This window comes from Scyliorhinus canicula, chromosome 18 (assembly GCF_902713615.1).
Source record: "Scyliorhinus canicula chromosome 18, sScyCan1.1, whole genome shotgun sequence".
NCBI lineage: Eukaryota > Metazoa > Chordata > Chondrichthyes > Carcharhiniformes > Scyliorhinidae > Scyliorhinus > Scyliorhinus canicula.
Genome location: NC_052163.1, coordinates 67498549 through 67621282, shown reverse-complemented (window position 1 = coordinate 67621282; position 122734 = coordinate 67498549). Strand labels below are relative to the sequence as shown.

General features: G+C 49.9%; 2 protein-coding genes and 1 non-coding gene across 3 annotated transcripts; 2 read left to right on the top strand and 1 right to left on the bottom strand.

Moving 5' to 3' along the window:
* Positions 1-9841: 9841 nt before the first annotated feature.
* On the bottom strand, positions 9842-29672 carry atp5pd (ATP synthase peripheral stalk subunit d). Its single transcript, XM_038776361.1, has 6 exons — positions 29536-29672; positions 29168-29323; positions 20679-20775; positions 16930-17001; positions 16750-16812; positions 9842-10050 (listed from the first exon to the last, which is right to left on the bottom strand). The coding sequence occupies exons 2-6, from the start codon at positions 29287-29289 to the stop codon at positions 9919-9921; spliced, it is 486 nt and encodes a 161-aa protein (XP_038632289.1). The 5' UTR covers positions 29290-29323; positions 29536-29672; the 3' UTR covers positions 9842-9918.
* On the top strand, positions 29630-82592 carry LOC119952837 (BTB/POZ domain-containing protein KCTD2-like). The gene is made up of 6 exons (XM_038776360.1): positions 29630-29868; positions 30674-30782; positions 66946-67037; positions 68150-68245; positions 81533-81658; positions 81968-82592. Exons 1-6 carry the CDS (start codon positions 29668-29670, stop codon positions 81995-81997), a joined length of 654 nt encoding a protein of 217 aa, XP_038632288.1. The 5' UTR covers positions 29630-29667; the 3' UTR covers positions 81998-82592.
* Positions 82593-118732: 36140 nt separating this feature from the next.
* On the top strand, positions 118733-118805 carry trnar-ucg. Its single transcript has one exon. It is a non-coding gene; the product is annotated as a tRNA-Arg (tRNA).
* The last annotated feature ends 3929 nt before the right edge of the window (positions 118806-122734 follow it).

The following is a 122734-nucleotide window of genomic DNA, read 5'->3' as shown; positions in this document are numbered from 1 at the left end:
GTCGGGTTTTCCTTGCCTCGTTGAAGGTCCTAACCAACAGGGGCCCCAACAAGTCTGCATACATCTTATAGAATTCGACCGGGAACCCATCCGGTCCCGGCACCTTCCCCGACTGCATGCTCCCTGTCCCTTTGACCAGCTCCTCCAGCTCAACCAGTCCCTCCAACTGTCTCTCCTCCACCCTCGGGAAACTCAGCCGGTCCAACAAGCGCCCCAACCCCCCCTCCGCTGGGGGTTCGGACCGATACAGTTCCTCATAGAAGTCCCTGAAGACCCTATTAATGTCTACCCCCCTTCACACCACATTCCCTCCCCTATCCTTAACTCCACCAATCTCCCTGGCCGCATCCCGCTTACGGAGCTGGTGCGCCAGCATCCTGCTCGCCTTCTCCCCATATTCATACACCGCTCCCTGTGCCTTCTTCCACTGAGCTTCCGCCTTTCTGGTGGTCAACTAGTCGAACTCAACCTGGAGACTACGCCGCTCCCTCAGCAATCCCTCCTCCGGAGCCTCCGCGTATCTCCTGTCCACCCTCACCATCTTCCCCACCAGTCTCTCCCGCTCTCTCTGCTCTCTCCTCTCCCTGTGGGCTCGAATGGAGATCAACTCCCCCCTGACCACCGCCTTCAGCGCCTCCCAGACCGTCCCCACTCGGACCTCCCCATTGTCATTGGCCTCCAGGTACCTCTCGATACAACCTCGAACCCGCCCGCCCACCTCCTCGTCCGCCAGCATCCCCCCCTCCAAGCGACAAAGCGGGCGCTGGTCTCTCTCCTCCCCCAGCTCGAGGTCCACCCAGTGTGGGGCATGGTCAGAAATGGCTATCGCCGAATACTCAGCATCCTCCACCCTCGCAATCAGTGCCCTACTCATAACGAAAAAAATCAATCCGGGAATAGGCCTTATGCACATGGGAGAAGTATGAAAATTCCCTGGCCCTCGGCCTCGCAAACCTCCATGGATCCACCCCTCCCATCTGGTCCATAAACCCCCTCAACACCTTAGCCGCCGCGGGCCTCCTACCCGTCCTGTATCTGGATCGATCCAGTGGCGGATCCAGCACCGCCCCCCCCCCCCCCCCCTCCCCATTATCAGGCCCCCCGCCTCCAAATCTGGAATCCGGCCCAACATGCGCCGCATGAAACCCACATCGTCCCAATTTGGGGCGTATACATTGACCAGCACCACCTGCTCCCCCTGCAGCTTGCCGCTTACCATCACATACCTCCTGCCGCTGTCTGCCACAACATTCAACGCCTCAAATGACACCCTCTTCCCCACCAGGATCGCCACCCCCCGACTTTTTGCATCCAGCCCCGAATGAAACACCTGGCCCACCCATCCCTTCCTCAATCTAACCTGATCCGCCACCTTCAGGTGCGTCTCCTGGAGCATGGCCACATCCGCCTTCATCCCTTCAGGTGCGCAAACACCCGGGCCCGTTTGACCGGCCCATTCAGTCCCCTCACATTCCAGGTCATCAGCCGGTTCAGGGGGCTACCTACCCCCCTCCCCCGCCGACTAGCCATTACCCTTCCTCAGCCCGCCACGTACCCGCGCCCCCCGCTCGGCCCGTTCCCCACGGCGGAAAACCCCCATCCCGACCCCCTCTACATACTCCAGCTCCTTCTTGGCCATTCCAGCGGCAACAGGAACTTCACTCCCTTCCTGTGCAGCACCGCCTTCGTCCGATTGTACCCGGCCCTCTTCTTTGCCACCTCCGCACCCCAGTCCTGGTAGATCCGTACCACCACGTTCTCCCACCTGCTGCTCCGCTCCTTCTTGGCCCACCTGAGCACACACTCCCGGTCAGCAAACCGGTGGAACCTCACCAATACCGCCCGTGGCAGCTCATTTGGCTTGGGTCTTCTTGCCAATATTCTGTGGGCCCCCTCCAGCTCCAGGGGCCCCTGAAAGGACCCAGCTCCCATCAGCGAATTTGGCATCATGACCACGTAGGCCCCCACATCTGACCCCTCCAGCCCTTCCGGAAGGCCCAGGATCCGCAGATTTTTCCGCCTCGACCGGTTCTCCATCTCCTCGAACCTCTCCTGCCATTTTTTATGGAGCGAGGCGCATCTGCACCTTCACCGCGAGGTCTAAGGTCTCGTCCTCTCTTTCGGAGGCCTTTTGTCGGATCTCTCGAATCGCCACCCCCTGGACCGTCTGGGTCTCCAGCAGCTTGTTAATTGAAGCCTTCAACGGCTCCAGCAGCTGGGAATGGCACTATTTGGCGCCACCCTTTTGGCGCCGACCTTTCGGCGCCGACCTTTCGGCACTCACCTGTTTTGGCGTTGGCCTTTTTTGGCGCTGGCCTTTTTGACGCCACCAACATTTCCGACCTACTTCATTATCTGTTTAAAGGGCTTTAAGTTGCCCCCGAGGCCCTGAAAGGCTACATAAATGCATATCTACCTTCCTGCTTTTTTCATCTTTTGAAACGTGAGCTAAAAGGTTGCCCCGCAATCCAAGTGTGGGCGTGGAGGTGAATGTGTGTCTATTTACTGACTCTCGCCATCGGCAGGAGGTTAGAAAGTCAATCGGCTTCCAGGAGCAGAGTTAAACATTGCATCGCACAGTGAAGAAATGATTTGCAGCAGCGCTATTATTTTTTTAAAGAAAGTTTTAATTAATGGAGGAATGGAGGATCCCCTTTGGGGTCAGAGTTGCGAACGTTTAATGCGAAGGTAGCTCATGAAACTTTCAAAATGGAAAGCGGAACCGTTTAACCCTTCAGGGGTCACCGTGCCCCGTGTAAAATCCCAGATGTCTCTGCAGATCTATTCCTGCTCTCTTCAGCATCCCGATATAAATTGATTCACCATCGCCCCCCCCCCCCCCCTCCGCCCCTGAATATAGACTATTCAGGCTTCTAAGGACTACGGAGGAGCCTGTGCGAGAGAGGGGGGGGGGCTGCCTCTTGTGGGACACATACATGGGCTTTCCGAGGTTACTAACGGAGGTTTATTACATGCTTTAATTTTGATTTTGGCGCCAAACCGTGGTGGGCCAAGAAAATGAGCGCCATAACTGGCACCAAAAAAACGGCGCCAAAAGGTCGGGGCCAAAAAGGCGGCGTCAAAAAGCACCCGACTCCCAGCAGCTCCGCTTTAAGCTCTCTGAAGCAGCGCTGGAGAGTCTCCTGCTGCTCCTGCGCCCACTGCCTCCTGGTCTCCGCCCGCCGCCATCTTGTGCTTCTTCCCTCGCTTCTGCTTTGGCGCTGCAACCACTTTCTTACTCGCCCCACTCCTGGTCCAGGCCATATACTGCTGGGGAAATGTTGCTGACTCCTTCCCAAGTCGGGAAACGTCGAAAAAGTACCGCTGGGGGCTCTAAAAAGAGCCCAAAAGTCCATTCCTCGCAGGAGCTGCCGAACGTGCAGCTTAGCTCCGCATAGCCGCACAACAGGACATTTGTGAGCAGACAAAGCAACAGCAAGGCTGCTCAACCAATTTGACTGAACAATCCTCACCGAGCCACGCAGTCTAAATGAGGAAGTATAAAGTGAGAATATAAATGTGATTTACATCATGTACAAGCAGCGGAATAAAGATCAGGATAGACAGATGTGAGACAAATTGAGAGATAGAAAAGATAAAAATAATTCAAAATCTTTTTAAAAATTCTTTAATACTTACCTGCTGAGGAAATGAAACGCCACACTAATAAAATTACATTTTGCAGAATAGAGTTATTTGATTCATCATTAAAAATTCACTCATTTTTACAAGCAAGTACCACAAGACCTTTACAAGCACCTGAGAGCAGATTTGGTTTAATATCTCACCCAAGAGACAGCACCTCCAACAGTGTAGCACTGGTGTGTTAGCCATGATTTTTGTGCTGAGGTCTCTCGAGTGGGACTAGAACACACTACATGCTAACTCAGAGGTGAAGGATTCGGGATCTAGGTTTTCTCCATTTTGGACTGGTCAGAACAGACTCCATTTTGGACACCACATCAAGACCAGACACAGCTGAGAGAGCTTTGCTGCTTATCTGCCCTGCACCTTCTGACATAGCTCAGAGCCATTTGACAATGCTTCTTCCTTTGTGAAAATGGTCCCATTTGCCTTCAGGACAGGTGCACCAGGTGTTTGGGGAGTCCAGTTCATTGAGGATGGGCGAATGTTTATGACTGTTATTGTTATTGTTGGTATTTTATTGCGGTTCGTTGTTATATAAATACAAAATTTTTCAATAAAAATTATTTTTAAAAAAAGAAATAACCCATAAATAATAGACTGCAATAGCAGGAGTCACTGTGCCTGAATGTGCCAGGGGAGTGGACCGAATCACAAATGCTCATTGTATGCTCGCCTGTCTTATAAGTGATACAAAGAAGCAATTACTTTAACCTTGTATTATCATAGACTTTGTAACAGTATGAGTAGATTGAAGTGGTACAATTATTTATGTTATTATCCAACACTATTTATTAACTAAAAGAATAAGGAGACTGGTGTAGAATGTCACATTATAAACTGTGACTATTGCCATACACTTATATTGTGTATTCACTGCATGACCTTTATAAAATGTGATTATGACTACACACTTATATTGAGAACTCACATTGTATAAACATAGAACATTACAGCGCAGTACAGGCCCTTCGGCCCACGATGTTGCGCTGCCGTGTGAAACCCCTCTAAAGTCCCTCTACATTATTCCCTTATCATCCATATGTCTATCCAATGACCATTTGAATGCCCTTAGTGTTGGCGAGTCCACTACTGTTGCAGGCAGGGCATTCCACGCCCTTACTACTCTCTGAGTAAAGAACCTACCTCTGACATCTGTCCTGTATCTATCTCCCCTCAATTTAAAGCTATGTTCCCTCGTGCTAGATGTTGCAGCTTTACAGAGCCTTAGTTGGGCCACACTTGAAATGTGTTCAATTCTGGTTGCCACACTACCAGGAGGATGTGGAAGTGTTTTACACAAAGGATGGTGGGAGCTTGGAGTTCGCTGCTGGGGGAGGTAGTGGATGCGATAGTGATATTTAAGGGGCATCTTGACAAATACATGAATAGGATGGTAATAGAGGGATATAGCCTCGGTAGGGTTGGGGATTTTAGTTCAAACAGGCAGCATGGTCGGTGCAGGCTTGGAGGGCCGAAGGGCTTGGTCCTGTGCTGAATTTTGCATTGTTCTACGCTTGTATCTTGTCTATTTTTTCAAATCTAACAGGAGGTTGTCACAATATACACACACAAGTATATGATGGTGCATAGACACACACTGACTGACACACTGAAAGACCAATCAACACACAGAACACAGCAGCCAATCACCAGACAGGGCACAGTCACGATAAAGCCAGAGGGCACTAGTTTTCCCGCTCATTCGGGATGCAGCCTCTGAGACAGACAGAGCCCACAGTCAGTAGCACAAACATCCACTATATGCTGCAGTATAGGCTGGTCAGGTTAGCCATTGGTCTTCAGTCAACCTAACATAGTGTCGACCCACAGTGCAAGTATGTTTAACAGCTCATAGTTAAATAAAATAGAGTTGTACTTCTACAAGTGTTGGTAACCTGTCTCTTCTACTGCTCTGGTAAACGCAGTCATCACAGACCCAGCATACCCAACAGATCAGAGGTGACAGTGATATAAACTGAGCCAAAGCTGACAGTCAGTAATTACAGGTTTTGATAAAGTAAAGCCACCATACTGCCAGATGACCATAAGCTTGTGGTGATTTAACCTGAGGATCACCACACCTCAGGTGAGGGGCAAGGTTGAGAGCGCGGATGCCTTCATGAATAACCTCAAAAGATATAGGAATTGTAACCTCACTGTTAGCCTCGTTTTTCATCACAAACCAGCTGTCGAGCTGACTTTGCATATCTTGATAGTGTAAGTGTAAGGAGAAACTGTTGCCATTGGCAGGCAGGTCAGTAAGCAGAGGACACAGATTTAAGATACAAAAAAAGTGTCACAGTTGATATGTGATGGAATATTTTATCATTTTTTTTCATGTGCTGTTAAAAATTGCAAATTGCTGAGCTAACGAATAGTTCAGCCAGTCATCTGATGCCTTGCAGCAGTTTCAAGGTAATAATGGCCACAGGGATGAGGAACCTGGTCCAGTTAACGCTGCACAAAGGAAAAACCTTTGCATGTCATAATCTCCCAGAACGGTGCGAATGCAAAGGTGTGTTCAAACTTGGCACCATAGGTTCAAGAAAGGGAGCAGCAGTCAGCTAACCTGACACCAGTGACTCCAAGAGCAAAAGGATTCCCGTCTCCAAATAACATTCAAAATCCAGCCGTGGGATCACAACCCTTGGTTTAGGTACTTGCAACTGTACAAAGAGGAGCCATATTAAAACACACATTGTACAACCACACCCACATGTTCTGGGCCGGCCCCATACTAGTCGGGTTCTGGACCTTTTGAGGCAATGTCCAAGGTTGTGAGGGTGGAGCCATGTCCAAAAGTGGTGGTCTTCGGGGTTTCATTTTAGCCAGAACTCTTTATGGGGAGGGGGCCAATAGCCTTTGCCTCCCTAATTGCCCACCGAAGAATCCTGCTCAGCTTGTGATCAGCAGCACCACCCAAAGCTGCAGACTGGCTGTCCGACCTGTCAGAATTCCTCCAATTGGAGAAGATAAAATTCGCCATCTGTGGGTTGGAAGAGGGCTTCCACATCATTCACCAACTTGTTCCAAGACCTGTTCATAGCCAGCAACCAGCAGAGCGGAGAGGGTGGGGTGCACAGACGAGTCACAAATCATAAAGGGGGGAAAAGCTTATACAAAAGACCACAGGGGCATAGCCGGAGGGGACAGGCCCAAGGACAAGTGGAAAGTCAGAGGGAGCAGCAACGCGCTGGGTAATGCACACTTGGGCCATCACTGAGCAATGCAATGGAGGAGATCAGCCAAATGGGGCTCGCAGCCACAGAGTGGGGAGAAAACATGTCGATGTAAATATTTATAATGATCCTCATTTGTTTTTCTTGTTCTTTGGTCTATCGCTCTTTTGTCACTTTAACTTCTCCTTGGTTGCTTTTGTTTGATATTGATATTATGCACGGTTATGACACTTGTAATTTAACATACAAACTGAAAAGTGTAACATAAAAATGTGAAAATCAACAAAAAAATTTGGAAAAAAAAAGAAAATGTAGCAGTCCCTGCTGGGGTGCACACTTACAATTCACAGCCACATTAACATTGGTGTTATTGCGATCTCAGACCAAACCTCAACAGTGGCAAGGATACAGGACAGAAATCCCAATTTTATATTTTAATTTTGTAAGACCAAGGAAAGAATACCTCACTTCAGGGGTGAATTCACTCAAAATAAGGCTATGGTACATTAAAACAAACTTTATTACTAACAATATTAAAATATATTCAGCATCACACAAGAAAATAGCTATTACCCCTTAAACAATGCAAATCAATAATGGCACAATAACCCTTAACTTCTATCTTTATTCCCACTCAAACAACAAAACCATCTCAGCTCTCAATCCACTTCAAATACAATTAGCAGACCCAGGCCTTCTTGATTTCAGACCCAGGCATACTTGATTTAGAGATAGTCTTTGAGGCTGCTTTAAAGAAAATACCTCAATCCTGTCAAAACCATGCAGAGTTTGGCTGTATTTTTTCAGAAGCTGCTTTGCAGCTTGTTTCAGCTCACCTTCCAGCCACACAGTTAATCTGTCTGCAGACATATACTTTAACTGAACTGCAGTAAGAACAGATGCTCGTCTTCTGCTCACGCCTTAATCTAAAACTGAACTAACTGCTTTTCTGCAACTTCCTGATACTTTAGCTCCTCTCACTAATACATCATCTTATCAAGCTGAAACACAATGTATTCAATTAACACCACAGGGAACCCCCTTAAAACAAAACTCCCATTAGCCAAGTTTTTTATGATGCCTTGTGCACCCCTGGCTCCCCAAACCTTTCAAACCAGGATTCTTTCAAACCAGCAGTCGTACTGCATCAAATACATATAGAATATATCCAAAATTCTCAAGGTGGTTCATAGGGTTCATATGACCATGGCCAGGAAAGCCTGGCAAATCATGTACATATGTTCTGGGCGTGTCCAAAGTGGAGGGGATTCTGGCAGGGATTTGCAGACGTCATGCCAGAGGTCCTGAAGGGTGGGTCACTCTTACTCCGGAAACATTTGGGGTATCAGAATATGTGGGGGCCCAGGAGGCCTATGTCCTGGCCTTCTCCTCCCTGGTGGCCCGGAGACGGATTTGGCTGGGATGTTGGGACTCAGAGCCTCCAAAGTCAGGCATATGGGTTAGGGACATGGCAGGGTTTCTCAGTCTGGAAACAATTAAGTTCACCTTGAGAGGTTCAACCCAGGAGTTCACCCGGTGGTGGCAGCCGTTCATCGACTTCTTTAAGTCAGCAGTAAAGGGGGGCGGGGGGGGGGGGGGCGAGGAAAATGGGAGACATGGTGGTGTAAGACAAGGACAGGAAACTTAATATATGGATAATCAGGAGATAGGGTGGGGGAGTAGTAGGATATGTTATTTTGATGTTGTTGCGTGTGTCGGCCCGCTCGGTTGTTAAGAAATGTTAAGTTGTTAAAACTGTGAAAATTACAAATGCTTCAATGAAATATTTTCTAAAATCCAAAATTCCTACATTCATCACAGTATGTAGTCACGAGTAATACGCTGCCTTTATCCCTTTCCAGTAATTGAGCTTTTTAGCCAAAGCAGAGGTGAAAAATTCTATTTATATAATGCCTTTCACAACTCTAGGATGTCTGTCATGTGAGAGTACCATTAAGAAATTGGTGTTTAAGAAATGTACCTTTAAGAAATGGGTGTTTATCAGTGATGTCAGAGAGTGGGTGGAGCTGGGCTGTCTGTCAGCTTTTTACTTTTGTTTTAGGCTGTTTGCTGCAGGGTGTGTTTTAGTTTTGTTATCAGTGTTGGAGCTGAAGCCAGACCAAGCAGGTGTACTGCTGTTCTCTCTGCCATCAAAAGACTACCTCTTGATCATTTGGTGAATTCAGAATTATAAATATTTTCAGTAGTGACTTTAACCTGACGTGCTTCTGTTAAAGGTTTTGTTTTTAAGTTGTATGGATGTTAAAAGGAAAGCTTAAGGATTACTTAGTGTTGTATTCTTTGGGGGTTGTATTTGAATTAATGGTTGCTAAGATGTTCACTGTATGTTTTAAAACGGTTAACTTGAGTTCATAGAAAAACATTGTTTTGCTTTAAAAAATACTTTTCCATATCTGCTGTACCACACCTGTAGAGTGGGCCGTGTGCTCCCCATACCACAATCTATTAAAAGTTGTGGGTCAGGTGAACTCCATGATACACTTTGGGGTTCTTTAAACCCTGGCCCATAACATGTCCGAAAGCAGTTTAGTCAATTTTTGAAATGTCAACACTGCTGCAATGTCAAAAATGCGGCTGTCAATTTGCACATGGCCTGGGAATCTCATTCTGTAGAATAAAATGCCAGAACATTGTTTTAATTGAAATTGGATGAGGAAACAAAGGTCAATTGGTAACAGGCAGAAGGGGAGTAAGACAAACAGGAATTCCTGCTTTTATTGAGAGCTCAAGAGTATCAGGTAATCAAAATCACCAAATAGCTTGCTAGCACCCTCAAGACTCACATAGAATAACCACCTGGATGAGATACTGGGGAATATACCACCTCATGGATCTGTACTCTAGCGTGGATCAATACCATCAAGAGAGGATGAGAAGATAACGGTGAAGGGGAGACGCACCTTCCCAGTATAGAATATTTTGCTTCATTTGGGTTGAGTGAAGTTGTTGGTTGCACAGCTCCTGGTAACACACCATGAGAGGGAGATCACAGACTCATTCAACACTGATCTTAGTTTTATTTTACAAGAGAGTTACATTTGTAGAGGGCACAGGTTGGAGCGGGAGACAGTTACAGCTCACTGATGGGCTTGTGCGGCCAGAAGGGATATTTCTCCTTGTCCAGTTTGGTTTCAGGGAAAACATCGTTCAGGTCCTCAATGGTCATCTGGTCAAATGGAACCATGCTTTTGAATTTGGCCAGCTGGAAAACAGTAATTGAACAGAATAAATGAGTATGTACATTTACAGCACACTGATAACCAGGTGAAATAGATCTGCCCTCCAGAAATTCACACCCATTATCCCCACTCATCTCTTATAAAACCTCCTTATGAACCCCATGAAATACATAGCCTCCTCCTTAGTACTGGGCTCTGAGCAGTTTATACATGCTACTCTTATACATTGGGTGGGGAATGGACTGATTGGAGGCATTGGGCTTCGTTGGGATGGTTGCACACAAGTCCAATCAAATTTAGCTAAGCTCTCAGGGGACAGAGCCAATATTTACTGATTCAGACCAGAAGGGACCACGTTTTTTTTATTTTGTACTGCAGGCAGTGCTGAGTTTGGCAGGTAGAAATTGGTTTTCACTTTTTAAAATTATACTTTTATTGACATTTGTATTTAAAAACATCTTCGCGGACAAAGAACAAGAGAAGAACGGTAATAGAAGTTAACACAATAAAACCGACAAAACATGATACCCACATTGTCATCACTGAGGTCCCAGTACTATTTTACATTATTCGTTTATACAGTATTTTGAAGGATTCTTCCTGGGTTTCCTACCACTTAGCGGTATGAGTTGCACCCAGCTTTGCCCAGTTACAAATGTTGCTGGGACCCTTCCCCTTGCTTGCCGATTGTTGTTTCGCTGGTGGGTGTGGGGCTGTCCCGTTCCCTCCCAAATGTTTTCGAGGGAGTGTTGCTTGGTCCATTTTCCTGGTTTAGCCCGTATGGGAGGGGTTTATGTTCCCTCCCAGGCATGGTCCTTCTCCCCGTTCCTTCTTCACTATCTGCGAGTTGCCTTCCATTCCCACGTCTTTACCTGCCCTCCCCCTTTCTACCCACCCATCCCACTCTTTTCCCGAACTGTTTCCCCTTTCTCTCCCCCCCTCCCATTAGTTGCTGGTTGTAAACAGATCTGTGAAGAGGATTGTGAACTTTTTCTACGTTTCATGGAATCTCTCCGGATCCTCATTGTAAATTTTTTTTTCTAGCCTCAGGAACTCGGCCAGATCAGAGAGCCATTCTGAAGCACCGGGTGGCGCTGCCGACTTCCAACCTAGCAGAAGTCTCTGCCTGGCGATCGTTGTGGCGAAGGCCAGGGTTTTCACCCCCTTCCAGAGCTCAGACATCCCAAAGACCACCACAGATGGGCACGGCTCCATCTCGACCCCCACCACCCTGGACATAGCCTCGAAGTCCGCCCAGAACTGAGTCCGCGGCAGGACCAGAACATGTGGGCGTGATTGGCCGGGCCCCCCAACACTGCTCACACTTACCCTCCGTCTCCGGGAAGAACCGTTCGCGTGTCTTTGTGAGATGCACTCCGTGCACCACCTTGAGCTGCACCAGGCTTAGCCCGGAACAGGAAGTTGATCCTGTGCAGCGCCTCAATCCAGAGTCCTCCCCCATTTCAGTCTGGTCTCATCCGGTGCGGACCTCACCTTTTCTATGAATTGCCTGTAGATGTCGCCACACTTGTCGTCTCCTAACCAGTCCAACCCTACCATTGTGTCCATAAACGTGTCTCCCTACGGAAAAAGTCGGGCAGCTTCAGGTACCTAAGCCTTTCCCTAACCCCTTTCAGGAGTTGGAGCCTCTCGGAATTCCTCCAGGATCGCCAGTCTGTCGTCCACGCACGTCCTCTACTGTTCGTGTCCTTCTGTCCTGTCTCCACTTCCCAAATCCTCGTCGGTATGAACCTGTGGTTGTTGCAGATGGGGGCCTCTGTTGACATCTCGCCAAATTCAAAGTGGCACCTGAACTGGTTCCATGGCCTTGGGGCAGGGTTTTTCAAATTCAAGAGGTCACGTGCCTCACGGTAGCATGGTGGTTAGCATCAATGCTTCACAGCTCCAGGGTCCCAGGTTCGATTCCCGGCTGGGTCACTGTCTGTGTGGAGTCTGCACGTCCTCCCCGTGTGTGCGTGGGTTTCCTCCGGGTGCTCCGGTTTCCTCCCACAGTCCAAAGATGTGCGGGTTAGGTGGATTGGCCATGCTAAATTGCCCGTAGTGTAAGGTTAATAGGGGGGTTGTTGGGTTACGGGTATACGGGTTACGTGGGTTTAAGTAGGGTGATCATTGCTCGGCACAACATCGAGGGCCGAAGGGCCTGTTCTGTGCTGTACTGTTCTATGTTCTATGTTCTATGTGCCCGGCACGTACGCTGACTTGTATGTTTGTGTTTTGGGCGGGAAATCATGAAGGAGACTAGAACAGTTGACAAGGAGAAGCAGAAAGTCTCCTCCGTTCGGAACCATTCCGCCTCCAGTTCTATTGGCCACCCCCTCACCGTCGCGAGATTTGCCGTCCGGTGGTAGAACAGGAGGTTCGGTAGGGCTAGGCCTCCCATGTGCTCTTCCCAACCAGACGAAGGCCATGATTAACTTGTCGACCCTGGCAAAGAAGGAATTGAGGATGAAGATTAGGAGTGATCTGAATATGAAGAGGAACCTCTTCAAGGGCAGCACAGTAGCATTGTGGTAGCATAATTGCTTCACAGTTCCAGGGTCCCAGGTTCGATTCCAGCTTGGGTCACTGTCTGTGTGGAGTCTGCACATCCTCCCCGTGTGTGCGTGGGTTTCCTCCGGGTGCTCCGGTTTCCTCCCACAGTCCAAAGATGTGCAGGTTGGGTGGATTGGCCATGAAAAATTTCCCTTAGTGTCCAAAATTGCCCTTAGTGTTAGGTGGGGTTACTGGGTTATGGGGATAGGGTGTTGACCTTGGGTAGGGTGCTCTTTCCAAGAGCCAGTGCAGACTCGATGGGCCGAATAGCCTCCTTCTGCACTGTAAATTCTATCTATGTAACCTCGGCAGCAGGTTCATTTTGACCGTCTGCACCCTTCCAGCCAGTAAAACAGTGAGCCAGACCCATCTTTGCAGGTTCCTCGTCACCTTCTCCACCAGACTGGAAAGGTTCCATTTGTGGAGCCTATTCCAGGTATGGGCCACTTGGAATCCCCGGGAACCTGAACTTGGTTTGGGTTACTTTAAAAGGCGGGGTTTACCGGAAAGACTTTGCTCTTTCCCACGCTGTGTGTACAAAGAACAAGAACAAAGAAAATTACAGCACAGGAACAGGCCCTTCGGCCCTCCCAGCCTGCACCGATCCAGATCCTTTATCTAAACCTGTTGTCTATTTTCCAAGGATATACTTCCCTCTGTTCCCCGCCCGTTCATATATTTCTAACCTGAGGAGCCGAACTCCCCAAGGAGACCGGTTATCTTTCCCATGCTGGCTGAGGGGTTTGACACATTGAGGGGCAGGTCACCCACATAGAGCGAAACTCTGTGCTCCCTGCCTTATCCGAATGCCCGTCCACCCATCCGCCAATCTAAGAGCAATAGCCAGCGGTTCGATTGCCAGTGCGAACAGGAGAGGGGATAGAGGACACCTCTGCCTTGCTGCCCTGTGCAGCTGGAAGTATTTGGAACTGATGACGTTCGTCCGTACGCTCGCCGGAGGAGAGCTGAACGCAAGCTTCACCCTGCTCTGAACCCAAATTCTGCTGTCCTCTCCCCAGATGGGGTCATTATTACATTCAGCAGGTGCCTGATGTTTGCTGTTAATTGTCTGCCCTTAAAACCTATTTGATCTTCCGCAATCACTTCTGGCAAACTCTCCAGGTGAGGCAGCACGGTGGCACAGTGGGTTAGCCCTGCTGCCTCACGGCGCCGAGATCCCAGGTTCGATCCCGGCTCTGGGTCACTGTCCGTGTGGAGTTTGCACATTCTCCCTGTGTTTGCGTGGGTTTCGCCCCCACAACCCAAAGATTTGCAGGATAGGTGAATTGGCCATGCTAAATTGCCCCTTAATTGGAAAAAATGAATTGGGCGCTCTAAATGTATTTTTAGGGGCAGCACGGTGGCCTAGTGGTTAGCACAACCACCTCACGGCGCTGAGGTCCCAGGTTCGATCCCGGCTCTGGGTCACTGTCCGTGTGGAGTTTGCACATTCTCCCCGTGTCTGCGTGGGTTTCGCCCCCACAACCCAAAAATGTGCAGAGTAGGTGGATTGGCCACGCTAAATTGCCCCTTAATTGGAAAAAATAATTGGGTAATCTAAATTTATTTAAAAAAAACTCTCCATCGGCTCCCAGAGCTTTCCCTGACTGTGTGGAATTGATACATCTACAATTTCTCCCAGCTCCAACAAGTGCTTCCAACCCTAGTTTCCTGCCCTCACCATTATATCCAGTCTGTTGCGGGACTGTGCCACCCCCGAGTCCCCCGGCTTGGAAGTGTATAGCCCTCGTAAGAAGTTTGTACAGGCCTCATTGACCTTGTTTGATTCCACGACCATCTTACCGTTTCCTTCTCTAACTTAAGTGCTCTTTTGTGGCTGCCAGCTTTCTCAACTGGTGTGGCAGCATGTGGCTGGCCTTGTCTCCATGTTCTTACAAGCACCCCCCCCCCCCCCCCCCCCCCACCGGACAGGTACAAACTGCCTTCTGTGTGGAGAGCAGGTCAAATTCTATCTGCAGCTTTTTCCTTTCCAGCAGCAGCTCCATGGTTGGGGCTGTGGAGTACCGCTGATCCACCTCCAGTATGGAATTGATCTGGCTGCTCTCTCTTTCCTGTCCCCAAGAGCCCTATTGGCTATGACTTTACCCTTGATCAACCGCTTTCAATGCCCGAGTCCACAAATGATGAGCCATGATCTCATTGAGTGGCGGACCAGGCTCGAAGGGCCAGATGGCCTACTCCTGCTCCTTATGTTCTTCCAAAACATAGAGGGTGAGACCTCCTGTTCTGGTTGCAGGATACATAATCGTCAATGGCTTGGGATATTTTAGTACAGAATTCCTTATCAGTGAGGAGCGCTGTAACCAGCCTCCATGGCGGGCATCGGACCCGCCCTTTCTCTAACCACACGTCCACTGCATGCGGTCGGAGATTACAATCTCAATCTCAGATTACAAACAAATAGGTTTTAAGGGCAGACAATTAACAGCAAACATCAGGCACCTGCTGAATGTAATAAAGGTATTCCACCTTTATTGCCCATGGAAGCACCCCTTTCCCTACAACAAAAAAAACCTATGCTGGAGTAGGCTGTACGCATGTGGGAGAAGGAGAATTCTTTTTCACTTGGGTGGTGAAACGTCCTGGGGTTGGGTCTGTCCAATGTCGGGATTTGTACAAAGTTAAAGCACCTCCCCTACGGTAAGTCGGCAGGTATGCAGGTCCGGGATTTCAGCCATTGATTTTTTGACGAATTCTGTGGTGTCCCAGTTTAGGGCGTATATATTTACCAAGACTACTGGGGCCCCTTCCAGGGTCCCACTGACCATCATGTATTAACCCCCACCCCATGTCAGTCACTGTGCTCGTGGCCGTGAATGAAACTGTCCTGTTGATTAGTACGGCCACCCCCTCACCCTGGTGTCGAAACACGAATGGAACGCTTGTCCCACCCTGCCCTTCCTTACCCCTGTCGGTCCCTCTCTCTTTGGTGTGTTTCCTGTAGAGAGGCCACGTCCACCCTCAGACTCCTTCTCAGCACCTTTGCCTGTGTTGGCCTCTGCCCCTAGTCTTTTTGCAATCCATGTTCTAGCCATTGCGCTCTGTAGCTATTTTCCCAGTCCATTCTTCTGGACAAACATGTTGGCTTCCTCTGGAGCATCAAAATAATGGTCCTTCCTACCCACAGATCGGCAGGGTAGAGCATGTCAAACCACACCCACTTTTGTACAGGGCGGATTTGGCACTGTTGAATTCAGCCCGGCGCTTGGGCAGGTCTGCACCAATCTCTTGGTATAAGTGGATGGAAAGTCCTTCCCACTTGCACCCTCTCGCACCTTTCACCGCTTTTTGTGCTGGTATTTGTGGAGCCTCACAATAATGGCCCATGGTGGCTCACTGCTTTGGGCCGCAGGGAGACACCACAAGGACTTGGTGAAGCTCGACTCGCCGACCAGCTTCCCAAGCATCGCCGCTACATACTCTGTTGGGTTCCTCCCCTCCGTTCCTTCCAGCAGCCCCACGATTCTCAAGTTCTGTTCTCCTGGTCGTCGACTTTTTCTTTTAGCTTCTTCTGGGCTCTGATCAGGTTCGCCTCCTATATCTCGAGCACCGTGATCCAGACCCCTTGGTCCGTGGCGGCCTTCTCGAGGTCTCTTGCCATTGGTTCCTGGACCTCTAGCCTCAGCTCCACCTTGGCAATTGCTACCCTCATGGCAGCCGTTGCAATTTCCACTGCTGTTTTGACGGCTGCCAGGAGGTCTCTTCTCAACTCCTCCTTGTGTCTCTGGAACTTGGAGGTGATGAAGCCCGTAAGCTTGTCCATCAGCGCATGGGTCAGCGCTGGGAGATCTGTGGGGTCGACCCCCCCTGGTTCCGTGCCAACAGCTGAGGATTCCCTCCCCTAGTCTTTGCTGGCTTTTCGGCTGGGTAGCTGACTTTTTCCCCATTCTTCTTGTCAGTGCAAATAAAAGCAGCCAGGGGTTCATGTCATTCAGAGACCCCTGCTGGGAAAAAATCATGTCTAACTGTCAAGTGAGGACATGGCTAAATGCTGCAGCTTCCCTTCCCCACACCTCAGTACAGACCAGCACTTACTCAACCATGGTCACACCAATAATGTAACAGAGAACAATATATGCCCGAGGGACCCACACCCTAACTAGGTTTAGCATCCATGGGACCTGCAGGTACATATGCAGTTGCATTACCTCCTTCTCATATTTGGAAATCCTTTCCTTAGAAGCCAGGATGTAGGATTGAGCACTCTTGTCCTGTTGAATAAGAAGGAACCATTAATTGAACGTAGATCCTTTGTATTACAATAATTGATTTGACTGTACAATATCATCATCCCGTGTAAAATACAAGAAAAAGGACTTGCTACTCACAGTTTCTTGTTCCTGGGCATTGATCTTCTCCTTCTGTGTGTCAACAGGTTCTGGAATCTTCAAAGCTTCATACTATATGTGTTAGGGAAAGAGAAGGATGCAAGAGAGAGAAATTATAAAATTAAAATATTAGTCACAACTCCTCCTGCAAACCACTCACAACCCTATTAGAGATTACAACTACTCCTTGCTGCACCTAAAATCTGATACTGGTCTATGTTTACTGACTTAGTCATCCAGAAGTGTTGGGGGGTGGGATTTGCCTTGTGCCACCTCCGAACTGCACTGAAATTCACAATCCAGTGAAAGTCAGAGGACATGTATTTAAACCACACAAGTAGGAATAAACACTCAGACCACTTAATCCAACGGGTCCACATTGGCTGTTTATATCCATCTAAACCTATCAATATGGCCCTCTTTTATTTTCTCCCTCATGTTTATTTAGCCCTTCTCCATAAATCCTTCTGGATAGAGCAGTGGAACATTGACTGCATTGCTGGATGCTATAGTGGTTACTGATACTCTCCAAGCCTTCAAGGAGGATCTGAGTGAGCTCCTGACTGGGCAGAGATCTGAACATGGAGGATGTGAGTGGATTAACATATGCAGTCAGTCTGATCTGTTTGGGTTTGAAAGCCTGAGGAATTTAGGGAGAAAATGTCAGTTTTTCTTCACCATTTTTGGGGCCTTGGTTTTTCTTTTGTCTCTTCCAGATTCTACGATTGCTGGGACAGGAGGGTAGGGGTGCAGCAAAACTATTTTAGATACTAGTGAGGGGTAATCTTGATGGACCTTGATGGTCTTTATCTACATTTTGTGGGATGTTTGAACATAGAATATACAAAGAACAAAGAAAATTACAGCACAGGAACAGGCCCTTCGGCCCTCCCAGCCTGCGCCGATCCAGATCCTTTATCTAAACCTGTCTCCTATTTTCCAAGGTCTACTTCCCTCTGTTCCCGCCCATTCATATACCTGTCTAGATGCCTCTTAAATGATGCTATCGTGCCCGCCTCTACCACCTCCGCTGGTAAAGCATTCCAGGCACCCACCACCCTCTGCGTAAAAAACTTTCCACACACATCTCCCTTAAACATTCCCCCTCACCTTGAAATCGTGACCCCTTGTAACTGACACCCCGACTCTTGGGAAAAGCTTGTTGCTATCCACCCTGTCCATACCTCTCAATTTTGGAGACCTCAATCAGGTCCCCCCTCAACCTCCGTCTTTCCAACGAAAACAATCCTAATCTACTCAACCTTTCTTCATAGCTAGCACCCTCCATACCAGGCAACATCCTGGTGAACCTCCTCTGCACCCTCTCCAAAGCATCCACATCCTTCTGGTAATGTGGTGACCAGAACTGCACGCAGTATTCCAAATGTGGCCGAACCAAAGTCCTATACAACTGTAACATGACCTGCCAACTCTTGCACTCAATACCCCGTCCGATGAAGGCAAGCATGCTGTATGCCTTCTTGACCACTCTATCAACCTGCGTTGCCACCTTCAGGGTACAATTGACCTGAACTCCCAGATTTCTCCGTACATCAATTTTCCCCAAGACCCTTCCATTGACCATATAGTCCGCTCTTGAATTTGATCTTCCAAAATGCATCACCTCACATTTGCCTGGATTGAACTCCATCTGCCATTTCTCTGCCCAACTCTCTAATCTATCATTATTTTGTTGTATTCTCTGACAGTCCTCCTCACTATCTGCAACTCCACCAATCTTAGAATCATCTGCAAACTTGCTAATCAGACCACCTATACCTTCCTCCAGGTCATTTATGTAGATCACAAACAGCAGTGGTCCGAGCACGGATCCCTGTTGAACACCACTAGTCACCCTTCTCTATTTTGAGACACTCCCTTCCACCACTACTCTCTGTCTCCTGTTGCCCAGCCAGTTCTTTATCCATCTAGCTCGTACACCCTGAACCCCATACAACTTCACTTTTTCCATCAACCTGCCATGGCAAACCTTATCAAATGCCTTACTAAAGTCCATGTATATGACATCTACAGCCCTTCCCTCATCAATTAACTTTGTCACTTCCTCAAAGAATTCTATTAGGTTTGTAAGACATGACCTTCCCTGCACAAAACCATGCTGCCTATCACTGATAAGTCTATTTTCTTCCAGATGTGAATAGATCCTATCCCTCAGTATCTTCTCCAACAGTTTTCCTACCACTGACGTCAAGCTCACAGGTCTATAAGTGCAGAAGGAAGCCATTTGGCCCATCGAGTCTGCACCGACCCACTTAAGCCCTTACTTCCATCTTGTCCCCGTAGCCCAATAACCCCTTCTAAGCTTTTTGGACACTAAGGGCAATTTAGCATGGCCAATCCACCTAACCTGCACGTCTTTGGACTGTGGGAGGAAAGCGGAGCACCCGGAGGAAACATACGCAGACACAGGGAGAACATACAGACTCCGCACAGACAGCGACCCAGCGGGGAATCAAACCTGGTACCCTGGCGCAGTGAAGCCACAGTGCTATCCACTTGTGCTACCGTGCTGCCCTTAAATGTTTGCAACATCCTGGTCTTGTCAAGACCCCATTGAATCAAAACTGTGTAAACAACAGTTTCAATTCCCACCGGTGTCGAATTATCTGGACCCATCAGTGATGGACTGCCTCAGCTCCCCAGGCAAGGCAAGAAAAAATCCTGCTGGGGCTCTCATTCCTGCTCACCATCCAGTAATTCTGGCTGGTCTGCAAGGTTTTTGGGGACATCAGCAAAACCTAGCCTGTGATATTCAGCATGGTTACCTGAACCTGCCCAAATATACTCCTCCAGTAAAGGCAATTTGCAGATTGATCATCACACATAACTGACCATTCAGTTACTGATTCGTTCTTTTACCTTTCCACAGATGGAGGTACAAAATTTAACCAGAGCCTACCACATTCCAGTACAGAATCAGGCTTTTGGACTCATGTTTTCTCCACATGATCTACCCAGTCTGGTCCCAATCTCTTTTCTTCAACTCCCATAATATCACATCCAGTTGAATTGCAGTCTCCTTATAGCATTCCATTCTCTTTTATATCTCAGGCTAATGCGACTTGCTCTCCATACCATGTCACTTTTAAGCAACTAATTCCCTTTCAAAAGAATTTGAGTTGTTAAGTAAGAGGGCACACAGGAACCATTCTGTGGCTTTCCCTTGACTGTTTGGAGCCCGCCCCCATCCACTGAGAATGTGTCTCTAATTCACTTGTCTCTCAGTCCGGAAGAAAGTCTCGAACACGTTCGTACTTTAGAATATTCTTTATTACGATCGGGGCAGCCCTCTAGGTATTCCAAAGAAACACCTCTGAGTGTGCCAAAGTTTTGCTGAAAACATCCTGTCTTTATATGTTTTCTTAAGGGGCTGTCCCTCACATTCACTTGAGCTTGCCCCCATTACAAAGCATAGCTTGTTTTTGCCATAGTTTCGATACATGATTTTACAGACTTTGAGGTTATCTATTGGCACATGAGTATATAGCAGTTTTAGCAAAAACAGGTGTTTAGCCACAGTATCAATGGCTCCCACATTTCATATTCCGTCATCCAGCCATCTTCCTTGTTTCTCAAGGCTATTCGGCTTACAGTCATGAGTCGGCTCACAAATTCAATAACAACTCCCTTATTTGTATTTTTCCACTAATGTGTCCCATTAATTCTGGATTGTTCTAGCTATTAACCCTTGCTTCACATTCTCACCACCCATGCAATTGTTCTGTCACCTTCTTTTCAAACTCGTCCACCATACCAGCTTTCATAACCACTTTCCGGTAATAGCTCCAGTCAATGGCCGGAGATTTCTCAGGAAGCGACGTCAACCTGTGGGGAAACAGGAACAGTCAGCAGACTGCAATCACTGACCAGTCTCCCCACACAAATACCTCTTATCCCACCTTTAAAGAGGCATGTGCAGGTGGAGAAAATTAATCGCTTTTTTTTTTTAAAGAGCGATAACGGGTAGCTGGGAGAGCAGGGTGGCAAGAAGGTGGTGAAGATTATGGAGAAGTGGGAGGGGGAACTTGGAGGGGAGATAAACTGGGGAGTATGGAGTGTGACGCTACGAAGGGTAAATGCGACTTCCTTGTGTGCAAGGATGAGCCTGATACAGTTCAAGGTGGTACACAAGACTCACGCAAGAATGAGTGGGTTCTTCCAGGGGGTGGCAGACGAGGCTGAGAAGTGTGGGCATGGACCAGCGAATCATGCACATATATTCTGGGGCTGCGAAAAAGTGGAGAGATTCTGGGCGGGAGTGTTCACGGCACTAACAAGGATACTGGGAGAGAAGGTGGAGCCAGACCCTTTGGTGGCAATATTTGGGATATCGGAGAAGCCAGGAGTGATGGAGGGGAGGAAGTTGTGGCCTTCGGGAAAGATGGGGATGGCGGGATATGGTCCAAATGCGGGCAATTAGGACAAGCTTAGTGGTAAAAACTGGGCGGCATGGACAAGTTGGGTTGAAGGGCCTATTTCCATGCTGTAAACCTCTATGTCTCTGTGACTAAGAGTGGGCCAATTTGGAGACATAAAAGAGGATTGAGACATGGAGGCAGAGTATAGCTGAAGTATATGAATATTTTGCTTCGCAGTTTACAAGGAAGTTCCTGCCGCCCACGCCATGGTGAAAAAGGAGGCAATTCAGACACCAGAGGGTTTAAAATTGATACAGTAGTGGTATTGGATAGGCCGCCTGTACTTAAAAGTAGCTAAGGCACCAGGACCAGATGAGATGCATCGAAGAATACTGAAAGAGTGGATATTGCAGAGGCACTGGCCATAACTTTTCAGTCTTCCATAGACTTGTGGGTAGTGCTAAAGGACTGGAGAATTACAAACGATACACACTTGTTCAAAAATGGTGTAAAGACAAGCTCAGCAACTACAGGCCAGTCAGTTTAACTTCAACGGTGGGGAAACATCTCAAAACAATAATTTAGAACAAAATGAACAGTCACATGGACAAATAAGAATTAATTAAGGAAAGCCAGTGTGGCACCAGTTACTGTACTGCGTCCAGTTCTGGGTGCTGTACTTTAGGATGGAGGGCATTGGACAGAGTGCAGAAAGGATTCACAAAAATGGTTCCAGGGATGAGGAACTTCTATTATGAAGATAGGTTAATGAAGTCAGCACTGTTTTGCTTGAGAGAAAAGGATGAGGAGAGATTTGGTAGAGGTATTCAAAATGATGAGGGATTGGAGAGAGAAGATAGGGAGAAATTGTTCTGGCTCGTAAAAGGGATCGAGAACAAGTGGACACAGATTGGCAAACAAAGCAAAAGCGAGTGGAGAAAAAAAATGTTCAAGCAGCAAGTGGCTATACAGTGAGTGAGACTCTAGTGTTGATATAAGTGTGGGAGGTTTAATGAAGTGGGGGAGGGAGGTATTGGTGTGTCTTATTTCCCCTACTACCTCCGCAGGTCAGTGGGGGCAGGAGCAGACCACGGCCGGGAAATAAATTGCAGTAGTCCCACAACATTAAGTGAACACACCCATGTAATATCACAGGTAAAGGTTTGGTCAGCGAGTATTTCTCTCTTCTACCTTTTCGGATTTGCTTTGAAATTGAAGGCCAAATAGAAAAAGCTAGTGGGGGTTGCTACCTGGATGCTGCGTTTCAGGACAGTCCCCTTAGATTAACTACCTTGAATTTGGTCAGTGGTCAGGGACAGTAGGGTGTGACTACAATGAGCCAGGAAGAGGCATCCATGAGGTAGAACTGCAGGAGCCTTCTCCCATGCCCATGTCCAACAAGTTTGAGATTCTTGCTCCCTGTGCAGACAAGAGCGGGTATTGTTCGGACAATGTGGAAACTGACCACAGCACTGTTGTACAGGAAGTCATTCAAATGGGGGAAAAAAGAGAAATGTAGTTGGGGAGAGGTTGGAGGGGGGGGGGGTATCCTGTTGTTATGGTCTGTGTAGGTACCAACAACACAGGTAGAACAAGGAAAGGGTTTGAGGAACTAGGCGCTAAATTAAACAACAGAGAATCCATGGCTATAATCTCTGGATTACCTGAGCCGCGTACAAATTGGAATAGGGTCTATAAAATTAGAGATGAATACCTGGCTGACTGGTGTGGGAGAAATGGGTTTTGGTTCATGGGGCACTGGCATCAGTACTGGGAAGAGTGGAGTCTGTACCGTTAAGACAGCCTAATTCTGAACTGTGCTGGGACCAATGTTCTTGCAAACCAATAACTTGGGAAGTATAGAGGGCTTTAAACTAAATAGAGAGGGGCTGGTTCTGTAGAGGGGATATGTAGACTTACAAAGTAAAAGGATTTGATAGCATTACAAGGCAGCTGTTTAGATAATACCCAGAAGTGACATGAAGGGACAGAGTGTACAAACAATAAAAAAAGCAACAAATAGGGTCAAAAAGGGGGGAAATGGCGAGGCAAAAAGTAACAGCTATTCACTTAACGTACGTAGCATTTGCACAAAATAAATCAATTAACGGCACAAATTGCAGTTAATGGGTATGATCTTATAGCCATTACAGAGACATGGTTACAAGGAGATCAAAACTGAGAACTAAATATTCAGGGGTATGTGACTTTTCATAAGGACAGACAGGAAGGAAAGGGCGATGGGGCAGCTTTGTTAGTATGGGATGGACTGTTATTGTTAGTACAATAGCAAGCAATGATCTTGGATCAGAAGGTGTAGAGTTCATAAGGATAGAGGTAAGAAATATCAATGGGAAGGAGACACTGGTGGGAGTAGTCTATAGCCCCGCCCCAAACAGTACCTATACTGTAGGACGGAGAATAAATCAGGATAATAAGTGTAAAAAACACAGTATTTTAGACTTGAGTGACTTTCATCTTCATGTAGATTGGGAAAATCAAATTGATAGAAGTAGCCATGAGGAAGAATTGGCGGAGTGTATTCAGAAGTTTCCTCAAACAATATGCTGTTCATCCAACCAGGGATCAGGTTATTTTGGATTTGGTCACGTGTAATGAGGCAGGTTTAATAAACAATCTCAGAGTAAAAAGATCCCTGAGGAAGCAGTGACCATGATAGAATTTAGCATTCAATTTGGAGGTGAGAAACTTGGGTCAGAAATAAATGTGCTACACTTAAATAAGGGTAATCATAAAGGAATGAGCACAGTAAGAAGTCTTACAACACCAGGTTAAAGTCCAACAGGTTTGTTTCAAACACTAGCTTTCGGAGCACTGCTGCTTCCTCAGGTGAATGAAGAGGTAGGTTCCAGGAACATATATATAGACAAAGTCAAAGATGCCAGATATGTTTCTGGAACATTATCTCACTTATCCAAAAAGCATGTTAACTTTTGATTAGACACTTTGCAGCCTTCTGGAATCAAGTAAGAAGTCTTATAACACCAGGTTAAAGTCCAACATGTTTGTTTCGAATCACTAGCTTTCGGAGCGCGGCTCCTTCCTCAGGTGAATGAGCTTCACCTGAGGAAGGAGCTGTGCTCCGAAAGCTAGTGATTCGAAACAAACCTGTTGGACTTTAACCTGGTTTAGAAGACTTCTTACTGCGCTCACCCCAGTCCAACGGCAGCATCTCCACATAAAGGAATGAGGGCAGAGTGGCTGGGGTGGATTGGGAAAGGGGTTTTGCAGGAAAATTTATCTGGAAAGACAAGATGATCAGCAATGGCAGGCAGATGTTTTTGAAAATTGTTCCGGACTCACAACAAAGATATAGCCCAGTGAAGAAGAAAGATTTTAGGAAGAATAAATCAAAATGCAATGTGGAAAAAGAACATGTAAAGATTAGCGGTAAACCAGAGGATTGGGAAAGTTTTTAAAACCAACAAAGGATGACCAAAAAATAATGAGAAGATAAACATGAGAGCAAACTGACAAGCAATATAAAAACGGACAGCAAAAGCTTATCCAAAAATATAACAAGAGGTGCCAAAGCGAACATTAGAGAATGCGACTAAGGAAATAGGGAGCCGGGAAATGGCAGGGGAGTTAAACAAATACTTTGCATCAGTCTTCATGGTGACACTAATAACATTCCAAAAATATTAAATACTCAAGGGGTGGGGAATAAGTACAACAACAACCACTAAGTAAAAAGTACTTGGGAAACTAATGGGGCTAAAGGCAGATAAGTCCCCCAGATCTGATGGGACGCATCCCAGGATGTTAAAGGAAGTAACTACAGAGATAGTGGATGCAATGGTAGTAACTTTCCAAGAATTCTTAAAATCTGGAAAAGTCCCAGAGAATTGGAAAACTGCCAATGTTACACCTTTATTCAAAACAAAAGGAGACAAAAAAACAAGTAACTATAGGTCAGTTAGCTTAACTTCTTGAAGGGGAGATCATGCCTGATAAATTTATAAGAATTATTTGAGGCGGTAATGAGCAGGATAGCTAAAAGGAACCAGTAAATGGATTTCCAAAAAGCGCTCGATAAAGGCTACTTAATAAGATAAAACGCCCGTGGTGCTAGATATAGTATATTAGCATGGATAGACAATTGACTAACAGATAGAAGACAGAGTTGGGATAGGAGGGCATTTTCTGGATGGTAACCACTAAGGGATCAGTGCTGGGGCCACAATTATTTTCAATATATATTAATGACTTGGCTGAGGGAAGTGAATGTACTATTGTCAAGTTTACAGATGACACAAAAAATAGGTGGGAAGGCAAGTGATGAGAGAGAATGACACAAATAATCTTAGTGGAATACAGGCAGGTTACGTGACTGGCCAAAAACTTGGCAGATGGAATACAATGTAGAAAAATGTGAAGTTGTGCACTTTGGTGAGAAGAATAAAGGAGCTGAATATTATTTAAATGGAGCAAGGCTGCAGCACACAGGGATTTAGGTGGTTCTCGTGCAAGTCCAGCAGGTATTAGCGAAACCAAATAGAATGTTGGCCTTTCTTTTGAAGGAATGGAGTATAGAAATAAGTACGTCCTGCTAAAACTATACAAGGCACTAGTTCGACTACACCTGGAATACTGTGAACAGTTTTGGCCTCCTTATTTAAGGAAAGATATATTGGCATTGGAGGCAGTCCAGAGAGGGTTCACTCGGTTGATATCGGGTATGGAGGGATTTTCCTTTGAGGAGAGTTAAATATGTTGGGCCTGTACTCGGAGCTTGGAAGAATGAGAGGAGCCCTCATTGAGAAGTATAGGATTCTCGAGAGCTTGAGCGTAGATGCTGAGAGGCTGTGAGAGAGGGGAGAGGTTAGGACCAGAGGACATTAACTCAAGAGTAAGGGTCGCCCATTTTGGACAGATATGAGGAAGAATTTTGCCTTCCAGAGGGTAGTGAATCTTGGATTTCTTTATATTAATATTTATTGTCACAAGTAGGTGTATTTTTTTTTCTTTTCTTTTAAATTTACTGTACCCAATTCATTTTTCCAATTAAGGGGCAATTAAGTGTGGCCAATCCACCTAGCCTGCACATCTTTGGGTCGTGGGGGCGAAACCCACGCAAAAGCGGGGAGAATGTGCAAAAAGTAGGCTTACTTTAACACTGCAATGAAATCGCTGTGAAAAGTCCGGCACTAGTTCGACTACACAGAGGGAGAATTCAGAATGTCCAAATTACCTAACAGCACATCTTTCGGGACTTGTGAGAGGAAACCAGAGCAGACACAGGGAGAACGTGCAAACACCACAGATAGTGACCCAAGCCGGAGGGACCCTGTGAAGCAGCTGTGCTACTGTGCTGCCCTACCACAGAGAGCTGTAGAGGCTGGGTCAGTCAGCATGTTCAAGGCTGAGATAGTCAGGATTTTAATCAACAAGGGAATCAATGGTAACGTAGATAAGACGGGAAAGTGGTGTTGAGGATTATGGGTGCCAGTGGTTAGCACAGCTACCTCAAAGCGCCTGGGACCGGGGTTCGATTCCAGCCTTGAGTGACTATGGAGTTTGCACATTCTACCCGTGACTGTGTGTTTCCTCTGGGTGCTGAGATTTCCTCCCACAGTACAATGCAGGTTAGGTGGGGTTGTGGAAATAGGGCGGGGCTGAGTTAGGGTGCTCTATCAGAGGGTTGGTGCACTCGATGGGCCAAATGGCCTCCTTCTGTGCTGTAGAGATTCTGTGAATTATAGAAGATCAACCATGATCTCATTGAGTGGCGGAGCAGACTCGTTGGGCCGAGTGTCCGACTTCTGATCCAATGTCATATGGAGGCATATTCAATCGAAGCATTCAAAATGGAATTTTGACCGTTATCCAAAAGGAAGCACAAGGAGGATTACGGGAAGAAGACACTAAGTGAGATGTTTATTCGGGGAGAGAGTGCAAACACAATGGGCTGAATGGCCTCCTTCTGCGTTGTAATGGTTCACTGACCAATATATTCAAGTAGACAATTCAGAAAAAAACACAATGAGTAGTGCGAATGAGGAATCCTCTATCAGGTTGAGCCAAATATTATAATTACATTTAAGGGGAAGCTAGTTAAGCAAGAGAGAAGGGAAGAGAGCTGTGCTGATAGAGCTAGAGGAGGAAGGATGGGAAGAAACCTTGGTGGAACATTATCTCCAGTATGGACTGGCTTGCCCAATGTTCTGTATGTTGGAAAGTCTATATATATATTTTTTTATAAATTTAGAGTACCCAATTCTTTTTTACCAAATAAGTGACAGTTTAGCGTCGCCAATCCACCTAAGCTGCACATCTTTGGGTTGCGGGGGTGAAACCCACACAGACATGGGGAGAATGTGCAAACTCCACATGGACAGTGACCCAGGGGCGGGATTCGAACCCGGGTCCTCAGCGCCGTAGTCCCAGTGCTGACCACTGCACTACATGCCGCCCATAAAGTCTATTTATCTAACCTGTATTAAATTTGCCCTGAGAGTGTTCAATGCCTATGTTGAGTGCCTGAAATGGAAAATGTTCCATCCTCAACACTGATATTATTCTCTGATAAGCACAAACAATGTTTGAGGAAAATCTAAAAGTATGTTTGTTGGCAAAAATGTAGATTTGCCTACCATGGATTTGCATCAGACTACATTCCTGTACTGAAAGTGCTCAGTAACTGAGTTTTGGGGGGGGGGGGGGGGGGAGAGTCAGATGCCAGACAATGCTTGGAATGCGAGCATTTGCGGGTAATCAAATCATTACAGATCCAGAGATAGGGTGTGATCCCAGGTTAAAGAGTTGTGAATTGTCTCAAGCCAGGACAGCTGGTAGGATTTTGCAAGTCCAGGCCAGATGGTGGGGGATGAATGCAATGCGACATGAATCCAAGATCCCGGTTGAGGCCACTCACGTGTGCGGAACTTAGCTACAAGTTTTTGCTCAGCAATTCTGCGTTGTCGCATGTCCTGAAGACCGCATAGGAGAACTCTCACCTGGAGATCAGAGGCTGAATGCCCTTGACTGAAGTGTTCCCTGACTGGAAGGGAATATTCCTGCCTGGTGATTGTTGCACGATGCCAGTTCATTTGTTGTCGCAGTGTCTGCATGGTCTCGCCAATGTACCACGCTTCGGGACATCCTTTCCTGCAGCGTGTGAGGTAGACTACATTGGTCGAGTCGCACGAGTATGTGCCACGTACCTGGTGGGTGGCGTTTCCACGTGTAATGATGGTATCCATGTCGATGATCTGGCATATCTTGCAGAGATTGCCCTGGCAGGTTGTGTGGTGTCGTGGTCGCTGTTCTGAAAGCTGAGTAATTTGCTGCAAACAATGTTTGAGGTTGCGCGGTTGTTTGAAGGCGAGTAGTGGGATGACCTTGGCAAGATGTTCATCTTCATTGATGGTGTAGAAGGCTGCGAAGATGTTGTAGTTTCTCCGCCCCAGGACACACAACGCAGAATTCCGAGCAAAAACTTATAGCTAAGTTCCGCACGCATGAGTGCGGCCTCAACTGGAATCTTGGATTCATGTTGCATTACATTCACCCCCCACCATCTGGCCTGGGCTTACAAAATCCTACCAACTGTCCTGGCTTGAGACAATTCATACGTCTTTAACCTGGGATCACCCCCTATCTCAGGATCTGTAACGATTTGATTACCCGCAAATGCTCGCATTCCAAGCATTGTCTGGCATCTCTGACTGTCTACATAAATGTTTCTGGACCATACCTCTCCATTCACCTGAGGAAGGAGCAGTGCTCCGAAAGCTCGTGTTTGAAACTAACCTGTTGGACTTTAACCTGGTATTGTCAGACTTCTTACTGTGAAAAGCCCCTTTTCATGTTGTGGTTGCTGTGGGAACACTGACCTGCTAGAAAGAGCATCGCTGCGGGTTTTCAGTGCATTGAACATAGCTTTTTGGTTCGGTGGGACCCGCTCGCCAAACGCCAACCAGTCAACAGCCTTCATGGCCACCCGTCGTCCTGCCATCTCAGCAGGTCGGAAAAACACGATATCGGACAGACTAGGAAAAGGAAAATCAGATCAACAGGTCAGTGTCGAAGGATTCCCCCAAATTGCACAAATGCGGCTGTGCTCGCATTTCCTCAGAATTTGAATCCCCAAACCCCCATTCCTAACCACCTCCCTTGGTCTCGTCCACCTCCTCTGCCGACCTTTCTCCCCATCCCAGTTTAATTCCTCCCTCCATTTCCCCTTCCTCATTAATCCGCTCACCTATCCCCTCCCGCGACTTCTGAATCCACCAAGGGCGGCAAGATGGCGACGCGGAAACGGAAACGCGTCACGTTAACCCCGGGAGCAAAGCGGAAGTGCGAGTTGACCGGTATTTCCGGAAATGGCGGTCTGATGGCGGAGCTGCAAAATCCGGGGCCTCCGGGCGGTAATGGTGCCAGCGCTCCCGGCTCCGGTGACAAAGCCGCTCACAAATGGGTTCGGCTGAACGTGGGCGGGACGTATTTTGTCAGCACGAAGCAAACCTTGTGCCGGGACCCGAAATCCTTCCTGTGTCGGCTGTGTCAGGAGGACCCCGACCTGGACTCAGATAAGGTAATGGCGGCCACCCCGTCTCCATGGTGACCGGTCATCCCTCCGCTGGGAAGCTCGGTCTGAACCGGTGTCCGTCCGGATGGGAGCCGCCCGTGTACTGCCAGTGGATCCAGGGCCTACTCTCAGCCATCCATGGCTTTGGCTGCGGTCGGGATACAAGCCGTTCCCATCCCTCCGGCAGCACCCTCCATCACTCAGTCATGTCCCGAATCTGGTCATCTTTTTAAAATTTAGAGTACTCAATTCATTTTTTCCAATCAAGGGACAATTTAGCATGTCCAATCCACCTACCCTGCACATCTTTGGGTTGTGGGGGCAAAACCCACGCAAACATGGGGAGAATGTGCAAACTCCACACAGACAGTGACCCAGAGCCGGGATCGAACCTGGGACCTCGGCGCTGTGAGGCCACAATGCTAACCCACTGCGCCACCGTGCTGCCCTGAACTCTGGTCATCTTGCCAGCCACAACGCACTCCCTCAGCCACCTGAGCCCATGTTTAGGGGGAGAGGCAGGCGGCAGGATTTCTCAGCTGCCACTCCTGATGGGAGGGAGCTCTGGCTAGATATGACCACGTTCCAGATGCTCATCAGTTTCTGGTAAGAGCCGGACAACCCTCTTGTGAGGAGGCACCCACTGCACCCCCCATTCCCTCGGTTTGCAAACTAGATCTGTATGTCATTGAAGCTGTGTGGCTGGTAGAAGAAATACATAACCAATGCTCACACAAGTCTACACTACACCAAAGCTCCCTTCATATTGTAGTTTATTCTTTATTTTGTTTTCTGTCCTTTTTTTTTACAGGATGAAACTGGTGCCTATCTTATAGACAGAGACCCGAGTTACTTTGGCCCGATCCTTAACTACCTGCGGCATGGCAAACTGATCATTAACAAGGACTTGGCAGAGGAGGGTGAGAGCTGAAAACCTGCTGAAACATAACCCACCACACTGTCAGGGACTTGCATTGAAATATTGTCACACGGGTTGACTGGGTATGGGCAAGAAAAATATTCAAGACATTCATCTATGTCCCAAGAATAGACTTCATTCATTAAAAACTGGAAAATTACATTCCACAACAGTTCAAACTGGACATATATATACATTCTGTAACAAAGGTACCACTGGTGGGTCTTACATAGTTTTTGTGGGGGAAACGTGTCTTGTTTCCACACATATACATATGACATTAAATAGTAATAAGTGGGCTTCCATCATTTTGCTGTTCTTCTTCTTTCTCTTCCTTCTTCCTCCGGTATTGACAATCCTGGCTTCGACCTCTGTCTCGTCCTTTGAAACCTTTGGGATCAAGCACAGTATCTGTCAATACACAGTTTAAGACCTTTACTTGTTAGTGCATCTGTCTTTCAAAACCCAATTGACCCTTTAAAATGACTGGCTAAGTCACACCCTGTGACTCCCCTCATTTTTTTTTCAAAAAGCGAATTTAAAGACCAGCATACACCTAACAATCCTTCCTTCTGCGAGCCGTCTCGCAGGCTTTGCTGATTTACCATCCGAATGTTCCCGGATGTAAATAGCATGTGGGATGGCGGCCGAAGGGCTACCTAACGTAAAATGAAAACAAACTTGGAAACAAACATCCGAATGAGTTGCGTATGGGCCGCTACGGGTACGAGTTGGATGGGATCCCCGGGTAGGGCGTGCTGTGCCATACCCGAGCTTGGCTGACCAAGGGTTGGTTCTCAGACAGGGCGGGTCCTCAGTGCCGTTTGTCCACTGCCTGAGTAACCTGGAAAGAAACGGGTACGAATGTGTTGACCATGACTTGCAGCCTCTATTTCGCCGAATAGAGGGGCACCTAAAAAACCAAGGGAGCCAAGATGCTCCAACTGAGGACATCACTGAAGTTCTCAGAGATATCTGCAGATAAACTATTTGGCGTGTGGCCTTACAACTTTGGAAAAGATCTCCAATCAAACCGAAGTTCTCAAAGGTATCTGCGGACAAACTAACGGGTATGTGAGGTGGTCACAATCTTTTCAGCTGAAAAGAAGATGTCCATCCTCCAGCTGAAACATTTACATTCCTGAAAACAAACAAACATAAAACGAAGACAAACATACGTGCAGGTTCCATCAGAAAGGACATCGTTTCCCTCAAACGATTCCTATCTTACATCATCTGGACACCTCACTTTGATTCTGCCTCTGTGAACAGGGTCACAAAGGGGTTGCCGTGTCGGGAGTCAGACACCGTGTCGTCCTGCTCTCCCGGATCCCACACCCTTGTGTGGATCAGGCATGCTATTTTGGAGTTGTGCGACCGGGGGTCACTCTCGTCATTGCGGACAAGTCTGTAGGAATTGTCCCTGTGCCATTGGGTAGCGTCGAGTGTGTTGTCGGGGTAGTCGGGGTCGGGTGGTGGTTCGGGGTTTTTGAGGTAAGTGACTTCCATGGGGTCACTGGAGTCGGGGTCGTAGTTGGTGCAGTGTGGGCTGTATGGCTGTGTGGTGTCGCTGTCTTCAGAGTCAGTGTCAGTCCTGCTGTCTCTGCTGTGGCAGCTTGTGGGCGTGTCGGGGCGTGGTCTGTAGTGGTCTGTGGGCGGAGTCGTGGGCGAGTCCGTGGATGAACTGGTCTGTGAGGGGGATGGTGGAAAAGTGTCTCTGGTGGGCGGGGTGAAGTGTTCTGCTGCATCCAGCAGGACATGGTGAGCATGGTTGGCCTGTGTTCCATAAGCCTTTAACTGGTTTATATGGAACCACGCGGTCTTCCCATTAGGATATTTGATCCTGTAAACGGAGGGGCTAATTTTGTCCGAAATTGAGTAGGGACCGGAATATTTTGGAGCCAAAAAACTGCTGGGGTTATAAACAGATAACATTACCTGTTGCCCAACCTGGAATTCTGTGGTGTGTACGGTCTTATTGAAACAGGCAGTCCGTTGCTGTCGGCGTTTCCCTAGCTGGACTGCGGCTGCGAGCTGTGCAGACCTCACAGTCTCAACTAGATCTTTAACTGCCTTTTCATGTGTGAGGGCCGTCACTTCGGGGCTTGTCATGTCCAGTCCTAAAAGGAATTCTGTACCTTTCATAGGGCGTCCGGTCATGAGTGTGTGTGGTGTGTATCCTGTCGATGTGGAGACAGTGTTCCTTATGAACATAAGTGCAAATGGGAGCACTGAATCCCATGTGGAATTGTTCTCTTGAACCATTTTCCTAAGGGTAGTTTTTAGGGTCCGATTCATGCGCTCCACAATCCCGCTGGACTGTGGATGATACGCAATGTGGAAGTTCTGTTTGATTCCGAATATTGTCAGGACGTTCCTCATGACCCGTCCTGTAAAGTGAGATCCCTGGTCCGAATCGATACTTCGGGGTAAACCCCATCTCGTGAAGATGTGGTGGGTCAGGATCTTTGCAGCTGTCTTAGCTGTGTTTGTTCGTGAGGGAAATGCCTCTACCCACTTGGTAAAGGTATCTATCACCACCAGAACGTATTTATAGCCATTCCGACAAGGGGGCAATGGACCTATAAAGTCGATCTGGAGGTTTGTCCAAGGGCCGTTAACTGGGCGAGTATGCCGAAGTTGTGCCTTCTTAGAATACCTCTCCGGGTTATTCTGAGCACAAATCAGGCAATTCTCTATGTAGTGCGTTACATCATTCCTGAGATTAGGCCACCAACAGAGTTGCCTGAGGTGCCTCGTTGTTGCATCAATTCCCTGATGCCCGTGTCCGTCATGGAACAAGGCAATCATCTGATTCCTGTCCTGCTGTGGGACCACATAAAGTTGGTCCTTAATGATCACACCCTCATGTGTGGTCAGTGCGTGTTTAAAGTGCTCGTAAGCAGGCACAAAGTTTCCCTTGAAAACCTCCCTGAGGTCTCCGTCCTGTTTTTGTGCTGCCACGAGATCTTTAATATCAGTCTGTGAGACTTGGACTGCGCTCACAGGGGCGCTAGCTGGTGCGCTAGCTGGGGGGGTCCATAAGTGTCCTCTCCTGGAACCTGCCTTAGCCAACGCGTCGGCTTTTACATTCCCAGGGGGTGATGACCTATGGTGGCTTCGAACTTTTATTATGCCGAAGGTCCTGTCCTTCGCTTTCTCTAGGATATGCTGGAGTAAGGGGGCTGATGGAAGGGGTTTTCCGTCTGCGGAGACAAAACCTCGTGTCCTCCACAGGGGCAGAAAATCTGTTAGGCTATTGCAGACATATAAGCTGTCTGAATATATGTCTGCTGGGCTGGGGAAAGAATCGGGGTGGTCCACTATGTACGCTATGGCTGCTAGCTCTGCTGCCTGCGCGCCTAAGTGACCTGGTAACTTAAGAGCTATCTCTTCGAGAGCGCGCCCCTGCGCGTCCTCTACATAGATGCCGCATCCTGTGATACGCTCACCATTTAAAACTGTGGAGGAACCGTCTACATAAATCCTCAAGGGTCCACACGTGTCTGTGGGCTGGGGGCTTTGTTTCGGGTTCCCTATCTTCCTGGGGGGTGTTTGTGCTAAAAAGGGTCCTGTGTTATGCAGGGGAGCTACAATTTCACAGTCATGGGGCTGTCCGGGGTATTGGAGGTTGTCTGCTAAGTATGTGTGGGTGCGTGTCCGTTTCACTGTAATGTCCCGTCCTTGTAAAAGTAGGGTCCACCTAGCTGCCCTAATCTGGCTAACTGAACCGTCCTTCAGTCGACCGTCTAGTAGTAGCTGTGTGGGTGTGTGTTCGGTTAGAATGGTGATGGGGTTTAGTCCGGTGATGTATGAGAAATACTGTACTGCCCAGAAGACAGCAAGGAGGTGCCTCTCACAGGCTGAAAATCCTTGTTCTACCGGGTCTAACAGTCGGGAGGCATAAGCCACTGGTCTTAGCTGCTCGTGCCGTTCCTGAAGCAACACGGCCGAGAGGGTCAGATCGGTGCTCGCTACCTCTATTGCGTACGGTGAAAGTTGGTCGGGGACTAGCAGCGCGGGTGCTGCACTAAGGGCTCGTTTCAACTCTTCCACAGCGCCTGTATGCTGCGGAAGCCATTCCCAGGGGGCTCCTTTCTTAAGGAGGTCTGAAAGTGGGGCGGCTTTTGTCGCGAATCCGTCGATGTGGTTCCGACAATAGCCAACCAGTCCTAAAAACGACCGGAGGGCTGAAACATTCTGGGGAAGGGGCAATTTGACGATCGAATCAATTCTTTTGAATTCGATCTCGCGTTTGCCGTGCGTGATGACTGATCCCAAATACATCACTTTACTTTCCAATATTTGGGCCTTTTTCGGGTTAACTTTACAGCCAATTTCAGTTAAGAGTTCCAGGAGTTCGGCCAGAAGCGAAATGTGCTCTGCCTTTGTGTCTGTCTGCAGTAGTAGGTCGTCTACATACTGTACCAGACATTCGGGTCGGGAAAATTTTTCTAATCCACTTGCCAGCTGTCGGTGGAAAATGGAGGGTGAATTGTGGAATCCTTGTGGGAGGCATGTCCACGTGTACTGCTGAGTCTTAAAAGTGAATGCGAATTTGTATTGGCACGCTTTTGCCAATGGTATTGACCAGAATCCATTACTGATGTCCAATACCGTGAAGTACTTGGCGTTGAGACCCTGCTTGAGCATGGTCTCGGGACTAGTAGCTACCGTTGGGGCTACTGCGGGGGTTACTTTGTTGAGTTCCCGATAATCGATGGTCAGACGCCATGATCCATCGGGCTTCCTCACTGGCCAAATAGGGGCATTGTTGGTGGAGGCTACCGTTCTCAGTACACCTTGGTCCAACAAGCTGCCTATAACCTTTTCTATTTCCACCTCTGCCTCGAGGGGAAATCTATACTGCTTTTGCGGTCGGGGGTCCTGTCCGGTAACATGAACTTGTCCAGTCATTCTGCCACAGTCATGACGGTGACTTGCAAATGCTGTCCTGTGTTTGTTTAGTAGGGCCTTAATTTGTCGGTCGGTGTGGAGTGTAGTCAGGTCGAATGAGTACTCTCCCACTGCGCTAATCCGATTAGCGTAGTCTCCTACTGTGAGGGTGGCTGGGGCTCTGTCTGATCTCGCCATTCGCCAGACACACTGGTTCACTGGGTCGAACGACAAGCTATGAGCGTTCATAAAATCTATCCCCAGGATGTGTTCTGCTGTCCGGGGAAGATTTACTAAAACTACGGGGTGCCTTGTGCTAATGTTCCCTAGCTGGATCGCTACGGGTGCTGTGATATGTCCCTGCTGCGAGTGTCCGGTGAACCCGCTAAGTGTGATGGTGGAGGTGGTCGGCCACGTGTCTGCGTGTGCCGTGGTTGTGGAGTTAATGGTGGTGCGGGATCCTCCTGTGTCCCACAGTAACTCTATGGGCTTCCCTTTGACTTTTGCCGTGACTACGGGCCTCCCTGATGAGTCCCATAGTGTGTCACAGACCCAAGTGGGGGAGCCCGAACACCGTCAGTTCGTCTCGTCCACATTGGTGGGTCCTGACTGTACTGCTACATTGTGGATGGGTTTTGCTTTGTTGCGGTTCAGAGTGCCTGTCTGCTGGCCTCTCTGAGATCGCTGGGGTGCTTGGCATTCTTTTGCCCAATGCCCTAACTGTCCACAGTTATAGCATTCCTGTCCTTTCTGTTGAGGGCTGCTCTTGCCTTCATTTACCCATGCGGGCTTCTGGTGCTCTCTGACTGCTTGGATATCTGCAGCAGCCTGAGCCTCTTCTGGGGATCTAACCTTTCCTTTTGCCTGAAGCGATTGCTCCCAAGCGCGGGACAATCTTTTCAGGACCCATTTTTCGTTATGGGCCTCTTCTGAGGGGTCGTAATTATTGCAAGCGCTCTGTCCTGCTTCTGTTGCGTGTGAGATAATTGTGCGCGTCCACTTAACCATGTTTTCGCGGGTTAAATGCGCTCTATCTAGCTGTCCGAAAACTGCGCTGAAATGAATCCACAGCCTTCCTGCGAATGCTGTGGGGTGTTCGGATCTCTTCTGCCTGCACTTATTCAATCCTTCTACGGGGTCACCTCTATTGTACCCGATGGCATCTAAAATGGCAGTGTGCATCTCCTCTAGGCTGCCTCCTGCCACGTTCTGTGGGTCGGGGAGGGCTGCCACTACACTCTGGTCTAAGCTCAGCACGGTGAGCTTAACCTGCTCTCTCTCATCCAGGCCGTACATGGTAGCCTGCTGCTTTACTTTAGCGAAAAACTGGTGGGGGTCTGCGGTGGGGAGGAACTGAGTGATCTTTTCACAAGCGTCCCTTAGCTGGGTTACTGTTAAAGGGGTGGTGTAAGTTATGTCTGGGGCGCCTTCTGATTCGGCTTTCCTCTGTGTGGTTACGGGATTCATGGGTGCGGTTATGGTCTGAGCTGTGGGGGGTTGGGGTGCCTGTCGTTTCTGCTGAGCTGCGGGCGCACATGTTCCCTGAACATAACGCTGCGCTGTCTCGCTTAATTCCTGCCAATCTGGGGCATTTTCCCCATCTAACTGTGCTCCAAAGGTGCTTTGGAAGCCATTCTGCACCGAAAGCAGAGATTGCAGTTCCGCAATCTGTTTCCTGCATTTCGCGTGGTCAACTGTGCTTTGTCTTTGTTCGGTCGTTGCAGCATGGAGTGCTCTCAAAGCTGCTTTGAGATCGGAACATTGCCTCTGCAATGCCTCCACCTGCTTCTCCGATTCCTGTCTTATCAGAACGGCACGTTGCACGTCCTGATAGGCTTTCTCATACTGGGTCTGGGAACTGTTCAGATGAGCTAGACAAGACTGGTGAGCCCTCTTGGCATCATCCACCTCTCTACCCTTCTCTGCCAACTTCCCTTTAAGATCCAGGTTTTCTTTCTCGATGTCCCTGACATCGACCTTACTCATTCGGTTCCTTTCCTCTAAATCTGCCCGGAGCGTCCTGATGACCTCCTCTGCGCCTCGCAACTGTGCCAAGCAGGACACAATCGCCATCGGCTTGCGTGCTTTACCTAAACTCTTTTTGTGTATTTGAGAGAGGTTCTCCCACCAAGTATGACCTATACTTCCGGGACCTGTCTCCTCATTTGCACAAAACTCTTTCCAAAGGGGCCATCCCTTTCCTTGTAAATATTTGCGGAGTTCCAGCTCCCACGTGGGACACTGGCCTACTCTGCTACTGCTGCTGGTCGCTGCGACCACAAACCTTTCTGGGTCCATCAGACGTTCCATTGCCTGCATGGCCATTTCCTCTGACTCTCTTTTTATAATTTGGAACAGGGGGTTGCTGGGGTGGTGTTTCGTAAAAAGGGTACGGCTTACGCTATTTTCCGATCACAAAACTACCGAAAGTTTGTCGCAACAAAAAGCTTTCAGTTTTACCTTACAGCCCTGTTAGTACGCATGCACTAAAACACACTTCCGAATTACGCTTATTATTTTGAACACCTTGAATACTTGTGATCTCTTTCTTTCTCTGCAATTTGGAGTTCTAATTCAAATTTCAGGGTCCTGGACACTGTGGTGTTTCCACTTACAACAGGGTCCCGGCGGAGTCGCCACTAAATGTTGCACGTTTTACTATGGGCGTAAAACGCGTTTATTGGAGTGTATTAACACGCCTCCGAGTTCAACGTGTGCTTAACACTGCTAGGCTCTGTTCTATGTAATTATTTAGCTCTGGAGTCGCCAGTTGCCGTATAGGCAACGTCACAAGTATTCCAAGGTCAAATTCAAAGTAATAAAGACGATACACCGATTAGTCAAGTTCAAACGATCAATATTTATTATACAGTTAATAATAAATACTCATGCACACACTAAGAGACTAAGCTACAACTAAACATAAGCAAACAGAATACTTATCTAACAGGAACAGGCAAGGTCAGAGAACGAGGCCTTCGTCCTGGTTTTGTCTGCAGCCTTCAGCAAGCGTTCTGGCACTTGGGAGTCTAGCGGGCTTGGATCGCGTAGCGAGCGTTGAACTTACGGTTTCGGCGGCTGGTGCTCAACGGCTGGAGTCAGGATACCAGGTGTCAGTCGGGGCCGGAGCACGGGTTTAACAGACCGGACAACACGAGGTCCCTATCTTTTATAGGGGTTCCGTTGTCCTTCCCTCTTCTCGGGCGGGCTCTACCTATTGGATCAATTTCTTATCGATACTGGATTAATTCCCCAATGCGAGGGGGTCTCCGTGATGGAGGGGGCGTTTCTTATGTCCTTTTGTTTGGAGGTTTCTGGTGCCTCGATGTCTGGGTCTTGATTGGAATGTGTCCATTCAGAACCAAATGTATCTATTGTGTGGGTGTTCAAGTCTGATGGCCTCATTAGCATGCAAAGCGTTTTGCCATTTGCACCTAGCTAAGGTCTTTTCACCTGAGCCCAAACTGGTTCCTGCTGCTGCAGAATGCAAACTGCTCTTTGCAGACTGCTGTTCTGGCTGAACTGTCTGTTTCTCAGCAGCCTTCCATTTTAGTTTGGCTCAGTGTCCATTTTGCGTGGCCAGCATGGCTACACCAGTCCCTCGGTATCCAATGGCAGGTGGCCCTAAGACAGTGACATTTCCTCATTAACCCTTTGCAATGGCAGCCCCAAGGTTTTCTATGGTTCTGTAATGAATCCCTGAGCACATGGTCCTGCATTTTGCAATGTGCTAATCTGCAACATTTGTGTTGTGCATAAACCTTTATGATAGACGATCAAAAGATTTCGGACAGACCAAAGATAGTCTTTCAATAAGTTAATGGTCTTGTGGAAGCAGTTGATGTTTATGCTGGTGTGCCTCCCTAGAAACTGCCTACAGAGTTGCTCAGGATAAACCTAAAAGAAACATACTGCATCTCTTTCTAGACCTTTGCAATGGAACATCCCAGGAAGAAGTGGGTGATGGTCCCTTCCCTACTGCTGCTGCCTCACGAGTCTCCCTCGCGAGACTCTGGGTGTGCAGGGAGGATCTGACTGGGGTGGTGCCTTTCTTGCCACCAACCCAACTATATTTTGGTGCTTGTTTGAAAGTTCTGACGTTGAGGCTTTCTGCCAAATGACTTTCGCAGTCTGTTTGGAGAAACATCTGATATGATCAACCACCTCCTTTTCATACAAGGCCTTGAGAGAATTATGTATGGACCATTGTCTGACAGAGGTCAAAGGTACTTTTCTGCATAAACATCTGCACGAGGGATGTTTTCTAACATCTAACACCTTTCTAACACCAAAAACTGACAGAAGCTCAGCGATAGTGATATTCAGTGTTTGTGTATCACGGATGTGCACATAGCTTGGTGCACCTGCACAACGATGGCTATCGGGATCAGGGCTACATTGGGTACTTTCGTTCTGCACTTGTCTAGAGATTTGCATCTTGTGTCCCTGTAGATATGGTCCATTATTGATCTCCAGGTGAAGGGGAAGATGACTTGGGTCATGGCAATGACAAAGGAGTGGGGTATGGGCCGGATCTGCACCACCTAGCGAAAAACCGCCGACCAAAAATACAGAACACTCAGAAGTAACAAATGGAGCCAGAGGTTATGGTCCGAAATTGTTTAGCTCTGTGTTGATTCCAGAATGTGGAGATGCCGCCGTTGGACTGGGGTGAGCGCAGTAAGAAGTCTTACAACACCAGGTTAAAGTCCAACAGGTTTGTTTTGAATCACTAGCTTTTGGAGAACAGCTGTGCTCCGAAAGCTAGTGGTTCAAAACAAACCTGTTGTACTTTAACCTGGTGTTGTAAGACTTCTTACTTGATTCCAGAAGGCTGCAAAGTGTCTAATAAAAAGTCAACATGCTTTTTGGATAAGAGAATCAACCTAAAATAATAACTTGTTTTTCTCTCTCAAGTTGAGTGCACTCAACACCGAGAGCGCCCCTCACCTTAGTGTTTCCAACACCGAGAGCGCCCCTCACCATCGAGTGTTTCCAACACCGAGAGCGCCCCTCACCGTCTAGTGTTTCCAACACCGAGAGCGCCCCTCACCGTCTAGTGTTTCCAACACCGAGAGCGCCCCTCACCGTCTAGTGTTTCCAACACCGAGAGCGCCCCTCACCTTAGTGTTTCCAACACCGAGAGCGCCCCTCACCGTCTAGTGTTTACAATACCGAGAGCGCCCCTCACCGTCTAGTGTTTCCAACACCGAGAGCGCCCCTCACCGTCTAGTGTTTCCAACACCGAGAGCGCCCCTCACCGTCTAGTGTTTCCAACACCGAGAGCGCCCCTCACCGTCTAGTGTTTCCAACACCGAGAGCGCCCCTCACCGTCTAGTGTTTCCAACACCGAGAGCGCCCCTAACCGTCTAGTGTTTACAACACCGAGAGCACCCCTCACCGTCTAGTGTTTCCAACACCGAGAGCGCCCCTCACCGTCTAGTGTTTACAATACCGAGAGCGCCCCTCACCGTCTAGTGTACCCAACTCCGAGAGCGCCCCTCACCGTCTAGTGTTTCCAACACCGAGAGCGCCCCTCACCGTCTAGTGTTTACAATACCGAGAGCGCCCCTCACCGTCTAGTGTTTCCAACACCGAGAGCGCCCCTCACCGTCTAGTGTTTCCAACACCGAGAGCGCCCCTCACCATCGAGTGTTTCCAACACCGAGAGCGCCCCTCACCATCGAGTGTTTCCAACACCGAGAGCGCCCCTCACCTTAGTGTTTCCAACACCGAGAGCGCCCCTCACCTTAGTGTTTCCAACACCGAGAGCTCCCCTCACCATCGAGTGTTTCCAACACCGAGAGCGCCCCTCACCGTCTAGTGTTTCCAACACCGAGAGCGCCCCTCACCGTCTAGTGTTTCCAACACCGAGAACGCCCCTCACCGTCTAGTGTTTACAATACCGAGAGCGCCCCTCGCCGTCTAGTGTTTCCAACACCGAGAGCGCCCCTCACCGTCTAGTGTTTACAATACCGAGAGCGCCCCTCACCGTCTAGTGTTTCCAACACCGAGAGCGCCCCTCACCGTCTAGTGTACCCAACACCGAGAGCGCCCCTCACCATCGAGTGTTTCCAACACCGAGAGCGCCCCTCACCATCTAGTGTTTCCAACACCGAGAGCGCCCCTCACCGTCTAGTGTTTCCAACACCGAGAGCGCCCCTCACCGTCTAGTGTTTCCAACACCGAGAGCGCCCCTCACCGTCTAGTGTTTCCAACACCGAGAGCGCCCCTCATCGTCTAGTGTTTCCAACACCGAGAGCGCCCCTCACCTTAGTGTTTCCAACACCGAGAGCGCCCCTCACCGTCTAGTGTTTACAATACCGAGAGCGCCCCTCACCGTCTAGTGTTTCCAACACCGAGAGCGCCCCTCACCGTCTAGTGTTTCCAACACCGAGAGTGCCCCTCACCGTCTAGTGTTTCCAACACCGAGAGCGCCCCTCACCGTCTAGTGTTTCCAACACCGAGAGCGCCCCTCACCGTCTAGTGTTTCCAACACCGAGAGCGCCCCTCACCGTCTAGTGTTTCCAACACCGAGAGCGCCCCTCACCTTAGTGTTTCCAACACCGAGAGCACCCCTCCCCGTCTAGTGTTTACAATACCGAGAGCGCCCCTCACCGTCTAGTGTTTCCAACACCGAGAGCGCCCCTCACCGTCTAGTGTTTCCAACACCGAGAGCGCCCCTCACCGTCTAGTGTTTCCAACACCGAGAGCACCCCTCACCGTCTAGTGTTTCCAACACCGAGAGCGCCCCTCACCGTCTAGTGTTTCCAACACCGAGAGCGCCCCTCACCGTCTAGTGTTTCCAACACCGAGAGCGCCCCTCACCGTCTAGTGTTTCCAACACCGAGAGCACTCTTTGCTTAGTGTTTCCATCACACACACGAGCTGAATTAGGCCATTCAGCCCATCTAGCCTGCTCTGCTATTCAATCATTTCTTTTTAGAAATATAGAGTACCCAATAATAATGCCCTTCGCGGCGCATCTGACGCAGAGAGCGCCCCTCACCTTCTACCCAGACTCATACCTGAACAGTGAGGATTCCACATTCCGAATTTTTGTTTTAACCATGGTTGCATACTACATTTTCGGAGCATCCCCAGCCACTCTCAAGTACCTTGAGGGAGTTGGACCTGATGGTGAAGGGCATTGATCCATTTCCCAAAGAGCATGACATTGTCCTTGCATAATTCACTTTGGTTCCTGAGGCCTTTCCCAACTGGTGTACATGCTTATCAGCTGACAGTGGACCTCAGCAAAAGCTGATCACATAGTTAATGCCACCACTGCCTGAGATTGTCATCTGCTTTAAGTCTGCATCCTTCCTGATGGACTCAGCAAAAAGTTTAATGCAGCACACTGATAGAACATAGAACAGTACAGCACAGAACAGGCCCTTCGGCCCTCAATGTTGTGCCGAGCCATGATCACCCTACTCAAACTCACGTATCCACCCTATACCCGTAACCCAACAACCCCCCTTAACCTTACTTTTATTAGGACACTAGGGGCAATTTAGCATGGCCAATCCACCTGACCCGCACATCTTTGGACTGTGGGAGGAAACCAGAGCACCTGGAGGAAACCCACGCAGACAGGGGGAGGACGTGCAGACTCCACACGGACAGTGACCCAGCCGGGAATCGAACCTGGGACCCTGGAGCTGTGAAGCATTTATGCTAACCACCATGCTACCCTGCTGCCCCAAGACATAGGGGCAATGATAAGACAGGCAATAGAGGACAGCCTTGCCTGCATCAGATTTGATTGGTATTATTTCCAATTCCTACCCGCTGATGTGCTGACAGACTGTGGGCTTGCTCCTCAAGGTGACAGTAACTACAGTTTTACAATTGCAGGCCTAGCCAGGCTCAGGTTTGGAGCTCACACTAATACTTAGTGACTAAAAAGATTATTTTTCATAACATCTTTGTAACCTAAGGACATTCCAAGGTACTTTAATGTAGGGAAATGCATCAGCTAGTTTTTGCCCAATGAGCTTCCCCAATGGATAATCATTCTTTTATTGATTGTTGGTTATGGAATAAGATTAGTCAGGACTCGATCTTTTACATCCACCTGATAGGGTAGATGGAGCCTTGATTTAACATCCAAAACACAGCACTTCAGATGGTGCAGCACACCTTCAGTACTATGCTGGAGTGTCCGCATGGAGTATGGCCTCAAGTCTCCAGAGTGGCGCTTGAACCCAGGATTTTCCAAAGGACGGGAAAGAGTGTTAGCCACAGCTAATGTAGGAGGTTGGTTTGCAGGATGGTGGTGCACGGGTCGGCATCCTATGAACAGCAAATGGCCTGTAAATCTGGCATGGCAGGAGGGAGGAATGTTGGACATTGTTATTCAATGTTGTAGGAAATGGCAGAAGTTAGCATGGGGCTGCCATACTGAACAAAATTGGTTGGTTCACTAGGCCACTAGCTGCTTCTGATCAAGTGACACTGACAATGGATGTTCGAAATGAAAAGTGCTGCATCACCCAGCGCTAACAACCACATGTTGATAAACACACAATATTTAGCACGGTGAGCAGTGAGTCAATTGTGAGGTTCGATTGATGAGCCTAGGCCTTCAGGTGACTGGATTGAAACATGCTTGTCCATTGATCCATGATTTGGTTTGTTGATGAGGTCAAGACTTGATTGCACAAGTTAACAGGACATTCGGGAGGGGGAGCAGCCAGCTGTCATGGTACATCTCGGCACCAACAATATAGGTAAAATAACGTGATGAGGTCCTACAAACTGAATTTAAGGAGTTGGGAGTTAAACTAAAAAGTAGGACCTCAAAGGTAGTAATTTCAGGATTGCTACCAGTGCCTCGTGTTAGCCAGAGTAGTAATGTCAGGACAGATAAGATGAATATGTGGCTTGAGAGATGGTGCAAGAGGGAGAGATTCAAATTCTTGGGACATTGGAACCGATTCTGGGGAGGTGGCATCAGTACAAACCTGACGGTCTGCACCTGGGCAGGACGGGAATGAAGTGAGGGATCACTTTGGGATCAGTGACCGTAATTCCATTATTTTAAAGATATCTATGGAGAATGATAGGTCTGGTGCCAAAGTTAAAATTCTAAATTGGGGCATGGCCAATTTTGATGGTATTAGACAGGAACTTTTAAAAGTTGATTGGGGCAGTCTGTTGGAAGGCAATGGGACAGCTGGTAAGTGGGAGGCTTTCAAAAGTGTGTTTACCAGGATTCAGAATAAGCACATTCATTTTAGAGTGCAGGGCAAGGCTGGTAGAAGTAGAGAACCCTGGATGACTCAGGATATTGAGGCCCTGGTCAAAAATAAAAAAGAGGCATATGACATGCATAGGCAGCTGGGATCAAGTGGATCCCTTGAAGAGTATCGAGGTTGTCTGAGTAAAGTTGATAGAAATCTGGAGGGCAAAAAGGGGACATGAGATTGCTTTGGCAGATAAGGCAAAGGAAACTCCTAAGTGCTTCTACAAATACATAAAAGTGCAAAAGAGTAATGAAGGAAACAATAGGATCGACATGGTCATCTGTGTGCGAATCCACAAGAGATGAGTGAGGACCTAAATTAATATTTCTCATTGGTATTTACTGTTGAGAAAGGCATGGATATTAGGGAACTTGGAGAAATAAATAGTGATATCTTGAGATGTGTGTATATTCCAGAGAAGGAGGTGCTGGAAGGCTTAAAGTGCATCAAGACAGATAAATCCCAGGACCTGATGAAATGTATCCCAGGGCATTCTGGGAGACTGGGGAGTAAATTGCGTGTCCTCTGACAGAGATATTTGAATTGTTGATAGCCACCGGTGAGGTGCCTGAAGATTGGAGGGTAGCAAATGTTGAGCCTTTGTTTAAGAAGGACTGCAGGGAACAGCTTGGCAACTACAGACTGGTGAGCCGAACGTCTGTGGTGGGAAAGGTATAAGAAGGTGTTCTGGGAGACTAGATCTACAGGCATTTAGAGAGGCAAGGACTGATTCGGGACCGTCAGCTTGGCTTTTTGAGTGGAAAACCCCCATGCCTCATGAATTTGATTTCAGTTTTTGAAGGGGTAACCAAGAAGATGGATGAGGCCAGTGCAGTCGGCGTTGTCTACGTGGGCATTAGCAAGGCTTTTGACAAGGTACCACATGGTAGGTTGTTACATAAGGTTACATGAGGTAGCCGATTGGATACAAAATTGGCTTGGCGACAGAATACAAAAGGGTGGTTGTAGAGGGTTGTTTTGCAAACTGGAGGCCTGTGACCTGTGGTGTGCTCAGGGATCAGTGCTGGGTCCACTGTTATTTGTAATTTATAAAAATGATTTAGATGAGAATTTAGAAGGCATGGTTAATAAGTTTGCAGATGACACAAAGATTGATGGCATAGTGGACAGTGAAGAAGGTTTCTAGGATTGCAATTGATCTTGATCAATTGGGCCAGTGGGCCGATGAATGGCAGATGGAGTTTAATTTAGATAAGTGTGAGGTGGTGCATTTTGGTAGATCGAATCGGAGCAGGACCTACTGAGTTAATGGTAGGGTATGAGAGAGAATTATAGCACAAAGAGATCTAGGAGTACAAGTTCATAGCTCCTTGAAAGTGGGAGTCAAATGTAGACCGGGTGGTGAAAAGGCATTCGGCATGCTTGATTTCATTGGTCAGAACATTGAATACAGGAGTTGGACCATCTTGCTAAAGTTATACAAGACATTAGTACGGCCACACTTGGAATACTGTATACAGTTCTGGTCACCCTATTATAGAAAGGATATTATTAAACTAGAAAGAGTGCAGAAAAGATTTACTAGGATGCTACCGGCACTTGATGGTTTGAGTTATAAGGAGAGGCTGAATAGGCTGAGACGTTTTTCCCTGGAGCATAGGAAGCTTAAAGGTGATCTAATAGAGGTCTATAAAATAATGAATGGCATAGATAAGGTAGATAGTCAACATCTTTTCCCAAAGGTAAGGGAGTCTAAAACTAGGCATTGGTTTAAAATGAGAGGGGAGAGATACAAAAGGGTCCAGAGGGGTAATTTTTTCATGCAGAGGATGGAGAGTGTCTGGAACGAGCTGCCAGAGGCAGTAGTAGAGGCAGATATAGTTTTGTCTTTTAAAAATCATTTAGATAGTTTTTTTTTAAAAATAATTTTTATTGGAATTTTCACAAAATATCAAATATCAAAAACAGAAAATATCAACAAGAAAACAGTATTAACAACAAAAGCAAAACCCTAAACCAACACCCCCCCCCCCCCCCCCCCCAGTTCAGTACAGAACAGTACAGCACAGAACAATCCACCCTAAACCCGTAACCCAACAACCCCCCTTAACCTTACTTTTTAGGACACTACGGGCAATTTAGCATGGCCAATCCACCTAACCCGCACATCTTTGGACTGTGGGAGGAAACCGGAGCACCCGGAGGAAACCCACGCACACACGGGAGGACGTGCAGACTCCGCACAGACAGTGACCCAGCCGGGAACCGAACCTGGGACCCTGGAGCTGTGAAGCATTTATGCTAACCACCATGCTACCGTGCTGTCCTATTAGGGACGCAAAGGCCAGAACACCGGCCTCTTTCGCCTCCTGCACTCCCGGCTTCACTGCTACCTAAATATCGCAAGCCCCCAGCCTGGCTCGACCCTGGATCCTACCACCCTCGACACCATGTTTGCTACCCCCTTCCAAAATACCCCCAGCGCTGGGCATGCCCAGAACATATGGGCATGGTTCGCTGGGCTCCCCGAGCACCTAGCACACCTGTCTTCGCCCCCGAAGAACCTGCTCATCCTCGTCCCGGTCATGTGAGCCCTCTGCAGCACCTTGAACTGTAGGAGGCTAAGCCTTGCAGAAGAATGAAATGAAGAGGAGGAATTCACCATTTCCAGGGCATCCGCCCACGTTCCCTCCTCAATCTCCTCACCCAGCTCCTCTTCCCATTTACCCTTCAGCTCCTCCACCGAGGCCTCATCTACCTCCTGCATTACGTGGTACACGTCCAAAATCCTCCCCCCTCCAACCCACACCCCCGAAAGCACCCTGTCCCGTACCCCACGTGGAGGCAACAGAGGGAACCCTTCCACTTGCCGCCTGGCAAACGCCCTCACCTGCATGTACCTAAACATGTTCCCCGGGGGGAGCCCAAACTTCCCCTCTAACTCACCCAGGCTTGCAAACCTCCCATCTACAAACAGGTCCCTCGCATTTAGATAGTTAAATGGGAAAGATGGGATGTGGGCCAAATGTAGGCAATTGGGGTTAGGTTAGTGGTAAAAATTGGGCAGCACGGACAACCTGTTTTCATGCTGTAAACTTCTACGACTCAATAACTGGGCAGCACAGTAGCATAGTGGTTAGCACTGTGGCTTCACAGCACCAGGGTCTCGGGTCCGATTCCCCGCTGGGTCACTGTCTGTGCGGAGTCTGCACGTTTTCCCCGTGTCTGCGTGGGTTTCCTCCCACAGTCCAACGACGTGCAGGTTAGGTGGATCGACCTTGCTAAATTGCCGTCAGTGTCCATTAAGGTCAGGAGGGGTTATTAGCTTAGGGGGATAGGGTGGAAGTGAGGGTTTAAGTGGGTCGGTGCTGACTCGATGGGCCGAATGGCCTCCTTCTGCACTCTATGTTCTAATAACAGAAAAAGCATTCACCCTCGAAATGTCATTCTAAATGCCATGGCCAGCTGTGACCGAGTTCAGCTAAATTTATAACCCACTATGTGCCCAAGTTGAAGAAACATGTAGAAAACCTCTATCCCAACACATCAGTTGCTTATAACCAAGGTAAATGATCGATTTGGGGAATCATTAGTCCCCATTGAAAGCAGTTTTTTTTTGTGTGGGGCTTGATTTGGGTTTCTGAATGCCTGATGCCATTGGGGATAACCATACTTTGTTTCAGCTGCTGCAGAGGATGATCTGAAATGACTTCCGGTGGTGGCCATGGTGTGAGTGGTCGCACATTTGGCAGCTCCCGCTTGTGGTAGTGTTCTTGGGCCTTTTCCCCGATTAATGGATGGGTGTTTTGACCGAAAAGGGTGCAGGAGTGGTGGAGGAAGAGGTATATTCCACTGGTGGACCATAAGTGGTTTTAGGTGAAAGGAGTTGTCGGAGCAAGAAACTTTTCCTGTGACACGGAAAGATGGAGGACACAGGGGTCGGCCCTACCATCTCAAAGGTCTGTGGAGCAGCAGAGAAAGGAGTGTCTAGCGGACCTGGCGAAGATGGTGGACCCGCTTAAGGCGTGGATTGACCGTGTGGAGCTGAGGCTGGAGACTCAAAGCCATGCGATCCAGAAGATGGAGGAGATGGTGACGGCTGAAATGAAGGTGTTGAGAGATACCCAGAGGCGGCTTCAGGAAAAGGTCTTGAGAATCGCTCCCGGAGGCAGAATCTGAGGATTGTGGGGTTGCCAGAGGTCATTGAGGGAGTGGACGCTGGCTCTTGTGTAGCCAAAATGCTGGAGAAGTTGCTGGGGAAGGGGTGCTTTTAACGGCCCCTGGAGGTGGATCGGGCGCATAGGGCACTGATGAGGAAGTCGCAGGGTAACGAGCCGCCGAGGGTGATGGTGGAACTGAGGCTGGTGTGGTTGCACTGGTTCCTAGATAAAGAATGGATCTTGAAGTGGGCCAGGCAGATGAGGCGATGTAGCTGGCAGGGCAACGAGCTTCGGTGTACAGGACCAGGGTGCGGAGCTGGCTAAGGGGGGAGCGGGCTTTAATCGAGTGAAGGCTGCCCTCTTCAAGAAGGGGGGGTGAAGTTTGGGATGCTGTACCCGGCCCATCTCTGGGTGACCTACAATGGTCAGGAATGTTATTTTGGACACCGGAGGAAGTGATGGAGTTTGAGAGGCGGAGGAGGTGTTTGCGGAGGTTGGTTCTCCCTGTCCTCCTTACCAGGGAGGGCGGAGGGGGGGTAGATTTGGGGGGGAACCTTCGTTGGGATGTTTGAACTCTACTGTTTGGAGGGGAAGGTCATGTTGGGTGAGTGCATTGGGTTATGTTTTTTCTCTTTGTTTGTTGATATTGCTGTTTGCATAAAGATACTGGGGGGGGGGGGGGGGGGAGGTGAATCAATGAGGGGTAGGATGTTAGGCACAAAGGGCCTAGCCAGGCTAGCTGGGTGGGCTAGTTCACAGAAGCGCAGTGGGAGGTGAGCGGGTGGTTAGTGTGTTGATGGGGGTCAGGATTGTTGCTTTGTGGGAGGGGGGAGGACAGTTGGCGGGAAGGAGTTTTGAATTCAGGTATGTGGGGGTTGATGATGGTGGACATCCGAGTGCGGACCTGGTAGGTAGTGGGACATGGGCCTGAGGCTCTCTTCCCACTCCCCGACCGGGCTGATACCTGGAATGGAAGAGGGTTGAATGGGCCGGTCAAGTGGTCTGCGTGTTCGGGCATTTGAGGAGCTTAAATGAATGATGTGGCATTCTTGCAGCAAGCGCAGGGATCAGACAAAGCTAAGGAAAGGGTGGATAGGTCAAGTCTTTCATTCAGGATTAGATTTGAAGATGAGGGGGTGGCTGGTCTTGATAAATAAGCGGGTGGTGTTTGAGGTGGGGAATATAGTAGCAGACTCTGGTGGAGGTTTGTTATGGTGAGTGGGAAATTGGAGGGGATACAGGTGATGTATACGCCCCAAAAGGGGACGATGTGGAGTTTGAGGCAGGTGCAGGGGAAGATCCGATACCTGGACTCGCACCGGGGGGGGGGATTTTAACACGTTCATTGAACCAAAATTGGATCGGTCGAGTCCGAGGTAGGGAAGGCTTTGGCGAGGCAGTTGAAAGGGGTTAATGGAGCTGATGGGAGGAGTGGACCCGTGGAGAGTTAGCAGGCCGAGGGCGAAGGAATTAAAATTTTTCTTGCACGTACGTAGGGTGTACTCACGGATCGACTATTTTGTGATGGATAGGACGTTGTTGGCGGGGATGGTCGGTGCGGAGCACTTGGCGATTGTGGTTTCTGACCATGCGCCACATTGGGTGGACCTGCAGGTAGATTAGGGGCAGCACGGTAGCAGAAGTGGACAGCACTGTGGCTTCACAGCGCCAGGGTCCCAGGTTCGATTCCCCACTGGGTCACTGTCTCTGTGGAGTCTGCACGTTCTCCCCGTGTCTCTGCATGGGTTTCCTCCGGGCGCTCTGGTTTCCTCCCACAGTCCATATGCGTGCAGGTTAGGTGGATTGGCCACGATAAATTAGTGATCAAAAAGGTTCGGACGGGTTATTGGGTTACCGGGATAGGGTGGAAGTGAGGGCTTAAGCGGGTTGGTGCAGACTCGATGGGCCGAATGGCCTCCTGCACTATGTTCTAAATGGGGGGGTGTTCAGCGCCCGCAGTGGACGTAGATGTGAGACTATTTTTTTTTTTAATAAACAATTTTATTGAGGTAGTTTTTGGCTTTATAAATAGTTACAGACATCATCAGAAAGGAAGCAAAAAAGGCAAAAATGTGCAAACATCCACGTACTTTCAATACTTCCATCGTACCGTATTGCACAAGCCCGCTCCCCTCCCACCCGTACTACCCGCCATATTTTCCCTCCTACTCTACTCTACCCCCCCACCCCCCTGCTGACGCTCACTCTCCCGCAAAGAAGTCAATAAATGGTTGCCACCTTCGGGTGAACCCCTGCACAGATCCCCTCAAGGCGAACTTAATTTTTTCCATCCCCAGGAAACTTGACATGTCCGCAAGCCACCACTCAGTCTTCGGGGGCTTTGAGTCCCTCCACGCCAATAATATTCGTCGCCGGGCTATCAGGGAAGCAAAGGCCAGCACATCGGCCGCTTTCTCCCCCTGGACGCCCGGGTCTTCCGAACCCCAAAAATTGCCACCCCTGGACTCATCACCACCCTTGTTTTTAGCACCTGGGACATGACCCCCGCAAATCCCTCCCAGTACCCCCTCAGCTCAGGGCATGCCCAAAACATGTGCACATGGTTCGCTGGTCCTCCCGCGCACCTAGCGCATTTGTCCTCTATCCCGAAAAATTTGCTCATCCGAGCCACCGTCATATGGGCCCGGTGAACGACCTTAAATTGGATCAGCCCGAGCCTAGCACATGTCGCGGTCGAGTTTACCCTACTCAGGGCCTCTGCCCACAGCCCATTCTCCATTTCCCCGCCTAGCTCCTCCTCCCATTTAAGTTTCAGTTCCTCTGTCTGGGACCCTTCCTCCCTCATGAGCACCTTATAAATACCCGAGACTCTACCCTCCCCTTCGTCCCTCCCAGAGACTATTCTGTCTAGGATCCCCATTGGCGGGAGGCGCGGGAAAGATGGGACCTGTCTACAAACAAAGTCCCGCAACTGTAGGTATCTAAAATCATTTCCCCTTACCAACCCAAATTTCTCCTCCAAGCTCCTCAAACTCGCGAAGCTCCCTTCCAGGAACATATCACCCACCCTTCCCGCCCCTGCTCGCCGCCATACTCGGAACCCCCCATCCATACTGCCGGGGGCAAACCGATGGTTGTCGCAGATTGGCGCCCAGACAGACGCCCCCAACTCCCCCACATGCCTCCTCCACTGGCCCCATATCCGCAGGGTCGTCACCACTACCGGGCTGGTGGTGTACTTGGCCGGCGGCAGCGGTAGAGGAGCCGTGACCAGGGCTTCCAAACTGGAGCCCCTGCACGAAGCCGCCTCCACCCGCTCCCAAATAGACCCCGTACCCACCATCCACTTCCTTATCATAGCGATGTTGGCCGCCCAGTAATAATTGACCAGACTCGGCAACGCCAGCCCCCCCTCGCTGCGGTTCCTCTCCAACATCGCCTTCTTCACCCGCGGAGACTTTCCCGCCCAGACAAAGCTCATGATCAGCCCGTTAACTCTTTTGAAGAAGGACTGTGGGATAAAGATCGGGAGGCACTGAAAATAAACAAAATCGAGGGAGGATTGTCATCTTACAGTCTGCACCCTCCCTGCCAGCGACAGCGGGAGTGCATCCCATCTCCGAAACTCTCCCTTCATTTGCTCCACCACCCTGGCCAAATTTAACTTATGCAGCCTGCCCCAGTCTCGTGCCACCTGGATTCCCAAATACCGGAAATTTTCCTCAACTAACCTAAACGGTAGCCCTCTCAATCTGTTCTCCTGGCCCCTTGCCTGTACCACAAACATTTCACTCTTGACCGTATTTAATTTGTATCCTGAGAACTGGCCGAACTCCCTCAGCATTCCCAGTATAGTTCCCATCCCGGCCACTGGGTCCGACACGTACAGGAGCAGGTCGTCTGCATAAAGAGAAACCCTGTGTTCAACCCCGCCCCTCACCATCCCCTTCCAACCCTCTGCGGCTCTCAGCGCAATCGCCAGCGGCTCTATGGCCAGCGCAAACAGCAGCGGGGAGAGCGGGCAGCCCTGCCTGGTCCCTCGGTACAACCTAAAGTACTCCGACACTTCTCTGTTGGTCCTGACGCTGGCCCTCGGGGCCTGATATAATAATTTGATCCAATCCACCAATCCCTCCCCGAACCCAAACCGTCCGAGCACCTCCCATAGATATTCCCACTCCACCCGGTCAAAGGCCTTCTCGGCGTCCATAGCCACCACTACCTCCACCTCTCTACCCGCCGGGGGCATCATTATCACATTGAGCAATCTCCTCAGATTGGCCGCCAGCTGCCTACCTTTCACGAACCCCGTTTGATCCTCCCCAATCACCTCCGGTACACAGTCCTCCATTCTACCCGCCAGTACCTTTGCCAGGAGCTTGGCATCTACATTAATCAGGGAGATTGGCCTGTAGGACCCGCACACCTCCGGGTCTTTACCCCGCTTTAATATCAGAGATATGGTGGCTTGTGACATCGTCGGCGGCAGGTTCCCTCTGTCCCTTGCCTTATTGAAAACCCTCGCCAAGACCGGGCCCACCAGCTCCGAGAACTTTCTATAAAACTCTACTGGGTATCCATCCGGCCCCGGGGACTTCCCCGACTGCATGGCCTTTAGGCCCCCCAATACCTCCTCTACTCTAATCGGGGCCCCCAGCTCTTCCACTCGCCCCCCCCCAACTGTTGGGAATGTTAACCCATCCAGAAACCTTTTCATCCCCTCCGGTTCTTCTGGCGGCTCCGAAGTATACAGCTTACGATAGAAGTCCCGGAATACCCTATTCAATTCTGCCGGATCCTCCACTTTGTGCCCCCCCTCGTCCCTCACTCTACCTATTTCCCTGGCCGCCTCCCTCCTCCTAAGTTGCTGCGCTAACAGTCTGCTAGCCTTTTCCCCATACTCGTACACCACTCCCCTCGCCTTCCTAAGCTATTCCACGGCCCTGCTCGTGGATAGTGCCCCCAGTTCCGCCTGTAGCCTCTGCCTCTCCCTGAGTAAAACCTCCCCCGGGGACTCCGCGTGCTCTTCATCTATCCGGCCCATTTCCCTGACCAATCTATCCATCTCTGCCCAGTCTGCCTTGGCTCTATGGGCCCCAATTGAAATCAGCTCCCCCCGCACTACTGCCTTTAGCGCCTCCCAAACGATCGCCGCTGAGACCTCCCCAGTGTCATTCACCTGCAGGTAATTTTTTATACATTTCCGAAGCCTCTTGCAGATCCCCTCCTCCGACAGCAGTCCCACATCTAGCCTCCATTGCGGGCGTTGATAACTCGCTCCCCCGAACTGCAGGTCCACCCAATGCAGGGCATGGTCTGAAATGGTAATTGCTGAGTATTCCGTGTTCTTTACCTCCCCCCTACAGTCCCTGCTTAGCACAAAGAAATCTATCCTGGAATATACTTTGTGGACGTGCGAGTAAAACGAGTAGCCCCTTCCTGTTGGCTGTCCCTCTCTCCAGGGGTCCACTGCCCCCATTTGCTCCATAAACCCTTTCAGCTCCCTTGCCATTGCTGAGAGTCTACCCGTTCTGGGACACGACCGATCCAAAGTCGGGTCAAGGACCATGTTAAAGTCCCCTCCCATTATTAGCCTGCGAGAATCCAAGTCCGGGATCTTCCCCAGCACTCTTTTAATGAAGTCCACGTCATCCCAGTTCGGGGCATATATATTCACCAGCACCACTCTTCTCCCCTCCAGCCTGCCCCGTACCATCAGGTATCTGCCCCCCCTGTCTGCGGATATGCCCTCTGCCTCAAATTGCACGCGCTTGTTGATCATGATTGCCACCCCTCTGGACTTCGAGTCCAAGTCCGAGTGGAAGACCTGGCTAATCCAGCCCTTCCTTAGCCTGGTCTGGTCTGACACTTTCAGATGTGTCTCCTGCAACATAATTACGTCCGCCCTCAGGGCCCGCAAGTGCGCGAACACCCTCTTAACCGGCCCATTCAGTCCCTTGACGTTCCAGGTGATCAGCCTGGTCGGGGGGCACATCCCACCCCCCCCACCCCGCCGGTCAGCCATAGCCTTTCTCGGGCCAGCCCCTGACCCGTGCGTCGCGCCCTTCCTGGCCCGCCCTATAGCTGCCTCCACCCTCGACCTCCTTTCCAGTGCCTATTTCAAGTCCCTCTCCCGTCAGCAGAACAACCCCCCCCCTCCCCTAACCCCATCCCCCGATACCCCCACCCCTGCCATCTACTGGCTGTAACTGCCCCCCCCCATCTGACTTCCTTGACTAGCCAATCTGCTAGCCCGGTGACTCAACACTCCGGCGCCTTCCTGTCCCATTCCCCTTGTTTCCCCGCCCTCCTCCCCACCCACTGGGGCAAGCCGGCTCCAGTGTCTTCCGCGAGCTGCACAAAAAGCCCAAACAGAAAAAAAAAGGGAAAAAAACATAGAAAAAAGAGAAAAAGCACATAAATGTCCATGAACAAAGGAAAGAGTCTCAAATGTTCCGCTTGGCCCCATTGGCCCAGCAAACCGTTGAGCAGCAGTCCAGGCACATTCGGCGTTCCTCCCCACAGAAATCCTCGGGCCCTAACTCGCGTCCTTGGGGCCTCCTTTCGGGACCAGCCCCAGGTCCCTCACAAAATCCATCGCTTCTTCGGGCTCGGAAAAGTAGTGGTGTTGACCCTGGTGCGTGACCCATAGCCGAGCTGGGAACAGCAGACCAAACTTCACGTGCTTCTTGAACAGCACCTCCTTGACATTCTTAAAGGCTGCTCGCCGCCGAGCCACCTCCTGGCTTAGGTCCTGATAGATGCGGAGAACACTGTTATTCCACGTGCTGCTCCTGGCGCTCTTTGCCCACTGTAGCACCCGCTCCTTGTCCACGAACCTGTGGAACCTAATCACCATCGGGCGGGGGGGTCCGCCCAGCCGCCCCTGCCTCGCCTGCACCCTGTGTGCCCCCTCCAGCTCCAGCGGTCGCGGAAAGGCTTCGGCCCCCATCAGCTGCTTCAGCAGGTCTGCTACAAACGCTGCAGCATCAGCTCCCTCCGCCCCCTCCGGGAGGCCGACCATCCTCAGATTGTTCCTGCGGACTCTATTCTCCAGCTCCTCCACTCTGTCCAGCAGTCTTCTCTGCCGCTCTTTCAGGCCGTCCACTTCTAGCGCTGCAACCGTTTGCGCATCCGCCTGCTCCTCCACCGCCTCTCCCAGCTCCTTAACTTTAACATCCTGGGCGTCCAGCCTCTGGTTCAGCTGATCCACCGCTTTCTGGATTGGGTCCAAGCTGTCCCGCTTCAGCGCTTCAAAACTGGACTTCATTACCTGGAGCATGTTATCCAGCGCCAGCTGGATTGCTGAGTCCGGGTTCCGTGTGTCCACCATCTTAGGTCCCAGGTAATTTTCTTCCGGTCCTTGTCTCTGTCCCTTTTTCTCCTTCTCCTTCTGCTTTCTGGAATCCCGCTGTTCCATGTGCCGCAGCCCGCTCCTCAGCGCCTCCGCTGCCGCTTTCCTTCGCCCAGCTCCTTCAATTTTACCTCCTGGGCATCTGAAGTGGGTCCAAGCTGTCCCTCCTCAGCAACTCCAAACTTTTTCTTTTTCCCTTTGTCCTGGAGGAAGGAAGGTCCGTGGGTCCGCCATCTTACCCTGCAGGTCAGCTTCCTCCTTCTCTCTCTCTCTCCTTCTTCCTCACCTGCTGGCCTCCCACACTTACATCATCTGCAGCCCGCTCTCCTCCTCTATTCTGCCTTTCTGCCGCCTCCGTGGTCCCGCTATCGCGGGGAAACAGCTGTTCCAGCCGGCCGGAGTGAGAGCCCACCGAATGTGCGGCTCACCCGGACATCGCCGCCACCGGAAGTCGTAGATGTGAGACTATTAACGGATGAGGAGGTTTGTGAGTGGGTGAGAGCTGCTATTCAGGGATATTTGGAGTTGAATGATGCGCTGTGAGAGGCGTTGAAGGCACTGGTGTGGGGGAATTTAGATCAATACAGGCGCAGAGGGACAAGACGGAGCGGGCGGAGATGGTGAGGTTAGTGGATGAGATCATGCAGGTCGATAGGTATTAGCAGGCCCAGGAGGCAGGGTTGTTGAGGGAGTGGCAGAAATTCCAGGTGGAGTTTGGAATGATGTCTACAGGTAAGATGGTAGGGCAGTTAAGGACTAGGGGGCAGTCAATGAATGTGGGGAAAAGGCGAGTAGGATGTTGACACAGCAATTGAGGATGCAGGATGCGGCGAGGGAGATCAGAAATGTGAAGGACAGGAGGGGGAACACGGTCTCGGATCCAGTTGGGTTGAATGGAGTGTTTGAGGACTGTTCTGAGAGGCTATATGATTCAGAACCCCCGGGTGGAGGGAATGGAGCATTTCTTGGATGGGTTGGAGTTCCCTAAGGTGGAGGAGGACCTGGTGGAGAGACTGGGGAGCCCCCATTGAGCTGGTGGAGGTGTAGGAAGGCATGGGGGCAATGCAGGCAGGGAAGGTCCTGGGCCCAGATGGGTTCCCGGTGGATCTTTATAAGAAGTTTTCAGGAGACCCTGTTGGTAACAGGTGTGCTCCTTCCTACTTTATCGCAGGTCTCAGTCTCCTTAATTTTAAGAGGGATAAGGACCCGAAGCAGTGTGGGTCTTACCGGCCAATTTCATTGCTAAATGTGGACGCTAAGTTGCTGGCCAAGATCCTGGCCTCACGGATTGAGGACTGTGTGCTGGGTGCGGTAGGGGAGGATCAGACGGAGTTTGTGATGGGGAGGCATCTGTAGACGTCTGCATCTGCATCATGGGCAGCTCGGTAGCATGGTGGTTAGCATAAATGCTTCACAGCTCCAGGGTCCCAGGTTCGATTCCCGGCTGGGTCACTGTCTGTGCGGAGTCTGCACGTCCTCCCCGTGTGTGCGTGGGTTTCCTCCGGGTGCTCCGGTTTCATCCCACAGTCCAAAGATGTGCGGGTTAGGTGGATTGGCCATGCTAAATTGCCCGTAGTGTCCTAAAAAGTAAAGTTAAGGGGGGGGGGGGTTGTTGGGTTACGGGTATAGGGTGGATACGTGGGTTTGAGTAGGGTGATCATGGCTCGGCACAACATCGAGGGCCGAAGGGCCTGTTCTGTGCTGTACTGTTCTATGTTCTAGACTAATATTCGGTGTTTGTTAAACGTTATAATGATTCCCCCCCGAGGGATCGTTATAATGATGGCCCCGGAGGGATGAAGAGTGGAATTGGTGGTCACATTGGATGCAGAGAAGGCCTTTGACCGGGTGGAGTGGGATTATTTGTGGGAGGTATTGGAACGGTTTGGGTTTGGGCAAGGGTTTGTAGACTGGGACCGGCTGCTATATCGGGCACCGACAGAGTGTGCGGACGAACCGGGTGAACTCTAAAGTATTTCAGATTGCGTTGTGGGATGAGGCAACATTGCTCTTTGGCGATAGAGCTATTGTCAATGATGCTCAGAGCGTCCAAGGGATTGGCAGGGGATAGTGCAGCGGGGGGGGGGGGATTCGAATGGGGCATAGGATCTCGCTGTATGCAGACGATCTGTTGCTCCATATATCAAACAAGTTGGAAGTTATTGGGAGTATTGGAGGAATTTGGCCGATTGTCGGGATACAAATTGAATATGGAGAAGAGTGAGGTTTTCCCGAATCATGCGAGGGGCAGGAGAAGAGGTTGGGGAAGTTGCCATTTAGAGTAGTTGGGGGCGAGCTTTAGGTATTTGGGCATTCGGGTGCGTGGGGTGGCTTCCACCCCACACGCTGAATCTGGTTTGGTTGGTGGAGCAAATGAAAATGAATTTTATAATGTGCTCCCGCTGACGGGACGGGTGCAATCGGTGAAGATAGCGGTTCTCCTGAGGTTCTTATGTGTTCCAGAATCTCCCGATCTTTATCCCACAGGCTTTTTTTAGGAGGATTAATGCACAGATATCAGGGTTTGTTTGGACGGGGGGCGGGAGGGGGTAAAGCCCTGCGGATTAAGAGGGTGCTGCTGGAGCGGGGTCCAGTGGGGGGATGCAGTTAGGCTCTTCCAAACTTGATGAATTATTTTTGGACGACGAATATAGCTACGGTCAGGAAATGGTTAGTCGGCGAGGGGTCGGTCTGGGAACGGATAGACAGCCTCTTGTAAAGACTCTGGTTTATGGGCACTGGTGACGGCGCCTCTGCCGTTTCCACCGGCCAGATATCGCACAAACCCGGTAGTGGCCCTGAGGGTGTGGGGACAGTATCGACAGCACCTGAGGCTGGAAGGGGCCTCGCTGGATCTGCAGTTTGTCCCGAGGGGGGCTCGATGGGGTTTTCATGGGTGGCGATGGGCAGGGATTGAGCGGTTTGGGTATCTATTGGGGCGGTTTCTTGAGCTTGGAGGAGCTAGTGGAGGAATTTGAGCTGCCCAGCGGGAATGGGTTTCCGGCATTTGGAGGTGAGGGATTTTGTTAGGAAGCGGGTGCCGGCCTTTCCCCACCTGCCGCCCTGGGGTTGCAGGACGAAGTGGTGTCAAAAGCAGGGGTAGATGAGGGCAGAGTGTCTGGAATCTATAAAGAGTTAATGGATTAGGAAAGTGCCCCAATTGGTGTGGTGAAGCAAAAGTGGGAGGAAGAGTTAGGGAAGGAGGTGGAGGCTGGGTTGTGGGAGAGTGGCTTTGAGGAGAGTGAACGCATCCTATGTGTGTGCTAGGCTTAGCCTTATTCAGTTCAAAGTGGTGCACAGGGCACATATGACTGTGGCCAGGATGAACAGGTTTTTTGAAGGGGTGGAGAATATGTGTGGGCGGTTTGCGGGTGGGCATGTTCGAAGCTTGGGGAATTCTGTGGGAGTTCGCCGATGTTATGGTCCTGAGTCCAGAAGTGGCGATCTTTGGAGTGTCAGAAGACCGAGGTGTCCAGGGGGCGAGAGGCCTTGGCCTTTGTCTCCCTGGAAGCCCGGTGATGGATCTTATTAGAATGGCAGAACTCGGGACCGCCGAAACCGGGGGGGTTTGGGTGAGTGACCTAGCAGAGTCCCTCAAGCTGGAGAAATTAAAGTTCGCTTTTAAAGGGTCTGTAGAGGGGTTTGTCCGGAGGTGGCAGCTGTTCATCGACTTCTTCGAAAACAGATATGATGTCAGCGGCGGGGGGAGGGGGTTTAAAAAAGGTCTTTGGGGAGCGGGACGGTGGGGTGTTAGATATTTATTTGTTTTGAGTATTTGCATTCCTGTTTGCTTGCTTTTTTATGATGATGTATGATGTATGTTTGATGGGGCCTCACGGTAGCATGGTGGTTAGCATCAATGCTTCACAGCTCCAGGGTCCCAGGTTCGATTCCCGGCTGGGTCACTGTCTGTGTGGAGTCTGCACGTCCTCCCCGTGTGTGCGTGGGTTTCCTCCGGGTGCTCCGGTTTCCTCCCACAGTCCAAAGATGTGCGGGTTAGGTGGATTGGCCATGCTAAATTGCCCGTAGTGTAAGGTTAATGGGGGGATTGTTGGGTTACGGGTATACGGGTTACGTGGGTTTAAGTAGGGTGATCATTGCTCGGCACAACATCGAGGGCCGAAGGGCCTGTTCTGTGCTGTACTGTTCTATGTTCTATGTATGTGCCTCAAGAAAATAGTTTTTTAAAAAGAGGATGATCTGAAACAGTTGATTGATTGATATTTCTTGCTGATGTGGCAAGACATGTACCGAAGTACAATGAAAAGTACACAGTACGTACATAGTAGACAAAAGAATGATCAACAAGAGTACATTGACAAATAGTACATCAACAAATAGTGATTGGTTACAGCGCGGAACAAGGGCAAAGCAAGCAATATATGAACAAGAGCAGCATAGGGCGTAGTGAATAGTGTTCTTGCAGGGAACTGATCAGTCCGAGGAAGAATTGTTGAGTCTCGTAACTGTGCGGAAGAAGCTGTTCCTATGTTTGGATGTGCGGGTCTTCAGACTTCTGTATCTTCTGCCTGATGGAAGGGTCTGGAAGAAGGCAAAGCCTGGGTGGGAGGGGTCTCTGTCAATGCTGTCTGCCTTTCTGAGGCAGCGGGAGATGTATACAGAATCAATGGGAGGATGGCAAGCATGTGTGATGCGTTGGGCTGAGTTCACCACACTCTGCAGTTTCTTGCGATCTTGGGCCGAGTAGTTGCCGTACCAAGCTGTGATGCAGCTGGCTAGGATGCTCTCTATAGCACATCTGTAGAAGTGTGAGAGTTGATGCAGAGATGCTGAATTTATTTAGCTTCCGTAGGAAGTAGAGACGTTGTTGGACTTTTTTTTGCAACGTGCGTGGACCAGGAAAGACTATTGGCGATGGTGAACCCCGGGAACTTAAAGCTATCGACCATGGGCAGCACGGTAGCATTGTGGGTAGCATAAATGCTTCACAGCTCCAGGGTCCCAGGTTCGATTCCCGGCTAGGTCACTGTCTGTGCGGAGTCTGCACGTCCTCCCCGTGTCTGCGTGGGTTTCCTCCGGGTGCCCCGGTTTCCTCCCACAGTCCAAAGATGTGCGGGTTAGGTGGATTGGCCATGCTAAATTGCCCGTAGTGTCCTAAAAAGTAAGGTATGGGGGGGGGGGGTTGTTGGGTTACGGGTATAGGGTGGATACGTGGGTTTGAGTAGGGTGATCATTGCTCGGCACAACATCAAGGGCCAAAGGGCCTGTTCTGTGCTGTACTGTTCTATGTTCTATGTCCACTTCGGAGCCATTGATGTAGACGGGGGGGGGGGGGGGGGGGGGGTCGAGCTACATTTCCCGAAGTCTGTGATCAGTTCCTTGGTTGTTCCAACATTTAGAGAGGCTGTTTTCAGTACACCATGCAACCAAATGAACTATCTCCCTTCTGTAGTCTGATTCGTCGATGTTTGAGTTAAAATGACATTTGCATTATTGCTACAGCAACCTGAAGTAAACATGGGGCTGGATTTTCTTCTGGGTGTGGAAGCGTGTTATGGTCTGAATTACCAGATTTTGATAAAAATTTTTGGAGAAAATCTATTTTCCTTTTAAGTTCCCAATCCAACATCATTTTCCTTTGGCCTTTTAGCATGCCAGGAGTGCCTAGTGTGCAAAATGTCCTCCAACCTCCACTGAGGTCAGGTTCCCTTTTTTAAAGGGGCCGATGGTGCGGAGTTTTGGAAGCCCATTTAAAATATGCCAGGTTTGAGAGCTTGTGAAGAAAATAAAAAGCCTGTTGAGTCAGGAACATTCAGGAAGGTATGTGTAAAATGTTTACACACCTTCATATACCTTTAGGTGCTGTACTTTAATGTTGACGTATTTTTAATGCAGTGATTCATCGGGATCTGTCCAACAAAGGTAAGGTGATCCTTACATTGATCGGCATTGTGTAATTGTTCAGATGCATAACAGTACATTTTGCAAAGGAGAAAGTGCCATAATGTGTAAAACATGTCCTCTGCTTTCATGTTTTTGTGTGCATTCTTCACCTCTGTTAATTGACTGACGTTGTTTAGAAATGGAAATGACTTCTGTCATTTCAACACCATAATTCCAGCCAAGCTCATATCAAAGCTCCAAAACCTAGGACTTGGCTCTCCACTCTGCAACTGGATCCTTGATTTTCTGACCAACAGACCACAATCAGTAAGAATGAACACCAACACCTCCTCCACAATAGTCCTCAATACCGGTGCCCCGCAAGGCTGCGTACTTAGCCCCCTACTCTACTCCCTGTACACACACAACTGCGTGGCAAAATTTGGTTCCAACACCATCTACAAGTTTACTGATGATACGACCATAGTGGGCCGGATCTCGAATAACGACGAGTCAGAATACAGGAGGGAGATAGAGAACTTAGTGGAGTGGTGTAACGACAACAATCTTTCCATCAAAGCCAGCAAAACTAAAGAGCTGGTCATCGATTTCAGGAAGCAAAGTACTGTACACACCCCTGTCAGCATCAACGGGGCCGAAGTGGAGATGGTTAGCAGTTGCAAATTTCTAGGGGTGCACATCACCAAAAATCTGTCCTGGTCCACTCACGACGACGCTATCACCAAAAAAGCACTTCCTCAGGAAACTAAGGAAATTTGGCATGTCCACATTAACCCTTACCAACTTTTACAGATGCACTATAGAAAGTATCCTATCGGGCTGCATCACAGCCTGGTATGGCAACTGCTCGGCCCAGGACCGCAAGGAACTTCAGAGAGTCATGAATACCGCCCAGTCCATCACACAAACCTGCCTCCCATCCATTGATTCCATCTACACCTCCCGCTGCTGGGGGAAAGCGGGCGGCATAATCAAGGATCCCTCCCACCCGGCTTACTCACTTTTCCAACTACTTCCATCGGGCAGGAGATACAGAAGTCTGAGAACACGCACGAACAGACTCAAAAACAGCTTCTTCCCCACTGTCACAAGACTCCTAAACGACCCTCTTATTGACTGACCTCATTGACACTACACCCTGTATGCTTCATCCGATGCCAATGCTTATGTAGTTACATTGTATATCTTGTGTTGCCCTATTATGTATTTTCTTGAATTTTGTTTAATTCCCTTTTCTTCCATGTACTGAATGATCTGTTGAGCTGCTTGCAGAAAAATACTTTTCACTGTACCTCGGTACATGTGACAATAAACAAATCCGATCCAATCCAGTCATTGGAGCTGGAAGCTTTTGTTATGACACCTGTTTTATTATGAAGGCTTGGCTTTGTTTTAAAAACTTTAGCTCAGCAGTTGGTCTCATTGATCATGACTAAACTTTTGTGAACCTATAATAAGATTGTCTTTATGGTTTCTTGCGTGTTTACAAACCTAATCGACTCTGAAACATAGAAAGATAGAAAAAATAGGAGCAGGAGACGGCCATTTGGCCCTTCAAGCCCACTGCGCCATTCATTATGGTCATGGCTGATCATCCAACGCAATAGCCTAATCCCACTTTCCCCCATATTCCCCATATCCTTTGATCCCCTTTACCCCAAGTACTATATCTAACTGCTTCTTGAAACCATACAATGTTTTGGACTCAACTACTTTCTGAGGTAATGAATTCCACAAGCTCACCACTCTGGGTGAAGAAATTTCTCCCCATCTCTGTCCTAAATGGTCTACCCCGTATCCTCAGACTGTGACCCCAGGTTCTGGACACACCCACCATCGGGAACATCCTTCCTGCATCAACCCTGTCCAATCCTGTTAGAATTTTATAGGTTTCTATGAGATCCCTCTTCATTTTTCTGAACTCCAACTAATCCAATCCTACCCGATTCAATCTCTCCTCGTAAGTCAGCCATCCCAGGAATCAGTCTGGTAAACCTTTGCTACACTCCCTCTATAGCTAGAGCATCCTTCCTCAGATAAAGAGACCAAAACTGCCTCACCAAGCTCCTGTATAATTGCAGTAAGACATATCTGCTCCTGTACTCTCATCCTCTCGCTATGAAGGCGAGCATACCATTTGCCTTCTTTACTGCCTGCTGCACCGCATGCTTACCTTCAATGACTGGTGCACAAGGACATCCAGTTCTCGTTGCACGTCCCCCCTCCTAATTTATGGCCATTCAGATAGTAGTCTTGCTTAACTACCAAAGTGGATAACATCGCATTTATCCAAATTATACTGTATCTGCCATTAATTTGCCCACTCACTCAACTTGTCCATATCACACTGAAGGATTTCTACATCTTCCTCACAGCTCACCCTCCCACCCAACTTTGTGTCATCTGCAAATTTGGAGATATGACATTTTGTTCTCGTCTAAATCATCAATATATATATTGTGAATAGCTGGGGTCCTAGCACCGATCCCTACAGTACCCTAGTAGTCACTGTCTGACAACCAGTTTTCTATCCATCTCAATACACTACCCCTAATCCATGCATTTTAATTTTACACGCTATCTTTGATGCGGAACTTTGTCAGAAACCTTCTGAAAGTCCAAATGCACCACACCCACTGGTTCCCATTCATCAATTCAACTAGTTACACACTCCAAGAATTCCGTAGATTTGTCAAGCATGATTTCCCCTTCATAAATCCATGCTGACTCTGTCCAATCCTGCCACTGTTTTCAAAGAGCTCTGCTATAAAATCTTTGATAATGGATTCTAGAATTTTCCCCACTACTGCCGTCAGGTTCATTGGTCAATAATTCCCTGCTTTCTCTCTACCTCCCTTTTTGATTAGTACCCTCCAATTTGCAGGAACTGTTCCGCAGTCTGTAGAATCCTGGAAGATGATCAACATTGCATCCACTTTTTCTAGAGCCTCCTGGAATGTAGATTAAACGATTACAACTTTTACCTTTGGGATTTTTGGTCCAGTGTCATTGATAGTGAGTTTGAATTAATAGCTTTCTTCAGTTGTTAGATATTTGATAATTTTCCAATAATTTTAAAATAATTTCCATTTCTATTGCATGGTTCCTGAGAACTGTACATGTTGTACATGGGGCAAGTGACTATGGCGAATACATTGCCGCCATAGAGATGGCATGGGGAAATACTTATTTTTAAATAAATTTAGAGTACCCAATTAATTTTCCAATTAAGGGGCAATTTAGCGTGGCCAATCCACCTAGCCTGCACATCTTTGGGTTGTGGGGGCAAAACCCACCCAAACACGGGGAGAATATGCAAACTGCACATGGACATTGACCCAGTGCCGGGATCAAACCTGGGACCTCGGTGCCGTGAGGCAGCAGGGCTAACCCACTTCGCCACCGTGCTGCCCTTGCATGGGGAACTATGAGGTGACATGGGGCATCAGAAGTGGCGTGGGGATGTAGAGGTTGCTTTGGGGAATGAGAGGTGAGAATACGAGAGGTGGCATCAGGAAATGTGGGATGGCATGGAGGTCGAGGGGTAAACTTTAAACAATGTTGGGAGCTCGGCTGCTATGTTGAAAAACCTGGGTGGACTGTCTAGTTGGTCTGCCTCCACACCTATACTCCTCATGCACTTAATTATTACAGCTTGCAAAATGCTGTACAAACCCGCGCCTGTGTGAAAATCCCTCTCAAAGTCACACGTGGGTTGGTTGAGTAATTTGCAAGGTGCAAGAGTGAGCAGGTCAGACTTTCCTGAGCCTGAATGAAAATTTGGCCTGTGAAACTTGCCAAATACATGAGTTAGAGAGCTGTGTCACTGAGTGAGAAAGCTGGTCAGTTATCCTGCTGATAAGACAAAGAAAGTTGCACTTTGAGCATACTAAACTGATTCCTTTCACACACATACATTTGTTAAACTTTTTTTCCATCCCCTTTAAAACTGAACCTCGCCCAGCAGTGAATTTGAAGTATAGAATTCACACAGTGCAGAAAAGGGCATTTGGCCCATTGAGTCTGCATTGACCCTCCGAAAGGGCACTCAGACCCTCCGAAAGGGCTCTACTGCCTGATCCCCGTAACCCCACCTACCTTGCATACCTTTGGACACTATGTGGAAATTTAGCGTGTCCAATTCACCTAACCTGCACATTTTTGGACTGTGGGAGGAAACCGGAACACCCAGAGGAAATCCACGCAGGCACGGGAGAATATGCAAACTCCACACGAACAGTCACCCAAGGTTGGAATTGAACCTGGGTCCCTGCCACTGTGAGGCAGCAGTTCTAAATTGGTCCACCTCTGACTGGTTGGTGAGAGTGTTCTACTTTAGGCTTGAGCTTCTATTAGGTTAGGTTAGATTAGGTTAGGATAAATGGTCGGCACAGTATTGTGGCCGAAGGGCCTGTACTGTTCTATGTTCCCAATGTTACAGCGCTGGAAACCATCACAGACACTGGGCCCTGGATTTGGAGTGAAGTTGAATGTTTTGCCCTGCATGGTGTTGGGTGTTGAATATTTTTGGACATTGGACATCTCTGCACTGTGTGCACCGTGGTAGAATAGAGCTTGGGGAAACCGTTTTTGGTAGAATTTTATGCTTGAGGCATTGTTTGAACTAATGCCAAGTGGCCACTGATCTTGTGAACCTATTGCTGGTGAAGTCGGGCCCTGGTTGGCTGCTTTCTAATATCTGTTTTATATTTCCAGGAGTGCTGGAAGAGGCGGAGTTTTATAACATTGCATTACTTGTTCGGTTGGTCAAAGAACGGATTAGGGATCTGGAGAATAGGACCTCGCAGGTGAGAGCTCCTGTCTATTTTGACCGTTTGGTCATTTATTTCATCAGGAACCAGGTACCGATAGCTGAAGTTTCTGACAACTCTTTGCAAACCAGTCTGTGTTTACACCATACAAAGGCAGAGTGCAAACATGGGTGTCACTTCAGTGTGTGGCGCACACTAATGAATCCAGAACAGTAGAGTCTGGTTTAGAATAGAGATTCTGAAAAAAATGAATCGACTTTTAGAAATTGGCAGTGTCCTTGTAAATTCACAAAATGTACAGTCAGCTTATTATGTAATCTTTTGGGGTATGTTTGGAATGCACCAATAAAAACTCAACCTCCCCAATGCATATCCTTGACCAGATACGCTAAAGGCCAAAAGGTGGGAATGCCATTTATCCTTCTAACAATAGACCACAGCAAAACATCAACTTGCAATCAGAAAGGCAGAGTTGGTTGGTTGGAGTTGAAAGATTTCCAACGTTTTCAGACCCGAAAATAGCATTGTCTAAACATGGACACAGATACATTCAGCAACTAAGGTGAGAGTGACTTGCCTTGACATTAAGGCAGCATGTGACCCAAGTATGGCATCAAGGCGCCCTGGTAAAACTGAGCACAGTGGGATATGAGGCAAAACTCATCACTGACTCGAGTCATGCCAAGGACAAAGGAAGACGGTTTTTGGAGGCCAATCATCTCAGCTCTAGGCCATCACTGTAGGATTTCCTGTAGTCTGCAAATTGACTTCAGCTGCTTTATCGTTACCTTCCCTACATAAATTCAGATGGCGATGTTTGCTAATGATTGTTTGGTGTTCAGTTTCAATCACAATTCTTCAGATAATTAAGCAGATCTTGCCTACATGCAGCAAAAGCTGGGTGGCATTCAGGCTTGGTGTAATTAATAGCAGCAACAATTTGTATTCTTACAGTACCTTTAATGTAGTAAAACGTCCCAAGGTACTTCACCAACTGTCATCAGTAAAAATTTGACACTGAGCGGATGACCAAAAAAAGCATTGACTAAAGGAGGAAAGAGGTGGCGGTTTAATTGTCTCTGACCGCTTTATGCATTAATGAGAATTACTGTGCTGGTATATTTAACCGTGTAATGTCCACTTGACAGGGTCCAGTTAAACACGTTTACCGTGTCCTGCAATGTCAGGAGGAGGAGCTAACCCAGATGGTTTCTACCATGTCGGATGGTTGGAAATTTGAGCAGGTACCACCCTAATTATCAGTCATTGTTAACTAAGGATCTACAATATTGACCGGGTCGTTCGTTGAAACTATCAGCAGATTATGCAGCCACAGTTACAAGGGTACGTTGAAGGTAACTGAACTAATACTGGGAATTGGAATTGCAGCCAATATTTACACTGAGCGGGGCTGTTTGTGAGGTGCCAGAATTGTGAGGCCGAGTACAGAATGGGTTTGTTTGAACCACCAGGGAGGACTGCTTCTGTGACCCCTACACCCCTGTAATATGCACGTTGGGAATTTTTTTTTGCCCCTCAACATCCCCATATTGTGTTGGTTGGGAGTTGCCCATGTCACTCTGCAGTTCCCTATAACCAGTGTTCATTTAATCTTTGAATAATATTCTGCGCTCAGTTTATTGTTGTGTGGAAAGGAGGATTATATTGGGATGCAGCTCTGCAATGTGACAGCACATACAGGTCTGTTTATAAGAAATTCCTTCTGGCTATTTTAATAAAAGGATCTGTTTGTTATAGAGGGTGCTACATGCGTTTGAACAGCAGATTTGAATACACATGCCCACCCACGCATAACATCTACAGGGTAATCACGCTGTGAGATATATTTTTCTTTTTTTTTATAAATTTAGAATACCCAATTCTTCTTTTCCCCAATTAAGGGGCAATTTAGCATGGCCAGTTCACCTCCCCTGCACATCTTTGGGTTGTGGGGGTGAGACCCACAGAAACTGAGTGCGCGCGAATTGCACACAGACAGTGACCCGGGGCCAGGATCGAACCTGGGTCATCAGCGCTGAGGCAGCAGTGCTAAGCACTGCACAGCCATGCCACACCGTGTGATATTAGCGAGTGAATGGATTAGTTGCTGGCATGCTAATATAAAGCATGATTTCACCAGTATATTCCTGTGTTGTACAGGCCCCATCGTGTATGGATGAGATCATTTACAGACAGAGTGCTGCTGAATGGGTGGCTTTGTGGTGCACACCAGCTGTTAAGGAACTGCCAGTAGAATAAAGGTTTCATGCACTGGAACCATGACTATTTTTATGTGGAGTTTTGAAATGCTTTCTTTAGAATCTGTGGAAGAGTTCCAATGGTCACCGTGAGCAGGGAAACTAAACACGTTTCTAGCTTCCTTACAATAACCAGAAGATTATTTTCCCATTGTGTAAAAGGTCCCATATGGGAGACCGATAAAGAAGGCAAGTGTGCATGGGATACAGGGTAACGGGATGGATTTAAAATTGGCTTAGCTGTAGGAGACAAGAGGGTGATGACAGATGTCTGCTGTAGAGACTGGGTGCAAGTGTCCAGTGGCAAACCACAAGGATCTGTGCTGGATCCCCTATTGTTTATCGTTTATATAAATGCATTAGATCTCTATGTGGGCGGTAAGATCAGTAAGTTTATGGATGACACAAAGGTTGGCGGGGTGGTTAACAGTGAGATTGAGTGTCATGGGTTACAGGAATATATAGACGCGACGGTCAAATGGGCAGAAAAGTGGCTGATGGAATTTAACGCTGAAAAGTGGGAGGAGTAATGTGACAAGGAAGTATTCAAGGCAGCACGGTATCATAGTGGTTAGCACAGTTGCTTCACAGTTCCAGGGTCCCAGGTTCGATTCCGGCTTGGGTCACTCTGTGCGGAGTCTGCACGTTCTCCCCGTGTGTGCGTGGGTTTCCTCCGGGTACTCCAGTTTCCTCCCACAGTCCAAAGATGTGCAGGTTAGGTGGATTGGCCATGCTAAATTGCCCTTTGTGTCCAAAATTGCCCTTAGTGTTGGGTGGGGGGTTACTGGGTTATGGGGATAGGGTGGAGGTGTGGACTTGGGTAGGGTGCTCTTTCAAAAAGCCGGTGCAGACTCGATGGGCCGAATAGCCTCCTTCTGCACTGTAAATTCTATGAAATCTATGAAATTTGCCTTTATCAATCAAGGCATCGATTAGAAAAGATCATGTGGGAATTGTACAGAACTTTGGTGAGGTCACAGCTGGAGTACTCTGTGCAGTTTTGGTCGCCACATTATAGGAAGGATGTGATTGCACTGGAGGGGGTCAGGTGATTCACCAGGATGTTGCCTGGTAGCTTTGACAAAGGGTCATCTGGACTCAACGTTAGCTCTTTTCTCTCCCTACAGATGCTGCCAGACCTGCTGAGATTTTCCAGCATTTTTTCTCTGGTTTCAGTTTCCAGCATCCACAGTAATTTGCTTTTATCCTTTTATTTTTGCCTGGGATGGAACATTTGAGTTATGAAGAGAGATTGGATAGGCTTCGGTTGTTTTCGCTGGAAGAGGGAAGACTATGGAGTGGCCTGATCGAGGTGAACAAAATTATGGGGGCTTGGACAGGGCAGATAGGGAGCAGCTGTTCCCCTGTATTGAAGGAACGAGGGGGCACAAGTGAGGAGCAGGAGGTTTAGGGGGGATTTGAGAAAAAACTATTTTCTAAATGTTTCATTGAGTTATTTATGGTTTTATAACAATAACAGAAGAAACAGTGCACATACAAATATAAACATAGTGCGAAAGCCGTCTTTCTCCCTCGCAGGTCCCACGTTTTCTAAGCCCCCACTCTACACTAAACTAAACCCCCCCCCCCCCCCCCCCACATATCTGCTGACGGTTAATTTTCCCTAAAGAAGCCGACGAACGGTTGCCATCACCGGAGGAACCCGAACATTGACCTTCTCGGGGCGAACTTGGTTTTCTCCAGACAAGAAGCTAGCCATGTCAGTGAGCCAGGTCTCTGACTTCGGGAGCTCTGAGTCCTTCCAAACTAATAATATCCGTCTCTAGGCTATCAGAGAGGCAATGGCCAGAACGTCTGCCTCTTTCTCCTCCTGGAATCCCAGATCTTCCAACACTCCGAAAATCGCCACCTCTGGACTTGGCCCCACCCTTGTTTTCAACACCTTGGGACATGACATCCGCAAACCCCTGCCAGAATCCCCTAAGCTTCGGGCAAGCCCTGAACATATGAACATGGTTCGCTGAGGCAGCACGGTGGCACAGGGTAGGTGGATTGGCCACGCTACATTGCCCCTTAATTGGAAAAAATGAATTTAAGTTTTTAAAAAAACATGATTCGCTGGTCCTCCCGCACCTGTGCACCTGTTTTCTACCCCAAAGAACCTGCTCATCAGGGCCACTGTCATGTGAGCCCGGTGAATGACCTTAAATTGTATCAGGCTGAGCCTACACATGTTGTGGACGCGTTGACTCTACTCAACGCATCCGCCCAGAGATCATCCTCTATCTCTCCTCCTAACTCCTCTTCCCATTTATGTTTCAGCTCCTCGGTCTGCGTTTCCTCTGACCCCATGAGTTCCTTATAAATATCCGAAACCCTCCCTTCTCCCACCCACACTCTGGAAACTACCCTGTCCTTTATCCCCCTTGGTGGTAGTAGCAGGAAGGTTGAGACCTGCCTGTGTAGGAAGTCCCGCGCCTGCAGGTACCTAAACTCATTCCCTCCTGTCAGTTCAAATTTCTCCTCCAGCTCCCTCAGGCTGGGAAAACTCCCCTCTATAAACAGATCTCCCATCCTCTTGATCCCTTCTCTCTGTGATCTCCGGAACCCTCCATCTAGCCTCCCCAAGGCAAACCAGTGATTATTGCAAATTGGAGACCAGACCGATGCTCCCTCTGCTCCCACATGTCTTAGAACATAGAACATTACAGTGTAGTACGGGCCCTTCGGCCCTCAATGTTGCGCCAACCTGTGAAACCATCTGAAGCCTATCTGACCTACACTATTCCATTTTCATCCATATGTCTATCCAGTGACCACTTAAATGCCCTTACAGTTGGCGAGTCTACTACTGTTGCAGGCAGGGCGTTCCACAACCCTACTACTCTCTGAGTAAAGAAACTGCCTCTGACATCTGTCCTATATCTACCACCCCTCAATTTAAAGCAATGTTCCCTCGTGTTGGTCATCACCATCCGAGGAAAGAGACTCTCACTGTCCACCCTATCTAACCCTCTGACTATCTTATATGTCTCTATTAAGTCACCTCTCCGCCTTCTCCTCTCTAACGAAAACAACCTCAAGTCCCTGAGCCTTTCCTCGTAAGACCTTCCCTCCATACCAGGCAACATCCTAGTAAATCTCCTCTGAACCCTTTCCAAAGCTTCCACATCCTTCCTATAATGTGGTGACCAGAACTGCACGCAGTACTCCAGGAGCGGCCGCACCAGAGTTATGTACAGCTGCAGCATGACCTTGTGGCTCCGAAACTCAATCCCCCTACTGATAAAGGCCAGCACACCATATGCCTTCTTAACAGCGCTATTAACCTGGGTGGCAACTTTCAGGGATTTATGTACCTGGATGCCGAGATCTCTCTGTTCATCTACACTACCAAGAATCTTGCCATTAGCCCAGTACTCTGCATTCCGTTACTCCTTCCAAAGTGAACCACCTCACACTTTTCCGCATTAAACTCCATCTGCCACCTCTCAGCCCAGCTCTGCAGCTTATCTATGTCCCTCTGTATCCTACAACATCCTTCAGCACTATCCACAACTCCACCGACCTTCGTGTCATCTGCAAATTTACTAACCCATCCTTCTACACCCTCTTCCAGGTCATTTATAAAAATGACAAACAGCAGTGGCCCCAAAACAGATCCTTGCGGTACACCACTAGTAACTGAACTCCAGGATGAACATTTTCCATCAACCACCACCCTCTGTCTTCTTTCAGCTAGCCAATTACTGATCCAAACCGCTAAATCACCTTCAATCCCATACTTCCTTATTTTCTGCAATAGCCTACCGTGTGGAACCTTATCAAACGCCTTACTGAAATCCATATACACCACATCAACCGCTTTACCCTCATCCACCTGTTTGGTCACCTTTTCAAAAAACTCAATAAGGTTTGTGAGGCATGACCTACCCTTCACAAAACCGTGTTGACTATTGCTAATCAACTTGTTCTTTTCAAGATGTTTATAAACCCTATCTCTTATAACCTTTTCCAACATTTTACCCACAACCGAAGTAAGGTTCACAGGTCTATAATTACCAGGGTTGTCTCTACTCCCCTTCTTGAACAAGGGGACAACATTTGCTATCCTCCAGTCTTCCGGCACTATTCCTGTCGACAAAGACGACATAAAGATTAAGGACAAAGACTCTGCAATCTCCTCCCTGGCTTCCCAGAGAATCCTAGGATAAATCCCATCTGGCCCAGGGGACTTATCTATTTTGACATTTTCCAAAATTGCTAACACCTCCTCCTTGTGAACCTCAATTCCATCTAGCCTGGTCGACTGAACCCGAGTATTCTCCTCGACAACATTGTCTTTCTCCAGTGTAAACACTGATGAAAAATATCCATTTAACGCTTCCCCTATCTCCCCTGATTCCACACACAATTTTCCACTACTATCCTTGATTGGCCCTAATCTTACTCTAGTCATTCTTTTGTTCCTGATATACCTATAGAAAGCCTTAACGTTTTCCTTGATCCTATCCGCCAACGACTTTTTGTGTCCTCTCCTCGCTCTTCTTAACTCTCCCTTTAGGTCCTTCCTGGCTAACTTGTAACTCTCAAGTGCCCTAACTGAGCCTTCATGTCTCATCCTAACATAAGCCTTCTTCTTCCTCTTGACAAGTGCTTCAACTTCCTTAGTAAACCACGGTTCCCTTGCTCGACAACTTCCTCCCTGCCTGACAGGTACATACTTATCAAGGACACGCAGTAGCTGTTCCTTGAAAAAGCTCCACATTTCAATTGTACCCATCCCCTGCAGGTTCTTTCCCCATCCTATACATCCTAAATCTTGCCGAATAGCATCATAATTGCCTTTCCCCCAGCTATAATTCTTGCCTTGCGGTATATACCTATCCCTGCCCATTGCTAAAGTAAACATAACCGAATTGTGATCACTATCACCAAAGTTCTCACCTACATCTAAATCTAACACCTGGCCGGGTTCATTACCCAGTACCAAATCCAATGTGGCCTCGCCCCTTGTTGGCCTGTCTACATACTGTGTCAGAAAACCCTCCTGCACACACTGCACAAAAAATGACCCATCTATAGTACTCGAACTATAGTATTTCCAGTCAATATTTGGAAAGTTAAAGTCCCCCATAACAACTACCCTGTTACTCTCGCTCCTGTCGAGAATCATCTTTGCAATCCTTTCCTCTACATCTTTGGAACTATTCGGAGGTGTATAGACAACTCCCAACAGGGTGACCTCTCCTCTCCTGTTCCTAACCTCGACCCATACTTCCTCAGTAGACGAGTCCTCAAACATCCTTTCTACCGCCGTAATACTTTCCTTGATTAACAATGCCACACACCCCCCCCCCCCCCCCCCCCCCCCCTCTTTTACCATCTTCTCTGTTCTTACAGAAACATCTAAATCCTGGAACCTGCAACAACCATTCCTGTCCCTGCTCTACCCATGTCTCCAAAATCGCCACAACATCGAGATCCCAGGTACCAACCCATGATGCAAGCTCACCCACTTTATTCCGGATGCTCCTGGCGTTGAAGTAGACACACTTCAAACCAGCGTCTTGCTTGCCGGTGCCCTCTTTCGAACTTTTAGCCCTATCCCTGACCTCACTACTCTCAACATCCTGTACACTGGGACTACAATTTAGGTTCCCATCCCCCTGCTGAATTAGTTTAAACCCCCCCCCCCCGAAGAGCACTAGCAAATCTCCCCCCCCCCCCCCCCCCCCCCCCCCCCCCCCCAGGATATTGGTACCCCTCTGGTTCAGGTGAAGACCATCCTGTTTGTAGAGGTCCCACCTACCCCAGAATGAGCCCCAATTATCCAGGAAACCAAAACCCTCCCTCCTGCACCATCCCTGTAGCCACGTGTTCAACTCCTCTCTCTCCTTATTTCTCACTTCGCTAGCACGTGGCACGGGTAACAAGCCAGAGATAACAACTCTGTTTGTTCTAGCTCTCAGCTTCCACCCTAGCTCCCTGAATTTCTGTCTCAAATCCCCATCTCTCTTCCTACCTATGTCGTTGGTACCTATGTGGACCACGACTTGGGGCTGCTTCCCCTCCCCCTTAAGGATCCCAAAAACACGATCAGAGACATCACAAACCCTGGCACCTGGGAGGCAACACACCAACCGTGAGTCTCTTTCGTTCCCACAGAACCTCCTGTCTGTTCCTCTAACTATGGAGTCCCCAATGACAAGTGCTCTGTTCCTCTTCTTCCTTCCCTTCTGAGCAACCGGGACAGACTCTGTGCCAGAGACCTGTGCCCCATTGCTTACCCCTGGTAAGTCATCCCCCGCAACAGTATCCAAAACTGTATACTTGTTATAGAGGGGAACAACCACAGGGGATCCCTGCACTGCCTGCCGGTTCCCTCTCCCTCCCCTGACGGTAACCCATCTACCTTCTTCTTTTACCTGAGGTGTGACTACCTCCCTATAACTCCTCTCAATAACCCCCTCCGCCTTCCGAATGATCCGAAGTTCATCCAGCTCCAGGTCCCTAACTCGGTTCTCGAAGAGCTGGAGTTGGGTGCACTTCCCGCAGATGTAGTCAGCAGGGACACTCGAGGTGACCTTTTCCTCCCACATTCTGCAGGAGGAACACTGCCCCCAGACTCTCAGGGCTGCAACCACCACGGGGCTGGTGGAGTAGCGTGCCGGCGGGAATGGCAGAGGCGCCGTTACCAATGCCCCCAAACTAGTGCCCTTACATGATGCCGCCTCTACTCGCTCCCAAATCGACCCACCACCCACATCCTATTCATGGCTATATTTGCCGCCCAGTAATAATTACTAAAGTTCGGGAGTGCCAGCTACCCCCCCCCGGGCCTGCGCTCCAACACTCCCTTTTTACCTCGCGGGGTCTTACCCGCCCATACAAAGCCCGAGATCACCTTGTTGACCCGTTTGAAAAAGGACCATGGAATAAAGATGGGGAGACACTGAAACACAAACAGGAATCTTGGGAGGACCGTAATTTTCACTCTCTGTATCCTCCCAGCCAGTGACAGCGGGAGCACGTCCCACCTTCGCAAATCCTCCTTCATTTGGTCTACTGGTCGGGCCAGATTTAGCTTGTGCAGCCGTTCCCATTCCTGCGCCACCTGGATGCCCAGGTACTGAAAACTTCCCCCTACCACTCTAAACGGCAGCTCCCCCAATCGCCTCTCCTGCCCCCTTGCCTGGATCACGAACATCTCACTTTTCCCCATGTTCAATTTGTAACCCGAAAACCGGCCAAAATCCCCAAGAATCCTCATAATTTCTTCCATCCCTTCCAATGGGTCCAACACATATAAAAGCAGGTCGTCCGTGTATAGTGAGACTCTGTGTTCCAAAAACCTCCCCAGGACCAGCCCCTTGATGCTCTCAACACAATTGCCAGCGGCTCTATGGCCAGTGCGAACAGCAGTGGGGAGAGGGGGCATCCCTGCCTCGTCACCCGGTGCAGCCTAAAATAGCCCGATGTCAGCCTGTTGGTCCGAACACTCGCTACGGGCTCCTGATACAGCAGCCTGACCCAGTCACTGAAGCCTCCATTCTACCTGGTCAAATGCCTTACTTGCGTCCATTGCGACCACTACCTCTATGTCCCGACACCCTGAGGGCATCATAATTACATACAGCAGCCTTCTTAGGTTGTCCGCCAACTGCCTCCCCTTAACGAATCCCGTTTGGTCCTCCCCAATCACGTCCGGAACGCAGTTTTCAATCCTTGAGGACAAGATGTTAGCCAACAGTTTGGCGTCTACGTTTAGTAGGGAGATCGGTCTGTGGGACCCACATAGCTCTGGGTCCTTATCCGCTTCAGGATCAATGAATAGTGGCCTGTGACATCATCGGGGGAAGCCCCCCCTCTCGCGCTTGCCTCATTAAATGTCCTCATCAGCAGCAACCCCAGTATCCCAGAGAACGTTTTGTAAAACTCCAAGGGGTACCCGTTCGGTCCCGGGGCTTTACCCGACTGCATGACCTTCAGCCCTTCTGCTATCTCTTCCAACCCAATCGGGCCCTCCAGCCCTTCTACCAACTCTTCATCAACCTTCGGGAACTTCAGCCTCCCTAAGAATTGCCCCATCCCCTCCGGCCCATCTAGGGGTTCCGACTCATACAGCCTGCTGTAGAATTCCTTGAACGCCATATTGACCCCAACTGAATTTCCGACCAGGTTCCCATCTCTGTCCCTTACTTTCCCAATCTCCCTGGCTGCCTCCTGCTTTCTAAGCTGCTGCGCAAGCATTCTACTGGCCTTCTCCCCATATTCATCGATCGCCCCCCTCGCCTTCCTCAGCTGCTCTACCGCCTTCCATGTAGTTAATAAGCCAAACTCTGCCTGTAGCCTCTGTCGTTCCCTTAGAAGCCCTGCCTCTGGAGCCTCCGCATACCTCCTGTCGATCTGTAGTATTTCCTTCACCAGTCGGTCCATCTCTGCTCTGTCTACCTTCTCCCTGTAGGCCAGTATCGAGATCAGCTCCCCTCTAACCACCGCCTTCAGTGCCTCCCAGATCATTGCAGCTGAAATGTCCCCCATGTCGTTGACTTCCAGATAGTCCTGGATACATTTCAGCAGCCGCTAAAAGTCCCACGTCCAGCCTCCAGTGCGGGCGCTGGCCACTCTCCTTGCTCACCTGTAGGTCAACCCAGTGCGGGGCATGATCCGAGATCGTGATCACTGAATACTCAGTGTCCACTACCCCCGTCAGTAAAGCCCTCTTCAGGATTACAAGTCGGTCCGGGAGTACCATTTATACACGTGCAAGTAGAAGGGAAACTCCTTCACTCTCGGCTGCCCAAATCGCGATGGTCCCCCCCCCCCCCCCCCCCCCCCCATCTGCTCCATAAACCCCCTTAGCTCCTTTGCCATTGCTGCCACCCTGCCTGTCCTTGAGCTAGACCGGTCTAGCCCTGGGGTAATGACTGTGTGGAGGTCCCCCCCCCCCATGACCAGCTTGTGCGAATCCAGCTCCGGGATCTTCCCCAACATCCTCCTTGTGAACTCCACGTCATCGCAATTTGGCGGGTACACATTCACGAGTACCACCGGCAGTCCCTCCAGTTTCCCACTGACCATGATGTACTGAACCCCCACATCCGCAACTATTCTTCCCGCCTCGAATGACACGCGCTTATTAATCAGGATCGCTACCCCTCTAGTCATAGAGTCCAGCCCTGAGTGGAAAACCTGTCCGACCCATCCCTTCCTTAATCTGACCTGTTCAGTTACTCTAAGGTGCGTCTCCTGCAACATTGCCACATCCGCCTTCAGTCCCATCAAATGCACGAACACGCATGCCCTCTTAATCGGCCCGTTTAGCCCTCTTACTTTCTAAGTGATCAGCCTGGTTGGGGGGCTTCTCGCCCCCCCGCCCATCCGCCATCGCCTTTCTTGGGCCAGTCTGCATCCACAGGCCTGCCCCCAGGCAGCCTCCATCCCCGACCTCCCTATTGTCCCACAGCAAATGTCCCTCCCTGTCAGCAGAACATCCCTCCCCCCCCCCCCCCCCACCAGTAACAGCAGTATACATACAGCCCCCTTCAACAAGCATAACATCTGCTCACCCCCCACACGCTTCCATGAGCTAGCCCGCCCAGCAAGCTTGCTGGCCCCCGCCCATGTGCCAGACATTTTCCCACCTATTGTGTCATCCCCCGCCCCCCCCCCCCCCCCCCCCCCGGAGCTCGGACTCACACATATGCAAACGAAGACAATCCCAACCCAAATTCCCAAAAGAAGCACAAAGAAAATCAAAAAGAAGATCCAGCATCTAACATTCACACCTCCATCCCCCATCGGTGCAAATGCAAATTTTAACTCACACAGCTCATCCACGGGCCCCATATCGATACAGAAGGCATTACAAATAATGTCCAAAAACAAAACCTTTTTTTTAAACATGAATACTGCAGCAAAGTTTAGTCCAAACACCTCAGTCCGCTTTCCTTCCAGCGAAGTCCACCGCCTCCTCGGACGACTCGAAGTAGAAATGTTGCTCTTCGTGAGTGACCCAAAGACGGGCTGGATACAGCAGTCCAAACTTAACCTCCTTCTTAAAAAGGGTTGATTTGGGGCAACACGGTGGCGCAGTGGGTTAGCACTGTGGCTTCACAGCGCCGAGGTCCCAGGTTCGATCCTGGCTCAGGGTCACTGTCCGTGTGGAGTTTGCACATTCTCCCCGTGTTTGCGTGGGTTTCGCCACCACAACCCAAAGATGTGCAGGATAGGTGAATTGGCCACGCTAAATTGTCCCTTAATTGGGGGGGGGGAAATGAATTGGGCACTCTAAATTTATTTTAAAAAGGGTTGATTTTATCTGATTGAACCCTGCTCTTCTCCTGGCCAAGTCCGCGCTCATATCCTGAAATATACGCAGGGCGCTGTTCACCCATTTACAGCTCCGTGTCTGCCTGGCCCACCATAGGATGAACTCCTTGTCCAGGTACCTGTGGAATCTCAATCTCACCACCATTTCTGGGGGGGGGGGGGGGGGGGGAAGGAGGTGTCACCTACACACGGCTTCCTCGCTAGCACTCTGCGCCCTGTCCACCTCCAAGAATCGGGAGAACGTCCCATCCCCCAGTAACTTATCGAACATACCCGCTATGTATGCCCCTGAGTCCGTTCCTTCGGATCCCTCCAGGAGACCCACGATTCTCAGGTTCTGCCGGCGGGACCTGTTCTCGCGGTCTTTCACCTTTTGGAGCCTTTTCCGCTGGGGTCTCAGCATCCCCACCTCCAACTCCACTGCAGCTTGGTGTTCCTCCTGCTCAGTCAGTACCTTCTCCACTTTCTGGATCGCCCGGTCTTGGGCATCCAGTCTGAGTTCCAGCCACGCAATCAATTCCTTAATCAGGTCCAAGCATTCATGTTTCTTCTTGGCGAAGCCCTCCTGTATGAACTGCATCAGCTGCTCCAACGACCTGGGTCGCCGAGCCAGAACTCCGGTCGTCCGCCATGCTTTCTCCCGCTGCAGCCTCAGCCCAAGCCTTCCCTGTTCGCCTATTTCTTCCTTTGCGAGTACTCTTGGTCCGCCTCTTCATGCACTGATGTAGGATTCCTCGTCACATTTGCATCCAACATCAATTTTCCACTTCAGATCCGGCAACAAATCGGTGGGGGGTGGGGGGGGGGGGGGGGGGGGGGGCAAAAAGGTCCAAAGTACCAACCCGAGCGGGAGCCACCAAATGTGCGTCCTACTCCTTCATAGCCGCCACCGGAAGTTCTTCGAAAGAACCTTACCCAGAGGGTGGTGACAGGTCTGGAATGCTGGAATAATGGTAGAGTTGGGTTACCTCACATCCTTTAAAAGGTACCTGGATGAGCATTTGACATGTGAAAACATTCAAGGCTATGCAGCCAAGTGTTGGCAAATGGATTAGGTGGGCAGGTCAGGTGTTTTTCATGCGTTGGTGCAGCACCAATGGGCCGAGGCCTCTTCTGCAATGTGTCATTCTGTGGTGTGTAACTACTTTTCAAGGATCTTCAACACTTCTTCGTGGTGGGATTTTTTTAATGGCATGTCTGCAAAAAATCATGGCTCCTTCCCCACACCATCTGCTGTCACATTAGATGTGCGCGCAAGCAGTGTTTGTGAAACCAAGCTTCTATTAGGATAGAAACCAGGTTAATGTTTTGAGTCATTAGATTCTTGGTCAGAACTGAAGGGAGGGAGAATGCTGAGTTTTTCCGACGTCCTCAGTTCTTGTTTTAGATTCCAACATCTTCAGCATTTTGCTTATATTGGTGTCTGAGCGACTTTTTGTACCACGGGTGCACTTTTGTTTTGTTAAATTTAGAGTACCCAATTATTTTTTCCAATTAAGGGGCAATTTAGCGTGGCCAATCCACCTAGCCGGCACATCTTTTGGTTGTGGGGGTGAAACCCACGCAGACACTGGGAGAATGTGCAAACTCCACACTGACAGTGACCCAGGGCCGGGATTTGAACCCGGGTCCTCAGCACCGTAGGCAGCAATCCTAGCCACTGTGCTGCCCCCACAGGTGCACTTTAATGTTTCATCTGAAGACAGCACCTCCAACAGTGCAACTCTTTCTCTACTGCGCTGGAAGAGCTGGCCAGGAATTTGTGCTCAAGTCTCAAGATTTCTGTCTGGAGCAATTTTCCCCCATTCGGATAGCTGTGGTATTTAATGATGTTGCAGGGGGGAGGGGGGGGGGGGGGGGGGGGGGGGGGGGGGGAAGCTTCCATGCAGCGACAAGTTGTAAGGAAAGTGTGTTTAATTATACCTGGTGCCCCATTGTGCGCATTGCTGCTAATTTAAATTCTGCATTCTCTCTCAGCTCATTAGCATCGGATCCTCCTATAACTATGGCAACGAAGATCAGGCTGAATTCCTTTGTGTTGTCTCCAGGGAGCTGAATAACTCGACCAATGGAATTGTCATAGAGCCCAGTGAAAAAGCCAAGGTATCGCTCTGCCCTCCATTCACCTCTAATTCTCTCTCACCCGCTTGCTCTCGCCATCCCAAGACGTGCCAACCTCATGCAGTCACGTTCAGGCAGTTTGAGATATTCTTTGCGTTTTGTTGTTACTGGTTAGAATGTGGAACATACAAATGTGGAGACAGGCGGACCCCTGGAGAGAAGCGATCGGGGGATATTTTGACACCGTGGGGTTGAGATCTACCAAAACAGTCGGGGTTTTGTTTGACCTACCAACCTTTTCCTACTCCTAAAAATTCTAATGAATTTGTCTCCTGATATTTTTGGAAACAGATTCTGCAAGAGCGAGGCTCGAGAATGTGACCTTACTGGATCGTAATTGCTGTTTACATTCTGAACCTTGAAGAGGAATCTTCTACTTGCTGGAGAAACCAAACCTTTGCCATACTCTGACACCGACCTCGATGCTCAGTTCACACTGGCCTGCTTGATCAGTGGGCTTATTGTACTGAAGAACTTGACCTTTCTGCCTTTCGCTTGAAGCCTATGAAGGGCTCACAGTTTTTCTCTCAAGAATTAATTGTAAAAGCTGCCAAATCCCTCTGTTATGGTTTGTTGTTGTGTAATGTATATATATTCAACCAATGCATTTAATTACCTCCAACGGACCTGCAATGTTGCTCGATTCTTGGTGAAGAGGAAACTGGGCCACAGTTGTTTTATTGTGTCTGCTTTGTGAGAATTCCTTTCTGTTTTCCTATGGACCATTGTGTGCATGGATATCACTCAATGACTTTATGGTGAATTTTGAGGGAGGAGAAGTATACAATATTGTAATTATTAAGAAAACATTTAATTATGTAAAATTCCAAAATTCTTGTTAATGTTTTCCTCTTGCATTGGGTCACTGTACTTTTATGAGACAATGATGTGATGATTAAACCACTCAGTATTGCCACTGAAGTGTTATGCTGTATTTACAGACATTTCAAACGGTGCCTATTCAAAATGTGCAAAACAACAGCCGTGCAATTCTAGGTTTTGGCTTTTGTTAGTGAGAAGGTCATTTAGATCTCTATAATGCTGGTATATGACTGTTGGTACTGATCTGTCACTAAGATTAGCTACACAACTGGTGATTTAAGTCTGACTCTAAGACAGTACTAGTAGGAACACATCCGTCACTGGATAACACAGGTACAGTACTGGTGGGTTCAGATCTGTCACTGTATAATACTGAGATACAGTACAGGTGGGAAAGGTCTGTCGCTGTTTAATACTGAGATACAGTACTGGTAGGAAAGGTCTGTCACTGTTTAATACTGAGATACAGTCCTGGTGGGAAAGGTCTGTCACTGTTTAATACTGAGAAACAGTACTGGTGGGAAAGGTCTGTTACTGTTTAATACTGACATTCAGTACTGGTGGGAAAGGTCTGTCACTGTTTTAACTGGGATACAGTACTGGTGAGTACACCCGTCACTATAACACAGTTACCGTACTGGTGGGTTCAGATCTGTCACAGTATAATACTGGGGTACAGTACTGGTGGGTAAAAGGACAGTCAGTATAACAGTGGGGTGCAGTACTGGGTACAGGTCTGTCACTCAAACATGGGTACAGTACTCATGAAAATAGGTCTGTCACTGGAGAGCACTGGGGTACAGTACTGGTGGGGACAGGCCTGTCACTGTAAACCACTGGGTACCGAGGACAGATCTGTCACTATAACATTAGGGTACATTACTGGTGAGGACAGGTCTGTCACTATATGATACTGGTGTACAGTGCTGGTGGGTACTGATCTGTCATTGTCTGACATTGGGATAAAGTATTGATGTGAAAGGTATCTCACTGTTTAACTGGGGTACAGTACAGGTGGGTACAGGTCCTTATTGTGTAACACTGAGGTACAGTACTGGGGAGGACATGTCACGATATAACTGGGTACAGTACTGCTGGGTATTGATGGTCACTGTAAAATTGGGGTACATTATTGCTGAGGATCGGTCTGTCACTATAACACTGAGTACGATATTGGTGCGTACAGGTCTGTCACTGTATAGGATAAGGAGGGAGCTCTCTAATAGTACAGTGGGTGTACCTACACCTCCATGAGCGCAGCTGTTCAAGAAGGCAACTCTCCATCACCTCCTGAAGGGCAACTAGGGATGGACAATAAATACTGGCCTAACTAGAGATGTCAAGATCCCCTAAATTGATTTTTAAAAGAGTACTGCTGGGTTGAGCTCTGTCACTGTATAACACTGGATACAGTACTGGTGGGTTCAGGTCTGTCACTGTATAACAATGGGTACATGCTGGTGGGTACAGGTCTGTCACTGAATAACACTGGGCACAGTACTGGTGAGCAGAGGTCTTGTCACTGTATAACACTGGGGTACTGTACTGGTTGGTACAGGTCTCATTGGAAAGCAGGGGCATAGTACTCTGTCACTGTATAACACCAGGTACAGTACTGGTGAATAAAGATCTGTCACTGTAACATCAGGTACAACACTCAACACTGGTGGGTACAGGTCTCACTGTATAACACCAGGTACAGTACTGGTGGATAGAGGTCTCTCATTGTTTAACACCAGGGTACAGTACTAGATAGAGAAATACAGCACAGAACAGGCCCACGATATTGCGCCGAACTTTTGTCCTAGGTTAATCATAGAATTTTGGACAATTTTTCATGGCCAATCCACCCAACCTGCACATCTTTGGACTGTGGGAGGAAACCGGAGTACCCGGAGGAAACCCACGCAGCCACGGGGAGGATGTGCAGACTCCACACAGACAGCGACCCAAGTCGAAATCGAACTTGGGACCCTGGAGCTGTGAAGCAATTGTGCTATCCACAATGCTACCATGCTGCCCTTAAGAAGTTAACCTACACTCCATTATTCTACCCTAATCCATGTACCTATCCAATAGCCGCTTGAAGGTCCCTAACTTTTCCGACTCAACTATTTCCACAGGCAGTGCATTCCATGCCCCCACTACTCTCTGGGTAAAGAACCTACCTCTGACATCCCCTCTATATCTTCCACCATTTATCTTAAATTTATGTCCCCTTGTGTGTTCCACCCGGGGAAAAAGTCTCTGACTGTCTATCTATTCCCCTAATCATCTTATAAACCTCTATCAAGTCGCCCCTCATCCTTCTCCGTTCTAATGAGAAAAGGCCTAGCACCCTCAACCTTTCCTCGTATGACCTACTCTCCATTCCAGGCAACATCCTGGTAAATCTTCTTTGCACCTTTTCCAAAGCTTCCACATCCTTCCTAAAATGAGGTGACCAGAACTGCACAGTACTCCAAATGTGGCCTGACCAAGGTTTTGTACAGCTGCATCATCACCTCACGGCTCTTAAATTCAATCCCTCTGCTAATGAACGCTAGCACACCATAGGCCTTCTTCACAGCTCTATCCACTTGAGTGGCAACTTTCAAAGATCTATGAACATAGACCCCACGATCTCTCTGCTCCTCCACATTGCCAAGAACCCTACCATTAACCCTGTATTCCGCATTCATATTTGTCCTTCCAAAATGGACAACCTCACACTTGTCAGGGTTAAACTCCATCTGCCACTTCTCAGCCCAGCTCTGCATTCTATCTATGTCTCTTTGAAGCCAACAACAGCCCTCCTCACTATCCACAACTCCACCAATCTTCGTATCATCTGCAAATTTACTAACCCACCCTTCAACTCCCTCATCCAAGTCGTTAATGAAAATCACAAACAGCAGAGGACCCAGAACTGATCCCTGCGGTATGCCACTGATAACTGGGCTCCAGGCTGAATATTTGCCATCCACCAACACTCTCTGTCTTCTATCGGTTAGCCAGTTTGTTATCCAACTGGCCAAATTACCCACTATCCCATGCCTCCTTACTTTCTGCATAAGCCTACCATGGGGAACCTTATCAAATGCCTTACTAAAATCCATGTACACTACATCCACTGCTTTACCTTCATCCACATGCTTGGTCACCTCCTCAAAGAAGTCAATAAGACTTGTAAGGCAAGACCTACCCCTCACAAATCCGTGCTGACTATCCCTAATCAAGCAATGCCTTTCCAGATGCTCAGAAATCCTATCCCTCAGTACCCTTTCCATTACTTTGCCTACCACCGAAGTAAGACTAACTGGCCTGTAATTCCCAGGGTTATCCCTATTCCCTTTTTTGAACAGGGGCACGACATTCGCCACTCTCCAATCCTCTGGTACCACCCCTGTTGACAGCGAGGATGAAAAGATCATTGCCAACGGCTCTGCAATTTCATTTCTTGCTTCCCATAGAATCCTTGGATATATCCCGTCAGGCCCGGGGGACTTGTCTATCCTCAAGTTTTTCAAAACCGCAACACATCTTCCTTCCTGACAAGTATCTCCTCAAGCTTATCAGTCTGCTTCACGCTGTCCTCTCCAACAATATGGCCCCTCTCGTTTGTAAATACTGAAGTACTGGTGGATAAAGGTCTGCCATTGTATAACACTGGGGTAAAGTACTGGTGGATAAAGGTCTCACTGTTTAACACCGGGGTACGGTACTAGTAGAGAAAGGTCTGTCACTGTTTAACATCAGGTACAGTACTGGTGGGTACAGGTCTGTCACTATAACATCAGGTACAGTACTGGTGGATAAATGTCTGTCACTGTATAACACGGGTACAGTACTGTGTGGATAAAGGTCTGTCACTGTATAACGGGTACAGTACTAGTACAGTACTGGTGGATAAAGGTCTGTCACTATAACACTGGGGTACAGTACTGGAGGGTACAGGTCTGTCACTGTATAACACCAGGTACAGTACTGGTGGGTACAGGTCTGTCACTATAACACTGGGGTACATAGAACAGTACAGCACAGAACAGGCCCTTCGGCCCTCGATGTTGTGCCGAGCCATGATCACCCTACTCAAACCCACGTATCTATCCTCTACCCGTAACCCAACAACCCCCCACCCCTTCCCCTTACTTTTTAGGACACTACGGGCAATTTAGCATGGCCAATCCACCTAACCCGCACATCTTTGGACTGTGGGAGGAAACCGGACCACCCGGAGGAAACCCACACACACACGGGGAGGACGTGCAGACTCCGCACAGACAGTGACCCAGCCGGGAATCGAACCTGGGACCCTGGAGCAGTACTGGTGGGTACAACAGCGGGATAAATTATTGGTTGGTAGAAGTCTGTCACTGTATAGCACTGGTGGCTGTCAAAAGGGGAATGTATCGTGATGTGACGAAAAGATTTTCAAGACTGGCACTCGATGAATGTCTCAGACAGTGGGCCAGTACAGGCACGAGGGGCCGAATGTCCATCAGCGGGGGCCGGAGCTGAAATTACTTCGTGATTTTTTTTCTTCCAAGTTCCGATAAACAGACATTGATCCGAATCATTAACTCTTTCTCTGTGCACAGACCCTGCTTGACCTGCTGGGTTTTCCCACAATTTTTCACCAGAGCTGCTCCGAGTTTCCCATGGTAACTTCCCGGTCCGCCCGTGCGCAGTGGCGCGGCAGGGCCGCTTCCGGCCAGGCCGGAAGAGCGACTCCGGGCCATGAAGCAGAGTCAGTTGTCGGCCGCTAAACGCTGGGGGAAACCACTGCTGTTCGCCGCGGTCGGCGCCGGGATGGTGGCGGCCTTTCTGTACAGGTCAGACAGCACTTAGTCCCCTCCCACCGAGCTGTGGGTCACCTGCTGACCTCCAGCTGTCTTTGCCCATCCAAAATGGCGGCTGGTTAGAGAGTTGACGTTGCCATGGTGAGTTGGGATTACCATGGAGAGTTTGGGTTACCATGGAGACTGATGCCACCCCACCCCCCACCACCACCTCCCAATTGTCCACTCTGACCTGTAACCCAGGACTGGGCTCCTTCAAAGGAGAATTGCTTAAGATCTGATTGAAAGCTTTTTTAAATACACTTGCTTGGATGTGACTGGCTTGGGCAGCATATATTGTCCATTCCTAATTGACCTGGAGAAGGTGGTGGTGGTCACTGCTTGACCTGCGGCAGTCCGTGCAGTTTAGGTGCACCCATTGTGCTTGTTAGGGTGGGAGTTCCAGGAGCTTGGCCAGAGACAGTGAGGGAGTGGCCGACTATATTTCCAATGCTCGGCACAACATCAAGGGCCAAAGAGCCTGTTCTGTGCTGTACTTTTCTAAGTGGCTGGAGGGAACGTACAGCGGTGGTGTTCCCATACTTCTGCCCTTGTCCTTCGAGATAATAGAGGTTCGTGGGTTTAGAAGTGTTACTGTGTTTGCACCTTGTAAATGGTACACACTGCAGTCACTGTTCAAAGTTTTTAGTAAGGTCTCTGATGGTAGACTGTTCACTAAAATAAAAACCAAAAGGATCCGAGGTAAGTTGAATCCAAAATTAGCTCAGAAATAGGAAGTAAAGTGGAATGGTCAATAGATCTTTTTGTGATGGAGGCTGCTTTCAGCTTTAGTTTCACAAGATGTGGAAATGCTGCCGTTGGATTGGGGTGGGCACAGTAAGAAGTCTTACAACACTTTAACCTGGTGTTGTAAGACTTCTTAGTTTCACAAAGCTCAGTATTAGTATCTTTTTGTGCTATGAATCAATTATGACTTTTGAATGTGATGTAGGGGGCATGATTAAAAAGTTTCCAGATTGTACAAAAAATGCTCATTCAGTAAATGTCTATAATTCTATGGAGTGAATGTTTGAGGTGATTCAGGGGGGCAGCATGGTGGCGCAGTGGGTTAGCCCTGCTGCCTCAAGGCACCGAGGTCCCAGGTTCAATCCGGGCTCTGCGTCACTGTCCGTGTGGAATTTGCACATTTTCTCCATGTTTGCGTGGGTTTCGCCCCCACAACCCAAAGATGTGCAGGGTAGATGGATTGGCCACGCTAAATTGCCCCATAATTGGACAAAATGAATTGGGTACTCTAAATTTATAAGAAAAAAAGGTGATTGCAGGGGTGTGTTAACAGTACCTGGACAAGACCCCAATTTATATTAGGAAACCGGACCAGAAACCCCAATAATTCTTCTATTTATAAACTGTGAGGAAAGGATACTTCACTCCAGGAGTGATTCCACTGACAAATGTGGAACAGTTATATTAAAAAAAACATTATTAACACAGTAGTAACCACATTAACATCACAGTAAAACATTTCTTAAGGGGTGGCATAGTGGCGTAGTGGTTAGCACTGCTGCCTCACCACATCGAGGACCCGGATTCAATCCCGTCCCTAGGTCACTGTCCGTGTGGAGTTTGCACATACTTCCTGTGCCTGCGTGGGTTTCATCCCCACAAACCAAAGATGTAAGTGGATTGCCCCTTAATCGGAAAAAATAAAAATTAATTTTTAATAAATTCTTAAAATAAAGATTTCAACTACTAACTTTTACTTTCATTATCTCCAATTAAACAAAGCCCATTACAAGTCAAAAGCTACTGATAAATAAAGTTAGCAAACGCAACAATACTTGCTGGACTATTGTGTAGAAATTTTCTTTCAGAAAAGTAGAGGGGGACCCTTCAGGCACAACCTGTCACTCCAAACTCCTGCTCAGCCTGGCATCATTTGGCAAAATTGCTGCTCAACTTAAAAAACTTCCAGAAGACTGACAAACCCATATCAAACTGCAAAACTACAGACAGACCTGGCTCCTCCCATTTATTACAGCATCTTTTAAAAAATAAATTGAGTACTCAATTTTTTTTTCCAATTAAGGGTTAGTTTGGTGTGGCCAATTCACCTACCCTACACATCCTTTGGGTTGTGGGGGGTGAGACACACGCAAATGCGGGGAGAATGTGCAAACTTCACATGGACAGTGGGCCCGAGCAGGGATCAAACCCAGGTCCTCAGCGCCGTGAGGCAACAATGCAAAAAACTGCACAACCTTGCCACCCCTATTACAGCATCCTTATCCCACTCAGATCCCATGAGCTGTTTGCCTAAGTCTAAACACATATCTCAGATTATCTACACTCCAGCAATCATAACTAAGTTCCAATATGTATCTCCTTGTAAACAAGTAAATGGTTTAAATTAATCATGACCTCACCTTTTACGAACTCTTAATTGCATCTTTTCTAGATACACCGCCTGCCTATATGTTAAACCAGGATTTTAAAAATATATTACTGAAACAGATCAATACCAAATGAGGTTAGATGAGGTTACTGCATTATGGGGATAGGGTGGAGATGTGGGCTTAGATAGGATGATCTTTCCATTAGCTGAATGGCCTCCTTCTGTACTGTAAAAATTTCTATGTATTGGTGTAGAAAGGCAATGCATCATGAGGATGGATGTTTTGGTGACTCATGTCTGGGCTTGGGGGCAAGTCAGGTGATGAAAGCTCCAGTTGGCAACCCTAGTTGCTGAACAAGTGGGCTACTTTGTCCTGGTTAACGTTGAACTTTTTGAGTGTTGTAGAGCTGCACTCTCTCATGGAGAGTGTTCCATCATATTCCAGACTTGAGCCATCTAGTTGATGAACAGGCTTTGGGGGGGTCACAGAATTCCTAAACTCCGACTTGCTCTTGTAGCCTCAGTTAGACATCAAGTCAGTCGTGACCTCCCAGGGTGTTGGTGAGGATGCACTAATGCTGTTGAATGTGATTTATTGGAGATAATGATGGCAAGGCACTAATGATAACCAGAGGTAGTTAGTTCAAATCCCATCATTGCAATTTCTAAAATGGAACCTCGTCATTTGCAGACTTGCACTAGAAGGGAAGGCATTGAAAAGTGCTGGGTTGCACTGAAACCAGTTTGATATTTTTAAATGGCTCTGCTGCCTCTGAACAATCTGGGCCGACATGTGGTTCAGGGCCGACATGTGGTTCAGGTCCCACACCGTGTGTGATTTATTCTTCATGTTCTCAGGGCAGAGAGACACGGTCCAGGACCTGGACCAGATTTTTGAAATAATGTGTCACAATCTGCTGTTATATTTTGAACAGGCAGAGGTTTTTCCTGGATATCGAAGAAATTCGTGCCAGAGAACGGAACAAACACAATGAAAGGTTACAAGTGATCTTGGAACGTAGGGAAAAACAGCTGCTGGAATTGGACGAGAAGAAAGCGCGCCCCCATGAGCTTGGAAAAGGGGAGTGACCTCCACACCTGAGTAGCCATAGACAGCACCCCAATTCCAAGAGACTACAGTAAGGCATGGTGCACAAGTGTGATATCTGGACTGAGCAAGTGAGCTATAAGGATGAAGAGTAAATGCACAATGCGATTGAAATGCTGATTGAAAAGATCACATCAAGATTAAAGTTACACAATAAATTATGTATGCATATATATATTATATAATGTGATGTAATTAAAAATAAACTTTGGCTATCAAATGATTTGTTTGTTGACACAGGAGCTTGAATTGTTAAACCCAGAAAGGATTTCTCTACTTATTTGAACACAGGCTAGGGTCTTCCACCTTATTTTGGGAAGCAGCGCCATTTTCAATAGCACTAAAACACATGCCAAAAGCTCCCTAGTTCAGCCCATTCCTTTTCGTCAGTTAATTAACATTGGGGTATTACTGGGAGAGAGCAGGATGTGTATTGGGCTCAGCGCCGCACCATACGTTGAGGTTGAAGGGCAAACATTGCCTGCTGATGATCGCTGATGAGGTGCCAAAGGAAAATCAGGCAGGTCCTGTTAGTACCTAGCCTAATTTCCAATTACATAGTGTGCTCAGGATGAGTGAGAGGGAAATCTGTCTAACACAATCAGAAATGATGGAAAAAAAGAACAAAATACAAATACTTTCTCAAGTAAAAAAGTGATCAGAAAGGAATGCACCCCAGGCTGAAACCAGTTTTAATGCCCTTATTGTTGTGTATTGTTTGTATCTCATGGCTTTACTTAGAGTCAGACACAGGTTTGGGAAGGCTTTTCGTGAGGTGTTTGGCTAAATGTTGCCAAGGCATCAAGTAATAATGAGGCATTTAATAATCATATAAAAAAAGATGTAACTCAAACACCAGAGCACATTTAGCAGCCTTCAGGAAATGACCTGCTTTAAGGTCATCATTAATTGTCCTTCTCAAATTGACTTTAAGAAGATGGTGGTGAGCTGCATTTATGAACTGCTGTAGTCATGTGGTGTAGTGCTGTTAGGGAGGGAATTTTGACAGAGAGAGTAAAGTAATGGTGATAATATACAGGTTCAATTTCAGGTCAATGGTAACAGCCAGGCTGTTGATGGTGATGGGTTCCATGATGGCAAAGCTGTTGAATGTCAAGGGGAGATGGTTAGATCTCCATGTGTATTAGAGTGGCAGCCTGTCATTGTACCCAGCAGGTTAGGTGGACTGGCCATGTTCAGTTGCCCCTTAGTGTCCAAAAATGTGCAGGTTAGGTGGGGTTACGGAGAAAGGGTGGGGGAATGGGCGCAGGTGAGGTGCTCTTTCAGAGGGTTGGTGCAGAAACGACAGGCTGAATGACCTACACTGTAGGGATTCTATTTATAAATTCCAGGATCCAGAATGATTTTTTTTTAAATGTATTTTATTACAAACATGTATCAAAACAGGTTACAACAAATAATAACCCCAAGAGACATATTTCCCAACAATCAACTACACAGCCGGTACAGATTTTTCCCCTTTTTCATCCCTCCTCCCCCTACCCCCCTGCAACAAACAGCTCCACAAACACAGCCACAAACATCTCCCACATCTCTCAAATTCCCCTGCTGAGCCCCTTAACTCATACTTTATCTTCTCCAACCGCAGGAAGTGGTACAGGTCCCACAACCATGCTGCTACCCCCGGTGGCGATGCCATACGCCACTCCAGCAAAATTCACCGCCATGCAATCAGAGAGGCGAAGGCCAAGACATTAGCCTTCCTCCTCCCCATGAGCTCCTGCCTCTCTAAAACCCTAAATATTGCCACCAAAGGGTCCGGGTCCACTCCCTCCTCCACTACCCTGGTTAAGACCGCGAACACTCCCACCCAGAATCTTCCCAATTTTTCGCAACTCCAAAACATGTGCGCGTGATTCGCTGGCCTCCGCCCACACCTCTCACACTCTTCTGCTACCTCCTGAAAGAACCCACTCATTCTCACCTGAGTCATATGCACCCTGTGCACCACCTTAAACTGTATCAGGCTCATCCTTGCACACGAGGAGGTCCCATTTACCCTTTGCAGTGCCTCACTCCATACTCCCCAATTGATCTCCCCTCCCAACTCTACTTCCCATTTCTCCTTGATCTTCACCACCCACTCACCTCCCTGCACTCCCAGCCACTTGTATATATCCCCAATTCTTCCCTCCCCTTCCACATCTGGAAGCAACAGTCGCTCCAGCAGGAAGATTCCCGGCAACCTAGGAAATCCCCTCCAGACCTTTCATGCAAAGTCCCTAACCTGCAGATACGTGAACTCACTCCCCCTCGGCAGCTCTACCCTCTCCCTTAGCTCCTCCAGACTGGTGAACCCTTCCTCCAAATCCCTCACCTTGACCAGCCTCACTTCCCTTCACCTCCAGTATACACTATCCATCCCACCCCTGGCTCAAACCCATGATTCTTGCACAGCGGCGTTAGCACCGACATCCCATCCTAAAATTCCTCCTCAGGTGATTCCATATCTTCACCGTGGACTGCACCACTGGGCTCCGTGAATACCTACTCGGAGCTATTGGCAATGCTGCCGTCACCGCAGCCCTCAAACTAGACCCCGTACAAGATTCCTCCTCCATCCAAAACCCGTCTCCTGTATGATTTGTTAACCACTTTTTCAACCTGCCCTGGACTTTGAATGATTTGTGCACATATGCCCCAGATTCCTCTGCTCCTGTATCTTCTTTCTTTTACTTTATATTGACTTCCTGATTCTACATACCAAATTAAACCACTTAACTGCATTAAGTTTAATTTGCCGCTTTTCTGCCCAATCCACCAGCCTATCCTTGTCCGTCCTGTTAAAGTTTATTATTATTCATAGTCCACAATATTTCCAAGTTTTGTGTCATTTGCAAATTTTGTAATTGTATCCTGTACACCCAAGTCTTGGTCACTTATATATATCAAAAAAGCAGGGTCCTAAGACTGGCCTCTTGGAGCCTGACCACATAAGCTCCAGTCCAAAAAGCAACCATTCTTTCTTTATTTAAAAAACAAATAATCTTTATTGTCACAAGTAGGCTTACATTAACACTGCAAGCAAGTTACTGTGAAAATCCCCTAGTCGCTACACTCCAGCGCCTGTTCGGGTACACTGAAGGAGAATTCAAAATCTCCAAATAACCTCACAAATCCCCGTTTTCTGCCACTCAGCCAACATTGTACCCATGTTGCTACTGTACTTTTATGTCATGGGCTCTTACTTCACTGGTGAGCTTTTATCAAGTATCTTTTGGAACATTATGTGCACCACATCAACCACATTACCCTCATCAGCCCTCTCTGTTAACTCATCAAAGAGCTCAAGCAAGTTAGTTGAATGCAATTTGAGCGTGCCTTCTCTGAATGAATCCATATTTGTCCAGGTGACTGTTACTCGCATCCTGAATTATAGTTTCTAATAGCTTCCCCACTACCAAAGTTAAACTGACTGGCCTATGGGTACAGTGTTTATCCTTTCACCATTACTTGAACAAAGGTGAAACATTTGCAGTTTTCCTTTAGCACTATCCCTCTGTCTGAGGAGGATTGGAAAATTATGGCCAGTACCAGCACATATTCCACCATTGCTTTGCTCAGTATCCTTAGATACATCTCATCTGGTTCTGGTGACTTATCAACTTTTAAGTACAGCCAGCCGATACAATACAACCACTTTATCAATTTTTAACCTATCAGTGATTCACCTACCTTTTCTTTCATAATGACTTGGGCAGCATCCTTTTCCTTGGTAAAGGCAAGTGTTAAAGTAATAATTTAGTACCTCAGCTTTGCCCCCCAGCCTCCATTCATCTTTTAATGTCTAATCAGGCCTTCTCTTTTTACCATCCTTTTACCATTTATATACTTAGAGGACTTTTAACGTCCCTTTGCTGCCAGTCATTTTCATCCTCCCTTTGCTTCTGCTTCTCTTATTTGTTTTGTCACTTCCTCTCGGAACTTTCCATGTTCAGCCTGGTTTCCAATGGTCTCAGCTACACGACAGCTGTCATGTGCACCCTTTTTCAGCTTCATCTTACTCTCCATCTCTTTTATCAGCAGGAAAGCTCTGGATTTGCTTGCCCTAACTTATCCCCTCACGGGAATGTACCTTGACTGTACTCAAACGATCTGCTCTTTAAAGACAGCCCATTATTCCATATAATGTTGCATGCCAACTTCTGATTTCAATTTATCTGGGCGAGATCTGTTCTCACCCCTTTGAAGTTGAGCCTCTTGATTGTTCCTTTTCTTTTCCATGACCGACAACCTTTATGATTCTATGATCATTGTGCTCTAATGATTCCCTACTGAAACTTCAAACTAACTTGGCCCAACTCATTCCCCAGAATCACATCTAGAAATACCTCTTTCCTCATTGAACTGGAAACATACTAATGTAGAAAAATCTCCTGAACACATTTTAGAAATTACTCCTGCTCTCTACCCATTGCATAATTATCATATTATAATCAAGATAATTCAAGTCTCCCATTACTCTCTTATTCTTTCACCTCTCTGCAATTTTCTTGAAAATTTATTCCTCTATACTTTTCTCACTAGTTGGTGGCCAATAGAATACACCCAGTAGTATAATACATTTTAAGCAAATGAAAGGGGAGAGGTTGGCAAGAAAAAGGGAAAGATCTATGATAGGGAGGAGGGCTAAATAACAAAAGGATTCATGGTCAAAGGTGAAAGGGAGTGGGAGCAAGTAAACAAAAAATTATGTCTCGGGGAGGTGTGATTGGGAAAAGCAGGAACATTGCTAAGGGCTGCAATCCCCCAAAAATGGAGCAGAGGCTATCAGCTGAAATGTGCCACTGTGCCCCCATCTTCTGGAATTTTCCCAGAATTTAAGGATTTTTGGAAGACTCTTACCAGCCCATCCACTATGTAGCTACTTCCTCGGGGCAGCATGGTGGCGCAGTGGTTAGCACTGTTGCCTGCAGCGCTGAGGACCCGGGTTTGATCCTGGCTCTGGGTCACTGTCTGTGTGGAGTTTGCACATTCTCCCCATGTCTGTGTGGGTTTCACCCCCACAACCCAAAGATGTGCAGGTTAGGTGTTTGTCATTTGTAGATAACTGCTCATTCTGGATGCTCTCTTCCATAACCCCGTTATTTTTTTAATACATGTTTTTTATTGGGTTTTTGAATAAAGTATGTTTATGTTATGTACACAAAATAGAGTTAAAATATATATATATAATATATAGAAGAGAAGGAAACACGCACAAAAAACAAAACAAAAAGTTAGAATAAAATAACTGGTAGGGTGTTATGTGCTAGCCCAACAACAGCAGCTCTGTACAATTGGCAGTATTGTTTTTAGCACGTAAGTAGGCATCGTTTGTGGGGGGGAGAACTGGGGGGTACATATACATTTGGGCGTCGGGGAAACAAAGAACAATTACAGAGGGCAATACGCGAATGGATCTGGTGTTGGTGTTGATGCTTGCTTCACCCGGACAGTTTTCGCTGCCATTGTCGTCTCGCAATCACCTCCGCTTTCGTCCCATCTTTCTCCTGAATTTTCCTTGTTCTCTGCTTCTGTAGTTTGTTATTGTTTCCCATGCCCTCCTTCCGGCTGTCATTCCCTTGCCTTCCCACCAACTGACTGGTTCTCCTCTATTGTTCCCTGTCTCCTCCCTCTTGCAACCCCTCCCCCACCTCCCCTTGTCCTGTGGTTCGCTTTTCTTTTCTCTTAGGTTTATGTGCTACCCCCCCCCCCCCCCCCCCCCCGGGGGCCGGTCTATCCCTCCCTCCCCGCCTCGGCTACTTTCCCCTGATTCTTGGCTACCTGGCTATTCGTTGGCCACAAACAGGTCCCGGAACAATTGGGTGAATGGCTCCCACGTTCTGTGGAAGCCGTCGTCTGACCCCCGGATGGCGAATTTGATTTTCGCCATTTGGAAAGATTCTGAGAGGTCGGACAGCCAGTCTGAAGCTTTGGGTGGTGCTGCTGACCACCAGCGGAACAGGATTCTACGGCGGGCGATCAGGGAGGCAAAGGCAAGGGCGTCCACCCTCCTCCCCAGGAATAGATCTGGCTGGTCTGACACCCCGAAGACAGCCACGTTCGGGCATGGCTCCACCCTCATCCCCACCACTTTGGACATTGTCTCGAAGAAGGCAGTCCAGTACCCCGCAAGTCTGGGGCAAGACCAGAACATGTGGGCGTGGTTGGCCGGGCCTCCTTGGCACCGTTCACATCTATCCTCCGCCGCTGGGAAGAACCTACTCATACGAGTTCTTGTTAAGTGGGCTCCCCCGGTGGTGATAGCCACCCTCCAGTCCTGGAACCAACCACGGCAGCACCTGGCGTACTGGTAAATGTGTACGCTCCCAACTGGGGCGACTCAAAATTCATAAAGAAAACCATGGCGGAAATCCCTGACCTTGACACACACCGACTGATTATGGGGGCGACTTTAACTGCGTGCTGGGCCCAATGACCGACCGATCAAACCCCAGAACGGGGAAAACGTCTGGCATTGCGAGGGAGCTCGGGGCCTTTATGGAACAGATGGGGGCAGTGGACCCATGGAGGTTCTTGCACCCGGGAGAAAAGGAGTTCTCGTTTTTTTCGCAGGTGCACAAGGTATACCGTATCGACTTCTTTGCAGTGGGAAATCGGTGCTTCCAGGGATAGCGGGAGCAGACTACTCTGCGATCGTTTTCTCCACATTATATGGATGTGAGGTTGGAGACAGGCCGGGCCCAGTGTCCCACATGGAGGCTGGACATGGACCTCCTGGCCGACAAGGCCTTCTGCCAAAAAATATCGCAGGCCATAGGCGATTACGTTAGGAACAACCAAAAAGGGGAGGTCTCACCCTCCATGTATTGGGAGGCACTGAAGGTCGTGATCAGAGGAGAGATCATAGCCTACAAGGCAAGTAGAGATAGGGAAGAGAGGGTGGCCAGGCAACAGCTAGTGGACTCCATTCTGGAAGTCGATAGAAAATACTTCGCGCCCCCAACCGTAGAGCTGCTGGCGGAGAGAAAAAAGCTGCAAATGGACTTTAACCTGCTACCCACTAGGAAAGCAGTGTACCAACTCCGCCAGACACGGGGGACCTTCTACGAACACGGAGACAAGGCTGGCTGCCTATTGGCTTACCAGCTGAGAAAGCAGGCAGCCGCGAGGGAAATAGCGCAGGTAAAGGATAGCAAAGGCAGACTGGTAACAGAGCCAAAGGAGGTCAATCGGGCATTCGAGACCTTCCACCGGAGACTGTACACCTCCGAGCCCCCCCCCCCCCCCCCCCCCCCCCCCCGATGGGTATGCAGGAATGATGTACCATCAATAACCACGAGATGAAAATGGTGAAACTATTGAGGCTTTATTGCACAAGATGTTGAGCCTCCTGCAGCTGGAACCAGAATGGGAGCAGCGCAGGAGAGCATACACTTTTATACAGTGCCTGCTGGGAGGAGTCAGCGGGCTGGGATTTACTGTGGTATCTGTAATACAGTGGCAGTACCCTAATACATGTAGTGTGTTACCAGTGGTGTTTACCACATTCACCCCCTGTTTAGAAAAAAGTCCGGCAGGGGTGCAGAACAACATTACTGATTGAATCTGTCCGGGGCTTTGACCCTCCGCTGCGATCGCCTCAGTCCTGGTGGTGATGTGGCCGCCGATGTGGTCACTGATGTGTTGGGCAGGCTGGGTCGATGTGGACTGCACTTGATGCAGTGTAGCGAGAGACAGACTTCCAACACTTGATGAGATGCAACACGATTTTATTTAACATCTAAACTATTATACATGTTCAACTCTGGGTTGACACTATACTGACTTGACTGGAGACCTGGTACTAGCCTGACCAGACTTACTGACTACCACATGGTGTTTGCACTGGCTAGCTCACGGGCTCTGACTGTCTCAGTGGCTGGATCCCGAGAGAACGGGAAAACTGGTGCCCTCTGGCTTTATAGTGGTCGTGTCCTGTCTGGTGATTGGCTGCTGTGTTCTGTGTGCTCACTGGTCATCCTGTGTGTCAACCACTGCCCGTCTGCACTCCATCATATACATAGATGTATATTATGACAGTCACCTACGACTCCGGGAGCATGTTGTCCTCTCCTTCGTCACCCCTTAGTGGAACCAGTGGGAGGACGGATCCTGCTAGGGTGGGGGCTGCGGTGAGGTTCGCTGGAGGGAGGGTGAGTGGCGCAGGGGTGAATGAGGCAACCAGGGGGTGCGGGGCGGTATCAGGTCGGGAGTTGTGGGTGTGCGACGTAGGTGTACTGCGGGTTTGGATGTAACAGTTGGACTTTTTTGACCAAGGGTCCGACCAAGGATCCGCACATGCTTCCGGAGGAGAACAGGTCCAGGAACTGTCAGCCATGTTGGGAGCGAGACCCCGGAGGTGGACTTCCTGGGCAAGGCAAACACACGTTCGTGAGGGGTCTCATTAGTCGCGGTACAGAGGAGCGAATGGATGGAGTGGAGCGCATCGGGGACCTCCTGCCAGCGGGAGACAGGGAGATTTTTAGACCGCAGGGCCAGCAGGATGGCCTTCCAGACCGTCCCGTTCTCCCTCTCCATCTGCCCGTTTCCCTGGGGGTTGTAGTTGGTCGCCCTGCTTGAAGCGATACCCTTGCTGAGCAGGAACTGACGCAGCTCCTCACTCATGAAGGAGGATCCCCGATCTCTGCGGATATAGGTGGGGAAACCGAAGAGCGTGAAGATGCTGTGCAAGGCTTTGATTACTGTGGCAGAAGTCATATCGGGGCATGGGATGACGAAAGGGAACCGGAAGTACTCATCAATCACGTTCAGAAAGTACGTGTTGCAGTCGGTGGAGGGTAGGGGGCCTTTGAAGTCCATGCTGAGGCATTCAAAGGGGCGGGAGGCCTTCACCAGGTGCACTCTATCTGGCTGGTAGAAGTGCGGCTTTCACTCTGCGTAGACCTGGCAGTCTCTGGTGACGGTCCTGACCTCCTCAATGGAGTAGGGCAGGTTGCGGGCCTTGAGAAAATGGAAGAACCGGGTGACGCCCAGATGGCAGAGGTCATAGTGGAGAGCCCGGAGTCGGTCCACTTGTGCGCTGGCACATGTACGGGATAGGGCCTCAGAGGGCTCGTTGAGCTTCCCCGGGCGATACAAGATCTCATAATTATAGGTGGAGAGCTCGATCCTTCACCTCAAGATCTTGCCATTTTTCAACTTGCCCCACTTTATTATTAAACATAAATGCAACCGACTATTGGTCAGTGAGGATAATGAATCTCCTGCCGGCCAGGTAATGCCTCCAATGTCGCACAGCTTCCACAATGGCTTGGGCCTCCTTTTCGACAGAGGAGTGCTGATTTTCGGTGGCATGGGGGTGCGGGAAAAGAAAGCCACGGGTCTGCCCTCCTGGTCGAGGGTGACGCCCAGAGCTACGTAAGATGCATCGCTCTCCACCTAAAAGGGGAGGGGCCCGTTGACTGCTTGCATCGTGGCTTTGGCAATATCCGCCTTGATGTGGTTGAGGGCCCGGCGGGCCTCAGCCGTCAGGGATAAAACTGTGAACTTGATGAGTGGGCGGCCTTGTCTGCAAAATTAGGGACCCACTGGGCCTAATATGAAAAAAACCCCAGGCATCGTTTCAGGGCCTTGGGGCAGTGGAGGAGAGGGAGTTCCAGGAGGGGGCGCATGCGGTCGGGGTCAGGCCCTAGGACTCCATTTTCCACTACGTAGCCAAGGATGGCTAAGCTGTTGGTGCGGAACACGCATTTCTCCTTATTGTAGGTGAGGTTAAGGAGTTTGGCGATATGGAGGAATTTTTGTAGGTTTGCGTCGTGGTCCTGCTAATTGTGGCCGCAGATGGTGCCGTTCTCTAGGTACGGCAAGGTGGCCCGCAGTCCGTACTGGTCAGCCATTCGGTCCATCTGTCACTGGAAGACTGAGACCCCATTGGTGACGCCGAAGGGAACTCGAAGGAAATGATAGAGGCAGCCATCTGCTTCAAACGCAGAGTATTGGCGGTCCTCCGGGCGGATGGGGAGCTGGTGGAAGGCAGACTTCAAGTCAACTGTGGAGAAGTCTCGATACTGCGCAATCAGATTGACCATGTCAGATATGCGTGGGAGGGGGTACGCGTCTAGCTGCATGTTCTGGTTGATGGTCTGACTGCAGTCAATGACCATCCTGTGCTTCTCCCCAGTCTTCACTACAACCACTTCAGCTCTCCAGGGGCTGTTACTGGCCTCAATGATCCCCTCCCGCAGAAGCCGTTGGACCTCCGATTTGATAGAGGTCCTGTCCTGCGCACTGTACCATCTGCTCCCAGTGGCAACGGGCTTACAGTCCGGGGTGAGGTTTGCAAAAAGTGAAGGCGGATCGACCTTAGGGGCCGTGAGGCCGCAGACGGTGAGGGGGGACGGGAGTCCGCCGAATTTCAAAGTAAGGCTTTGGAGGCGGCATTGAAAATCAAGACCTAGTAACAGGACAGCGCAGAGATGGGGGAGGACTTAGAGCCTGAAGTTGCTGTACTCTAAGCCCTGAACAGTGAGGGTCGCAACATGTGTCAGGCGGTTGATGCTCTCGGCGACTGACTGCTGCGACTGGGCCATGACCTGGTGAGACTGGGCCAAGGCCTGCAGGGCGCCGGCAATGTCGTTTTGCCTCTGGCACATTGCTGCCTGTGAGAGGGCAACCCTGTCCAGGGCCGAGGATGACGCGTGCACATTAACCCCAACGCCATGCATAACCTGACCCATTGCCTCCACTGCGGATGCCACCCGTGCGGTGTCGGCCTGGGTCTCTGCCATGAGCGGCACCATTCCCTGCTCGTGGACGCGGTTCGACTCCTCTAACAGCGTCTGCAGAGTCTGGAAGACAGCCCTCATCCCGTCATTGTTTCCCTGGGTTTCTTCAGGCATCGGCTGTGCGGGTGGGTTGAGAAACTCCAGGAACTCCAAAAACGTCTGGGAGCCAGCTGCATGCTGGGCCTGGTCTGGCCTCCGCGAGTCCGGGCCCTCGGTTGCTCCGACCTCCACCTGCTGTACCTGCTCAGCTGTGATGTGCGAACCAGACTGTGACCCAGGAGCCTCATCACTAAATAGGCCCGCCGGGGTGAGTGTCTCTGGGATGGTGGATGGTGTGGGAGATAGCAGTGCTGCAAGCCCGATGTTGCCGCAATTTAGCACCTCCTCTATGGTGTGGGGCCGCTCAGAGTCCGGAGGGTTATCGCTGGCCATTTCTGTGGCTTGTGGTATCGCCACCCTCTGGGCGTCCTGCTCCGCAGATTGGGTTGGGGAGGATGGGACTCCCCGCTGATCGGGCACCCTCTGTCGTTCGGCCCCAGGTGAGGTCGGGGCAGATGCCTGTGTCCGTCTGCAGCCAGACGGCCCTGGTCGTTCGGCATCACGTCCTAGGGAAGAGAATGAGACGGGTTATTTAGATTTGCTCGGCAGGCCGCTGGACGGTCCCAGTGGGCAGCGTGTGAAGGGACAGAGGATGGGGGAGGTATCCCAGTGGGCAGGGTGTGTGAAGGGACAGAGGATGGGGGAGGTGTCCAAGTGGGCAGGGTGTGTGAAGGGACAGAGGATGGGGGAGGGCTGGGTGTTTGTCAAGGAGGGTTGTCTCACTTGTTGCAGCTCCGCCAACCTCGCATAGCGCGACATCCCGGGTGCCAGACCCCCCCCAACAAGGTCCAGTGCCCTCTGCTCAAAGGTGGTGAGGGGGTGCAGGTTGGGCGAACCCCCTCCAGTCTGGTGCCGCTCACGGGTGTTGTGAGCGGACTTGGCCTGTTGGGGGAGGGTACATAGGTAGATCATTACAATACGGCAGATATCAGCAGTCCGTTCAGATACTGGCACAGTTTGGGGGTCAAGTTGTCATAAGACGATTGCATCTCTCCACGGGGGCCAGAGCGCTGGGTCTGTGACAACTTTGTGAACCACCCTCAACTAACTCTGCCCCAATCCCCCTCCACCCCCCGTGCCAGGGGGGGAGGTGGGTGATTAAGTTAAGGGGGAGGGATGGTTGTGACCAGGGGGCACCTTCTTGGCACTTACCCTGGCAGCCCTGGTGAGGTCGTGCAGCTTTTTTCGGCACTGCTCTGCTGAGCGAGGGGTCTGCCCCACAGCACTGATGGCAGCAGCCACGTCACGCCAGGCCTGGCGCACCGCGCTGGCAGGTTGGCGATGCCCTCTCCGCGGGCAGATGATGCCCCTCCTCTGCTCGACAGCATCGAGCAGCGTCTCCACATCTGCATCAACAAAACGAGGTGCAGCTCTCCTGGGCTCCGACATCATGGCCTACAGATTCTGTGCTCGCCCGCGCCTTTTTACGGCGTCGGGCGGTGTCACGTGGGCGTGTTCGTATCGTCGCCGCGTTCCGTCGTCATCACGCACGTGATTGACGCGGCCGCGTTCCTAGCCCATTTCCCGGACGTGAATACGTCGGGAAATGGACCCTTCCCGACCGTCATCAAACGCGCCCGTTTTTGACGCCAACTTCGCGATTTTTCGCGGGTGCGGAGAATCGCGCCCATGGAGTGTAGTACTACTGATTAGAGAAGATGTGTGAAGAGATCAGTTGAGAGGGTCATTCGGAGTCTGGTAACAGCAGGGAAGAAGCTGTTTTTGAACCTGTTAGTGCGCGTTCTCAAACTTTTGTATATCCTGCCCAATGGAAGAGGTTGGAAGAGAGAATAATCCTCGTGGGAGGGGCCTTTGATTATGCTGCCCACTTTCCAAAGACTTTAGCCTCTCTCTTTCTTTTTATAGATTTAAAGAATCTCTTGCTGTATGTTTTTATATTACTTGCTAGTTTACCCTCATCTTTGTTTATCTTGGTCACCTTCTGTTGTTTTTTTTTAAACTTTCCAAATCCTCAAGTTTACCACTAATCTTCATCACATTGCCTGTTTTTTCTTTCAATTTCATACTATCCTTAACTTCCTTGGTTAACAATGATTGATTTATCCCCTTCCTAGAATGGGTAGCATGGTGGTTAGCATAAATGCTTCACAGCTCCAGGGTCCCAGGTTCGATTCCCGGCTGGGTCACTGTCTGTGTGGAGTCTGCACGTCCTCCCCCTGTGTGCGTGGGTTTTCTCCGGGTGCTCCGGTTTCCTCCCACAGTCCAAAGATGTGCGGGTTAGGTGGATTGGCCATGCTAAAATTGCCTGTAGTGTCCTAATAAAAAGTAAGGTTAAGGGGGGGGGGGTTGTTGGGTTACGGGTATAGGGTGGATACGTGGGTTTGAGTAGGGTGATCATGGCTTGGCACAACATTGAGGGCCGAAGGGCCTGCTCTGTGCTGTACTGTTCTATTTTCTATGTTCTAATCCTTCTTTCTCACTGGGAAACATTTATTGTGAGTCATTAATTATTTTCGCAAACATCGGCCACTGCTGATTGTGGCGCTAACAATTGCACTCAAAGACAAGAGACAAGTACAATCAAGGCTTTATTGCTGTGTGATGCTATTCCTCCGGCTGCAACTGTAGACTAGGGTCTGAGTGACTCACACGCATATTTATACACAAGCTCCCTGTGGGCGGAGCTAGCCGGCAGGGGCTTACCGGAGGAACCTGAATTACAGGTACAGCCATACATCCCCCTACTGCAAGTATGCATATCTACAGTGGTTATCACCACACTGATCATCCATCTTTTCTGTTCAACTTCTTTCCCAGCCAACTCCACCCTAACTCCTTTGAGATCACCCTTATTTTGTTTGGCATAGTTGTTTCTGACCCCCAAGTTCCTCATTCTCAAACTGAATGCTAAATTCCACTGTTTCCTAAGGGATCTTTTAGTCTGAGATTGTTTACTAAACCTGCCTCAGTATACATTACCTCATTCAAAATAGTCTGACCCTTGGATCCACAAGATATTGTTCCAGGAAACTGTCCCAAATACACTCTATGAATTCCTCCTCATGGCTACCTTTTCTAATTTGATTTTCTGATTAGAAAGGACACGCTGCGGGGTCTGCGGGTCTGTGAGTCTGTAAATCGGGCCTGTGATTTAGGAGCTTTGGATCTGGCCAGGCAGCCTTTGGCAAAGTGTCCTTTCTTGCCGCAGTCGCTACAGGTCGCGTTGCGAGCCGGGCAACGCTGCCTGAGGTGCCGTTTCTGGCCGCAGAAATAGCAGGGCAGCCCCCCGGGTTGGGCGGGCAGCCGCGCGGCACAGGCCTGGGACACCTTCTGGTTGCCTGTCCACGTGCGGTCTGAGGGGAAGCATTGAGGCTCTGGAAAGGAAGGACGGAAGAAAGAGGGAAAATCGACCGTGGATATCTAAGGAAATAAGGGAGAGTATCAAATTGAAGGAAAAAGCATATAAAGTGGCAAAGATTGCTGGGAGATTAGAGGACTGGGAAATCTTTAGGGGGCAACAGAAAGCTACTAAAAAAGCTATAAAGAAGAGTAAGATAGAGTATGAGAGTAAACTTGCTCAGAATATAAAAACAGACAGTAAAAGTTTTTACAAATATATAAGACAAAAAAGAGTGGCTAAGGTAAATATTGGTCCTTTAGAGGATGCGAAGGGAGTTTTAATAATGGGAAATGAGGAAATGGCTGAGGAACTGAACAGGTTTTTTGGGTCGGTCTTCACAGTGGAAGACACAAATAACATGCCAGCGACTGATAGAAATGAGGCTATGACAGGTGAGGACCTTGAGAGGATTGTTATCACTAAGGAGGGAGTGATGGGCAAGCTAATGGGGCTAAAGGTAGACAAGTCTCCTGGCCCTGATGGAATGCATCCCAGAGTGCTAAAAGAGATGGCTAGGGAAATTGCAGATGCACTAGTGATAATTTACCGAAATTCACTAGACTCTGGGGTGGTCCCGGTGGATTGGAAATTAGCAAACGTGACGCCACTGTTTAAAAAAGGAGGTAGGCAGAAAGCAGGAAATTATAGGCCAGTGAGTTTAACTTCGGTAATAGGGAAGATGCTGGAATCTATCATCAAGGAAGAAATTGCGAGGCATCTGGATAGAAATTGTCCCATTGGGCAGACGCAGCATGGGTTCGTAAAAGGCAGGTCATGCCTAACTAATTTAGTGGAATTTTTTGAGGACATTACCAGTGCAGTAGATAACGGGGAGCCGATGGATGTGGTATATCTGGATTTCCAGAAAGCCTTTGACAAGGTGCCACACAAAAGGTTGCTGCATAAGATAAAGATGCATGGCATTAAGGGTAAAGTAGTAGCATGGATAGAGGATTGGTTAATTAATAGAAAGCAAAGAGTTGGGATAAATGGGTGTTTCTCTGGTTGGCAATCAGTAGCTAGTGGTGTCCCTCAGGGATCCGTGTTGGGCCCACAATTGTTCACAATTTACATTGATGATTTGGAGTTGGGGACCAAGGGCAATGTGTCCAAGTTTGCAGATGACACTAAGATGAGTGGTAAAGCGAAAAGTGCAGAGGATACTGGAAGTCTGCAGAGGGATTTGGATAGGTTAAGTGAATGGGCTCGGGTCTGGCAGATGGAATACAATGTTGACAAATGTGAGGTTATCCATTTTGGTAGGAATAACAGCAAACAGGATTATTATTTAAACGATAAAATATTAAAGCATGCCGCTGTTCAGAGAGACTTGGGTGTGCTAGTGCATGAGTCACAGAAGGTTGGTTTACAAGTGCAACAGGTGATTAAGAAGGCAAATGGAATTTTGTCCTTCATTGCTAGAGGGATGGAGTTTAAGACTAGGGAGGTTATATTGCAATTGTATAAGGTGTTAGTGCGGCCACACCTGGAGTATTGTGTTCAGTTTTGGTCTCCTTACTTGAGAAAGGACGTACTGGCGCTGGAGGGTGTGCAGAGGAGATTCAATAGGTTAATCCCAGAGCTGAAGGGGTTGGATTATGAGGAGAGGTTGAGTAGACTGGGACTGTACTCGTTGGAATTTAGAAGGATGAGGGGGGATCTTATAGAAACATTTAAAATTATGAAGGGAATAGATAGGATAGATGCGGGCAGGTTGTTTCCACTGGCGGGGTGACAGCAGAACTAGGGGGCATAGCCTCAAAATAAGGGGAAGTAGATTTAGGACTGAGTTTAGGAGGAACTTCTTCACCCAAAGGGTTGTGAATCTATGGAATTCCTTGCCCAGTGAAGCAGTTGAGGCTCCTTCATTACATGTTTTTAAGGTAAAGATAGATAGTTTTTTGAAGAATAAAGGGATTAAGGGTTATGGTGTTCGGGCCGGAAAGTGGAGCTGAGTCCACAAAAGATCAGCCATGATCAAATTGAATGGCGGAGCAGGCTCGAGGGGCCAGATGGCCTACTCCTGCTCCTAGTTCTTATGTTCTTATGTTCTTATGTTCTTATGTTCTTATGTTCTAAGGAGGTGGATAGTTTTACCGTCTCTTTTCGAGCAGGCGCTGTCCGACATAGTTGGTGTCCCGGAGGGCGAGTTCCATATGCTGCGAGGCTGTGACGTCCTTGTAATTGTAGTTTCGAGTCAGTACCCTCAGGTCGCATAGATATTCCTCCAGCGATTCCCCGGGGCATTGACAACGAGTGGTGAGGAGATGCCGCGCAAACACTTTGTTTACTGGCCTCACGTACTGCCTTTTCAGGATCACGACCGTATCTGCATATGTGGTCGCTTCCTCGATCTGCCCGGAGATTCTGTGGCTCACCCGGGCGTGGAGGAGACTCAGTTTCTGTTCTTCGGTGACGGCGGGCGAGGAGGAGGCGGTGAGGTAGGCCTCAAAACAGCAGAGCCAGTGCCAAAAGATTATTTTGGCTTCAGTTGCCTGTGGGTCGAGTTCCAGTTTGTCAGGCTTGAGGGCTGCTTCCATAGCGATATTGTAGCTAATTAATGCGACCATCAATTCACACGAGACGAAGAGCTGAAGTGAACAGTGGTTTTAATCAGCTAGAACTGTGCCTGTCTGCGACAGCTCTGTACCGAGTGCCACCTAAAGGCAGCAGATCTATATACCTCCCCCGAGGGGGCAGAACCACAGACGGAGCCCACAAGGGTATCAACATGATGCAATACAATGTAATGTAATACAATGGTGAATGGTAACAGTAATACATTCACCCCATTTGCAATGGCCATGCTAAATTGTCCCTTGGTGTCAAAAGATGTGCAGGTTAGATGCGGTTATGGGGATAGGGTGGCATAGTGGGCCCAGGTAGGGTGTTCTATCAGAGGATCAGTGCAGATTCGATGGGCTGAATCGCCTCCTTCCCCACTGGAGGGATTCTATGAATTCTACAGCTATTGTTGTGAGGCCTATAGACTACTCGCATCAGTGTCTTCTTTCTCTTGTTATTTCTTACCTTACGGATTCTGAATCTTCTGATCCAAGATCATTCCTTGCTTTTGTACTTATTCCATCTCGTACTAACAAAGCTGCCCCACCACCCTTTACTTCATGCCTATCCTGACGAAATCACATACCCCTGAATATTTAGTTCTCAGTTTTGATGTCCTTGTAACCAAGTCTCTGTAATGGCTGTAAGATCATACCCATTAACCTCAATTTGTGCTGTTAATTCATTTATTTTGTGCCGAATGCTACATACATTTAAGTGAAGAGCCGTTAATTTTGCTTTTTTAAATCATTTTTGACCCTATTTGCTGCTGTTTTTTATGTTTGTTCAGCATCTTGCAATGCTGCCGTATCCTTTTGCTTTGTCAGCCTATGTATCCCCTTTCCAGAATCAATCAAGAGGCTGCTATGGCCTGGATGGTGTTGGGCTTTTTCAGTGTTGTTGGAGCTGCACTCATTCAGGCAAGTGGCAATCCGGAGAGGAGACAGAGTCTCACTCTATGCCGATGACCTGCTCCTCTATGTCTCAAAGCCACAGGAGGACTGAAGGCAATACTGCAAATACTGAAAGAGTTTGGAACCTTCTCGGGCTACAAACGTAACCTGGGCAAAAGCGAGACATTCCCAGTGAACCCAAAAGGGGGAGGGACAGAGCTGAAGGGGCTCCCGCTTTAAATGGGCCAGAACAGATTCCGTTACCTGGGGATCCAAATAGCCAGAGACTGAACACAGATCCACAAGTGGAACCTGACCAGCCTGATGGAGGATGTAAGAAAAGACCTTCAATGGTGGGGCTCACTCCCACTCTCCCTGGCGGGGACAGTGCAGGCGATCGAGATGAACGTACTGCCAAGGTTCCTCTTCCTGTTTAGATCCATCCCGATCTTCATCCCCAAGGCCTTTTTCTAAAATGTAGACAGGCTAATCATGCGTTTGTGTGTGTGTGTGGGGTGGGGGGTGGGGGGGGGGGGAGGGGGGGGGGGGGGGGGGGGGGCAAGAACCTGAGAATTCCCAAACTGACACTGCAAAGAGGGAAAGTCAAAGGGGGTTTGTCTGAAAGAGTGAGGACCACTACTAGAGGACCTGATAGGCACATCAGCGGGAAGGGCAGGGGGGGGGGGGGGGGGGGGGGGTGGTGGTGTGGTATGTGGGAAAATATATGGACAACTACTGGACAGAGTTCGAACACCACTGGACGAGACCAGACAGAAATGGGAAGACGAACTGGGAACAGTGGTGGGATGGGGACTCTAGAGCGCAGCACTGAGCAGGGCGAACTACACCTCCTCCTGTGCAAGGCTAAGCCTAATGCAGCTCAAAGTGGTGCACAGAACGCACCTGACCAGAACCCGAATGAGCAGGTTCTTCCCGGAGGTGGAGGACAAATATGAGCGGTGTCAGAGGGGCCCGGCCAACCACACCCACATGTTTTGGGCTTGCCCCAAGCTTGCTGGGTTCTGGGCAGCCTTCTCCGAGGCAATGTCCAAGGTTGTGGGGGTGAGGGTGCCCAATAGTGGCAATCTTCGGGGTATCGGAGCAGCCAGAGTTACACATGGGGAAGGGGGCCAATGCCCTTGCTTTTGCTTCCCTAATCACACGCCAGAGAATCCTGCTCGGCTGGCGATCGGCAGCACCACCCATGGCTGCAGACTGGCTCGCTGACCTCTCGGAATTTCTCCACCTGGAGAAGATTAAGTTCACCATCCGAGGGTCAGAGGAAGGCTTCCTGGATACTTGGGGGCAGTTTGTCGGCCTGTTCCAAAACCTGTTCGAGGCCAGCAACGAGGAGTAAGCTAAGTGGGGAAAAAAAGATAGATGGGGAACCAAAGTACTGCGCAATCCGATGAGCGGGGGAGAAGGAAGGTGGGTTTCCTCCGGGTGCTCTGGTTTCCTCCCACAGTCCAAAGATGTGCAGGTTAGGTGGATTGGCCATGCTAAATTGCCCTCAGTGTCCAAAATTGCCCTTAGTGTTGGGTGGGGTTACTGAGTTATGGGGATAGGGTGGAGATGTGGGCCTGGGTAAGGTGCTCTTTCCAAGAGCCGGTGCAGACTCGATGGGCCGAATGGCCTCCTTCTGTACTGTAAATTCTATGAATACACAGTAACTGTTTGTAAATACGAGAAAAGCCAATAAAAAGATTTTCAAAAAAAAATTTCAGGCAAGAGGCGAGTATTCCATCTCACTCCTTCACACAATGGGGAAATTCATGAGAAATAGGGAATTCATAACCAACCTCTTCACTCTGATTGGTGAGAATGTGGAACTTGCTACCACACACAGAGCAGTTGGGGCAAATAGCATGCATGTATTTAAGGGAAAGCTCGACAGCACATGAGGAAGAAAGGAATAAGAGGATATGCTGCTCTGGTGAGCGGAAGTAGGGTGGGGGGAGGCTGAAATAAAACGTAAACACCAGCAGAAGCACCAGTTGGGCTGTGTTGTAAGTTCTATATAAAGGTGCTGTGGTGATCTACCACTGTATATATGTGTGTGATTGCATTGGGGATGTACGACAGTACCTGTATTACAGGTTTTCCGGTAAGCCCCTGCTGGCTAGCTCCGCCCACAGGGAGCAGTATAAATATTCATAAGTTTCCCTGAGATGCCATTCTACAGCTGCAACCGAAGGAATAGCATCTCACTGTAATAAAGCCTCTCTTATACCGATTTGAGTCTTTGTGTGCAATTGATAGTGCCACAATTTATTACAGTGAGATTTTTCAACATCATGGACACCCGATCGCCTGCAGCTGGATCCGCAGTCGCCGCATGCCAGGAAAGACTTTAACCACTGGCCGGCTGTTTTCGAGGCCCAAATCACCTCAGCGGACCCTACACCATCGGAGGCTCAGAAGGTACAACTCCTATACTCAAGGTTGAGCTCCAGCGTGTTCCCGCTGATTCAGGACGCGCCTAACTACGCCCGAGCCATGGAACTTCTCAAAGAGAATTACGCCCAGTCGACGAACACTCTGTTTGTTAGCCATTCGCGTTCAGCAACCGGGTGAGTCGATTGAGGACTTCTGGCGGGCCCTTATCCCTCTAGTACAGGACTGTGAGTGCCAGGCCGTCTCGGCCATGGAACATTCGAATCTCCTCATGCAGGATGCCTTTGTGACGGGTATTGCATCGGACCCCATCCGGCAACGACTGCTGGAAGGGGCCACTCTCGACCTTGCGGCAACAAAGACTTTAGCGCTCTCTATGAGGGCCACTTCCCGTAATGCGCAATCCTAACCCGCCCACCGCACAGCCCACCCATCCTACCCCTCGTGGACCCCGCAACCGACCCCCCCGACTGGGGCCGCTCCCGCGCACTATGCCTGCGCTGCTCGCCGCACCGCGCACCCTGGGGGTCCCCGCTGCTACTTCTGCGGTCAGCAGAAGCACCCCCGCCAGCGCTGCCCGGGCCGCACCGCGGCCTGCAAATCCTGTGGCAAGAAAGGCCACTTTGCAGCGGTGTGTCAGGCCCGCGCTGTTGCCGCTATCACGCCCAAACTCTCCCCCTCGCCTCAGCCGACCGCGCAATGGGCCCTGCCGTCCGCTGCTCCCGGGGCCACGTGTGATCTGTGGGCGCCGCATCTTCCTTCCCCGACTCCACGTGCGATTAGTGGGTGCCGCCATCTTTCACCGCCCCTGCCATGGGCGCCGCCATCTTCATCCTCTGACTCTGTGTGTTCCATGGTCGCCGCCACCTTGCCCCGCCCCCACAATGTGCGCCACCATCTTCTTCCTCGTAGGTACTCCAGACGCCGCCATTTTGTCCTCCCCTCGGAACTGGACCGCGGGACCTGGGTTGCTGCCGCTACTCATCGGACTCGTCGGACTCTTCGGTCGATCACCCGCTACTCGCCTCCATGACGCTCGACCAGTCCCGTCCTTGCAACCTAGCCACCGCTTCTACGACTGTGCTTATCAACGGCCACGCGACCTCCTGCCTCATCAACTCCGGGAGCACGGACAGTTTCATCCATCCGGACACGGTAAGGCGCTGCTCCCTCGCGGTCCATCCCGCCAACTAGCGGATCTCCCTGGCCTCCGGATCCCACTCTGTCCCAATCCAGGGCTTCTGTCTGGTCAAACTCACCGTACAGGGTGTTGAATTCAACCGTTTCCCCCTGTACGTTCTCCCCAACCTCTGAAACAGAGAAGAGGTCGGGGATGGGCGTTGCCAGGAGGTGGGGCTACAGAGACACGGGGCAGGGGCTGGGGGCAGGCCCAGGAAAGGGGATGGCTGACCAGCAAGGGGGGGGTGGGGCGGGGTGCATGGTGCCCCCCAACTAGGCTGGTCATGTGGAACGTTAGAGGGCTAAATGGGCCGGTGAAGAGGGCTAAAGTGTTCGCGCATCTTAGGGCTTTAAAGGTGGACATGATAATGTTGCAGGAGACTCACTGTGGTGAATTATAAACCCAGTAATTCACACTGTGTTCCATTATATGTATTGTGTCCTTGTGGGCTCTGTATACGAGCCGTTACGCGGCTCTGCCCATAGGGGGAGATGAGGAGTTTGTACTGGGCTCCACCCTTGGCTCCGCCCATGGCTCCTTCCATGGAAGTATAAAGATCTGCAGTCGTGAGCCTGCTGCCAGTTCATCTCGTCGCAGGCAGGCTCAGTTGTAAGACTATTAAAACCACTGTTCACTTCCAATCAAGTGTCTTGTGAATTGATGGTCTCATCAATTTAATAGTCTTAGGAAACTTGAAGAAAGTGACTATGGAATCAGCCCTCAAACCTGACCGACTAGAACTCGACCCGCAGGCTGCAGAGGTGAAATAAATCTTTCTACACTGGCTCAGATGTTTCAAGGCCTACCTGGCTGAATCAAGCACTTCAGAAACTACGGAGGAGCAGAAACTCAGCCTACTGCAGGCAAGGGTGAGCCACCGTATCTCTACTCAACTTAACAGTACTTCCTCGTATACGGAGGCCCTGGCCATGCTCGATCGAATGTACGTGAGGCCCATCAACGAGGTCTACGCGCGCCATATTTCCACGACCCTCCGTCAGCGCCCCGCGGAGTCGCTGGAAGACATTCTGCACGATTTAAAAGCCCTAGCACGGGACTGCAATTGTCAAGCTGTATCAGCCGCCCAGCATATGGAGCTCGCTGTCCGAGATGTATATGTGGCAGGGCTCAGGTCCAACTATGTGCACCAGCGGTTGCTTGAAAAAGGGGCCCAGAACTTGGAGGACACGGTAGAGTTAGCTATGACCATGGAGGTCCCGTTCCGCAGCCTCACCTCGTTCCCCACGGACCAAGCGACCCCATCCTGGGTCCCCGACCAGCGACTGCCCCAGGCCTGCGCCGCGCGGCCACCCACCCACTACGCAGCCCCAGTGTGCCATTTTTGTGGGCAGCCCCAACACCCACGGCAACACTGCCCGGCCCGCAACGTGACCTGCAGCAGCTGCGGTCGCAAAGGACACTATGCCCGGGTCTGCCTACCGAAGAAATCCCCCTCTCCAAACTCTCCCGCAGCCCAGAGCACTCGCTTCCCAGACTCGCAGGCCCGCAGGCCCCGAAATGCTGCGGCCTGTACTCCGACTCCGCCCCCACCCGACACGTGCGACTCATGGGGGCCGCCACCTTGGCAACCCTCCTCCACGCGCCCGGCCACGTGCGACTCATGGGGGCTGCCATCTTGGGCGCCATCTTCCTCGAAGACTACGACCTCCGCGGACAGTCATCACGGGGCCACTCCAGCACAGCTGATCGAGCCGCCGACTACCCACAACTCAGCGCGGTCACGTTGGACCAGTCGCGTCCGAAGCACCTCCGCAACTCGCTGATGACCGTTAAAATCAACGGGTACAGGACACCGTGCCTCTTCGACTCCAGGGGCACCGAGAGCTTCGTACACCCAGATCTGGTAAGACGCTATTCACTCCCTATTTTCCCTGCACAGCAAACAATCTCCCTCGCTTCGGGCTCACACTCTGTTCACCTCCAAGGGCGCACCGCCGCGACCCGAACGATTCAGGGCGCCAGCTACTCGAACTTCCAGCTATACGTGCACCCCAAACTCTGCGCCCCACTCTTACTGGGACTCGACTTCCAGTGCAACCTCAAAAGCCTCACACTATCTGCAGTCTAGCGACGCTAAAAATCGACCCCCCTCCACTGTTTGCTAATCTCACTCCGGACTGCAAATCCGTAGCCACTCGCAGCAGGCGGTATAGCCTGCAGGACAGGGTATTTATCAGAACCGAGGTTCAGAGGCTCTCACATGAGGGAATCATAGAGGCCAGTAACAGCCCCTGGAGAGCTCAGGTGGTGGTCCAAAGACCGGGGAAAAAGTCCGGATGGTAGTGGACTATAGCCAAACCATTAATCGGTTCACGCTCCTCGATGCGTACCCCCTCCCCAGGATTGCAGACATGGTGAATCAGATAGCCCAGTATCGCATTTTCACAACGGTGGATCTGAAGTCTGCATACCACCAGCTCCCAATCCGCCCGGAGGACCGCCACTACACGGCGTTCGAGGCAGATGGTGCCCCTTCCGTTTCCTCCGGGTTCCCTTTGGCGTCACTAATGGGGACTCGGTGTTCCAATGAGCAATGGACTGAATGGTGGACCAGTACGGGCTGCGGGCCACATTTCCGTACTTGGACAACGTCACCATCTGCGGCCATGACCAGCAGGACCATGATGCTAACCTCCATCGATTTCTCCAGACTGCCCAGAAACTCAACCTCACGTATAACACGGAGAAATGCGTTTTCCGCATGACCAGGCTAGCCATCGTCGGCTATGTCATGGAAAACGGAGTCCTGGGCCCCGACCCGGACCGTATTACAACGGAGTCTTACAACTCCCTCTCCCTCATTGTCCCAGGGCCCTCAAAAGGTGCCTGGGATTCTTATCGTATTATGCCCAGTGGGTCCCTCAGTATGCGGACAAAGCCCGCCCACTATTTAAGGCCACACTCTTTCCTCTGTCAGATGAGGCTCACAGGCCTTCACCTGCATCAAGGAGGACATCGCCAAAGCGGCCATGCGGGCGGTGGATGAATCCGTCCCTTTCCAGGTTGAGAGCGATGCCTCAGAGGTCGCTCTCGCAGCCACCCTAAATCAGGCAGGGAGACCAGTCACCTTTTTCTCCCGTACCCTCTCCGCTTCGGAACTTCGACACTCCTCGGTCGAAAAGGAAGCACAAGCCACCGTGGAAGCTATACGTCTCTGGAGGCACTACCTCGCAGGTAGGAGGTTCACCCTCATCACCGACCAAAGATCGGCTGCCTTCATGTTTGACAACTCACAAAGGGGCAAAATTAAAAATGATAAGATCCTGCGGTGGAGGATCGAACTCTCCATCTACAAGTACGATATCATGTACCGACCGGGGATGCTCAACGAGGCCCCAGATGTCCTGTCCCGCGGCACGTGCGCCAGTGCGCAAGACGACCGCCTGAAAGCTATCCACTATGACCTCTGCCATCCGGGGGTCACCCGGCTCGCCCACTACATCAAAGCCCGAAATCTGCCTTTCTCCACCGAGGAGGTAAAAGCCACCACCAGGGATTGCCTGATCTGCGCGGAGTGCAAACCGCACTTCTATAGACCAGACAGGGCCCACCTGGTAATGGTCTCCCGGCCCTTTGAACGCCTCGCTATCGATTTCAAAGGGCCACTCCCCACGACCAATCGGAATGTGTACTTCCTGAACGTCATCGACGGGTTCTCCCGCTTCCCCTTTGCTATCCCTTGCCCCGATATGACCTCCCACACAGTCATCAGAGCCCCGCACAGTGTCTTTACCCTGTTCGGGATCCCCAGCTATGTACACAACGACAGGGGTCGTCCTTTATGAGCGACGAGCTGCGTCAGTACCTGCTCGACAAGGGCATTGCCTCGAGCAGGACTACCAGCTATAACCCCAGGGGGAACGGGCAGGTGGAGAGGGAGAACGCAACAGTTTGGAAGACCGTTCTACTGACCCTCCGGTCCAGGAATCTCCCGACCTCCCATTGGCAGGAGGTCCTCCCCGACGGGCTCCATGCTATTAGGTCCCTCCTATGCACAGCCACCAACCAGACCCCTCACGAACGGCTATTGTTTTTTCTAGGGGCACTACCACGGGGGTTTCGCTCCTAGCATGGTTGAAGACACCGGGCCCGGTTCTCCTCCGGAAGCACGTCCGGACACACCAGTGGAGTGCTCCTACTCCACTCGAACCCCGAATACGCTTTCATCGAATACCCTGACGGCCGTCAGGACACTGTTTCCCTCCGGGGCCTGGCGCCTGCAGGATCCAATCCCACCACCACTACCGCCGAGGTACCCCTCACATTACACCCCGCACAACCCTCCACGCCCTGCGCCCCCGCACCTACAGGTTCACTGCCCGTGCTCCGCGCCCCCGCGCCTATGGGTTTCTGGCGCTCCCCGTCACCAGTCGAACCAGTCGGGTATGAAGCTCGGACCGAATCCACTATCGTACCCTCACCGACCGTCACCACCCAGCCACCTGAAGAGGCTGCAGCCCCGGTGCTTCGCCGATCCCAAAGGACGACTCGGCCGCCGGACCGGCTCAATTTGTAGACCCATCTGCCAGTTCATCTCGTCGCAGGCAGGCTCAGTTGTAAGACTATTAAAACCACTGTTCACTTCCAATCATGTGTCTTGTGAATTGATGGTCTCATCACTCACCTGAAGGTAGTGGACCAGATCAGGCTGAGGAAGAGCTGGGTTCGTCAGGTATTCCACTCAGGGCTAGACGTGAAGACCAGGGGAGTCGCAATTCTGGTGAACAAGCGGGTGCAGCTTGAGGTGGGGAATATTGTTTTGGATGGGGTTGGTCGCTACGTTATGGTTAGTGGTAGGCTGGAAGGAAGGAACGTGGTCTTGGTCAACATATATGTGCCAAATTGGGATGATGCGGATTTCATAAAGAGGGTGCTGGGGAAGATACCTGACCTGGATTCCCACAAGCTGGTTATGGGAGTGGATTTCAATACAGTTATGGATCCAGGCCTGGACCAGTCGTGCTCAAGAACGGGCAGACTGTCAGCAATGGGAGAAGAGCTGAGGGAGTTCATGGAGCAGATGGGGAGGGCCTATCCGTGGAGGTTTGGTAGGCCGACAGAGAAGGAGTTCTCCTTCCTCTCGCACGTTCATAGAGTCTATTGCTGGATCGATTTTGTTAGACTGAGTAGGGATCTACTGACAGGGGTGGTGGATGCTCAGTATTCAGCAATCACCATTTCCGACCATGCCCCGCATTGGTTTGAGCTTCAGGTGAGTGAAGAGAGCTTCCAGCGCCTGCAGTGGAGGCTGGGTGTGGGACTGCTGGCTGATGAAGGGGTGTGCGAGAGGGTGAGGAAGTGTATACAAAACTACCTGCAGGTCAATGATACAGGGGAAGTCTCAGCAGCGGTGGTGTGGGAGGCGCTCAAGGCAGTGGTGAGAGGGGAGCTGATTTCAATCCAGGCTCACAGGGACAAGATGGACAGGGCAGAAACAGACCGATTGTTAGCGGAGATCCTGCAGATTGACAGGAGGTATGCGGGGACCCCGAGTGCGGAGCTCTGGAGGGAATGGAGGAGGCTGCAGGCGGAGTTTGGGGTGGTGTCCACGGGTAAGGCAGTGGAGCAGCTCAGACAGGCGAGGGGTGCGATATATGAGCATGGAGAGAAAGCCAGCAGGATGCTGGCTCAGCAGCTCAGAAAGAGGGAGGTGGTTAGGACAATAGGTAAAGTGGTGGATGGAGGCGGTAACTTGGTAGGGGATGCGGCGGGTGTGAATAGAGTTTTCAAGGATTTTTATTGCAAACTTTATAGCTCGGAGCCCCCCTGCGGGACCGGAGGGGATGAGACGCTTCTTAGATGGCCTGACATTCCCAAAAGTGGGCAGGGAGCTAGTAGAAGGGCTGGGCGCCCAGATCAGGGTTGAGGAGATTAGAGGGCTTAAAGACCATGCAATCAGTAAGGCCCCGGGGCCAGATGGGTACCTGGTAGAATTTTATAAAAAGTTCTCTGGGATATTGGGGCCGCTGCTGGTCAAGGTTTCTAATGAGGTAAGGGACAGAGGGGTGCCTGGCTGTCAGACATGGTGAGTTTCCTGAGCTTGGAGAAAATCAAGTTCGCCTTGACAGGGTCGTTGTTAGGGTTCGCCCGGAGGTGGCAACCATTCATCGACTTCTTTGCGGAGAATTTATCGTCAGCAGGGGGCGGGGGTTAGGGGAATGTAGTATAGGGGGTCAGTTGGGCAGATCTGGGTAGGACGGGTTAGGGCAATCGCACTGTGTACTTTGGTTATTGTACAGTCCTTTTGTTTTCACGTTCTTTACTTCTACTGTTTACAATGCCAAAAAATTCCTCATTAAATTTGTTTATTTTTTAAAAATCAGTGGGAGGGAAGCTGGAGTGTGCCATGAGCCACTGTGTTATTCTTCTCTGCAAAAAGCAGAATAAATGCGCTGACCAAATCGAGACACCAGCTTCAAATAATAAATTACTTTAATATTGCACCTTTATCATAATTAACCATCCCGAAAATATTACATAGAGGTGTAGTACTTTTCACCGTGTGCAAAGAAGGGGATGGAGCAGAATAATGAAGTTGCTGGGAGTTTGGAGCAGGCTGATTGAGCAGCCAGGCAGAGAAGGATCTGGCTGAGCTGCAAATCAAAGCGGTTCAAAGTTGTTGCACTGACATGAAGCAATCTGTGTTCACCAGTGCGGATGTCTTGTCCCATTTCAGTTAATGTACCGACCGCGTGGCCTAATGGATAAGGCGTCCGACTTCGGATCGGAAGATTGAGGGTTCGAGTCCCTTCGTGGTCGCATTTTACAAAACTGGGTCTTAATCCAGAAACAAGCGTCCTTTTAAATGCAGAAGTGTTATTGCGGTGGTGGCTGCCCAGATTGCCCCAGTTGCAAATTTTAGAGCCATTTATTTAATTTCATTTAACACTGACTAATGAAATATAAAACTCGGAGTGGAACAGCCGGCAGCTTGCAGTCGGCCTCGGCCCGAAGATCCTCTCCCGGCAAAATGGCTCCAGCCGCACAACAGAGAGATTGAGAGGTTTAACCGGGGGGCAAAGATCCCCACTCCCCGGTCTGCAACACTGCAGCCCACAGACCAACACTCACCGCCCGGGAACTCCCAATCCACAGAGACCCCCGCCCCCCCGGCCAGCCCGGACACTGAGGCTTAACCCACACACACACACACAGACAGTGTATCCACCCCCCCACCCCCCGCACTGAGACACAGCCCCCCCCCCCCCCCGCACTGAGACACAGCCCCCCCCCCCGCACTGAGACACAGCCCCCCCCGCACTGAGACACAGCCCCCCCCCGCACTGAGACACAGCCCCCCCCGCACTGAGACACAGCCCCCCCCGCACTGAGACACAGCCCCCCCGCACTGAGACACAGTGTATCCCCCCCGCACTGAGACACAGCCCCCCCACACTGAGACACAGCCCCCCCGCACTGAGACACAGCCCCCCCCCGCACTGAGACACAGCCCCCCCACACTGAGACACAGTGTATCCCCCCCCACACTGAGACACAGTGTATCCCCCCCGCACTGAGACACAGTGTATCCCCCCCCCCGCACTAAGACACAGCCGCCCCGCACTGAGACACAGTGTATCCCCCCCTCGCACTGAGACACAGTGTATCCCCCCCCCCGCACTAAGACACAGCCCCCCCCCGCACTGAGACACAGCCCCCCCGCACTGAGACACAGTGTATCCCCCCCGCACTAAGACACAGCCGCCCCGCACTGAGACACAGTGTATCCCCCCCCCGCACTAAGACACAGCCCCCCCGCACTGAGACACAGTGTATCCCCCCCCCCCCGCACTAAGACACAGTGTATCCCCCCCCCCCGCACTGAGACACAGACCCCCCCCGCACTGAGACACAGCCCCCCCTCGCACTGAGACACAGTGTATCCCCCCCCCGCACTGAGACACAGTGTATCCCCCCCTCACTGAGACACAGCCCCCCCGCACTGAGACACAGCCCCCCCGCACTGAGACACAGTGTATCCCCCCCGCACTGAGACACAGGTATCCCCCCCCGCACTGAGACACAGCCCCCCCGCACTGTGACACAGCCCCTCCCGCACTGAGACACAGCCCCCCCACACTGAGACACAGCCCCCCCCGCACTGAGACACAGCCCCCCCACACTGAGACACAGCCCCCCCCGCACTGAGACACAGCCCCCCCTCGCACTGAGACACAGTGTATCCCCCCCTCACTGAGACACAGCCCCCCCGCACTGAGACACAGCCCCCCCGCACTGAGACACAGCCCCCCTCGCACTGAGACACAGTGTATCCCCCCCCGCACTGAGACACAGCCTCCCCGCACTGAGACACAGTGTATCCCCCCCGCACTGAGACACAGCCCCCCCCGCACTGAGACACAGCCCCCCCGCACTGAGACACAGTGTATCCCCCCCGCACTGAGACACAGTGTATCCCCCCCGCACTAAGACACAGCCCCCCCGCACTGTGACACAGCCCCCCCCGCACTGAGACACAGTGTATCCCCCCCGCACTGAGACACAGCCCCCCCGCACTGAGACACAGTGTATCCCCCCCGCACTAAGACACAGCCCCCCCCGCACTGAGACACAGTGTATCCCCCCCGCACTAAGACACAGCCCCCCCCGCACTGTGACACAGCCCCCCCCCGCACTGAGACACAGCCCCCCCGCACTGAGACACAGCCCCCCCCCGCACTGAGACACAGTGTATCCCCCCCGCACTGAGACACAGTGTATCCCCCCCGCACTGAGACACAGCCCCCCCCCGCACTGAGACACAGTGTATCCCCCCCGCACTGAGACACAGTGTATCCCCCCCGCACTGAGACACAGTGTATCCCCCCCGCACTGAGACACAGTGTATCCCCCCTCGCACTGAGACACAGCCCCCCCCGCACTGAGACACAGCCCCCCCGCACTGAGACACAGTGTATCCCCCCCGCACTGAGACACAGCCCCCCCCCGCACTGAGACACAGTGTATCCCCCCCCCCCCACTGAGACACAGTGTATCCCCCCCCACACTGAGACACAGCCCCCCCGCACTGAGACACAGTGTATCCCCCCCCACACTGAGACACAGTGTATCCCCCCCGCACTGAGACACAGCCCCCCCGCACTGAGACACAGTGTACCCCCACCCCGCACTGAGAACACAGCCCCCCCGCACTGAGACACAGTGTATCCCCCCCCCCCGCACTGAGACACAGCCCCCCCCGCCACTGAGACACAGTGTATCCCCCCCCCGCACTGAGACACAGCCCCCCCGCACTGAGACAGTGTATCCCCCCCGCACTGAGACACAGCCCCCCCGCACTGAGACACAGCCCCCCCCCGCACTGAGACACAGCCCCCCCGCACTGAGACACAGCCTCCCCCGCACTGAGACACAGCCCCCCCGCACTGAGACACAGCGTATCCCCCCCTCACTGAGACACAGTGTATCCCCCCGCACTGAGACACAGCCCCCCCGCACTGAGACACAGCCCCCCCCGCACTGAGACACAGCCCCCCCCGCACTGAGACACAGCCCCCCCCGCACTGAGACACAGTGTATCCCCCCCCCGCACTGAGACACAGTGTATCCCCCCCGCACTGAGACACAGACCCCCCGCACGGAGACACAGTGTATCCCCCCCCCGCACTGAAATACAGCCCCCCCCCCCCCCGCCCCCGTAAGCGCGGACACTGAGGCTTAACCCACACACACACACACAGACAGTGTATCTCCCCCCCCTCCCCCCGCACTGAGACACAGCCCCACCCGCACTGAGACACAGCCCCCCCCGCACTGGACACAGTGTATCCCCCCCCCGCACTGAGACACAGCCCCCCCCCCGCACTGAGACACAGTGTATCCCCCCGCACTGAGACCAGCCCCCCCCGCACTGAGACACAGCCCCCCCCGCACTGAGACACAGTGTATCCCCCCCGCACTGAGACACAGTGTATCCCCCCGCACTGAGACACAGCCCCCCCGCACTGAGACACAGCCCCCCCGCACTGAGACACAGCCCCCCCTGCACTGAGACACAGTCCCCCCCCCGCACTGAGACACAGCCCCCCCCGCACTGAGACACAGCCCCCCCGCACTGATACACAGTGTATCCCCCCCGCACTGAGACACAGCCCCCCCGCACTGAGACCAGCCCCCCCGCACTGAGACAGTGTATCCCCCCCCCGCACTGAGACACAGCCCCCCCGCACTGAGACACAGCCCCCCCGCACTGAGACACAGCCCCCCCCCCGCACTGAGACACAGCCCCCCCGCACTGAGACACAGCCTCCCCCGCACTGAGACACAGTGTATCCCCCCCCCCACTGAGACACAGTGTATCCCCCCCCCCGCACTGAGACACAGTGTATCCCCCCCCTCCCCCCGCACTGAGACACAGCCCCCCCGCACTGAGACACAGCCCCCCCCGCACTGAGACACAGCCCCCCCGCACTGAGACACAGCCCCCCCCGCACTGAGACACAGTGTATCCCCCCCCCGCACTGAGACACAGTGTATCCCCCCCCCACACTGAGACACAGTGTATCCCCCCCCCGCACTGAGACACAGCCCCCCCCCCCCCGCCCCCGTAAGCGCGGACACTGAGGCTTAACCCACACACACACACACAGACAGTGTATCCCCCCCCGCACTGAGACACAGTGTATCCCCCCCCCCCCCGCACCGAGACACAGTCCCCCCCGCACTAG

Bases quoted from the DNA above. Each gene is read 5' to 3' on its own strand.
- atp5pd (XM_038776361.1), bottom strand. From the start codon at position 29,289: ATGGCAGGACGACGGGTGGCCATGAAGGCTGTTGACTGGTTGGCGTTT. The intron at 16,813-16,929 runs GTGAGTAGCAAG...CTTATTCAACAG, and splicing joins ATGCCCAGGAACAAGAAACT to GACAAGAGTGCTCAATCCTA. The intron at 10,051-16,749 runs GTAATGCAACTG...ACTGTTTTCCAG, and splicing joins TTTCCAAATATGAGAAGGAG to CTGGCCAAATTCAAAAGCAT.
- LOC119952837 (XM_038776360.1), top strand. From the start codon at position 29,668: ATGGCGGAGCTGCAAAATCCGGGGCCTCCGGGCGGTAATGGTGCCAGC. The intron at 29,869-30,673 runs GTAATGGCGGCC...TTTTTTTTACAG, and splicing joins CCGACCTGGACTCAGATAAG to GATGAAACTGGTGCCTATCT. The intron at 67,038-68,149 runs GTGAGAGCTCCT...TCCACTTGACAG, and splicing joins TGGAGAATAGGACCTCGCAG to GGTCCAGTTAAACACGTTTA.